This window comes from Chanodichthys erythropterus, chromosome 24, assembly GCF_024489055.1.
Source record: "Chanodichthys erythropterus isolate Z2021 chromosome 24, ASM2448905v1, whole genome shotgun sequence".
NCBI classification, from domain to species: Eukaryota; Metazoa; Chordata; class Actinopteri; order Cypriniformes; family Xenocyprididae; genus Chanodichthys; species Chanodichthys erythropterus.
In genome coordinates, this window is record NC_090244.1 from 24497697 (window position 1) to 24641875 (window position 144179).

Here is a 144179-nt window from a genome sequence, read left to right on the forward strand (position 1 = left end):
TATGAGAATGACACAGAAGAGAAGATATTGTTAAATAAAGTCATTATTTTTGTTTTGTTTTTGCACACAAAAAGTATTCTTGTCACTTCATAAAATTAAGGTTGAAACACTGCAGTCAGGTTGAACTGGTTTAACAATGTCTTTAGTACCTTTCTGGACCTTGAAAGTGGTGGTTATATTGCTGTCTATGGACGAGTCATATACCTCTCAGATACCTCTTAATTTTCATTTTTGGGTGAACTAACCCTTTAAATTTATTTACTGACACATAAGATAAGGTTCTCATAAGAGTCTCTATTTTTCCACTGAGCTCAGCACCTGTGAGGTTCCCTTCTCTGTGAATGATACATGGAATTTGGCTACAACAAGGTTTCTTAGGAGGCAGCATAATTAAGTTGACCCTGTATTAAATAGTTTATTATTTATATCAAAAATATAAATTATTCATAAAATAAAATCTTCATTTTAGGCTCTGTCTTGCTTCTGAGCATTAAATCCATCAGTCTTTAGAGTCAGAGAGGTTGTTTTACCACAGGTTATGTAGACACTCTCTCCTCCTCTGTCTTGTGTTTGCGATATAGACATCCATTCTTCATTCAGACAGTTGCCTTGGAGCAATCTGAGGTTAAATGCCTCGCTTGATGGCACAATTTTTGATATGTTAGTGCCAAGACCCTTAGCAATTCTTTGCTTTTTGTGTTGGTGGCCCAAATCTTTAACCATCATGCTATCACCACACAATGCACCATTAGTGATGCTAATACAAAAACACATATTCATAAACTATTTCACCATTTTCCTTCTGACAATGCCTCACTTTGTATCAAAAACTTCAACCAGCAACTATTAAATAATACATTGCTATAAATGATTCAAATGGTAGCACTTTGCTGCAGTTTTAGTCCTTTAGATTTTCCAAATAGCTAAAATTGTTTATAAAAATACACAATCCTGATGTTTTTGAAGACACAAAACCATGGAATATCTCTGCCACATGACGCAATCACAGCCAATCAGAAAATATTTGATGTTTAATGAACAGTTAAGAGTGGCAGGATTTTAGACCAATGAGATTTCACTATGGGGCTTCCCTATGTTGCTCTACAGAAATGAGAATAATGCCATGTTGGAATTATCATAATTGCAAGATTCCGACTTGTAAAAAGCGCTCACATCCTCTAAGAACTCATAAATACAACAAGCAATGCTTTTATTCACTTTTTTCTGCTCCTTTTCGCCTGTGTTTTGATCCAGAGATTCTGTACGTAATAGTGACCCCTAATGTATAATAGTGAAAGCCGGACAATTCTGTCAATGGCTGGGAAGCATTGTGTCATAAATGACAGAAAATTCCGTCAATGGCATGGAAAGACTTAATAATCATCATAAAATTAGGTCTCATTCGAAAGCTTAAACACTCAAAGTTCATTCTGGGAAAAACGTTTTGAAATTTGGAAAACATCTTGGTTAGATATATCATCCCCATCTCACGGGAAAACATAGCTATTTTACAAGGTGTTGATTTCATATGAATTTGTATGATATGCATAGCACGAAAATGTACAATTTTTAGAAAAGGCGTAAGCATGAAGGTCCACCCCAAAACATATCTGTCATTGTGGCGTAAGCAGATCGTACCAGACCAAACAAGTGATATCCTACAAATTAGCCACCAATTTGCCAAAAGGTAAAATAGTTACGAATTGCCATAAGATGTTGGACAAATGGTTTTGATTTTCATTCAGTTTTAGGGTGCAAATTATTTTGTAAAACATATATTTTGTGTAAAATAAAAAATTTGTGGTTTAGTACATTTGCTTTACAGTAAATTTAAAGGGTTAGTTCACCCAAAAATGAAAATCCTGTCATTAATTACTCACCGTCATGTTGTTCCACACCTGTAAGACCTTCATTCATCTTCAGAACACAAATTAAGATATTTTTGATGAAATCTGAGAGGTATATGACTCATCCATAGACAGCAATATAATTTTCAAGGTCCAGAAAGGTACTAAAGACATTGTTAAACACTACAGTGGTTCAACCTTAATTTTATGAAGAGATGAGAATACTTTTTGTGCGCAAAAACAACACAAAAATAATGACTTTATTCAACAATCTCTTCTCTTCTGTGTCATTCTCATACGTTGTTTACGTATAGTGCTTCCAGGTTCTACATCAGAATGCCGACTCATTATTGGCCAGCTCCTGCATCATATATTATAATAATTATAATATTCTTGTTTTTTGTCATATTCTAACAACAATTGTTTGCAGCATAGCTTGTTTATATTCACCAATAAATTATGTACAAGCCATACAATGATGTCACAAGTCATTCAACAGAAGAATGTAATCATAAATATTGCATGTGTTTGCTGCAGCTGCATGCATTTTTGCATGTGTTTATGAGAGTGTTTATGTGTGAGAGAGAGGACTGGGAAATATGTCTTTATGTTTGCCAGTGCATATATATGTGTGTGTATGTGTGTGTGTGTGTGTGAGAGATCTTCTCTCAGGGCGCAGTGGATATCCTGACGTCCTGCTGTTATCTCTATCCCCCCCTCTCTCACTCTCATTCACGCACTGAATGGGCTCACGACCGGGTTCCTGACCACCGTTGCCACAGCGACCGTGTCAGACACATGCTACTTTCTCAATAATTACTCAACAAGGGAGAGGAGGTGAGTGGAGGGCTGGAGAAAGGAGGGAAAAAAGGCAGAGGAGAGGATGAGAAGGAAGGCACTGCGGGCCATGAACCATTAGCACAGAATGGATGATTAAAAGAGAGATATGAATGGAAAGAAGAGAGATGATGGGAGGAGAGGAAATGGAAATGACCATGTGTGTCTTGATATATTAATGTGTGTATGCATCTTGTTGTATCATATTAAACACATTGTGGACAGGTGCAGGAGCAGTGTATTTTTCTGCATAATCTTATGTTTATGACCTTATGTCTCTAGATCGTAATGGAGGACTAAACCTGCAAAATTAAAAATAAATATTTAAATATTTGACACTTAGTTATTTAACATAAATAAGTGATATAGGGTTAATCCTTTTTCATTTTCACATATTTTTTTCTTAATTTATATGCACTTTTATATATATATTTAACATTTATAATAAAGAAAAAAACATCAATAAAATATTTAATTTCTATGTTTAATTTTTACATTTACATATTTTTTTCCTCATTTTTTTCTTCATCATATAAAAATATTTAATGATAATATATGATAATGAGGGGGCGTGGCTTTCACATTAATCCATAGCTATCAAGCCCAGCTTGTTGTACATATTTACATGCAATACCCAAGGATGCATATTAGCAGATGTTAGGACGTTAATTTCATCAGGCCTGATTATGCCAAAACTTACAATGAAGCAAAATGCCACAGGCCTTTATAGATTTGTAGATTTGAACAGGAAACCAATTGTCAGAAGACCAATTAAGACATGAGGTGAATTATATGTGCAAACATAATGTTGATAAATACAACTGCATATAATGTCAGAAATTAAATGGTTAGTTCACCCAGAAATTATATTTCTGTCATTAATTACTTACCCTCATGTCGTTCCACACCCGTAAGACCTTCATTCATCTTCGGAACACAAATTAAGGTATTTGTGATGAAATCCGAGAGGTATATGACTGTCCATAGACAGCAATATAACCACCACACTCAAGGTCCAGAAAGACATTGTTAAAACAGTTGACCTGACTGCAGTGGTTCAACCTTAATTTTATGAAGCAATGAGGATACTTTTTGTGTGCAAAAACAAAACAAAAATGATGACTTTATTCAAAAATCTCTTCTATTCATTATCCTTATGCAGTTGATGCAATAAGCGCAGTGAAGGCTTCCGTGTTTACGTCCAAATGCCGGCTCAGTATTGACCAAAGCTGTTCACATGAGCAGGACGACGCTTGCGTGTGTTACTGTCGCAGGAGCCGGCCAAAAATGAGTCGGTATTCTTATGTAGAACCAGGAAGCACTGGACATAAACAGCTTATGAGAATGACACAGAAGAGAAGATATTGTTGAATAAAGTCACTTAATTTGTGTTCTGAAGATGAATGAAGGTCTTACGGGTTTGGAACGACATGAAGGTGAGTAATTACAGTTTTTCTCAGTCGCTTTGGTACATTTCTCAGATCAGAACTGAAATTCTCAAAACTACCTATTCAATCTTCACATTATTGTGTCACTTGTGCACATCAAAAAAGCAGTTTCTCATTCTTTTGAACAAATTACAAATGCTTTAGTACATTCAGGCAATTGATTATGTACAATTGTTTGCTATTTCCTACATTATGTTGCTTAAAATGTATTATATGGTTCTCTGTTGAATAATCGCACCACTCAAAACATCTAGTCATTAGTTCATCGCACAAGTCATTAAATGCAAAATCATAATGTCAAGTATATTATCTATACATTTCTATTAGACTTTTTTAAATGTGTCTTGAATTGATGAATTTTGCAGGTGAATTCTGATTTTCACTAATGTATTCAGTGGAATGTAAAGCATTAGATCAACCAATGACACAACCAGTTCTATAAAGCAGCTCAAAGATGCATGTCATGAATCTTCAACTGGAAAGCATATATAGACAGAGTAGAGTTTCAATTTCTGATAATGGAAGAACACGGTCAACAGCTGGGAAGAAGAAGAAGAAGAAGAGTAAGGATGTGGCAAAACAGAGGAAGAGGTAGATAAGGCAAAGGGCGTAGGCACATTTCTGGTGAAATGAGGCCCACTCTATGAGGTCCCACTGTGAACTATGGTCTCAATCATGACCTTACAATGGCTTATGTGGGTCTATATGTGCAGCCGAAAGTTTGGAGAAAAACCTTTTCCTCAATCAATCAAGCAGTTTGTAGATATAACAGGTACGTATTTCAGCAATGTGCACTGCACACTATTGTGCATGCTATAATCTTAATATTACAGTGGCATTTTACACTTACAGTTGCATATTACACTTGCTTTACACTTACAGTATAGTAGGCTAAATGAACATTATAGAGACATACTATATCACTCACATACACATGAATACATATATACAGTGCATGTATAGTCTTGTCTTTTTTATTTATCACAAGGACATTTTACAGTAATTTGTTCACTGTCATAAAAATCATAGCCATAGTTTAGGCTACATCTGAAATATTCATTACTGTTATACTGACGACATTCATCACTGTTATATTGCATTTTGACTATCTTGTTCGAGAACAATGACACAATGAGTTGTTTTTTTGTTGTTGTTGTTGTTTTTGTTTTTAAACAGCATCAATATGTCCAAAATCAATATCAAATGAATGTCAAATTAAGTGTAAGGAATCTGAAATAAGATACTCAAAATTATTTAGGCTCAAAACAACGTAAAAAAAAAAAAAAAACGACATGAAATGTTGCAGTGACACTGTATATCAAGGAGATTTAAAGATGGTGGATAAATTTGGAATGTTTTGATATCATAAATGTGAACTAAAACAGGAAGAACTTTGATGTTGGCTTGACAAAGACTTGCTTGGAAGTTTAAAATAGTTTTAAAAGCATGAAGTCAAACGTTTTTATAACAGTAGGCATATAGTCAGCATTAAGGGTTTAATAGACAGACAGAGAGACTAAGATGATTTAAATTAGACCTTGTCAGACCACCAGATAGATAGATAGATAGATAGATAGATAGATAGATAGATAGATAGATAGATAGATAGATAGATAGATAGATAGATAGATAGATAGATAGATAGATAGATAGATAGATAGATAGATAGATAGATAGATAGATAGATAGATAGATAGATAGATAGATAGATAGATAGATAGATAGATAGATAGATAGAGTTGGATTTTGAACAGTCTTGGCTCATTTGAATATTCTGTCAATGTAAATCTATGGGATTTTTATGATTTTTAATCTTCATTTTTAGGAAAATCGTCCTAGAAAAGTCCTTAGAAAAGATATACTCAGAACAATCTGAAGGTTTGACTCAAGTTTGGGGGTTGTAGATTTAAAGCTCTAGCAGAAGTTAGAGTCAAAAAGTTTGTCTCAGAAGAACAATAATAAGCTTTTTTAAGTCAACTTAATTGGCATTATTAAGACAATGGAGTCTGCCATTTTATTCCAATATTTTTTTAATAATTTAAAAATATTTTAAAATTTTCATGACTTTTTGTCATTTGGTTCAGTTCAATTCAATTTTATTTGTATGAAGCTTTTCACAACACACATTGTTTCAAAGCAGCTTTATAGATAATACTTCTTTTAGTGGTATAAGAAACAATACAGAATATTATCATATAAATTAAATTAAAACTAGTGAAAGTGTGAAAAGTGTTTACTTTCTCCATTGGGTCAAAAGTGCATATAGTTGAAGAAACACCCATATACAGCATATGACAACCACAATATACTGTAGTGATGTATTATAAACAGATAGTGATATACAAAGATATTGTACTAGTGAATTTGTTCAATACTGTGTGTGTAAGTATGTGTGTGATCTGAGCTTTTTGGTGAGCACCAAGGTCAGAGCAGCGAGGTGCATAAATGCATTGTGGGATGCTGGGAGATTGTGTTCCCGCTGAGTAGAGATAAATCATGTCAGTTCCACACACGCTCTTAAAAGCACCAGGAGCACATGTGCCGCCACACCATCATTCCTTCCTGTAGTCGCTCTTCGTCTTCCTCCACTGTGTGTGTGTTTCACAGCTGCAGGTGCCTCGGTAATCAGTTAACTGTCATGCACATGCACACACACATGTGCAAAGAGACACAAAAACAGACACAGATTAGACTGCAGGTACCATTTATACCACACACATAAAAGCATCCTTCTCTCCTCACCATTAGCACGGTGTGTGTCATTTGATCACGCATTAGACACACACACATGCATACTAACTCAAGGATGCCCTGCAGGTGTAGTGTGTGTGTGTGTGTGTGTGTGTGTGTGTGTGTGTGTGTGTAGTGTGTGCCCAGAATCAGTTGGAAATGGAAGCTTATATATGTGCCAGGTTTTAAACACTTCCTTGTCTTGCCTTTCTGAGAGAGAGACTATGGTAAAATCTTAGGAGAATACAGAGTTACATCATTTTTACATCTTCATTTATTTTGCATAAATATCTCTGCATAATTTAGAGTGAGCTTGTTTTTTTCATATGTGATTCTATTGTTTATGAAGCATGAATCTAAAACTAAGTCCTTGAATGTCCCTTTTTAGAATTATTACTATGATTTAAAGTAGATGTAATATATTTTTCTAAATGCAGACAAGATATTGAATGTGTCGTTTGCATTGGTATAAAAATGATTGTGGTAGCAAATCTTGTAAGCAAACTATAATTCATTCAGCATCATATATATGATGTAATTTATGTAATATAGAATTTATTTTATATTTATATATAACATATTTTACAGATTTTTAAATTATACAGTTAGATTTTTAATTAAATTATATATGTTTCATTATTTAAAATATAATTTAATTAAATTAAGTATTTCTTAAAAATTCTTGGTTATTTTAAAAAATTAAATAAAATTATATAGTTATATAATTTATATATAATTTATGATCTTATATGCATATATATATATATTTCACAATAAATCTATTTTATTTCACTTTTAATTTGATTGTTTTTATTTTACAATAATTTATTTTAATTTAACTATTTTTCAATTACTAAATAGCTTTTCAATTAACTCACAATAACCCTGCAGTTTGTGAAACCCTGATGTAATGTAATATTTAATGCACTTCATGTTGTTGATAACAAAGAAAGGAATATATTTTCTTTCTCTTTGTATTTTTATATCAATATGGTACAAGATTATCCTATTTAAATCAATTTGATTAACGAGTTAGGTAATCTAAAAATAATCAAAAAGTAGTCCGATTACATTACCTTAAATGTGTAATGTAATGGATTACATTAGTAACTACAATTTTTTTTTTGTCATGTAACTGATTACAATTTGTAAGTAGGCCTAATCTACCCAGGACTGGTTATGATTATTTTGTTTGTAATATGTTTTTATACCAAACACTATAGTGAATAAAATAATTCTAACAGGCAATACACCTTTTTTGCTGGATTTTAGGAGCCTAGACACTGATTTTTATGTTTGTGAATTTACAACATTTATGCTATAGCATTCCTTCGAGATGAACACACCACACACACACACACACACACACACACACATGAGATTTCCCTCAGTGTGGCATGACCTCCGTCAGTAGGAGGTCCGTCACCCTTGACTGTGGCTCTGCCTCCGGGGCGGATCAGTGGAGCAGGTGCTGCTGCTGCGAGTCTCTAAGCGCCGCCTTCACTCACTCCACTGCGGCTCACTCAGCGCTCTCTCGATCGCTGCGCTGCCTCCGGAGAAACGCGATGGATTTACTTCAGCACTAAATACGTGGGAAATACGCTTTTCTTCCGTGTTAAGGTGAGTTCTCGCACGCGGGCTGTGATAAAGAGGCTTCGGCTGAAGTGAGCTCCGCTTTTGCGTGCGTTTGTTACGGACACCATCGCGTGCCGGATAGCTGCGTGATGTGGGGCGCTTTGTTTTCATTCATAGTCATTCGTGGTCCATCCTGCAAGTGTACAATTATCTTATTATTGGTCATTTTTATTCAGTTATTTTGCAGTTGTTTTATTTGAGCCTGGGATGCTAAGATCTTCCATGAGAGATAGTGACTTTTTTGGGCTTTGTTATTAAAAAAAAATATATGCTTGATGTGACCTTTGGTTTCTATTGAGACTCATTAATATTTAAAACTGTTTAACAGTCTTCTCTGAGTAAAATGCTGGATTTTCAGGCTGTGAGTAAGTGGTTAGGGAGTCGTGGTGAGTTATGACCTTCTGCTTTTCTGTCACCTCAAGGTTAATTTTCCATCCATCTCAGACATCTTTTATGGATCTTGTGCAAATTAGTATAATAACACAAAATATTATGTGGATTTGTCCAGATTAAATGCTTAATGGATATGGCTGATCTCAAAAAGCACAGAGAGAACTCACTAAAACATTTAAATGTTATATTTAGACAGATTTTAGTATATAATATGACATCTATTGGCTAGACAGATTAATCTGCCATTTTTGTCTATGAATAATAAGCATTTTATGAATTGTGTAAAATAAGCATTTCAGTCATTTTGTTTAGATCTGAAATTGGCATTTATTTGGCCATCCAACTTTGTTTATCAGTATCAGTATCATCCAATTAAAACCCATACTGTTAAACCAGTAACTGTTGGTTTGGTCACATCCTGTGTGTTCCGCACATATAGATGTGAAGTTTTTGAAGTGTCTTGTTTCCTCTTCTGGCTTTTCGTGTGGTCAAATAAATGTCAGTGTACCGTGGAAAGTCATATTTACCCAGCAACCTGTCTATATTTACCTATATGTGTACAGACAGAATGTGAGCTGCATTATGCAGTCTTGCTGAAATATCTTTTTTAAATAACTAACGGCTGAGGTTTTATTGGATTAGGTGTGAAACTGACTTGTAGTTTGTGTTAAACAGGAAAGACTGGATGAGTTGGATGTTATGAGAAGGAGTTGTTAAATGAGAAGTTACAGTAATTACATGCACACAAAGTCACACGTTAAGGCTTCATTAAGTCAGTAACAATTGCAAAACTCGTAACATCACTGCTTAAAAATATACTAATGCCAAAGCACAATGTAAGTATAATATAATAAGTACAAGCTTGTTTTGTGGTATAATACTACACTAATAGTTAGATTGTTAGTGTATCTTGAGAGAGGATCAACGTTGGTAAAGAAACTCCTCATTGACCATCTGACTCCACTAGACTCATATTTGCTCATTAACCAGCTTGAGAACGGATATTTATGTTCTTGAATGCAATTGATCATTTGTTCTTTGACCTTTTTAAGCAGTTAAATTTTCCTGGAAATACCTTGGAGTGTTGTAAGATATGATACATAAAGGTATTTTATGTAAAGCATTACTTTTTTGATCAGTCATGGTTGAGTAAACAAACGGGTGTAAAATATTATTTTTTGTGAACGATTTTTTGAAAAATAATTGTTTTTATTTTAAAAATGCTAATAATTTATTTACATTTAAAGTATAATTTATTGTTATTTAATGTATTATATGGCTTAAAATCTACATTTTATTGTGAGATGTGAGGTTACATGGTAACTTCAGCAGCTTGATTTTATGGTTCAATAGCTGGAGTAGTGTTTTTGATAATCTCAGGTTTTCCAATTGATTAACAGGGTGTTGTGGATGGATTAAAAATGAAAAACCTTGTGCCAAGTGTGTGTGTGTGTGTGTGTGTGTGTGTGTAGTCAGCAGAGTTAAACCCTCAGAGATGGACTCTATTGGGATTAGCTCAGATTTCTGCTGCTCCTTTAACTGATGTTGGTCAGCTGCTATATGTATTTACACACATACACACATCAGGTGTTTGCTCTACAGTGGTCCTCAATTTGGACACATCTGTTGGGCTGAAGTGACAGGAGAATGTTAATACTATTACAATGTTTTGGCATCTTAAAGCTTAAGACAAAACCTACCTGAATTATTAAAAGTGTTGAAACAGAAAGTTAATGTGGCCTTAAAAGAACCACATGTAATAAGATGCAATGACACAGGTAAGAGGGGGAGAGAGAGTGGTCAAAAGCTTGACTTAATGACCAAAAAACATGTGCCTCCAGTTGTCTAAGAAAGGGATATGGCAAGACATGAAAAGATGAGAGGATCCCCATCTTTTTATCTTATGTTTGACCTCAGAAACCCTAGATATTCAAAATGTCCAATCAGCACTGCATACATAGTGACAGTGGGCATATTCCCAAAGCATAAACACTTACCCAGCATACTTTGATGTCTGTCAGCAGTTTTAGGGGCTTACAGATGCCAAGCATCCCTTTAGATGGGACAGCATGGGTTGTAACAATAGCTTTCACTTTTTTGTTGGACATTTCCTGCTGCCCAAACACACACAAAGCTGTGGGTCCAACTGATAAGAGTATTTACTGTATGTTGTAAATGTTTACACTGTGTCAGAGAACACATGCTTCCATACCTGCCAGGTGAAGTTCCAGTAAGTGTAAACTTGGTGCCTTAAAACTTCTTCATTCTGTTGAGCGTGTTTTTTACAAGTCACAACCTTCTGAGCTAATGGTTTGAAGTTGATTGCACAGACACAAACGTTTCTATAGTGGAGCATCCGTTTATCAGTAGATGATGGCGATGCTTGTGATAACATAATGCAAATTTTTATTATTCATTTATTTGAAAAATAAATGAATTTTAAAAAATGTTAATTGAAAAAAAAAATGTATTCTTGAAAGTAACGTTTTATTAGGAAATTTGACCTAATGATGTCATAGAGAGGACTCTTATAGACCCCATGATTGTGATGTTTTTACGGCAAGGCAAAGTTATTTCAGGTAGCCAAATATCATGTGGTGCAACTCCCCCCCCCAAAAAATAGTGACATTTATGAATTAATTAATTAATATTAATAATTATGATATTTGTAAATAAAATACTTTCTACCTTGATTATTTTTTTTACACTCCTATTTATCATTTAGGTTATACAGCAGCAAAAACAACTTTATACATGTAAGATTATGTCCATAAAAAGTCTTTGACGAAAAGGTGTGTTTTGTGAATATGGGAGAACTAGATTTCTTTACTGTATATCTGAAGTGTTGCTGGTGATCTGCAGCATTTACTGTATAGTTTAATGTGGTAAATTTGAGGTACCTTGCATGTTTGATGTGGTTCTGTGCATAGAGAAGTTACGTAAAACCTGCTGAAGATTACTCTATAGACTGTAATGCTTCATTTATGTTCATAATCCTTTCAAAATGACTAAGAAGAAAGTATGCATGTAATTACCAGAACAGGAGGTTGAGGATATGGGTCAAGTTATAAGGTTATACCACAAGAGCTTTGATTATCAAGACCTGTAAATGCTACAACATTTGTGTATATATAGCTATGCTCAGGTATCTAAAGATGAATCATCTTGTGTCTTCAAACGTGTCAACAAATTGCAGTGCTGATGGATGTGTGCATAATGAGAAAAAAAGGAATGTTAAGTATGCTAGTAGGAAGTTTTATATATAAATACCTCTTAAACTTCTTAGGCTCACACCCAAGAAGTTTTATATATATATATATATATATATATATATATTTAAAACATCTTGGGTGTGAGCCTAAGAAGTTTAAGAGGTGAAACCAGAAAATGTGTGTCTCAAGATTCTAGGTTCAGTGTTTGATTAGGAAGACATCTAAAATGTGCAGTGGGGAGGGTACTCCAGGACCAATGTTGGGAAATACTGAGCTAGGAGACTACAAGTAGCTCATCCATGGGGTAAATGCTTTGTTAAATGAATGACATCACTTCCAGGGGCCTCCAAAACCTGATTTTAGCCACACTGTCTAAGACTGTCCGAGACTTAACATAATGGGCCCTCAGCAAATACAGTGTGAGCAGATCACAAGGGCCTCTGGACCCTCTGCACATACAGTGTTGGCTGACCACTAGAGCCAGTGTGCATATAATACAAGTGGGATATGTGGCCCCCTTGGTGCATACCATGACGAGGGCCCCTCGGAGAGTGCAGTCTGACCTGAACACCAGGTCCCCAAGTACAGTGCAAGCTTAACCCCAGGTCACCTCCATAGAAGTGCCCAGAGGCCTTTTGGGATAATCATTCTGCCCAGCCAGAAATTGTGTCTTAAATTAGATTGACTTAGACAGAACCAGAACATGATAGAATTTCTGTAAATAACATAATATTTGTTAACTCCAGTCCTTAAGACCCACATCCCAGAATGTTTTTGATGTCTCCCTATTTAACACACCAACAAAATGATGAGTTAAACCAGGTGCTTTAATTAGTGAGACATCTAAAACATTCTGGGAGGTGGACTGGAGTTGACAAACACTGAACTAGAGTGTGGATTGTTGACTAAGTTGGCAAAAAAGGCCCCCTTCTACTTGTAAAGGAACCTAAAGCTTGGGAGAACTGGTTGTCAAATATCAAAGATTCTGGAAAAGCTCTTGGGAAGAAGAGTAGCCTAGTCTTGAATTCAAGGTCATCATTATTGAGGTTTATTAGACATATTCAGACCAAATTATAAGACCAAAATGGGGATGAGAGATGAACCGTCAAGTGTGGTCAGAGAAGCCACACAACTGTATATTGGTACAGAGTGATCTGGTCTAAATGGAGAAGTTTAAGGGACTAATTACCAAACCTTGTGGGACACCTGTAGTTTGGGAGCACAGATAACAGAGTGGGTCTTTCAGATTAACTTGGGAAGCCCTGTTATTCCAAGAAAATACAATCCTATATGTGCTAAATCAGCTTTGAGATCAACAGGTTGTAGATAACAGTGTAAATTTCTGCAGACACTTCCAGAAAAATCAATACAAAGTTAATCAAGGACATTCAAGGCTAGTGTAAGGGCTTCAGTTATGGCAAGTAGAGTTGTTTCGGTACTTACATATCGGTCAAAGGTCTTCAACTTTTAAGCCCCTTTAGACCAGTAGCTTTGTGATGAACATTCTCTCTAGTTATCAATCTCTATTGTAGTCAAAACCAATTAGTGCATTTCTCTCTGGAAGTATCAGTACCGTCTTAATCCTCATCCATCTTTAATATTGTCACTGAAACGGGCATATACATACACGGGTTAATGAGCAGAAGGCAGGTGTGTGTGAGGTGCTTTATCTAGTCTTAATGAATGCCGAGGGTAGCAGATCTCTGCGTTGCTCATGCATCAATGCTTGTCTGTCATCATTATGGACATGCATGTGTGTGAGTGTGTTCATTTGTGCCCAACAAAGCACTTTGACACATCATCCATCACCCAGTCTTTTATCCCTGCTGTTTCTCCCATTGAATTTACATGAGCCGGTCATGTTGACAAGGGCTGGGTCAATTTGCATTGGCTGTACTGTTTAATGAACAAGCTTATTAGAGAGCCAGTGGGGAGCAGAGGACTGTGGGACTGTTTTTGCTGAGTCGAACCACTGCTAAAGCCTCTGGGAAAAACAGCACAGCAGGATTTCATCTTTGAGAGAGAGGAGATCTTCACATAACAAGCCTTGGGTGCTTTTAGAGAGCCATTTTAAAGATTTGTTAATTCATTCTGGGCCAGCTACAGATCTGATGATTTTAGTACAGTATTTGTTTGTATATTTGACTGTACTCAAAAGTGTGAGGTTAATAAGCCACAGACCTACAGAAAATCCTGCTAGATCAGGGATTAAAACTCTTATGTGGTAGTTTGAAGTGTAGGTGCATCTGTGTGTGAATAGATTGTGCAATGGTGTGGAATATTTTGCTAAGCATGCCAGTTGACTAATTAACTCCTTTAATAAAGTTGTAGGTTATGTTAAAAACTGCATTGAAGCACCAATTTTTTATGTTGTCAGTGCAATAATATAGTTCAGGGAGAGATTGGAACTTCATTCTTAGTTAAAAGAATGCTGTGGAAAAATCTATATGAAAGTGGAATAATTTGTACTTTTATTGTATGTTGTTTTGGGGGGATTGACAGTTCTATAGTAATTCCTATTTACTTAATTGTAAAACATTTTGCAAAATATCTCCTTTTTTGTGCTCCACTGAACATGAAAGTCATACAGGTTTGGAATGACTTTAAATGATGACAGAATTGTCATTTAATTGTCATTTAAGGCATCCTAGGGAAAATAAATGTTATCTCTCTCCCACTCCTTGACATTACTGCTTATAAATCGCTCTCTGCTCATCTGTGTTGGGTGGGATGTCTCTCCCCGAATGGCTGTGTGTGCCGTAAAATACCTGTGGCTTTTCTCATTTCCACAGTGACCAAAGACTCTCTGTTATCTCTGAATGACACTATCCAGTAGGGAAAGTGTGAGCAGCAGAGAAGAGAGGAAGGGGTAGGGTACGCATGTGAGTTTAGTAGCAGAATTATTGAGAATGTTTGTCAAGAGAAGGACAAGAGATAAAGAGAAGAGGTCTGTTTGAGGCACGCAAATGAGTGGACGAGAGACAGCTGTGTTTCAAGAGCACATGATATGATGATTTGATTGATAAGCCCCTAACAGGATTTGAGAATGACTGAAATGGCTGTTCCCTTATGGCAGGGAGAATACAGTGTCTCGGTTATAATGCTGCACTTTATTAACATTCTGTATGAGGATTATAGCTAACTCTTTGCATAATGTTTTATAAAGATACATTAGATGGATAGATTATTAATTCATTTAACCATATACCTGTTTTTGTTTTTTTGTACTTTATTTTATTTTGCTTTTTTATTTTTTATTTTTAGTTCACTACGAAAGCTCTGAGGCCATACATTTTTCTTAGTTCTTTGTTTTGTTTAACTTCATTGTATTATTTTTTTTTTATATATATATATATTTAGTTTAATTCATAAGCTCTAAGAGTTCCTGATTTCTGTTTTTGTTTTTTGGTTTGTTTGTTTGTTTTTATAGATAGATGGATGATAGACCGATAGACCTGTTTTGAGGCCATACATTTTTAGTTTTTTTTTTTTTTTCTTTGTTTTTGCTTGATTTGTTTTGTTTTCGACTTATGTGTTACAGTATTGTGCCTAAATTATAGTGTAATGTAAGATTAACCAGATTAATCTGTTCAGTTCAACTACAGGACATATTATGTTCTCTTACTCTGCGTGTTTGGATGCGCAAGGCTCCATTAAGTCGTAATGAATTTGTGGCTGATGGCAGAGGATGCTGCTGCCAGCTCTCCTAACTGCCCTAAGTTCATTATTAATTGTTTTGCTCGGTTCAGCAGAAGGGCAAGGGTTGAGACACAGTTTATCACGATAAAGCAAGCTTTTGTTTGTTTCTGGTAGAGACGCTGGCAGTGAGTGATAGCTGGAGGTGTGAGAGAGAGATACACAAAGGAAGGAAGCTGTAAAACACTCACTTTAGGCTTCGAACTAATTCACTTTCAAATGTGTTGGATGTAGTCCAAAATTGTAGTCAGATTGATTCAATCATATTAAAGTTTTTTGACACTGGTTAATGTAGATGTGTTTTCATGAAGCAAATTCCGGATTGCCTAACAAAAATTTTTACAGTGCACCTAAAGGAAGTATTCTCTATTCTCCCCTTCAAATCTTTATTTTAAGAAAAAGAAGAAAACACACTCTGTCTCTGTCTCTCTCTCTCTCACTCCCACACACACATACACACAAATGTGTCTCTTTTATTTTGTTAAGCCTACATTTCTGAAATACTTTTCTTGCCAATTTTGAAACTTTGTTTTCCAGCACTTCTAATGTTACTGTCACTTTAAAATGAATCTCTTCTGTTGTAGCATTTCACTTTGAATAAAATTTGGATAAATCTGCTAAATGAATAACTATAAAATGTAAAACAGTTTTCATGCTGGTGGTCTGATCTTGCAAAAAGTTGAATTCTTCAGGGTTTTTTAGGCTGGATTTGGATCAGTTCCAAACCACTTAATGTATCATGTGCTAAATCATTACAGGCAATGCATGCAAATTCATGTCATTATCGGTTTTGTGCCATTCATTGTTATTAAAGTCCCCCTTTAAATTTATTTTAATTTTTTGCACACACATACACACTCCTTCGTTTTTGAATCAGAGCTTGTGAAAATCAAAGCATGTGGATCCACAAATAAAAATAGAGTGAGCGATTTGATTTCAATCTTAAACTCAAGGCTGTATCTCAGAGAGGGACTGGGTTTGGGCTTAACGCCAACCTCTACGTTTCCTCTATGAATATTCTTTCAGATTTTAAAAGAAACTACAACTGAATCTGTTTGTCTTTTTCTCCCTGCAGGTATGAGCCATGAGCCAAAGTCCCCAGCATTAGGAATGATCTCCACAGCACCATGCACCATGGCCACTGTAAGCCCCCTCACTCCCTCCCCCATCAGCGGAGCAATGATTGCCAACGGAAGCCCAGCATCCCAGTCTGGACACTCTGGATTCGCTGCCGCTCTCCGCAAGCTAGCCAAACAGGCTGAAGAGCCAAGAGGTGAGTGTGCCCTTTCCTCTCATCTGTACCCATCAATCATTACTCTCTTCTTTTTATCATCTCACCCATGATGCCATGCTGAAAAGGCAGTAGTCAGCAGACCTTTACTAGGCTGTTACAGGCTGTTTCTACCCATGTTCATGTCACAGAATGGGTTAAACCAACACCCACAACTACAGTAGGTCTTTCAAAGTCATAAGTAGTTTTTGTGTTATTTAGAGATAAATCTAAGCAGATATTTAATGGTTTTTTTTTCTAATTTGCTTTGATTTTGTGTTTATTTTTGCTTTATTTCTGATTTGTTTTGTGACTGCATTTTCATTTATTTTTGTTGTTTCTGCTTTGTTTTGCATTTTGTTTTGTTTTTAGTCTGATTTTTGTAATTTTGTGTTTTCATTTGTTTTTCTTTTGTTTTGATGTTTTGTTTTGTTGCTTTTCATTTTGCTTTGTTTTTGCTTTGCTTTTTTTGTCTTTGTTTTTTTGTTCTTTCGTTTTTTGAAAAAACAAAACAGTAACATTAGCCACCCACTTACATGGTCACTGATGCACTGTAAAAAATGTATGTAAAATTTACAGTGGTTGCCAGCAAGCCTGTAAATTAACAAGGGTATCATAAATCATCAACTACAATTATACTGTAAAAACACTGTTATATCATGCACTGGGTTAAAACCTATGTTAACTCATTTCATTTGTGGAAACCGATTGCCTTAACTTGGTCAATTGCCATTTAATATTTATACTTAGTAATGTGAGTATATTAGTACTGTGAACTTCTTAAATAAAAATTAAATCTAAAATAATCTAAAATAAAAAATCTTCTTAAAATAAAATCAACTTAAATGAGTTAACTAGAAACATCAATTTAACTCAAACCTCTAGCTAACTGCTAGTTAACAACAGCACACATGCATGTGGTAAAGTACTTAGCAGACACATTATCACTGCATCAGCAACTATATTATGCATTGTAGCGTAATTACCATTAGCGTAGTTGCAGTAAGTCTTTTAATGCAAAATGTAAACAAGCACACCGCCATATGTATGCGTGTAATATGGACAACCATTCTTTGCTCAGCATGTGTATGAGTGTGGGTGGTGCTTTCTGTCAACAAATTGTGAATAGATTTGAATAATATTTGCATATGGGTTTGCAGCATTTCAGATGGCTGGCACAACATTTAGCTGCCCATCTGTCTGTGTAATTGTTGTAGTCAATGCCAAAAAAACACACACACATTCACACAAAAACTCTGTTAATGCTCATTACATACAATATCAAGTCCTAGATGGTGTTTTCTGCTGTTGTCTTGCCGTGGCATGTAAGATCTACAAAATTGTTGTCTTTCAATTTTTCCACCCTACATTGAGAAAGACAAGCTATTCAGTTACATTATGTTGTGAAGAAAAACAGTGCAGTTTAACAAGCATCTTGAATGATCTAACACTGTCTAAAGCTTTCTCAAGAATACATGGTTTGGCCATGTGTTTATTGACATGATCCATTGTGAGTGATCATTATATTCTTCTCTCTAAAGCTTCGAGACAGACAGAAACGGATTATATTGATTGGTTAAGAGCTTGTATGCCAGTAATTTCTATAGACCTTCTCTAAGTGTCTTTTTACTGCTGTCTCTGTGAGTTTATCACACTGTGCATACTGCTTTGCCTTTGCTTGTCACTTTATGCATTCATACACTCTTTGACTAGGGTAATTCAATGACAGTCAATGCTCTGTCTCAGATTGCTAAGCCTGTTTGGAAAAGCTGTCTTTTGTTTAAGGCTTTGGTGGCTTTGGGGCTTTTGGGGTGTGTGTGTGTGTGTGTGTGTGTGTGTGTGTGTGTGTGTGTGTGTGTGTGTGTGTGTGTGTGTGTGTGTGTGTGTGTGTGTGTGTGTGTGTGTGTGTGTGTGTGTGTGTGTGTGTGTGTGTGTGTGTGTGTGTGTGTGTGTGTGTGTGTGTGTGTGTGTTTCTCCAAATACACATTTATGTGTGCACACATGCTTCTTTTGTGAATGTGTGTCCCTGTTGATGCTTGTAGTAGTACATAACTGACATCCCCTCCCCCCACCCAAACACACACACACACACTCACAACTTTCTTTCTCTCACTTTATTTGTTCCCTCAAGCGTTTGACTGATAGGATGACTGTGAACAATTGAAATATTGCCAGAGGATTCAGATAAAGATATAGTAAATATATAACAGAGTAAAGTAAAACTACATGTTTATATTTTCTTATTAGCTTCTCACCAAGATGCTATAAGTTGTCATGGGTGGTTGTGAATGGTTTTTGCCCATTGCTAGCCTTGTGAAAAAGAAGTCCATTATAGGCTATACTTTAGCATACCTTTTAAAAGCAGCACTTTATTTGACAGTCCTGTTCCTCATACATACTATGTACTTATTATAGTAATTGCAATAACAGGGTAATAACTAGGTTCTAACCCTGAAACTACCCCTAAACCTAACCTTAACCCATGTAGTTACCTTATATTACCCAGTAATGTCTAAGGTAAGTACACTGTAAGTACATATAAGTGCACATACTATAAAATAAAAACGGCAACAAATCTACCTGGTGCAGCCTGGACCACGGAACATAATAAACATGCTCCAGCCAATAATCGACAAGAATGATTTTAAATGTGCGTTCATGACTGTTTCAGGAAGCACGGAGGGGAGGGGGAGGAGGAGGAGGAGGAGGGAGGGTCTAGCTAACCTCTGTTTTGTTTGACAACACTTAGAATGTCAAGAGAAAGTTACTCCACCCAGGATCACTTAGAGCACCTTTAAAAGAACATTTATTATAGAAATAATATACTTTACAAGAATATGCTTAAGTGCAAAATGTGAACTCAGTGTTTTCAGATACTTAATTGCATGTTATGTACAATTAAATAAATACATTCAATTAAATAAATACATTATTATGCATTTTATACATTTATTATTATTTATTTTAAATTCAATTAGTTGAACTTAAAAGTGCTTTTTGACCCATTTAAGTAGGACTTAAGTACATCTGAATGTGCATTTATGGTAAACTAAAATGTAATTTCTATTGAAACTTGTCAAGTTTTTAAATATATTTGAATTCCACATTTGCAGTGATGGTTGCAGTTTAGTACATTTAAAATATATTAACTTTACATGTATGTTACATGTGCTTTAGTGTTATTCAATAAACATCAAATTAAGTGTATCTAAATTACTAAAACAATTGTTTTAAAAAAAAAAAACCTTTTATTTGACATTTACAAAGTGCACTTTTAAAAGTTTGCTTGACAGTGTGTAAAGAAACAGTCATTACATGATCATTTAAAAGGATATTTCACCCAAACATTTAAGTTACCCCATGATTTATTCACTTTCAAGCCATCCTAGGTGTATATGACTATCTTCTCTTAGATGAACACAATCAGTTATGTTATAAATATATAATTTATAATTTATCTTCCAAGCTTTATAATGGTAGTGGATGGCGCTCACGATTTTGAAGCCCAAAAAAGCACATCCATCCATCATAAAAGTAATCCATACAACTCCAGGGGGTTAATAAAGGCCTTCTGAAGAGAAGCGATGGAGCTTTGTAAGAAAAATATCCATATTTAAAACTTTCTAAACTAAAATAACTAGCTTCCAAAAGCAGACGACCATATGCATACTGTGCAAGTCGACTTGTGTCAAAAGAGTTAACTTCTGACAAAAGAAGAATCATGAGAGGCGTCTAAGCTTATGCTACATCCTATGTTGATAGGATGTAGCATAAGCTTAGACGCCTCTCATGATTTAAACAAATAGGGCTGGGCAACAACTTCAAGCTACTCTTCTCTTTTATCGAAATCCTCTGATATTTCTGTTTAAAAAAACTCATTTTACGCTTCTAATTCTTGACCGGTGTGTTGTTTTGCTCTCTGCGCTTCCGTGTTCGTCGTTGCATCATGTGTTGTGTCAGGGGTCACTCTTTCGCCGTAAATCAGTATGTATGTCCATCTGCCGGAAGCTAGTTATTATAGTTTATAAAGTTTTAAATATGGATATTTTTCTTACAAAAACGCATTGCTTCGCTTCAGAAGGCCTTTATTATGCCCCTGGAGCTGTATGAATTACTTTTATGATGGATGGATGGATGGATGGATGTGCTTTTTTGGGCTTCAAAATCGTGAGCGCCATTCACTACTATTATAAAGCCAGGATATTTTTTAATATAACTCTGATTGTGTTAACCTAAAAGAAGATAGTTATATACACCTAGGATGGCTTGAGGGTGAGTAAATCATGGGTAAACTATTCCTTTAAGTTCACTGTTTTTTTTCTAGGCTTGATTGTGTTTATGGGGTGCAGTTTAACATGTATTAATGATTTGTTTTTAAAAAATGGTGTATTTTTCATATATTTTACCTTTATTCTACACCACTGTTTCCCTTCTCCTAAAAACGCTTTGTTGAGTTACTGGTTCTATGAAGCCCCTCCCTCAGAAATACGCAATGGACTGAGATTGGTTAGCTGTCCCAGTGTATTGTGATTCGTTGTCCGGAATACTTTGTCACAATTCACGTTGTCCGGAAACGGCACGCCCCTTACCATTACGGGCAAACGTTGCATGAGCTTCAGTCAAAATCCAGTCTTTACTTCAGTGGAAATGTAAATAATGGCGTCAATATTGCTGTATCAGTTTGAACCTGAATCAGTACCAGATAGCAGTAATGATGAAGAAGGTCAAGCAGAACCTCCGCAAGCATGGCTTTTAATGGACGTTTATGATTGTTAAGTATTTTTGTTTGTATTTGTGTCAAAGTGTTTAGATATGCTGTATATAGTGTTCTGATTAAAGCTTTACTGTAGCCAAATACATGACTGAGTAATATTTTTGTAAAGGTATTGTTTAATTTATTGCATGAACGAGCATGTGGGTAAACACAACATAAAGGCCGTAATGAAACAATGGTGTACACTGATAACAGAAACGCCAACAAACACCAACGCAAGTTTGCTGGTGTTACATAGAAGTTTGTTAGTGTTTGTAGGCATTTGTTGGAGAAGTATGAAATAGAATTTAGCTAACTGGCTAGCAAAGCCGAACCGCGTTGGTCTTTGTTTATGTCCCAGAAACTATATAACTTTATAAAAAAAATAAAACTTACTTACAGGTTGGGGCTCATAAACAGCATCTTCTGCTTTTAAAGTGGGAACTGCTCCATCTTTCAGTAATAGCCTTTGTGTAAATCCAGCATTGAACTTGTAGATTCTGGAAGCTGTCTTCCGTAAAATGTGCAACACAGACAGCTAAATTAGCATTATAATTGTCAGGTACAGAATTAAACATAAATTTTAAACATTATTCCCGAAGTCCAGCATCCCTAGGAAGAAGACTTTTATCCACGCGACATGGCCTCGCACACTTTTTTTCGTGTTCCCGGGGACAGTGTTAATGTTAAATGCAGGGTTTATGATGTCACCAACCCGAGCAGAAGCTTGTTGTAGTCCAAACCGGTCGTTTTTGTAGACATTATACTGCCATAACTTAAGACAATATCTCTGTTTGCATTGAACTTTCAGTGCTGTAACTTTGCAGATACTGTTTATGCTCAAGCAGCAACATTACACATTAACTAAAGTTAAAAAAGTGAAATCGCAATGAACCAGGAAAAGTTTTCGAAAAATATGTAATTTTGGGTATTTTTCACCTGTTTTATTGTCCACGATATGTGGAATCATACATGTCCATAGCATAAACCATGTAGGATGTGCTTCTTTTGCTGCTGAAAAACCCCTAACCATAAGTTTTGGCAATAGTAATAGCAGCGCTTCTCTTTGTATGAACTATTTATTATTAGTTGTCAATGACTTCTAGGTAGAAATATAGCAGGTATGTAAAAGAGTAAAGTAAAATTTAACACAAAGGGAGTGAAGTAGTACAAAACTCAGAGTATTGACTTCTTATCAGCTCTCTGGCAGACACAAGCACTCTGAGGAGGGCTGACCTACTTTACTCTTTGTGTTGGGTGTCTTATATAGATACTGCTTTTAGCGGCAATGGGTTTTTTCTGCTCTTGTGTGGTTTCAAGCCTTGTGTAAGTTTCTGTCTTAATGAGGAAAGTCACTTCTCACACACTCTCACTGCAATTGAAACCACAAGAAGTGCAGATTATGGAAGGGATAATGTACAGTCAGCCATTCATTATTGCAAGGGTGATCAGATCTTGTATCTTGCTGTACATTATCCTGCTTATTACACAGCTATAGTTGCCATTGCCAAATAGATAAATACATGGATGTGGACTATTGATTTGAGCTCAAATGATTTCATTACCACCTCACTTATAAAATCCCAATTTAGCCATAATTACAATGCAGGAAGTAATCTGCCTAGCAACTAGAACACTGTTACAATATTAAAATATTAATTAATATATTATATAGGCATTTTTAATCTGCAATTCAAGCTCACATATTTACATGTCTTCCACTCTCATCCAGGTCTTTGTCTTGTTTTTTCAAGTGACATTTTTGTTTTATTGCTTCTAGTCATCTCTCAAAAGTTCATATCATGAACTAAATACCGAAGTCCTCCAGGGCTGTTTTTACTGCAGTTGGTTGCTAATAGTTTTGATTCGTAAGTTAGTGCCAATTAATTATATAATTTGATTTGATATGGAAATAGAGAGACTATAGAACGATATGAGAGATATTAAAGTAAACGTACCATGCAGTATATTGAATTGAAACACTATGGAAATACTATTTAGTCGACATTATACAAACATATTTGATTGCTCACTGCTGATATTAATCAGAATTAAATATTCCAGAACACTGTGTATTGAATAGTCATATACATTTACATTTATTCATTTAGCAGACACTTTTATCCAATGTGACTTAGATATAATGTTAATGTAAAGTTTCTCTCTTTATACATTTTGTTGTGAGACACAAAGAATGTCTTCGTTTTGGATTTTGGAGTGTCTTAGGCAACTCTGATATGTATGTGTGCATGCTTCACATACACGCGCACACGCACACACTCAAATTGTCTTTGATCACAGTAAAGCGCTGCATTACTGCGGTAGGGGTTTAGAGGAATGAGTGCATGTTCATGTGTGTTTTCCAAAGGGAGATGGCAGTGTTTGTTTCTTTATCTCTTTAAACTGGCATCTGATCTGACAGCCTAAAGGGGCTTTGATAGCAGCGAGGTTGGCAGTCAGGAAAGTGATGTATGTTCACTTCATCTGACAAGTTGTTAGTTCTGTCTGGCATGCACACATATACAAATACATCCCCCTTTCTTTGCCACTTCTACTAGTCTAGATAGTCTGTTGTTGCCTCTGATGTTATTATACATCTCTCTCATATTGTAGAACGTTGCACTTCTTTGTCAGAACCTTGCGTTAGCAGTTAGCGCATGTACTCCAGGCTCATTGAGCTGTGGAAGATTCAGGATTGAATCCAGGATGAGAGAGAGAAAATGTTTTACCCACTAGCTGTTTGAGAACGCTTTTATTTTGTTTGTTTGTATAATAATTATTAAATAAGAATTATGTAATAATTTATTTATTAAATTAATTATATTTAATAATGTATGAATATAAAGTGAGTGTGTGTGATTAATATAAATATATATATATATATATATAAATAACATAACATATAACACATAGCATAACATATAACACATAGCATAACATATAACACATAACATAACATATAACACATAACATAACATAACATAACATAACATAACATAACATAACATAACATAACATAACATAACATTAGGGGTGTGACGAGACAGGTAGCTCACGAGAACGAGATGAGAAAAGACAATATTTTTACACACTATTTTTAAGAAATCCTCATTTCAGTTCTCTTTAATGAGTATGAATTATCATATGCATAAAAGACAACAATACTCAAGCACTGTAAAAGGTCAACTAACTCAACTGACTGAGTAGGCTCTTCTGTATGATTTCAGTCTCTTCAGACCTTGCTGTACATGATTTATGCTTCTACAACATTTGACCTCTTAACTGAACTCCTTTCCACAAACTGATCATAGAAATAAAAACAGTATAAATAAAAATTGTAAAACTTTACAATAAGGTCTCATTTATTAACATTAATGTATTAACCAACATCAACTAACAATGGGCAATATATTTGCTACAGTATTTATTAATCTTTGTTTATGTTAGTTAAAAAAAAGTCATTCATTGTTAATACACTGTGAACTATCATGAACTAACTAATGTTAACAAATGAAACCTTACTGTTTGTGCTTAATAAGATTAAGAGAAAACTTTTTTTATGGTAACACTTTACAATAAGTGCAGCCATAATCATACTCTCTCAATATTCAAAGTGCAAATAAGACCACATTTTTCTTTAATACAGAGCTAAGAGATGGTTACAACTAGGTACATAGCCCAGCCTAAAATAGCTTTCATATTGAGAGAGATTTGCATTTATCAGGGAGCCGCTTTCAAAATGCAGGGTATTGAAATCGCGTTTGAATGCGCCCTCGCGTTTACTTTCACTTTTGCGATCGCGCGTACTCTGTGAATATGGAGTGCCAGTGACCGTTATCCAACTGAATTGTTTTTTATTTAAATGCAAAACAAAATGACAGTGGAAGCGTAATGTAAACATAGCAGTGGCATATTCTTTCCTAATCATCCTAACACACTGTCATGGCAATATCACGAGACTACTTTTTGCCTCGACGAGAAATCTCGTCACATTTTAATCTTGCGAGATCTTGTGACCCATCGTCACACCCCTAATATATGTGTATATATATAATTATATTTACAAACTTCTATGTTAGATGTGATTAATGGGGATTAATCGATTTGACAGTTATATATAATATTTATTAAAAATCAAGAGATATATTTAATGATATATCTCAATAACATTTTTTCAAGATTTCTCCTAACTCATCTGTCTTCTTTTTCAGGTTCTATTAGTGGCGAGTCATCGCATGTTTCCTCCCCGGTGACCAATCACATTTCTCCAGTCAGTACACCCAAGCGGGTTGCCATGGCTACTAGCCTGGGTCCGCCCACAGGCACCCCACCTGTGGTCACAATCGCCCCAACTAAAACAGTCAATGGATTTTGGAGGTCTGAAGGACGTCAGGTATGACAGAAAACTACAATTTAATCCATGTCTTTTAGCTCTGAGTTCCTCTATATATGCTAGAATATTCCTAAAAGTTGACAAATCAAACTATATGATATACCCGTTAAAAATTTCACACAGAAAACAGAAAATTATACATTTAATGTGCATTATTTGCTTTTCATTATGTTACATGAGTGCTAAAATGTTTCTTTGGGAAGTGCAAAAGAGAGGGAGGACTATGAAATTGTCCAGCATTTTATTTCAACCAAAGCCGATGATTAAAAAAGGCAATCCTTATCTTCTGAGATGTTTTGGTGTCCTAATATCTTAGAATTTTAGTTTTGTGCTTTATTCATGATTTTATTTTCATTTAAATAAACTATTATCTGACATGAGCACAAAATAATTGTAACTAGTCCAGCATGTGTGAGGCATTCATTTGGTTGTGAAACCAAACTTTTCTTTCCCCTTTTCTTTATCTTTGCCAATCAATACATACAGAAACATCTCCCCAGACCTCTTCATCCACAGGGCTGATATTATGTTTGTGTGGTCAGGAGGGCTTGACCGCTGGCTTCCGCTCTGAAGAGGGATTGAGGTCCTGATGGGGTCGCAGGGTTTAAATTGGGCTGGATTAGTGCAAATGGGCTGATCTGTGGGTGTCCTGCATGTCCATTATTTCGGTGACTCTCAGGCGCGACCGCAAGATCATGCCAGAATATGTGCGTGTGTGTGTGGATGTGGATGGATGGTTTGTTCAGCTCTCGTTCTGTGTGGCTTTGAGTTTATTTAGCACTGCAGTCAAGGGACATCAGGAGAGACAATAGGCACTTTCCCTTGATCAAACTACCCTCTCTTTGTTTACACAAAGAGTCTTCTGTAGCTCTGCCTGGAGAGAGAGACATACAGAGAGAGAGAGAGAGACAGGATAGAGGGACCAATGCTCTGGATATTCAGTCAGCTTTAAGCCATGCTGTCTCTCTTCTTTATGCCTGTCTCAACCACACACTCACTTGCTGTTTCATTTATAGACTTTAGCACCTATTTGAAAATGAATTGAGTTGATTTTAAAGTAAATACATAGAAGGTTTATATATGATTATGTTCGCCAAATAGTTGTCAAACTAGTTTGGATGCTTAGTATGGTTTGTTCACACACAGTTTGGCTGTTAAGCAAAGAGACTTTTGAATGGCCGTCAAAGGAGAAATATGTTTGGGGGGGGGGTTGTGTTTTTATTGCTCCCCGAACAGAGTTTTTGCGGTGTTAACCACACATTGTTTCAGACCAATCAGTGACACTGAAACTGTAAATATGCAAATAAGAATGATAACCCAGGGTTTAGGAATTTACATTGTGAAACATCATCTTATGATTACCCAGGATTAATTGTTAACCCCAGATAAATTATAAGCAGTGTGGAATGCGGTGACATATCTAGGTTTCGATCCAGTGTTTTTTTTTATTATTCAACATCCCAAAATTGGCATAAGAATAGGTGGATGGAAACATAGCTATTGCAGCCAGTGTAATGAAGAAAAAAAAATCCAGGTTAAAATGATAAAATTCTTGAACAAATATCCTTGTCAAGTGGTGTAGCATAATATGTTATTATTATTTTTTAGAAAAAATAAGCATTAAATATTTTAAAACCATTTGTCAAATGTATGTGGTGCAGCCAACATGCAAGAAAAAAAACATGGATATGATATGTTTATCAATATATCAGCTCTTTTTTGTGACAAGTCAAGGTTCAGGTTGAAAAATATATTTAAAACCTTTTTTAAAATAATTATTAAGATGTGTACATTCACATGTATTTAAGGTGTTAGAAACCCTTTTTTTTACTTTTTGCTTGATCATTACTCCACATATAAACATTTTTCAAAACTAACCTGAATACAAAAAGGTACATCTAAGAATTCGTTTTTTTCTTTATCTTGGACCCAACTGCACAATTCAGTCCCAAACACTGACTGCGTGAATGCAGTCATAGATCCATTTACATTAATTCTCACTTTGCCCAGCAATATATAGCACCTTATGTATCAAATCATTATGGCTACAGCATATGTGATGTGTGTTCAATATCTATTGATGCAGATCTGCTATATACTGACAGTTTTTTACTTGCGAATTGTATGCATTGATGGATTTTTTTTTTTTTTTAAATAATCAGGATTTTTCAATTTTGAATTAAGTCAATAACACCAAAAAGTGTTGCAGAGGATAAGTCTGATACTTTGTGTAGGGACAAAAAAGATGTACTCACTCACTAAATTACTCACTTGTTTACTCACTCACTCATTCACTCACTCACTTGTTCACTAATTTCTTAATCACTGACACACTTATTTATTTACTCACTTATTTGTTCACTTTTTCACTCACTTATTCGCTCACTTATTTGCTCACTGACATATTCACTCAATTATTCACGCACTTAATCACTTACTTATTACTTACTCACTTAATCACCCACTTACACACTCACTTATTCACTCACACACTCACTTATTCACTCACACACTCACTTATTCACTCACTTATTCACTCACTCAATACTTACTCACTTATTCACTCACTTCCTTATTACTTAATCACCCACTTATACACTCAATCACTCACTTACCGATTCGCTCACTCACTCACTCCTGTACTCACTTACTTTGGGGAGTTATGTATTTAATAATTAAATGTACAACAGCTAAACCGGACTATTTCATTCAGTGAGATGGTGGACAATTGTTATATACATAGTTCAGTCATGAAACTCTAGATGGCGCTGGCTGATGGGTCCTTAACGCAAGCTGATGATAATTACAGCATTAACTACTTGGCACAAGCTGAGTGGTTCATGTCACTTATGCAGCCAATGAGCTTGTTGCTCACACATTTAAACGGCTTGGTTAGTTACATTTACTATAGCAGTTTGCAGCGCTCTTCAGAGTTCCTCTTAAACCCTCCACCTTCCCCAGCTCCACCTGTATAGATCTGCTATGGGTTACTGTTATTGCTATTTGTGCAGCAGCACTATGTCTGACTCGCAGCAGCGTATATGCATATGTAATGGCAGTAGCAAGTTCCTGTACTTGCTCTGCAGCAGCAGCAATTCAGCAGCGGCAATTCAGCAGCAGCGTAGCAGATCTATTGCAATGTGCTCCTCATCGGGATCCCTGGCAAAAGCCTCCAGAAGCTGCAGTACATTCAGAACAGGAATGCTAGGATCCTGATGAGGGTGCGCAAATATGATCATAAATCCCATCCTTAAATCGCTCCATTGGCTCCCTGTCTTATTCAGGATTGAGTACAATGCTCTACACGTACCCTCCATTCTGTTTCAACATATCTTCTGAAACCCTCTAGAACCAAGCTCTGTACTATGGGAGATTGGGCTTTCTGCTCAGCTGCTCCAAGTCTGTGGAATGCTCTCCCAAACCATCTGAGGACGTCTGTGGATGCTTTTAAATGTGGCCTTAAAACCCACCTTTTTACCTTTCTTTTGTGTTCTTTTAGTTTGTAGCACTTAGGGATTTTGTTGAAATATAAAGTGTGTAATAAATAAAATGTATTATTATATAATATAAACAAATATTTGTGTACACTGGTATTAATAGATCTGCAAGAAAATTAACCTGATGCCCTTGCCTTTAATGTTTTTTCCCATTTTAGGCTGACTCCGCATTAAGAGTGTCCGCCCAAGAGCGTTTGGCACCAGATCGGCCTTTACCAGCCCAGGAGAAGACCTCCCTCTCCCTCCCTCCGTACCTGGGTCCAGCCCACCCTTTCAACATGACCCCGAGTGCTCTCATTCAAGACCCTCGTCTTCAAACTCAGTCAGTACTCCACACATTCTTACACATCTGCACATCTTACAACTTATAGTCCTTTTTTCTTATTTGGTGTTCTTCTCTTTCTCTCTCAGCCTGTCCAGGCAGGTTCCTAATATGTTGCTAGCAGGGGCTCCGCAGGAGGAGTATCTTCGCGATGGCTTTCGTCCGTATGCCTCTGCCGAAGAGTTGCGCATGCCCTTGCTCCCTCTAGGGCTCAGTCCAGGAACCACAGCCGACACTCTCGCATACTTTCACTCAGGATATTTGCCCCACCCCTCGCTTGCTTCATACAGGTGTGTGGTGTAGTTTTGGTGGTTCTTTTGAATATATAGTACCTTCCAATATTAGACCGGAAAAAACAAAAAAACATATTGATAAAGTTTTTTTATTACAATATGTCTTAAAGGGATAGTTCACCCAAAAATGAAAATTTGGTCACTTTTCATGTCGTTCCAATCCCATACGACTTTTGCTCATCTTGAGTCTATTCACCCAAAATCTGATACATCAAAATGTTCATAAAGAGATTGAGTTAATTTTGTAGTTTTGTTTCAATATTTGATCTGGATGGATTGGACTATTTGTTTGTCTGCATAGAGCAAGGAATATCCTGTTCTTTCATATATATTCCACATGGACATTCTCGATTTGACCCTCTTTTGTCATCTCCCTCTCATTCTGTATAAATAACCCCCTCAGCCTGTCTCTTTGTGGGACTGAGCGGAGGTGAGACAGCAGTGACAGAAATAGGCAGAGATGTTCATGTCGGAGGGCCAGAAAGCAGAGGTTAATGAACGAGCGATTTATTTATAGAGGCACTAATTAGCTGTGCTCTCTGTTTCTGCTTCCTGTGGCTGATCAGGATGGAGGACTACTACAGTCTGTCCGCCCTCCGTTCGCATTACTACCCGCTTCCAGAGGGGGGAGCCCTGCCGGCCCTCCACCCATCTGCTGTTCACCTGCCCATGCCAGGCATCTTTTACCCTCCTGACATCGCACACCAGTCGCTGTCAGCGCTGCACTCTGAGAGGTACACACACACACACACACACACACACACTACACATATAATGGATGTTCAAGTTGGAATTAATAACTAAAATTGTTGCAAGTCAAGCATTGTATTGAAATCCCTTATGATTTGTTCTGTTATTTGTCATTTTCTCTAGGCTTTATTCAGACTTTTTTGTAGATGATTTTACTGCCTTAACATTTTATTATGTATTTTTTAATGAAATTGTATGTAATACTTAATAATATTTAAATATTCAATTAAATATTAAAAGATTCATTCAATCAAATTAATTTCATATAATTAAATGTTTAATTAATTTAAACATATTCATGTGTATGTTTATACTGTGCAATAATATAACCATTTTCTACCCAATCTAATTGGCTGTTTTAGATATAGTAATAGTACCTTTTATTAAATATATTAAATATAAAATATTTATTCTATATTTATACCAGTTTTTTAGTTATTTTTAAATAGATTTGTTTTGATAATTATATAGATTTCCAAGATGGAATTAATAATTATGGTGGTTGCAAGGTGAGCAATGTATTAAAATATAATTTATTATAATATAATATAATATATAAATTATAAATATTTATCATTTCTTCTGTTATTCATCATCTTCACCAACTGATTAACGACATGACTCAAGACTCCTTTCAAACTTTCTTTTGTAGATAAATTTATTGCCTTGACTTTTTATTATGTATTTTTTATTCAATTTAATTTACTATATATTTGTTTTATGTCATTTAAAAACATTTAAATATTAAATTTTACATATTAATATATAACCTAAAATGTATATATTAATATATTATTCTGTAAATAGATTTATGTTTAATTTAATTTACTGTAATTATTGATAGCAATTCTTGTAGTAATAGAGTTAAAATCAGTAGCCAGAATTTCCTACTTTTCTGAAAAACACATTAGATTGCCACTTTAAGTTAGACTTTTAACTTGGAAATTGAGGATACAATTTTTACGAACAAGAAATGTTATGTCTCACAAACATTGCAGCACCCAGCCAGATGAACATTCACTTTTAATCAAATACAATGCACAAGTGAATCAAAATTTCTTTATTAGATGATTATAAATCCATTTTATAAACATTTGCAATAATAAGCCAGCTGAAAACCATCCTAAACTAGTTTACTAGTCTTAGCTGGTCTCCCAGCCGGGTCAGACTGGCCTATTGGCTGGTTCAGAGAACTTTTGGCCACTTTTCATCGTGTCAGGCTCAGAGACCAGCTGAAGACCAACTTGGCCAAGTGTAGAGACCAGCATAAACTAGATAAGCCCAGCAAACCATCTTAGGCTGGTTTATTTTTTTTATTTTTTTTGTTTTTCAGCAGAGGGTTGAAGATATCAAGTAGAAATATCCCATATCTGACATTCGACACTGCCAGACATTTTGGCATTCGAAATTTAACTGACCACAATGATGTCTTTGTGGTCAATGATTGGTCTGGTCATTTCTCTTTTTACCTGTTATCTATTTTTCCATCTATATTAAATGTTACTATGAATCTGCTGTCTTTTTCCCACCCTAATTATCTATATTTGAAATTTTTTTTAACCAACATTTTACCACATACCTTACCACAATTGATACACTGCCTTGCAAATGCACATATATGCATATATAGTTATATATGCTGCATTACATATGCAAATCAGGTGAATGCACTCCAGTTGCCATGTCACAGAGATGCTAATTTGCATACAGTTAAACTCAATGATTTTTTTTAAATGGCATTCCCCTTGGTAATTCCGAATTTTGCAGGTGTTTGTGTGTAAATACGATCATTCCATCATCAGCATAAGATATTCTCCTATATATCATAAACACAAACATGCTCTCGCCATCTTCCCCGAACTCTGAACCAAACATCATCAACACTCTCCTGTGTTCTTGCGGCCTCTCGCTGACTGTATTCTTCTTGTTCCTGTTGAGAGTGTTGCATCTCACACCATTTGTGTGCGTGTGTGTTTCGACCCTCCGCAGGCTGCAGATGGAAGAGGAACTTCGCCAGCAGGAGAGGGAAAGAGAACGAGAGAAAGAGAGAACGCGTGAAATTGAACGAGAAAGGCAGTGGGAACAGGAGGTGCAGAGAGAGAAGAACAGAGACCGAGAGAAAGAAAGAGAGGTCGAGATTAAGAAAGAGCGAGGGAAAGAGATCCAGGCGGTCAAGGCGATGGAGAAACGCCACCTGAGCCACGAGCCGCCGGCAAACCAACACTTGATCTCTCACTCGCAGTCTCATCTGTACGCACACCGGCAGCCCATGAAGGAAAGAGCCAAGCTTGAGGAAAGACTCGCTGCTAACAGACCAGGTATGATGTTGAAAACCGCCCTGATCCAGTAACACAATATTTACAAAGTCCTGATTATGTTTTTGGGGTGTACTAGAATAGGTTTTCATGCTTGAATGTTCAAAAACGCATTATTTTTCACACATTTTTGCAGTTCCTCTCTTCCCAGTCTGCTTCCCAAAAGCATTGTAAGCCGAAGAAGTTCATAAAAACGATTGTACGACTATTCTTAATATTATGGTCTGTTTCCAAAAGCATTGTAACTTAACTAGCACTTGAAAATCATTGTAGATCTATGAGTGCTCTGGAGTAATCGTAAAGCCCTAAGTGGACAGAAAGAAGCCAGAATTATGAGGTCACCTACAGGACAACCAAGTTTCTCTTAAAGCCAATACAGAAGTGACTTAAACTGTGATTCACCGACTTGCCGCTAAGGACAGGTTCCAAAAGAGAGCAGAATCTCATTGAGTCCCATGTTCAAATGGCCAACTTTATGGCAAAAAAAAAAAACATGTTGCCAGCCTGGATCAAATTGTGGTTTTGATCTATACAGCTAATTTTGCCCTTCATGACAACTCTGAGGGGGGTGAATTTTTTTATAACTCATCCATTGAAATTATATTAAGCCTTAAATTTCTGCATAATTAAGGGCGTTCACTTGAGTGACAGGTTTGCCGCTGCTGTCTGTGAGCCGTCATGTTACCTCAGCTAATTCCAGCCGCTGAATTTGGCATCTATGCTGTGTTTGTGCTTTTTTTCAGGATTATTTTATACAATTATAAAATAATAATATATATACAATAAAAAATAATATGGCTTGCTGTATTAATGGTCAAGACTTGAGACGTGCGTCTGTGAAGATGTGCACGCATGCGGAAGATAACACTCTGAGGTCTAAAAACGCGTCGGCGCGTTTTGCAGTTTTTTTTTCACATTGCAGCAAAACAGACTTCAAATACTCCGTCATTTTTTGTCATAGAGACATAAGTAATGTAACAGAACTCACGTTGTTGGATCGTGACATTGGCTAAAAGTTTTGTTCCTGAGATTTACTACAGTGACAGTTGCGGGAGGATATAAAACTCCAACAGCACTGCTTGGATTGGATATTATTACTAAAACTGCTGCATTTTGAAAAATTATACGTTGGACACAGGCTCATTTGTTTTTGAGATATATGATCATATACATTCTTACAACATAAACGTGGCTCAGGTTGCATAATTTCTTGAAGAATGATGATGGAGAGCAGATCATTCAGAAGAAATGTGATGCAAACAATGGATAATATATCAATATTTCATAGATTTAATGCTTTTGTGGACCAAAAGTGCTGTTTTTTGTTTATCAATGGACTCTAATGTACATTTTACCCAAGTGCCACGGATTGGATTCATCTCGTGATCGCTGTTTCATTATAAAGGTATGAAGTCCCGTTTGATTTTTCATGTTGTTATTTGCACACCCGACGCAAATTACAATTACTGGTGCTGGAGCATCTATATCGTAAAAAAGACACTGTATATTTGACAGTAAACATTTAGAACTTTCAAATGATATAACTTGTCATCTTTATTAATATTTGAGATAGTATCTAAGATAGATAGCTCCTTTGTCTGCTAACATGATTAACATGATAAAATTGATTAAAATTTGTAACCAAAAGTTATTCAGACACTTTGACCTGACCATGTTTTGCATGTTTTGCTGACATGATTAAGATAAATTTTTTCTGACACAGTTTAACTCTTGAGCTCTTGTCATATTTTATTACCATTTCTTTTAAACTAAGTGAATAAACTGTTCAAGGTGTCTGAATAAATTTTGGTTTGACTGTGTATATGTGTATATATATATATATATATATATATATATATATATATATATATATATATATATATATATATATATATATATATATATATAGCCTATGTATAATATAAAGAAATATTCTGAAAATTACATCTTTGTTTCGCTTTACCTCCTCCAGAAGAACATTAATTTAATATTTTTGAAAGGTAGGCTATCTTTATTTATTTATTTAATTTTTTTTTTTGTAATCCACATCAGGTGACGATTAAGGTTAAACGTAGAAGGATATGATTCTATAAAGTAATATTTCAGCACTTGAGAAACGGAGAGCAACTCTTAAGTTGCACATAGAACACGTTCTCGCCCGTTCATGTTAAGTGCATTTTTGGGAAATGCACGTGGAATTGAGCGTTCGTGGAAACCTCGCACATAGAGATCGCTCTTAAGTGCTAAGATACATTGTTATTGGGAAACCCGGCCCTGTTTAGTTCATGTCACTATGAAGCCCCCCTTCTGAAAAGCTCAATGCGCTCTGATTGGTCGGCTGGACCAGTGTGTTGTGATAGGTCAGCCACTTCGAGCGTTTTAGGAAATTAAATATCCCTTACCATCACCATGAGTTTTAACACACTAACTAACTCAACCAAGCCTCATCCACTTAATTATGCATACAGTATGCCTTTGGCAGGAATTATTTAAATGAAGAATATTGTGACATGTTTGTACCCAGAAGAAAACTCAAGACTAGAAAGGAGGCGTTTCAGGGAGTTGAGAAACAGTGTTACTGATATGGAGAATAACTCCTGCTGGAGTGACTTTATAACTTTGCAGACCTTTTTCTTGCTCAAACAGCAAAAAAAAGAAAGCAGAAAATGTAAAAAAGCATAATAGGTCCTGTTTAAAGGGACGTTCACCCAAAAATTAACATTTTGTCATCATTTGTCAGGATTTTTTTCTTCTAAAACACAATATAGGATATTTTGAAGAATATTTTGGCTGGTTTTGTCCATACAATGAAAGTCAATGGGGTTCAAAACATTCAAGCTCCAAGAAGGACATAAAAGTATCATACAAGTAGTTCATGTGCACTATATTACAAGACAAATGCATTTATTTGTTTGAGGAACAGATTAAAATTTAAGACATTCAAACTTTTAGCATTTCACAAGATATGAATATGACCCATGATGATGAAAGAATGGAACGATGCAAAAGTGAGTAAATAAATTGTTTTGGGTGAATTATCCCTTTATCCATTATTCCATCTGGACTTTTATTCCTCTATCCTGTAATTAGGATGAAAAGTTTAATTGTGCAATTGTGTTATAATATTGTAAAAGCCTAGAAATATTTTGAATATTATTATAATATATATATATTCAAGTTATAGTATAATGGAAAGTGTACAATAACGTTCAAAATTTTGTGGTCCGTAATATTTTTGAATGTCTCTTATTCTCACCAAGGCTGCATTTATTCAATCAAAAATAGTAAAAACAGAAATATTGTGAAATATTATTACAATGACTATTATTAAAATGACTGTTTTCTATTTGAATTTTTTTTTAAATGTGATTTATTTCTCTGATGCAAAACTGAATTTTCAGCATCATTACTCCAGGATTATTTGATTAAAATGTTCAAAAGAATAGCGTTTATTTGAAATCTAAATCTTTTGTAACATTTTAAATGTCACTTTTGATCAATTGATTACATCCTTGAAGAATAAAAGTGTTTTTCTTTAAAACCTCAAAGCTGATCCTAAACTTTTGAACAGTAGCAGTGTATATTAATATGTTTTCATCCATTTAATATCATGCTGCTGTACAGCTGTTTTAAGATATCCACATTATTTACTTCTCAACTTAAGTTACTTATTGTACTACAGCTGGCTTTATGAATATTCCAAATTTAAATTACGATTGATAGTTCACTCTGAGAAATATTACCTGAAATAGCCTTTTTTGCATTGCTCATGGGTAATTCGTAATTAATATAGTCTGATGAATCTGGATAGGTCTATGTTTGGAGAAACCCAAAGGATTCCTTCAAACCCATTATGACCACTGCCAGCTGTTAAACATGGTTTGGCGGCAATCTCATGGAAGTCAGAAGGTTTTATGGTTGCTCTCCATAATTGTATAATAGCAAATGAATGAGACCATTCATGTGAATCCCATGATCCATGATGAAAACACCCTCAGCTAAATGGTTTCAGGATCCATTAAGATGGTCTCTTTCTAAACCCTTCATCTCTCAAACACCTGGAGAACTTTTCTGCTTACAGATTTGCTCAGCATCTCAGCGCACATTTCAGCTGTATTTGCATTTGCATTTGAGAATCATTTCTAAACAGTGTTATTGTTCACCAAAACTAAAACTTATACTGTATAAATATAAATAGTTTTCGTTAACTGAACTTAAACTTGAAAAAAAAATGACATGGAAATTAGAAATGTTGCCTTGGCAGCTTAATTGAAATAGATATGTTTAAGTACTGACATTACTAACTAAAACTGAAATAAAAGATAAAAAGTTGAAAACTAAGGCAACTATCAACTTATTTTATTTAACAATATTTGTTTAGCTTTTATTTTTATTTCAGTTTTTGTTTTAGAATTTTTTAAAGAAACTAAAAAGTAAAAACTTTATTTGGAAATTTAAAAAAAATACAATTAGAAATGTTGCTTTGGCAACTAACTGAAATAAATTTAAGTACGAAAATTAGTAAAACTAAAACTGAAATAAAAAATAAATTAAAGCTTAATAGAAAAATGATAACTTTTTTAAATAAAACAAGTTGTTAAAGTTGCCTTGGAAGCTAACTAAAATAAATTAGATTAATTTATAGTACTAAAACTAATTTATTTTTTATTTTAGTTTTAGTAAAGCTAACTAGAAATATTTTTTAAAAAAGAAACAAAAACTAATAGTACTAAAATTACTAAAAATGAAATAAAATAAAGATAAATAGAAATAAAAACAAAAACTAATAAAAAGTAACAAGATAAAAAAGACAGCAAAATTACTAAAACTTAAAATGAAAATTGAAAATTTAAAAATAAAAGCTAGTTTAAAATACTAATAAAAAATAACATTGTCTCTGAAGATAAAAGGTGTTCCTCGATATCACTTTATCATGTAAGACGTTCCCATTTTTGGTCCTTCTAGTATATTTAGTAGATATTAATAAAACATTTAAAATTGTTCCACTTGGAGAATAATATGTTTATTCATTTCTCAATTATCAATACAGACAAAACCAAAGAAGCATCGCTGCTCATGCCACAGTCTGCTCCATACTCATCCTCAGGAGGTCCTTCGTCCATCTCCACCTCAGGCCTTGGCCTCTCTTCAAGCAGTCAGTTTGGGAAAAGCCACAGGCTCATGGTAACTCCCATGATGCTCCAGCGGCAGGAGGAGGATGACAGATGGCTTGCCAGACAGAGAGCAGCACTGAAGCTGGAGAAAGAGGACAGACACGGCCAGGAGTTTCAACAGCAAGAGAAGCACCAGGATGTCGTTCGGACCGCAGAACCAGTCGAACCACAGAGAGAGACACACAGGTGGGTGCTGAAGGGAAACTCCAGCCAAAAATCAAAACCTCTTGATATGTACTGTATAGTCTACGATAATGCCGCAAGTATTGTTGTTGACATTATCAAGTATGTCACTCACTTTGCCAAAAACAAACAATAAGATAGAGTGTCTTGAGAGACTATGCATTCACTGTGTGATGCAGCCTAGTAGAATGCAGTTAAAATTACACATTTAACTTTGTTACAATTACACAAAAAACATTGTAGGAGGTTTTGTCTTATTTCTATATGATATAGTTAATATATCACACAAGCAAGCACTGTCAACATATAGTTCAATAAACAGGAAGTCAATATTGCTAGGTGCATTTTAGACACAATATTGTCTGTTTTTACTCTATTTTGCCAGTAAAAATAGTTCCAAATGAAGACACAGCAGAATCATTTTGCATCTCCGAGCAACACACAGCAGCGTTTAATTACTGAATGAATCAGCCATTTGAACGAATCGGTTTAATGAATGATTCAATGACTCCCTCATTAAGACATTGACTTTCTGCCACCTATTGGTGGTTTTAGCTTCTTATTTATTTATTTATTTATTTATTTATTTATTTATTTATTTATTTATTTGGCAGACAGAGAGTTCTGAGAGAAAGTATAAATATTTGTTTGTTTGTTTGTTTGCCTGGCAGAGAGCTCTGGAGGTACAGAAAATAAAAATATTTATTTATTTAATATAATATATAAAATGTATTTCTATTTAATTGTATGTATTTAATTGAATTAATATTCTGGCTTATACCAATATTTATATTATATATCATACATGTTTAATTGATCATTATTTTTTCCTAGGCTTATTTCATAATTTAATATTCAAAATATTGTTTTTAAAAGATTAATCCAATAGCATTATTTATACATTTGTAATTGCAGTGTAAATACATGTAAATGGTGCTTCAGACACAGCTTCTGTGCCACTTCTGCAGTGAAAAATGTATTTTGTTTATTTCATTTGATTAGCAACAGCCTATAGTGTCTTATTATTCTAATTTAATTTCTTGATTAAACATAAGAATTTGACTTAAAAGATGATACGTACATCTAATAAGGGTAGAAAAACTCCCCTGCAAATCAGTTTAAGGGGCCAGATATTGCCTTATGTAAAAGTTCATTTGTGCCTCTGCTGTGAACTGACCATCGCACACAATATGAAAAATATGAAGAATATGAAAAGCTTTGGGAGTTCAGCCAAGGTACCAGCATAAAACACACTCAGGAAAATATTATCTAATTATTGTGATTGACAAAATCCCAGAAAATATCAAGATCATTTTTGTCAGTATCACTGCTGCCATTGTGTGTTATCATACTGCCCTCTTTTGGTGCACTCTAGAAATGTTTTCTGTTTCAGGTACGTCACACACCATAATGATGTGGGTGTCAGAGACTTACCTCAACCCTTGGGGGCACCACCTCCTCTCATCACCCCTAAACCTCTTCCTCGGGACCATCACTCCTCTCCTTCCACTCCCAGCAGCCTTTGGAACCCCGTCTCCCTCCTCAACTCGCCCTCAGACCGGCCTCTATCCCACATCCATCCTTTCTCAGGCCACACCAGACCAAAACCTCTTGAAGAAGAAGTCAGGCCCTCTTCCATGCGGGTGAACAATCTTCTGGAGCCTGGAAAATACCTGGCGGATCTGGAGAAATCCACCCGGGGCTTTCTGATCCAGCAGAGGGCTGCCTTCACCCAGTCTGGACCTGCGGACAACAGGCAGCCCCAGGGTCCGGCTCTAGAGAGGACAGACACCATGATGGTGTATGATCAGGCTCTCCAGCAGCACAGGAGGCTGGTCAGCAAATTAGACCTGGAGGAGAAGAAACGCAGGGAAGCCAGAGAGAAAGGTATGAAGTGGTAGAGTGAAAATGTCAAAATGTCTTATTTATTTGTTTTGCTTGTTTGTTTGTTTGCCAGACAGAGCTTCTATCTATCTATCTATCTATCTATCTATCTATCTATCTATCTATCTATCTATCTATCTATCTATCTATCTATCTATCTATCTATCTATCTATCTATCTATCTATCTATCTATCTATCTATCTATCTATCTATCTATCTATCTATCCATCCATCCATCCAAATATTATATATAATATCCATCTATTTAAATATTTGATATAATATTCTAAACATGTTATATAAAATATATATAAGAATTTACTAAAAATATTATAAAAGTTTGCATAAAAATTGTGCTTTATTATTTGATTATATTTAAAAAATCACAAAACCATATTTATTTTGGCCAAAATTACAGCTTGTGTAACATTAAACACTACCGTTACCGAGGTCAAGTTAAATTTTTTTTATTTATTGATCAAATGACAGTGAATACATTTATAATGTAATGAAAGACTGTATTTCAAATAAATGCTGTTCTTTTAAACTTTCTATTCATCAAAGAATCATGAATAAAAAATCCTACACAACTATTTTCAACATTGATAAGAATCAGAAATGTTTCTTGAGCATCAAATCAGCATATTAGATTGATTTCTGTGACACTGAAGACTGGAGTAATGATGCTGAAAATTCAGCTTTGCATCAAAGGATACATATGCATTTAGATTTCTTCTTTCATCCATATTGTGTCTTTCACTTGTTATGTAATAATCTTCTGCCTTTTTCAGGTTATTACTTTGAATTAGATGACTCTTATGATGAGAGCGATGAGGAGGAAGTTCGAGCTCATCTGAGAAGAGTCGCTCAGCAGCCTCCTCTCAAACTAGATGCATCTACAGAGGTACAGTGACACATTTCATTAGGGGTCCTCAAATGTCAATGTCATCTTGATACAAAAATCAAAACAGCGAACAACTAAATGGACAACTACAATCTATAAGCTACCATGAGTAAAATAATGCAACCATACTGGCATTCATGCTGGGAACACCAACACAGAAAAGCTAGTATTTTATATTTTATAGTGCTGCGGACATCACATCATGTGAATCAAATTGGTCAAATCTCTCACAATACCTGTGTTTTATCCATACCTTATCCATGTGTTCAAGAGAAAAAAAACTTCCTGGGAAACTGGAATAAAATACCCGTTATAAAAAATGGACGTTGCTGCAATCGGGGAAGCCACTATGGCTCTTTTTTCCTATATCATAAATGACTTGTGCATTTTTAGAATTGATGTGCATCTTGCCAGTGTTTTTTTTTTTTTTTTTTATTTTATTTTTTTATTCGATATCCTAAAATGCACATAAAAATAGGCGGATGGAAACATAGCTACTGTCTGTTTCTTTTCTCTCTGCAGAAGACAGAGTTTTTGGGTTTGTTTGGACTGACGACTCTCTCTAAGCGAGATGAGCTCCTGGAGATGAAGAGGAGGAAGAGGAAGAGGATGATGCAGGAGAGAATCCCTTCACCCTCAACGGTGCAGAGTAAACGGAAGACTCCATCTCCTCCCCAGCCTCCCCTCACCACACGCTTCACCCCAGAGGAGATGGACTGCACTGCTGAACTCGACGACAAGAAACACTTCCTCAGCATGTTCGACCTGAACCATGTCAGTCTGGATGAAAGAAGAAGTATGTACAGTGCAGACACCAACACACCGAATTTTGTACAAATACTGTCACAGTCACACTACCAGTGTTGAAGATGCTAGAGAATAATAATCTAATAATTTGGACATAAATGTTAATAAAAACAAAAATTAAATACAAATGAAAAAATATTATTTCTAATTATTTTAAAAATATATACAATTATATAATGTCATACTATGTTGCATAATAAAATGTAATTATATATATATATAATTATATATATGAATATATATTCATTATATATTTATTGAAATGAACTCTCTGAACTGATTTACTAAAAATTAATTGGAGAGAAGATATTTGACAAGAATGATGTTGATTATTTATTTTTTATTTTTTTACCTCAGAGAATAAGAAGATTGAGGACTTGCTAGAAGCCATCAAACAGAAAACTGTTACTTTGGACACCCTCAGATATGCCTCAGTTAGACCCTGTTCTAGCCCATCTGCTCCAGTGTCTGGTAAGATTGACAGATACAGATATGGCTTTAACCAAATGATTAAGTTTTGGCATTATCCTTCGATTTCCAAGTCATGTTCTATGCTTTTCCCATCAGTCAGTAATGTTCATTCTGAACCCCGAAATCACTCACCCGAAAACCCTCTGCCTCAAGACCCCCCGGCACTGGCACCTCTCCAGGCTCAAAACCAACCCAAGATGACCTCCCCGAGCACAAGAACTCCGAGCCTGCAGGCCAGCGCTCGACAGCCCCTCTCCCAGCCGAAGGACCAACCTCCTGGGCTCAATGGAGTAAAACTCCAGGTATGGGAGCGAAGAAACTCTGAGGAGTTCGCACAGCACTTCCATCAGTCTGTGCTGCAGTCTACTCAAATATCCCAGCAGAAACAGAAAGGTAACGTTGGATACTCTATACTTATATTTGAGAGAGAGAGATTTGTGTATATATATATATATATATATATATATATATATATATATATATATATATATATATATATATATATATATATATATATATATATAATACACATATATACATATATATACATATATACATATTACCAGTATAGCCTGCTTGACATGTATTCCAACAGGTGATGCTATTGGGGTGAATGAGCAGTTTGACCCCCCTGCACATCCACCTCCAGGCCTCCAGAGGGCAGTCAACAAACTCCCTAATGGACAGACCAATGGCCACTCTTGCCATTTATCATCCCTCCACGACTCTCCAGGGGTGAGGAATGACCTTTCAGCTGGGGAGGGCATCAGTTCAGATGAAGATGAGGAAGAAGAGTCATTCAGTCCTAGGTGGAAAGGGATTGAATCTATATTTGAGGCATACGAGGAGTATATGGAGGGTGAGTTTACAGCACTTGGTGAGATTCAGACTTGCATTATTTGGATAAATATGTGAACATGAGGAACTTTTAGCAAGTTGAAAATGAACTAAGCAGATAATTGAATTTGTTGAGTTAAAGTGTTAGTTCACCCAAAAATGATTCCATAATTTACTCACCCTCAAGCCATCCTAGGTGTATATAACTTTCTACTTTCAGCAAAACACAGAGTTATATTAAAAAATCTCGGTTACTATTTAGTAAATAGTAACCGAGATTTTGAAGCCCAAAAAAGTACATCCATCCATCATAAAAGTAATCCATACGACTCCAGGGGGTTAATAAAGGCCTTTTGAAGCGAAGTGATGGGTTTTTTTTTTAGAAAAATATCCATATTTAAAATTTTACAAACTATAATCACTGGTTTCCGGTAAGGGTCGTACGTGAGTCTAGTTCCGGTGGAAGAGTGACTTCTGACCTGACGCATGTCATATTGATGAAAGCGGAAGCGCAGAGGAAAGAGCAAAACAAAACACCTTTTATGAATTAGAATTTTTGAAGAGAAATGTTGGAGGAGCTTGAGTTTGTTGAGTTTGCCTGAGTTTGTTGCCCATCCCTATTTGATTGAACCACCAGAGTCGTACTCCTACATCCTACGTCATACGTTGGGTCAGAGGTCACTCTTCTGCCAGAACTTGACTTGCATTCAGCCATTACCGGAGTTTTAAATATAGACATTTGTCTTACAAAAACCCATTGCTTTGCTTCAGAAGGCCTTTATTATCCCCCTGGAGCCGTATGGATTACTTTTAGGATGGATGGATGTGCTTTTTTGGGTTTCTGAATCCCGAATTTTATTCACTCCCATTATAAAGCTTGGAAGAGCCAGGATATTTTTTTATATATAATATATATATATATATTTATATATATAACTCAGCTTGTGTTTGGCTGAAAGAAGAAAGTCATATACCCCTAGGATGGCTTGAGGGTAAGTAAATTATGGTATACTTTTAATTTTTAGGTGAACTCTCCCTTTAAGGTGTGGTCAAAATTTTGTCTTTCAATAGTGTTGATGTATGAAGCACAGCTCACACAGAAGTCACTTTCAAACCAAGCAGCTTTCTGTTGTTCAGTGTGGCGATTCTGCTTGACCAACTTGAACCCGTTGTGAAATCTGCATTAGGAAATCTTTCACCCTCACGAGAATTTCCCAATCGTGTGAATTTGTATTGAAATGACTGGATTTCCTCTTGAAAATTCAACAGTAAATGTGAGCACACCTTTAGACTGCATTGATTTTTTCTGTGGTTGCAGGCGTCTGTGGACAGGATATTGTCTTTTCAGAGTGTATATTTGATTACTACTGTATTATTACAGTGCATTGCTCACCTGTCCCTCTCTGTCCCTTTCTGTGTCTCAGAAAGAAGTATAGAGCACCAGGTTCTCCAGAGTGAGTGTAGACGCCTAGAGACACACCATTACAATCTCACTCTGACAGCTGAACAGCTTTCTCATAGTATGAGGGTAAGGATATATTATTTTGGTATCTATACATTATATTATTTTACTTCTATAGATTATTATATTTTATGTTTTATTAATTTAATTTTTTTTTAAGATACAAAGTGTTTTTGCACACTAAAATCATGTTGTTTTAATAACAAGTATTTTAACATTTATGAATTGAAACAAATGTTTTATTAACGTTCCTGGAAGAACATTTGTTTCAATTCATATCTGTTAGAGTTATCTGGTCTTTAATAATGTACTCAAAAAGTTAGCACAATAACATTTTCTCTAAATCATTCATGGGGCGTTTTTACCTGAACTATTTAGTTGGATGTTCACCTAACATTTTTTTAAATGTTACTACTTGTTTCAGAACGTTCAGAGAATATTCTAAAGTAACATTCCCATAATGTTTGAAGAATGATAAAATGGAATCCTAACGTTCGCATAACCAAGAAAAAAACTGGACGTTTTGAATGTTCAGAGAACATTCAGAAATAATTTATAAGAATTTATAACTTAATGTGAATGTTAGCAAAACGTTCTTGGAGCATATTTTTGTTAGCTGGGATACTGACCAGGGGTTCGTTTCCCAAAAGCATTGTTTGCCAACTATGCTCTCAAGCTCAGTTGTTAGCAACATAGTTTAAAGATTCAGTGTTTCCCGAAACCATAGTTCAAACAAACAATCGCAAACAGCATCGCAAAGCCTACAGCTCTTAACCTGTGGTTAGTAGCATAGTTTCGTGTAAGTATGACATGTGGACTTACATAGATCATGCTCTTGAGAAAAACAAGTAAGCTAACATGCAGTACAATCTATATCTGTCATTATTTGTTTACACATTTGTCAAGAGAGTGAACATGCAATTTTTGAAGCGTGAGCCTGTGTGCACGTATGAGGGAACCCATAATTGGATAAAACATCTGGAAATCAAGCAAAACAATGGAAAACGAAAGCAGCAAAGTACTTCTTAGATGCCATGCTTGTTATTTACAACAATAATCTGATATTACTTTGATCTTAGCATGGGTCAAACAACGGATGTGCAACAAAGTTACTTTGATTTTGGGAAACTATTGTGACTAGCTTGTTCATTTCTCCAATGATGCATCATACTATGGTACTTAAAGGGTTAGTTCGCCCAAAAAATGAAAATTTTGTCATTAATTACTCACCCTCATTAAAATTAAGATATAAAAATTAAGATATTTTTGATGAAATCAAACTTATTGAATTCATTATTTAGTTGTCCAATGTATTTTTTATCGTATGATAATAACTACTACTTGTATGAATTTTTTCTCTCTTTCTCCCATAACTAGGACCTGTTGGCACAGAAGCACAATCTAGCCCTGAAGAGAGATCGTATGCAGGCTGAACTGGAGCACTTCAAGAAATGCTTAGCATTGCCGCTGCTACACTGGCACAGAGGATACTACAAGAGGCCTTCGCCGAGGTGACCTTATGATGGACGTGCTTATGGAGAGTGGCGGGTCAGTGTAATCGCTGGGTCAATGTGGCCTCACATGAGAACTTAATCTAAACGTGTGATTTCAGCTTTGGCATGAGAAGATAGACAAAGCTATTGGTCATTGTCTGGTGCCAATGTTTGATGCCTCACTGTGACTCTCTGCACTAAAAATCCAACCACTATATACAGGATCTAATCTCTGAACAAAACAGGCATTCAGCATATCCATTACATGACTAACGGACTAAATCTGATGGGACATTTGAAAGACCAATGCCAAGAGGTGCAGAAAACTAACCCGGAGGTGTTCACATGCAGATGGCTCTGGAAATCAGCTAATGTGGAATTTAGTTCAAATGTTTTAATATTTATACAGTTTTTAAAGGAATATTATTATGTAAAATACTGTCAAATCACATTTTGTATGTTTTTATTATTAATGATTAATTATAAAAAGGACTGTAATTTGGAAAAAAAATATTTTAATGCTTTTTGCTGGGAAAAAAAATGTGTTGATTGGGTACTGCTGGTCAGAAATGTTGGTAAAAGCCAGAAATTAAGTTATTTCTCATTTCAAAATCTCATCAAAGGTTTCAGTTTATTAATTGTAATTGTAGGAATGTCATGAAAGTAGTTGTCTAGTACTATTTAACAGTGTTCCCGTATGTTTTGTTATTCTCTCGTTGTCACACACCAAATCAAAAGTTCTGTTACCAACCAGTACATGGCTGTTCGTAAATGGACACTAAAAAAACAATCAAATGGGTATCACTTTATAATAGCTTTCATTATTGACTCATTAATAACAAACAGCAGATCAGCAGTTCATGTACATTTAAATATGAATATACTGAGAAATACATGAATCATGAGTACATTTGTGAATGTACATTAATTATTATGGAGGACCATTTGTGCTAAGTCAGTCAAGCAAACGATCATTATCATGTGGATGATGAAAAAAGCAATTAATACAAAAATAATAAATATGAATAAAATAAATGAATAAAAACAGATGCATACAATATAAATGAGAATATATACATAATAATTATGAAAAAATAAGAATAATCAATTAAATATTGTATTTTCTGTTTAATTCATACAATAATTAATTTCTGGGTCATTTTGTTTCTAAAATGATTATGAAATGGTACAAACGGGCCCCTACAAAGATTATATGATGATCATGTAATACTGTTTGTTACAGACTTATTAAAATCATAAAAATAATTATAAAGTGTCACCCAAATGTTTGTTTGTATAACTTGGCCAGTATAATTTATTTTTCAACCTACAGCTGCCAACAGTCATTTAGCTTGTGCATTTCATACAGATTTTAGTGCCACAAAGTTTTGTACAGCAGTGACTAGTGAAAAACACAAATGAGTTGTCACTATATTATTAATTATGACATAACCCCCCAGTTTCACAGACAAGGCTTAAGCTAGTCTTAAACAGAAATGCATGTTTGAGCTTTTTTAATGGAAAGAAACTTGCACTGACATATCTTAAATTATGTCACTTCCATTGTTTTGTCTCATGATACACAAGGAATGTTTTTTTCTAGGGCACATTTATAAAAGCTACTTAAATGTCCTAATTGAACTAAGGCCTAATCCTATCTTAGTCTAAGCCTTGTCTGTGAAACCAGGCCTTAATCACACTTCATGTGTTGAATTTTAAAGAAATGTCCAATGATACAAGTTGAGAAGTGTCTGTCTTAAGATGTTAATTCTCCTTATTTTCTTTGACACTTAAAATGCAGACCTAAAGGCCTGTAGTTATCATTGCATATTGTTTCAAAGAAGAATGGAGTATGGAAATCTGTATATCTGTTTGTAAGAAATGGAAAGGAAATGGTACAGCCATTATAGTTATGGCAGGAAAAAAATGAAATGTTTTTAGTTGTAATTTTTAGTGGAATGAAATGTGAGTTAATATATTATTTGTTAAAGGTAGAAATACTTATTTATGGATATATAGGTGTATATGCTGAGAAAAGAGTTTGAAAAATGAATTTCTTGCCATATTTTGTTTACAAAAACTCTCAAGAAAGTAATGAACATGATTCGTGCACATACGTAACATGATCTTTCAGTTGTTTCTTGACTATATGATTTACAATGCAGCAAAATAAACAACTTGATATTCACCCTTTAAATGATCTCCAGTCTATTCTATACTCGTGTATATAAATACACACACATTAGTGGCCAAAAGTTATGTCCAGCCTAAGAAAATTGACATCTTCACCCTTTATTTAAATATTACTCATTTGTTAAAGATTTTGTATATTGTAGTTGTGCTCGGTGTCAGTTGTTTTATTTGTGACACAATGAAACATAACAAATTCTGGCAACATTATTTTTGGCCAGGCTGTTGTACAAAGAAATTATGAACACATGCAAAAGGAGAGAACCAATGTAATATTAATTATGGATTATTTTGTAGCCAGTGTGTGTTTTTTCTTTGAGGTTTTTGTTTTAGTATGCTTTTTTAGTTTGCCTTTTGGCCAAACAGTTTTGTCAGATAGTGTACCTTAACCAAGTTTAGTGTTTTGTTTTCCCTCATATTTAAAATATTTATGGAATATAAAATATTTTCCTCATATTTTGACAGCTTAATCAAACTTGTAGAATATCCCCACCGGACATCACTTTGGCCATTACTATATATACAGTTATGGTCAGAATTATTGGCACCCTTGGTAAATATGAACAAAGAAGCCTGTTAAAATAAATATGCATTGATAATCCCTTTGATCTTTTATTTCACAAAATAAATCACAAAAATCTATTTTCATCAAAGTAAAAGAATTGAACATGTGGGGAAAATTTCTTTTTAACAGACATTGGCCAACATTATTGGCACCCTTTTATTCAAGAGTCTTTTATTATTAGAGTCTTCACAATAAATGCCTGATGAGTTTGGACATCAGAACGATTCCCAACACCAAGATGGTGTCTCTCCTCTTCAGTTCACCCCACTCATTTTCTATAGGGTTCAGGTCAGGGGACTGGGACAGTCATGGCAGAAGCTTCATTTTGTGCTCAGTGACCCATTTTTGTGTTGATTTTGTTGTTTGTTTTGGATCATTGTCCTGATGGAAGATCCGACCACTGCCCATTATAAGATTTTTAGCAGAAGCTAAGGTTTTTTGTTTTTTTTTCTGTTGGTATTTGCTAGAACCCATGATGTCATGTATCTGAACAAGATGTCCAGGACCTCCAACAGAAAAATAGGCCCACAATATTAAAGATCCAGCAGTATATTTAACTGTGGGCATGGGGTACTTTTTATAACCATCTGGTGGTTTTGCTGCCAAAAAGCCCAAACAACATGTGATAATGTAGGTGCCATTTGATCATTTTATAGGCTTTCTGAACACAAGACTACAAGACACATGTCCTCTTCCAGGTAGAATCGTAACATTTCCTGTTGATTAGAACTTCTTAATTATTGCCCTGACGGTGGAAATGGGAATTTTCAATGCTTTAATGCTTAGCTATTTTGTGAAGCTCGACACTCTTGCTTGCACATCATAGATTCAACAAGGTGCTGGAAACATTCCTCAGACATGAAATTGACATGATATCATCACACAGTTGCTGAAGATTTGTCAGCTGCAGATTTGTAAATCTCCCTTTTCAGCACATCCCAAAGCTGCTCTATTGGATTGAGATGTGGTGACTGTTGAGTCAGTTTCAGTATAGTGAACTCATTGTCATGTTCAAGAAACCAGTTTGAGATGATTTAAACTCTGTGACATGGTGCATTATCCTGCTGGAAATAGCCATCAGAAGATGAGACACTGAAGTCATAAAGGGATAAACATGGTCAGCAAATGTATGCTGTGGTGTTTAAACGATGCTCAATTGTTACTAAGAGTGATAAGAAAATATGATTAACCACCAGCAGCCTGATCCATTGATACAAGGCAGGGTGGATCCATGCTTTCATGTTGTTTCTGCCAAATTCTACCATCTGAAATCAAGACTCATCAAACCAGGGAATATTTTTCCAATCTTCTATTGTCCAGTTTTGTGCTATTCAATATTTCATTTAAATATATTTTATATACATTTTTATATTATGTTCCTTTATACTGTATTTTATTATTATATTATTTACATATATTTGTATTATTTTTTAAATAGTTCAGTTGGAGTGCACTTTCAAAGTAACCGAAAGTATCTTGCAGCAAGTTTGTGTTTGCAGTTAGCTAATGAAGGTTACCAGGCTGTTTTTACTCCTCCCCTATGCTTTACATTGTTCTGTTGGAGCTTGTACTCCAGTTCATCCTCTGCAGCATTTTTCATCACAAAGCATCTTCTTCAGCATCGCATGCATTCAGTCCTTCAGTCTCCCCAGACCTGAAGGCCACCTTCATCTGGTTTAGCAGGTCATTCAGGTCCTTTCTGATCCACAGCTTGGAAACAATACATCACCTGTGATAGAAAAAATCAGTCTTTGCGGAGACTTTTACTTGAAAAAGTAACATCATCAATGTTATTTGCTAGAATCTGCTAGAATGTTTATAGGCCTACACTTCTAATAGGTCTGTTAAACCACAAGTTAAAGGAATAAAGAGTTTACCCAGAAATTAATATTCTATTATAGTATCATTTACTCATCCTCATGTCATTTCCAAACCTGCATAGCTTTCTTTTTTCCAAAAGCACAAATCTTAAGATTTAAAACGTGACTTGCCCTGAAACTTATGAAAAAGACTCGTCCTAAGAACACATTTTCAATTACAGCCTAGAGCGCTTATCTGGGTAAAAATCACATGGATGTACTCTTATATTGTAGTAAGTCATTCTTTTGAGTCAGCCTTTTTTTTTGATAAAACGGATGGTCCACTTAATAATTAATTCACTGAACTGGACTACACTTGTTCTTGAGTTAATCTGGATTCAAGGCTTTTTAAGTCAGCTTAATAGTCTTTTCTTCCCTATTGTGACTTATATCCAAACAACAAGTCCAGTTGTTATTGCTGTGGGGGGGGGGGGGGTTGTTTTTTTTTTTTTTTTTTTTTTTTTTTAAAACCATAGGAAAATGTTAGTGTTCTTTAGGCTGCTGATATTTTGAAGACTGCTGATTTTTGTTCATCAGCTGCAACAAAACATTTTGCCAAAAGAAATAGAATAAATATGTTTTATATAAATGTTACTAGAACATATGGAATATAAAACTCAAATCAGAATCGATAAGCAGAATCGGAATCGCTAAAATTCAAACAATACAGAACCCTAATGGTGACTTTAAGAACCCACTGAAGTCAGTGGAAGATGATATTTCCTTAATTAACTGGGCAAATAACTTTAACTTTGAAATTGGATATTATGTTTTACAGTTTTTCTCATTTGACACATTTCTCCAAATTCAGGTCACTGTTCTCAAAACAGTTAACACAATAATCTGAACACTTGTAAATTCTGTTGTAAATTTACAAGTGTTGTAAATTTTCCTTCATTTAATGCAAATTTTAAATCACATGCATATTTTTTTCAAAACATTGTGCACAAAATTACCAAATGTTTTCACAGTAGTTCATACAGCCAACCAAAACTTTAATATATCAGACGAAAACAGTTGCAGCTCTTTTTACTGTTTTTTTTTTTTTTTTACAAAAATCACAATCATTTGTGCACCATTTTTCCAAACACAACAAACAAAACTTGGGGGCCGCACAATACAGAAAACTTCTAAATTGTTTAAACTCCTTAAATGAAATCAACTTTCCACAGGGTGATCAGGAGCAAACTGAGCAAAACTGTGTAGTTATGACAATGTCCACTTTCACCATTCAGCACCGGTACAAGAGTGGTTTGAGCATCACCCACATTTCAGGATGGTGTTCCTTCCGGCATATTCTTCTCTTGGAGATGGAAAGCATAAGTCACAACCCTTACAAGTCTTCTTTTTTTCCACAATGGAAGATGAAACTATATGCTGAGATGTTAATTTGCCAAATTCTTTGGCCAGATGTAAATGAGGCAAGATCAATAAAGTTCATTGATTCAACGAGTACATTTATTAATTTATTTATTTACTCATGTATTTATTTATTTTGCTAAAACTCATCATTATACAACTAAACTTGTCATTTAAGAACTTTGAAGAACACGATTAAAGAAGAAAAACATTTTCATTCATGTATTTGTCTATCTACAGCTGAATTTATCAAATCAACAGAGAACACACTTTTGTTGTTATAGTATTTATTTTTGATAAATTAATTAATAGAGAAAACTGCAGAGCTTCATTATGCAGTGAATACTGAACTGTTTTGCCAAAATAAATGTGTGTTTAGTTTGCTGTGTTAATTGTTCTGAGAGCAGCTACATTCATTTGGGGAAATGTCAAATCGATTGAGAAAAACTGTAATTTCTATAGGCCAATGCAAGTGAATATTTAGAAACTGGCCACCATTTTCCTCCAACAAACTTTAGTGAACTCGCTGCTTTTTGTCAGATAGATAGGCTATCTCACAGATCACCCCGTCTCGATATTTTTAATTAAGTTAGGCTATTGGTCTATGTACATATAGGCCTACGTCAGACAGACGCCTGTTCGCAGTTGTTGCTGCATCTATGGAACTATAGCCTACGTGTCTGGTTAAAAATAGTTAGGCTAAACCTTAAAAAACACATCTCGAGACTCTTGTACTCGCAGGGCTCTCAAGTGTCACGCATTGAGCGTGACAGTCACTCATTTCGGTCTTTTGTCACGCACTCCCGCCACACATTGTATTTCTCACGCAGAAAAACTATTTATCATATATTTAATATGCCGCAGCGCACAAAATGTATCTGGCCGCGCCGCTCTCTCTGATCTGCCACTTATCAGCCAATCAAAAAAGAAGAAAGAGGCTACACAATAGCCAATCAGAAAATAGCACTATTGTATCTGGGTAAGATTTAACGCAACAACCAATGAAAAAAAAGCATAATCAAAGAGTGACCATTAGTTCCACAAATACAGACACAGGCTCCCACAAATAAATTAATTCAACAAAGGTAACCTGTTTTGCTACATATTTTTAATGGTTTAAATGTGTACTCTACATGTTTGACCACTTACGAACTCTCATTTAGCCTACTATATGTTGTGTACATGACTAAGCCTGGCATGCCCCCGGACCCCCCTAGAGGAACCGATGTCCACCCACTACTGTCTCACAAAATCCTGTGGGAAACACTGCGGATGCATTAATCATTGCATCTGTCTTTCAAAGATGTCAGGTAAAAGGAAACTAATAAGCATTAATAATAATACTTTTTTTTGTTTGTTTGGTTTTTGATTGGGGGGGGGGCTGGTGTCACTCTTGCCTGTCTCCAAAACTTGAGAGCCCTGTACTCGGCTCCATTTCATTGCACCCCGTCCAACTGTGTTGCATGTCTTATGTAAACGCCCGCTTACCTGTTCAAAGAAACGCGCAGGTGAAAAGGATCACGTGACCCTGTATTCCCCATACAGTGATTCTAGGCGACAGACTCAGTGTAACCGCTGCGCTCCTTCCGCGTTTATGTAGCTGGTCAGCAAGACATGACAAGCACTGCTGGCAACATCTACAGGCTCTGTTAAAGTGCGTTTGTCAACTTTATGACAAACTGTTTTACACGTACATTCTTTCATGAAAGGATTTATCAGAGGACTGCGATGTGGCGTTGTCATTTGATTCTGTACCTGGCATGTCTCGCGTATAGTCAGTCTGCGGGTAAGACTATCTATCTATCTATCTATCTATCTATCTATCTATCTATCTATCTATCTATCTATCTATCTATCTATCTATCTATCTATCTATCTATCTATCTATCTATCTATCTATCTATCTATCTATCTATCTATCTATCATCTATCTATCTATCTATCTATCATCTAATCATCATCTAATATAGTTTATGTATATATAAACTTTTTAATGTTTTTTTTACAGTTATTTTTGTATTTTTACTGCTATTGCTCCTGTAAAAAGATTTGGTTCATTTAACACTGACCTTTTGTGGGGAAATTTGTCACAGTGCAATCTGCCATTAAACAGCTTATTAAGGGTTTAGTAGTAAAACAATTGTGGGGAAAAAAAAACATCTGAAAATAGTAAAAAGTACAAAAATGTCAAAATATTGTTTTGACTTGTAAATATTGTAATTAATGTAGGCTATAACACAACACAACTTACCCTGACTTGACATTTGAAAACATGAAAGAACTCTTGTCCTGAGAGCATGGTTCAACCTTTATGTTCATCACTGTAGTTTTATTGTTTTCACATGTTTACACAACAAAAAATATGATTATTTTCGTATGACCCCTTACATTTAAGTTGTTTTTCCGGTTAATATTGTTCACACCGTCCATGCAAGCATTTATTCAGGACATTGTTTGTCTACCAGGAAAAAAAACTCAACCTGTAAGAAGAACTTTGTACCTGGTAACGGCCTGTTTAACACAGCTGCTCCTGATTAATGATTGAATGAAGTTACTGGCTGCAGTGCAGAACAATAATCTTACATTACACAGATCTTAATACTGGAGCCATAGTGACTATTCAATATTGACAGATCAATGAAAAATTCTTATAACCAAAGGCATTAATCAACCTGTAAGTAATGTACTAGTAATTAACCTGTTATAACATAAAACATAACATAGGTTATTTAGATTGTAAATTCCTATCAAGTGCATTCAAACAGCATAATGCTTTTGCCAAACCTGTTGTCAATATGATACACAAATTACTCTTCTGCCTATATGAGCATCCAGCATGTTGACATTTTTTTGTTTGTAAAGCACCTCATATGATCATCATATGATTCACCTGCGCAGGTAGATGTGGCCATAAAAAAAGCAATCCAGTGTAAATTCAATCCAATGTTCTGGAACAGTCAATATTTGCTCTCATAACATAACTCTCATAACATTGTTTTTTTTTTTCCTCTGTTCCTCCCTAACTTTGAATCATTAGTATTTAAATGTTTTAGTTTACTTGACATTTTTGTCTAAAGCCACAATATATTCTAGATATTTATCACTATGTGTATTGCCTGGGAATTGAATCATTGACATTCCTAGCACCAAGCTCTACCAGTTGAGTTACAGGAACTACTTGCTGTTGTTGTTTCTTCCTACCTGCTTTGAATACATACAAATTTAGTTCTACACTCTTATTTTCATGATTGTATACTTTATATCTCACTGCATATCAAATACATGAACTGTTGAATGTCAAATTTAAGAATTGGATGAAGGTGGAAACATTATTTCATAGTGGATGTACAGCTGATTTCACATTTTATGTTCCCTACTACAGAAACAATTTTTATTAGATTCTTTAGCAGAGCAAGTGGCACTAAGGCCACAAGTACACAAGTATGTAAATGCTGGGTTGGCAAGAGCACAGTTCCATTCCACATACTTAACCTACTAAACCTAGTGTACTAGTAAATAGAGATGTAACAATATTAAAATTCTGGCCGATACAATAAGTCAGTATTATTTTCATCTTAAAACCAATAAATGGCCGATATTAAAATTCTATGCTAGTTTGTCTAAACACTAAAAACTATAATCATCACAACATTATAATGTACAGTATGAAAAATAGTAGTTGATTTTGTGATTTGCTAAAGATAATTGTATGTGCAGTCACATTTGGCAAATTTTTGCAGGCAAAATACAATCATTTCAATATGATATTTCAGTGTGATCAGGGTTTTTGCGTGAAGGCGAAAGATTTCACCACTCAGATTTCACAACGGGTTCAAGTTGGTTATGCGGATTGATATGGTACTTGTCATGATCACCGTCTGTTCCTGTCAGTTCCCGGACTACATCTCCCATCATCCTCTCTGCCACTCACCTGCACACACTAATCACTAATCACCACACCCAGCTGCAGCTCATTACCAGCTCTATAAAAGACTCTCACATCACCTCACTGCTAGGTCTTGTTTTCCCTGTGTGACATTTCCAAGCGTTATTATTCTGTTTCCCTGTCTGTTCTGGTTCCTGTTGCTGATCCCTGTCTGGTTCTACAGTTCTGTGATTGTTAGCTGTCTGCCTTTTGACCACTGCCTGTTTCCTGACTACGATTCTGCCTGTCTCTGATGTTCCTGCTTCGCCCCGTTTGACCATGCCTGTACGACCACGCTCAACATTTAATAAAGCTTTGCATGTGGATCTTACTCTGAGTCCCGCCTTCATTACAGTACTGATATATTGTAATTCCCCCCTACTAAATCTGAGGATTTAAGGAGCAAACTGTTGGCTTGATAAAAGTCCAGTTTATGCTATAACAGCCCTTGTAACAGTGCTAGGAATACAATGCATACTTGTGTAGAGCATAACCCAAAGTATACTTCAGCTTTGAGGCAAACTATTAGTGTATATGTACTGCCGAATGCATAGCCTTTCTAATTAAACACCATTTGATAGTGTGTGCTAACAGATGCTTGCCGCCTACGTGCTATTTCTCTCCAGAAGTCATTACTGATAAAAATGTGTTTGTACGTGTTTAATTGCATCTCTCTTAGACCTCTCACACAAACTTTCGGCAGCACTGGTGTCTATTGTTGTTGATTCTCCAGTAGTTTGTTGTTGTTATTTTGTCTCCTTTTCTTTTTCAACTGTGAAACCACAGGCTAGTGTTGCCACCCTTTGGACAAACCTTTTCAGCACAAAAAATTGAAAGCCGTGCGCGAGCTGAGAGTACATTGTACGTGTGTTTAGAAGATCTGGCTGCCATGTAAAGTATGCGCATACTGTGCTGATGATGATACTTACGTCACATACAATGTACGCAACCTTAGCGTAAGCATAAAAACTGAAGTATGCTTTGGGCCTAATGTTGCAGATGAATTCAAGACAATATCTGATCCAACCCAGGCTCACTAGAAAAACATTTCTGTGGCAAGATTTCTGCAAAATCACTGCATTTTACATGTTTTGCGACACTTTCAAAATGAAATGTCCAGTGGTTCTAAAAGCTTGTTCGGTTTTATCCAAAACAGTTGAACGTGAAATCTGCCAACGTTTTATTACGTTGGTTGTGGTACTTATCATAGTAGCTCGGGAAGATGAAAACACATTTGCTAAAGCAATTATGCCATTTTAGCTTGTTTCTACCAATCTTTGAACTGTTTTATTGCGTCCGCATCACAAGTGCAATGCTGTACCAGGTGAGCTACCGAGCAAGTTTACCATCTCAGAACAGCTAGTTATGTGATGCAAACATCGAAATAAATTAGTTTACAAATCATGTACAATGCATGCAAAAATGTTTGCATGCATTGTACATGATTTGTAAACTAATTTATTTGATTTGTAAACTCTCTAGCTATATTTTTGCATGCATTGTACATGATTTGTAAACTAATTTATTTCGACGTTTGCACATTTATTTCGCATTTTTCTAGTGAGCGTGTGTTGCAACGATCACATGCTGTTTGTTGTTCATGCTAACATACTGACCTGTGGGGTCATTGGATTTGTTATTAAACAGCTCATTAGGGATGTCTGAGTTATTTTTTCCATCACTTCCCTTTTCAAAGGAATTTCTTGGAAAGGTGTTTCCCATCAAGTCACATAGAAACAAATTATTAATTAGTAAACCATGTCTGGTTCTTACCTACTTTGAATCCTCTGAGATTATGTGTACAGTGGACTTCAGAAAAAGTGTTTGATAAAGGTCAAACCAAATGACCTGACCTGATTATCTTGCTTCTGACCACCACAGTATTGAAGGATTTATGGACCTACTCCCAAACTCTGCCCATTTTGGAGTTTTCCAACCATTTCCCAGAAATCTACATATACAATATTTATGTAGGCAGTGATTTCTATTAAACATCAGTGTCGTTTAATGGACTCATCACCAGCCGAGCTTGCAAATGAATCTTCATAATGAAGGCCCATTAAATTAACTTTTTATGAACCCATTTCCATTTTATAGCATAAAATACCATATACATGTAGGCAGACATTTTACGCAAACATGGGAATATGAAGCAGTGCTGATGAGAAACAGCCTCACCTGTGTGCCAGAACAGTTTCACTCATCTCTCTTAAGATTAGATATGCTCCACAAGACTCTAGCAAGGTTATGCTAATAAAGAAGTCATTGTTTTTATCTGAGCGCCATTCAGGTGTGATCATTCCATAAAGCTCTAACTGTATTAAGAATTTAGCATTTTATTTGTGACACAACTTATAAAACGTCACTGTATACATCGTAAAAGGCCTGTTTACTTTAAGGATAATAACTATTACAAATAACAATAAAGATATTGGGTTTTTTTAGTTAATTTAAACATTTTGACAGCCAATCAGAATCCATTCTTTTTTAAGAGCACAAGCATTTAAAGCGGCAGATGACTAAATGCAGCACACTTACAATAAACAGAATGATATTGTGTGTTGGTCTGTAAGCTAATATAGTTATAGTTATTGTTCTTATAGTATGAACAGGCCTTAACACACTGATGCTCACATATTTCTAATTTTTCTCCCTTAAAACAAAGATCCGCTTTGTAGCAGTGTTCCAGAGTTCAAGCATGATCAAACATCGGTTTCTGGGACGCTTGGCCACAGCATGGTCCTCCACTGCAAAGCCTCCATTGGTTTGAACCGCACAGATTCAGACTGTAAAGACCATCTGAAGTGGATGAAAGACGGCACATCGCTTACCAACCTTACCATCTACCCTCAAAATATAAAAGACTGGTCTGTATATGATGCATAATGCCTAACACTGAATACATGAAAATATTGAGGCCCCAACTAAAAACATATGAAAGAGACTTAGATACTTTATAATGAAATTCATCTCAATGACTGTGTTCTAAATACTAGCGTACTGCATACTGTGCAGTATACACTATATACTTTAGTGCATACTATTTTTTTTTTAAATAATATGTGAAAGTTTAAAAAATATGTCCACTTATGCAGTGCTAAACATTTCAGTTAGTATGTGGCTACGCTGTTTTTGCACAACCTCTTTACATTGTGCTTATTTCAACAAATGCTGTCCAGATTTCTGGAAATAAATTTTTTTCTTTTTAATCGGATTTTTAACAAAATTGTCTGTAAAAAAAAAAAAAAAAGAAGTCTACTTTTCACCATTCAATTAAATAATCAGTTAAGAAGGAGACGTTAAACATTTAGGCTAGGATGAGGGGATTTCCAGTTCACTTAATTGACTAGCTTACAGCAAACAATGATCCAGACTATTTAAATGTTGAGCAAGCTGTCTCATTGGCTGCTGGATCAGCAGAGACTTCAGCTTGTGCCATGTGGTAATGGTGTGATTGCTTGCAGACTGCATGTAAAAGGCCTATCAGCCTGTTCCATCTAGAGTTTCATGACTAAACAAAAGATTTTCACAGGGTATGATGACTTTCTATAGGCACTGATATACAGTATATCATATATGATGCATGATATGTTTATATCCTGTGAAAATCTTTACCTTTTGTCACAGTTACACACTGGGAAACAAAATACAGCAAGTCTTTTTTAAGCTGTATATACACATTATAGCCCTCTTCATCAAAGTGAAAATAACATTTTAAAACATTCTGGAGGATTATTAAAAATTAATTAGTGAAATACCTGGTTTGGTAAAGTAAGAATTCACCATGGGGTTAAAGTTAAAGAAAACCCTTGTCCCTCTGCTGAAGATGAGCAGGTCATTCACCTTCCAACCCCAAAATGATCCTAAACATACTGCCAAAAGAACTACGCAATGGCTTAAGGATAGGAAGGTGAATGTCCTTGAGTGGCTAAGTCAGAGCCCTGACTTAAATCCAATAGAAAATTTGTTGATGTGCTTGAAGAGAGCAGTCCATTGCCACTTACCATAGAATTTGACTGAACTTAAGCAATTCTGCAAGGAAGAATGGGCAAATATTTCTCACTAATCTAGTACAGACATATCCAAAAAGTTTAATGGCTGTAATTAAAGCAAAAGGTTGCTCTATAAAAGTGTTAAATCAAGGGACTGATGACTTTTCCAAACCTGTTATTCTAGTTTTTCAGTATTTTTTTTATTAATTTTCAGAACTATTGCCTAAATACATTTATTTTATTTTATTTCTTTTTTGTTGCCGTAAGGCTTGAAAATGTTTTTTTGTTTTTGGAATGGGTTTTGATGTCAGTCTGTATGACAAAAACAGTAACTATTTCAAAGGGGTATGATGATGTGTATATATATATATATATATATATATATATATATATATATATATATATATGTGTGTAAATATAAAGTAAATATCCAAACACTTGGCAGGTACACTGATGAGGGTTACATCATTAAGAGCAATGATCTAACACTGACCCTGAGAGATTGGGCTGATTTTGGTGTGTATTTCTGCGTGGTGAGGAACAGCACAGCGCAATTCAACGTAAAAGAATACAGTAAGAAACAAATGCCTTATTTTAGTCTTTTAATATTACCACCAGATTATACTTATTGTCATATTCTTTATCCACCTATTCTTGCAAAAGCCCTAACATTATAATATAAAGTTTCAGATATATTCAGATTCTTCTCTGCAGTTCTGTGTACTTCATATAGTCAATAATAAGTTTTATCCTATTTTTTTATCCCAGAATCCCCTAGTCACAGCGGAGCAGTGGTGGCGTCGGTGGTCCTATTGGTTGTACTCGCTCTTGCAGCGGTGGTCTATTCCAAGTGTAGACTCAACTTTAAACTGTGGTATAAGAACATTTACGGAGAGTATGAGCTTAATGGTTAGTCTGCATTCTGTTCATTAAAGCCCTTTTCTTTCATAACATTGTATTTTCATTTCATAAATATGTTTTGCTGTTTCTCAGATGGCAAAATGTATGATGCCTACATCTCATATGTCAACAATGAGAATGACAGGAAGTTTGTCAATTTTATCCTGAAGCCGCATTTGGAGAACAAGTACAGTCATAAACTTCTACTCAACGACACAAACATCCTTCCTGGAGCCGGTAAATCTTACAACTATATTCAGATTTATATGGGCATACGGTTAAATAATTAATCCAGTCTTCAGTGTCACATGTTCCTTCTGAAATCATTCTAACATGATGATTTGTTGCTCAAGAAACATTTCTTATTATTATCAATGTTTGAAACAGCTATTTGAAATAGAAATCATTTGTACCATTATAAATGTCTTTACTGTCACTTTTGATCAATTTAATGCATCTTTGTTGGAAAAAGTCGAAAGTGTTACTCAATTTATGGATTTAGCAGACACCTTTATGCAAAATAACTTACACAGTGGCAAGGTGCACATTTCAGTTGCATTCCCAGGGAATCAAACCCATGACTTTGGCATTGCTAGCACCAATTGTTTTTCTTTTTTTCCATGTATGTATATATTTATTTACTTTTTATTTATTTATGTAAAATAACAAATATTTATGATCTCTTTTAAAATAATAATAAGTCTATAGACAGTGTAGATCCCATAATTATTCTTTTTTTAATGAAAAAAAAATTCTTTGAACACGACATAATATGAAATATTTATCAGACAGCACTTTGTTTTTGTTTGTATCAAATATGATCTCATCTTTGACTAAGGTCTATTGATAGTCTAGAAAACTGCACTATTTCTTTAAAAGCACAAAATGTGCATTGTGTCTTCTTTCCTCAGAGCCGTCTGCAGAGCTGCTGATGAGCATTAGCCGCTGTCGACGTCTGGTTGTGGTGCTTTCTCAGTCGTACCTGGAGCAGGAGTGGTGCATGTCCAACTTCAGGTATCTGTTACCTCTTTCTTGTTTGGACTTTTATGTTTAGTTTGAGTTAGTTTCCTGTTTCTGTTTTGTAGTCTTTTGTAGTTCGTTTGGATACTCGTTTGGAACTTTCTCCGACTCAGAAACAACTTTTTTGCCGCTTATGTAACCAGAGCCATGTGGGCAGGGAAAAATAATACTAACCAATACATTTGTAATGTAACGTTTCCACCCTCTCAAGATCCTGCTATTACATTGTATTTTCTGATGTTTTTGAGTATAAATCAAACTATTTCAAAAGTTCAAAAAACATTTTGTTTAATGATATGACCTTTACTGTTAGATACTCTTTTAATGTTCAGACAGGGTCTGTGGCACCTGATGGAGCTGTCGAGGAAGCCCATTTTCATCATATTTCAGTCACAACAGAAGCAAATAAGCCAGGACATCAGTCAACAGCTGAGACAACACCAACATCAAATCACAACCATCACCTGGGGTGCACACTCCATGGTGAGTACCTCACAATGCTCAATAAATCTCTGAGATTTAAGGTAAAAAGAAACCTAATCATTTTCTTTCCCTTCTCACAGACTCCTTCTTCAGGTTTCTGGAAGGAGCTTGCGTTGGCAATGCCGCGTAAGGTGACGTTTCATAGGGAATCGGCGGGCGATCCACAGACTTTGTTGCAAGGCGATAAAGATCCAATGCTCACGCAGCAGCCTGATTACCTGGACTGCAGACCAGACCCAGATCCTGCAGGAGACCTTGGTACGAAACCTGCTTCTTGAACTAAAAGAACTGAAAGAGTGTTATTCCAACAATGCTATATATGATCTAGATTATCTAGACTTTTTAATTCTGTGGAACACAAAATAAGATATTTTGAAGAATGTTTGAAGAATGTTTCTTCAACTTTAATTGAAAACAAGCTTTGAAGACAAACTTTTCTTTGCCATACAGCTTCCCAGCTAACAAAAATATGTTCTTAGAAAGTTTTGCTAACATTCTGAGAAACATTCCATTCTATAATTTTGGAAATGTTATGAAAATGTTATTTTTGAATGTTTTCTGAACATTCAAAACACCATGAACAGACAGGCCATCACCGGGCTCACACACAGACACTAGAGTATCGCTAATTTATCTCTGCTGCATGTCTTTGAACTGTGGTGCAAACTGGAGTACCTGAAGGAAACCCACACTGACAACCTGCTAACTCCTGGCTCAGCCAGGACTCGAATCAGGGACCTTCTGGCTGTGAGGTGATAGTGCTACCTACTGAGCTATTGAGACACTGTGCTGCCTTGTTTATATTTATGTTTATATGAATTTAAGTGATAAAAATAGATAAAACGTAAGCAATTAATTTCTTACAGCCGCATGCATGGTTCCCTTTCGAAAGGGAACTTCAACTCTGCGTTTACCGCATATGGGGAACGTCACTCATGAACCGATGTCTGAAAGCCAAGAATCAAACCACTCCAATACTGGAAGTATATCTTTAATGACAAGTTTATCTTTTCGTCTTTCGGGACTGTTTTGTCTGATCGTGATTGTATCGAATTCGGTAAGGGAATCAATATTATACAAACTATACAAAAATTATACAAACGTTTCAAGAGAGTGTGTTCATCCGTGTCCCAGGTTTTGACACTTGATATACACATTTCTGGGCATTTTCTGTCTGGGAGAGGAGCGCGCATAGACAGTGCTTGAGGGCGTGTGTGTACATATATACATGTATATATATATATGTATATATATATGTATATATATATATATGTATATATATATATATGTGTGTGTGTGTGTGTGTGTGTGTGTGTGTGTGTGTGTGTGTGTGTGTGTGTGTGTGTGTGTGTGTCATGCTCATGCTCAGATGCTTCATATCATAGTGATTATTTTCTGTCAGCCCGCTATTCCGGTTTGATAATGAGAGGATCTTTTAGGGTTAAAAGAACCCTAGATTCCATTCTTTCATGTAGAGAAAAAGGAGAATGAGGAATCTTCGGTCTTCGAGCCGCAGGAAGGTAAACTGGGTCTATATTTTATTTTTTAAAATATGATGACCTTGTTTTTCCTGTATAGATTTTTCCAGGAGCTGGTCCGTCTCGAGCTGAGGCAGTATGGCTGCTCGGGCACCTCCTCCTTTTCGGAGCAAGGCACAGAGACAGCTGGACTCAAGGAGGAAGAAGCAGGTTTTAAGGGAGGTGATCGATCACATACGCTAGTAGCGTCGGTAATCGTTGCGAGGGCGACTTTACATCTGCCCTCGCCCCTTCTTCCTCCGCCTCCTGGGTTTTGGATTTATTTAACATACTCAGGTGCTTCTTTAACAGTCAGGCTGACGGCTGGGCCTTTGATAATATTTTTCTAAAGGTCGCCTTCTGGCTTGATAGTGGAAGGGGCTCTTTTAGGCTTTAAAGAACCCAAGATTCCATCCTTCCTTGTTAAAGAAAAGGGAAAGAGGAGTCTTTGGTCTTCGAGCCGCAGGCAAGTGAGCTGGGTCTATATTTATATTTCTAAATATGTTGACCTTGTGTTCCTGTATAGTTTTTCCTGAGTATGTAATCGAAAAAGTAAGAGGGGTTTTTGGGCAAACTGAAGTTTGGAAAGTTGTCTAGAATGATATATTGTGCAGATGGCCACCTCTTAGCCACCTGTTGTTTAGAGTAGCTTCTCATCTGCTGTTTGCTAGAGTAGTTTGAGTTAGCACTCATCACTTCAGTTAGTATCTATGTTTAGGTCAGCCTTAATCGGCCGTCTGACATTGTTTGATTGTTGAGCTTCACTTTATTTTGTTGTTTAGTTGTTAGGCTGTATGCCCATTTCCCCTTCTTTATGTAGGTGCAATGGCTGAGGTTAACAGCAGGCTGTTATTAGCCTCCCTGGTGCTGTTTTCTCAGGTGGTAGGCATAGATAAGTATATGCAGTGTATGCTAGGCCCCACTATTTAGAACTTTATTCATGCTAAGAATTTATCTTTCCCCTGAGCCCCTTGAAGTTTGAGTTACGGTGCTAGCTTTTTAGCTTCTGTCCTCTAGGGTTCAGTACAGATCTATAATTCTGTTTGGTGAGAGCATTTATCCTCTTTGAATGGCATGTATTTACAAAGCATTAATTTGCTTTGGGTTCTAAGCTTTTGCTCTACATCTATGTGAGCTTTACTAACTAGTGCTACCACAGGTTAGCGCCTGTTCTCATAATAGTAGGCTGTTTTGGCCTCTATTTAAGGATGTGGTGACTTTTGTACTCCCCAGTTAGGGTTTGTGTTTCACTGAGTGCATCACCTGTTGGATTGTACACTCAGGTTGAGTGTAGAGAGTCTTACATTTAGTTAGGTCTCTGTTAGCTCCCGCTATGTGATCACTGCCACAGCAGCTATATTGCATATAACTGTAGAATTTGTTGGCTCTATTGTCTTTAGCCTCCTTCTAGTTTACAGCTTTTAGGTGCTGTTGGGATATGGTCATGAGTTTTGCTCACATACATTAACACTGCCACAGGCTTATGCTCGTGTCCGTTGAGGTTGTAGGCCTTGTTGGCCTCCCTTAGACCATGTGAGCATTTCATCGTACTTTGCCTCTTGGAATGTGTAGACTTAGCTCAGGTTGTGTCAAGTTAGTTACCCACAACTGTTTGTTGGGTCCAAAGCTGGTTCCCCTTTGAGCTTGGTCCCCTTTTATACCACTAGCTGGCGCCACGTGTGATTGGAGTTGTAGGCCCTATTTTAGGCCTCCTTTCAGGTTACATGTTGGCACAGTTTTGTGTTGGTATTTATGTGACTCAACACCATGGGTGGGTTGTGATTGCCACTAACTGACGCCACGTGTTTACAAGTTGTAGGCCTTGTAGGCCTCCTGGGTAGGATGTTGGAGTTCGGTTGTGTACTCCTCTCACTTTGAGAGTAAAAGGTGCTATTATTGAGTACCTTTCTGAGTGGCTTGCCTCTCAGGGTGAGTTTTTGTGTTAAACCGCACTGTTGTTTGGTTTTTCTGCATTTGCTTCCTTGAGCATGGTTTTTCCTTTGGATCTAGTTGAGTTAAGTAGCTACCTCGTAAGTAACTTAGTTCTATTTTAGCTCTTAGAACTTTAGTGGCCACTAGCTAGCGCCGTGTGTTGACAGGGCCTCCTTTCAGAACATGCTGGTGTATGTTATAGTGTACTTTTCTCGCTGAGAGAGTTAGAGGTGCTTTACCGAGTATGCTGCTGGTTGGCCAGGGCCCCAGGTGACTTATTAACATCCTTGTTGTTCGGTTATTTGTCCCTCCTGGAGCTTGAAACACTGCCACGAGCTGATGCCACGTGTCTGACTGAGGTTATAGGCCAGTTTTTAGGCCTTCCTTAGTGCATGATAGGCGTATGTTGTACTCCTCTTGCTTTAAAGAGTAAAAGGTTCTTTTACCGAGTGCACTCCTCGTAGGTTTATGTTGGATGGACTGTTATGTGGGCACTCACAGTCTTATCTGCTGTTACTGAAGTCATGTGGTCTGTTCTTGCTTCCAGCAAGTTAAGATGTTCAGGTGTGCGGCCTTGTAAGGCTGCTTTTGGACTTCCCACTATGTGTCTAAGTATACTAGTGTGTAGTAATATGTAGTTCTCTATGCAGAACTTTTAGTCATGTTGTAAGCTCCTTTCCGGCCTCCATGATTAAGTGCCTACAGTATGGTCAATCTGTTAGGTTAGACCATAGATGAACTTCATGTTCTCTTCATTTTTCTTTAATGATTAAACTAGTAACATTAAAAAAAAAAAAAGTTAGATGAACTTCCAACTAAACCATTCCAAAAAACATTTAGCAAATATTATTAACTCATAAAGACGTTATAAGAATGTTGTTCTAAGAACATTTTCTCTCAATGTTATGATAATGTTCAAGTAAAAATAACATTGTAAGGACGTCTCTTTATATTACGAGAACATTCATTAAGTACAAATTACATCGTATGGATGTTTCATGAACGTTGTACTCAGAACGTATTATGATAACATTATGATAACTTTCAGCAAATAATAACATTAAACAACATTAAAAGGATGTTCTGAGAATGTTATCCTAAAAATGTTTTCTCTCAACATTATGAGAACATCAGTCAAGTACAAATAACATCCTAAAGACGTTTCAAGAACGTTGTTATGAGAACGTTTTCACACACCATTATGAGAACATCAGTCAAGTAAAATACACCATAAAGAACGTTGTTATGAGCATGTTTTCACACAACATTATAAGAACATCAGTCACATACAAATAACATCATAAAGATGTTCCAAGAATGTTGTTCTAAAAATGTTTCCTTTCAATGTTTTGAGAATGTATTTTAACTATGAAAACATTATAAGACTGTTCCTGAAACATTATTTCAGGAATGTTTTTTTCTAACATTTACATAACTTTTGCATAACGTTAGTGAAAGTTATGGCAACGTTCCCTCTTAGCTGGGTTTTAACCCTATAAAGAAAGCCTACTGTATCATATTTGATGCAAATTTCTAAGGCCTCCAAATTATCAACAATCCTGTTTTACTACATGCATTCTGTCGTTTTATTTATAGTTTATCTGTTTTGGCAAGTAAAAGGCCTTTTCGTATAATTCTAAAAATGTTCACCTTCTGGGTCTTTTAATGATTTTTATAAAGTAAATGTAAGAATAACTTTTATATTGTTAGTAATATTTTGTATGCAACAGTTCAACGGCATAAGTGAGTAAATGAATAAGAAACAACAACGGAGTGCATAACTTTGAATCCGCCCCAGATTTCAATCTCAAATTGACAGTTTAACAGTTGTGACCAAGCCTCCGTTACGAATTCTAAAACGCCACTTTAGAACTAGTAACAAACACTGAGTGACTTCATTGAAGCTGACTGTATTATGTAGAGTAATATGGTATTATGAGCAAGAGATTGACTAAACGAGTGTATTGCCTGCATCTGATATAGCATTCATTCTTCAGGTCAAAGTCCATAATATTATATCCATTATAAAAAAAATCAGTGTGAATGTCCGCTGAGGAAAGTGAAATCTTTGTCTTTGTCCTTTTATAGTTTTTTTCAACTGCTTACACACAAAATCCTTGTCACACAATTTCTGAAACCTAACATTCAAACCCAGAGCCACACACCAAATCTGCAAAACCATACACTAAATCTCTGCCTTCGACTCAGTTTTCAATTTTCATAAAACACTTTTTGCAAAACACAACACACAATTGTAACACAAAAATCTAACTTTTTCAGACACAACCAGTAAAAAATACACCGTGAAATTTTCAACATCTCTCTGCCAGTTACTATCTTTTGCACAAATGTACGTTTAGCTCATGAAAAAAGAGCCTTAGATTTTGAATAACTGTGTATATATGATATAGCCAAAAATAGAATATTATGGCAAAGGTGTTTGCAACGTCAGACAAATGTTTGCTTTTGAGATGTGTTTGTGATATTTTGAATGCAGTGCTTCATTTTGCAAGAAATGTGAGGCATTTTGCATTTTGTGTGTGCAATTCTTGGATTTGTGTGTAAAGTTTTGAAAAAAAGAGACAAAGTTTTGAAAATGTGTTTAAGCACCTGAAAAATTAAGGATTTAAGTTAAATATAGCCTAAATATAAAGTTATGAAACTTAATTTTCCCCTTAACCCAAATTGATTTGCTCTGGAACAAGTAATAGGAAAAAGTAATAAGACCAAATATTGCCCTTTTGATATAAATTAAATATATCTCATGTTTAACCATTATCTACTGTAAATAAAAGCCAGTGGACTGGGCAAGATTAAGCGCTGAATGGCCGCTGACAGCCTGGAGCTCAGATCTCTGAAAATGTCCAAACAAATTGTCAAATAGGCGCTATGTTTGATGCTGAATGGGGAGCAGGTGTGTTAAATTTGGTGTTATCGTTCTAACTCTCTTGAAGGGGTGGGGGTCAGCCTGTCAGCAGGGACGGACTGGGACTAAAAAACGGCCCTGGACTTTGACTAGGCCCGGCCCAAAGCAATCGCCATGCGGAAACTCGACAACAACAACAATAACGCCTGGCATGAGTGTCACAAGACTTTAATTGTGGCTCATGATACTATACCATCCAAATTATAGCAATAGCACTGATGATGTTGACTAGATGTTGTGTTAAAAGCATATTACTCTAGATTAACTTGAATACTCATATGGCAGGGGTCTCAAACTCAAATTGGCAGGGGGCCGTTTCTGTGATTGACACCTCATAGGAGGGCCATATTAACATTCAAGCGCAAGAAAGCGCAACATTTCAGAAAATTTACTTTCCTTTGCATTATTTCTCATTTACTTCAAATTTCATTAGGCCTACTAAAATATTTTTATTCCTATGCTATAAATATCTTATTTACCATACTAAACGTAAACAGCAGTGTCTCTCTCATTGTTACAGAGTGTAGTATAATTATATAATACTACTAATATAATACTACTAATAAACTAATATAATATTACTAATATAATTCTATTAATTGAAATAGTCTGGTGCAACTTTTCACATCCAACAAGATGCATGGAATAAAAAATCAGTAATTTAGAAACAAAACCAGCAACACTTGTGGTGTGGAGGGGTCAGAAATAAACAAAAAAACTGGAGCTATATATCAACTTTATTTTGCCAAAAAATAAAAATCTTTCATTGTTACATACATTATTAGTTTTTAACATCTAGTGGAAGTATTTTCCCTTACTTTATGTTAGTTTAAATAACATTAAAATCTTGCACTGAACAACACTGTACTGAACAAATACAATCCCTGAATGCATTTGTACACTCTTCTGTTTCTTGACAGACACCTGCAGCGCTTCTGCTCACACAGCTGAGCCACATTTGTCCAAGATGCCGTTTAAGCATCGATAACATTTAATGGCTGCATCGGACGCGTTTTGGTGGTTTAAATCGGTGCTTGTGACTTAAAGTCGAGTGCTTTTACTGTGATTTAGGCAAGCGCGCTCATAATAGAAGCGATTGAGAGCGCGGCTCATGGTTGCACAGCAACGACAGACGCCACTGGAGCGAAAGCGCATTGGAAAGAAGAATGCGGCGCGGCCGCTTATGTGACGCGATATGTGTATGCCCCTTAGAACAGCGACTTTTTCTTTGCATATCAGACAAGTAGCAACTAGAGAATAATAATAATTTAGCGGCCGGATTATGTTTTATTTTTGAGATCAGTTGTGGGCGGGCCGGGGGTTTGAGACCACTGATCTAACGTCTTTGCTGTTGGTTTCTTCCTACTCTTCCACTTCTTCTTCTCCTTACTTGGCGGCCACGGCCAGTGCAGCTGGCATTCAACTTAAAGGTGCATTGCTGCCACCTACAGTACTGGAGTGTGAAACAGATTAGTGGGGGGGGAAAAAACGTGATGACTGCGTGCGTGGCGGGTGGTGGGCCGGCCCGCCGGCCGTCCTGGAGTACCGGCCGTTCTGTGATTCTCCAGATCACACAGATGGCCAGTCCGCCCCTGCCTGTCAGTGCTCAGGCCATATGCCGCACACTGCATCAAATTGGTCTGCATGGCTGTCGTCCCAGAAGGAAGCCTTTTCTAAAGATGATGCACATGAAAGCCCGCAAACGGTTTGCTGAAGACAAGCAGACTAAGGACATGGATTACTGGAACCATGTTCTGTGGTCTGATGAAACCAAGATAAACTTATTTGGTTCAGATGGTGTCAAGCATGTGGCGGCAACCAGGTGAGGTGTACAAAGATAAGTGTGTCTTGCCTACAGTCAAGTGTGGTGGGAGTGTCATGGTCTGGGGCTGCATGAGTGCTCTGGCACTGGGGAGCTACAATTCATTGAGGGAACCATGAATAAGCAGAGCCTGATCCCCTCCCTTCGGAAACTGGGCCACAGGGCAGTATTCCAACATGATAACGACCCCAAACACACCTCCGAGACGACCTTGCTAAAGAAGCTGAGGGTAAAGGTGATGGACTGGCCAAGCATGTCTCCAGACCTAAACCCTATTGAGCATCTGTGGGGCATCTTCAAATGAAAGGTGGAGGAGTACAAGGTCTCTAACATCCACCAGCTCCGTGATGTCATCATGGAGGAGTGAACTCCATGCCCAAAAGTGTTAAGGCAGTGCTGGAAAATAATGGTGGCCACAAAAAATATTGACACTTTGCCCAATGTGGACATTTTCACTTAGGGGTGTACTCACTTTTGTGGCCAGCGGTTTAGACATTAATGGCTGTGTGTTGAGTTATTTTGAGGGGACAAATTTATGCTGTTATACAAGCTGTACACTCATTACTTTACATTTTAGCATAAGAGAGCTGTTTTCTGTGGGTCCATGAGCACTGAATGGCCACTGACAGCCTGGAGCTCACATCTCTGAAAAAATGTCTAAACAAATTGTTAAATAGGCGCTCTGTTTATATATGAGTCACATATTTGAGGTCTAAATAACTAAGTTTTTGCCTAAAATGTATGTTTGAGCTGATTTAACTGAAAGTAACTTGTACTGACAGGTCTTAAAATATGTCAATGCCATTGTTTTGTCTCAAGATGCACACCACTAATGTTTTTTTTTTTTTCTAGTGAACGTTTATAAAAGCTACTTAAATCCCCTAATTGAACTAAGGCCTAATCCTGGTTTAGGCTAAGCCCTGTCTGTGAAACCGGGCCTCAAGGTTCAATAAAAATAAATTAGGTTCCTTTTTTTTTTTTTTTTTTTTTTTTTTTAATGATTTTTTTAATATCATTTCATGTGTCAGGCTTTACAGGATTTACATTGTAAAGGGTTACAACATTTTACTGTACCTATGTGTTTGCCTCACAGGTTTACGTTTGCCCATCTACAAGACCCTTCCCTCCAAAGCTCCGGTGCTTCCTGCAGGTCCAGGTGTGACGGATGAACCCAAACCACCAGAGATAGATGTGTCTGACCTTGGCTCAAGGAACTACGCCGCCCGCACAGACTTTTACTGCCTGGTCTCAGAGGATGATATCTGAGACATACACTCCTGTTCCTTTTTGCACTTTTAAGTCAATTTTCCTCCAATGATTTCATGTTACTGTCACTGTTTTCTTAGTTTTTTATCTTCACCTGTACAGTTTTGCAGTCACACTTCTTTATGTTTTTATGCAAAAATTTTAATAACATTTCATATATAGTCATAGGGATTTTGGTTGTGTATATATTTTAATAAAGTTGTGGGGTCCATGTTTTATTTGGTTTTGACTTTATTGTACTTCATTTGACTTCCCTACTATGTCTCGTAGTATTCATAAATCAGCATGCAAAATGTCTCTGGTTACCTAACGTAACCTTGGTTCTCTGAGAGGAGGGAATGAGACATTGCGTCAGTAGCTGACGCTATGAGTAAACACCTTGATTTAACCATACACTCACTGCCAGCATTCATGTCGGCACTTGCCTCCAGAAGTTGCATAAACCAGCCAAATTGGCGCCATAGACTATTTGGTGAATGCCAACAACGTTACAGTATTGATGTCAGGTGCTGTCATGAACATAATGCAAGCGGGGTTCATACAACACACTCGAAAATGGTACAAAAGCTAAGAGTTCAGGGTTGGCGTGATAAAGATAAGTAGCTGTGGCTACACAAGAGCAGCACATGTTATATAAGCAATAGAATAAGATGATTGCAGGGCCAATGTAGATTAAAAAAACAGACAGCAGCAGCGCAGTCATCTGTGTGACTTAGGTGAGCACCACCATCTCTGTGGGGCTGCAACAGTTGAACATTGGCTGAACATTGGCTTCAGCTAGATTTGATTCTTTATGCATAGAGTAGACAATACATGCAAAGTAAGTGAGGAAATATTCAGGCAATAACAATATGTATATAGTAGCCTAATACGCATAGGTGTCTCATAGCACAACCAACAAGAGGATGACGAATTCCTGCATGTGCTTATTACATCATGAATGTGTACAACAGCTAGATACAGGGACTGCACAGTCATTTTTGGGGGCAGGGGTTCAAATGGAATAAAAGGGTACTTCTCATAATTATTTATTAAAAAAAAAATTAAACAAAATGTTAAATATATTAACACAACTCGGAATTCCTTACCAATTTATTTTAATTCCCTCACACAATTGTTTCATACTCAACAGATTTCTACAAAATAATCAGTTCACACAGAGACCATGGTCTTATTTAGTATTGCTTAGGTTTAGCGTGAAACCACCAGGAACCCTTTAGCCTCCAGTGCCAGCATTTTCCAGAACTGCAACCTGCAAGTCTCTAGAAGACAACACAACCCCCACTTAACAAAAATCACAAGCTGAAGTGTCAAGATTGTGCCAAGAAATACATGAAGGCTAATTTTTCAAAGATTTTATGGATCGATGAAATGAGAGAAGCGCTTGATGGAACAGACGGCTGGGCCCATGACTGGCTCACCAATGGACACAGAGCACCAGCTCAAGTCAGACGTCAGCAAGGTGGGTGTGGTGTGGTGTGATGGTGTGGGCTACTATAATTAATGATGAGCTAGTTGGACCTTTATGGGTTGCAGAGGGACTGAAAATAATTTACCAAAACTATGGCCAATTTCTGGAAGACACTTTCTACAAACAGTGGTACAAGAAGTGAGTAGCAATCAGAAAGGCCAGGACAAGGCTCCATCACATGCAGCCAAGTATTCCACTGATCCTCCCTTCTTCACCTGATTTGAACCCAATTGAGAACTTGTGGGCCTCTCTCAAGCATGAGATTTACAGTGAGGAAAACAGTATCTTTGAACAGCATCTGGGAGGCTGTGGCGGCTTCATCAACTACAATTAATTGAGAACAAATCAAGACATTGACTACTTCTATGGATGGGCGGCTCATGAAAGTCATTGAAAAGAAGGGTAGCTGTACTGGCCACTGAATACTTTGAAAGGACATATATTCTTTTATTTTTGTATTTTGTTTTCTAGGAAAGCGGCAACAGTGTCGGTGCCTTACACATCAATATAATGCCCAAATAGTAGCCATTCTTATTGTTTCCAGAATTCACTCTGAAGTCCCCAGCAGAGCATGTCATATCTCCTAGCATGTCATGCCTCCCTCTGCAGCACTTTGTGCTTTTTGTATGGAAATCGCCACTTTAAGGTGGGGGGTTTCTTATCATACAAGAGAAAAGGGTTCTGATATAGAAGCACCTTCTACATTCAGCTTAGCGGAACAATCAGCACAAAGATAACTAGTGATCTCAACGCCTGCAATAGGTAATGGAAACCGAGATGGGAACAAGAGAGTGTGTAGACTTTACTGTCGACCTGTCTACATGCAGCACTTTTCTCATGGACGGATGGCATCTCGGCCACAAGTTCTGTGTTTTCATAGCTGGCTCAGGCTTTATGCAAGGGGCTGAAAAGGCTAGGGTGACAAATTTCAGAGAAAAGGTTTACAAAAAAAAAATCTACAGTGTCGGGAAGTCTACACAAATGTACACACATTATGAAGAATTTCCACAGACGTAATTATTTTGTATACTAAGCTCATATTTTCTATCCTTTAACCTCTAAACACTCTAAACAATTTTAATAAAACGTATGTTTATTTTGCAATTTGATTTATGAAGACAGCTCATAATGTAGTGGTAGAGACACTACATTATGAAGACAGTTAGTCCTCACATAACAAGTCAAAACAATACATAAAGGTTTGTTGCACTATATTAGTGATGTTATGTCCTAACCAGAAACCTAACCCTCACAGAAAGTTGTGTAAATCATTAGATTTAAATATAAACATGATTTGGCCTATTTATGAGCATTTTAAAATGAGGTAAGTGGCTGCTTAGGGCCCTGGGGAATCGGGTGGGCCCACTGATGGCAAAGCTTTTTGCAGTATGATCTCAGTAGCCAATCACAGTCATATCTATTGCTTTCTTGAACACAATGGCCAATCAGAGGTGTTTTAAGTTAGAATCCACTCACCCCTTGAAAAGAAAGTTTTTGTTCAGAGTTGAGTTCTGTATGCTCACAATGTGTATTTCAACTTAATTTATTTAAGTATATCTTTTGTCACAATGCATTTTGTTTCAAAGCAGCTTTACAGAAAATGCATGTGTCTACATTACAATTTAAAGTGATCTGTTATCAGAGGTGACTGAAAGTAATGTCCATTTCAGAAATGGGATTAAGATTAAGATAATAGAAATCATGTTAGCTAAGTACTAATTTTAATAAACAGAAATAATGAGATTATTAATTATTTCAAGTTGTGATCATGATTACAGTATATATAATTTTGGCAGACATGATGTACGATAAATAAGAGATTTATTTTCAAGTGTATAGAGCTCCACTGGTTATAACAGAACTTCATGAGTTCACTTTTTAGTGATTAGCCTATAAAAGAAACTCTCTTTTTGTGGATTATAGGCTAATATGTATAACATCCATTCAGAATTTTAATAAAAGCCTAGTTTTTCATGCTGCTGAGATGATTGATGAGGATTGGGATACATGCTGCAAAGTGTTGGTAATGACATCCCCATATTAATGCAGATTGTTTGAGCTCTTTGAATTTGGTCAAATCTGATTGATTATCAATGTTTGTTGTTCATCAGCTGGAAGAAAATTGTTTTGAAAGTGATTCCAACAATGTTGTTTTTCTTTGCCATTGTCATTGTGGTGTGCAGTGTGGACTCTACTATTCTCTTAAATTTTGAGTCATTTTTAGTTATTGTTATAGTTATCATTTTTGGTAAAAAAATATTGTAACTAAAAATATAGCCTTAACAAATAAAGTAAATCTGTAGACTGTAAGCCATTCTGTTTTTATTACAGGATGTATACACACACAGTCAGTACACCATTCAGTTCTAATTCTAATACAAATAAAAAATGAAAACTATTTTTTTGCATTCTGATTCAACATCCAAAGGATTTTGCCCATTTTGCCCATTAATTTTATCCTGCTCACTTTACGACTTAAAATAGTCTAGACAATCCGAAAATATTTGTTACAGAATGCTGAACACATTCACAGTTTATTATTGATTCAGTTCATATAACTTAGAGATCTTTGTTTTGGATTAATATTTTGGTGGGGGTCTGCCTCACCTGCCCTTACAGACGAGACATGGCTGGCCGTAATGGAAAAAAGGATAGTAGGCCTACTAATTTAATATTACAATTTGAACATTATTTAAAATACATAGCCTGCTCAGTGACTGATACAATACACTTGTTTGTTCACATAGAGATCACAGTTTGAATGTTCTTAATTCCTTTAGGCTTATTCAAAAGCCTGAGGTGAATTATTCATTGTCCCTTTCATTATAGCTACGAAACTCACTTAAAAATAATACTAAACTAACTAAATTAAAAATTTAATTAAACAAATTTAATTCTGTAAAAAACACATATGAAATTGAACTGTCAGCTGCGACGTCGCAGAAATAGATTTTTTTAAATAAAATCCCCTGACAATTACAATATATAATTTTGATTTTGTAACTGTCATTATATTACTTTAAAATATAATTAAATGTTGAGAAAGATAATCTGCTTTTGAAAATGGATTTCTTTTCAAAAATTAGGCCTATATTAGCTATATGCTCAATTTGAAACAACCTGTATTGTATAAAGTTCTATAACTTGATTTCCAGTTATAAAACTTGATCTAGTTTGTCATCACATTATAAATTAGGCTTTGGCTATTGCATAAAAATGTTTTGAGCTGTTAAAGTAATGATTATAGTCACTGAACTCCAGCAGAGCATGTTTATGGGTTCTGTTCTACCAGTAGAGGGCATAATAACATCTGTCATATACTGTAACGCGACTTTTGTGTTAGCAGGCTAAAACTATGTTTAAACTAACACAACCTATATTATTCTATTACTCTACCAACATATTATCAAAAATTACAAGGAAATGTGATTGTGACTGATAAAATGCTCATACTGCCCTGCAGTGACACTGTATCATGCAACAAGTTAGTATTAGGCTATACCAACTTAATTTTAAGTTCTGAATGGAAGATTAATGACTGCTGCACTTTTTCTACAAAACCTGCCATCAGTCAACACCAGCAAAAGAACAGTCTGTGAGACTCAGTTGTAGGTGTGACATAAACAGTGAATGTTTTGTACCCTGCAATTTGCTCTGAGGTACATAGCTGCCCTTGTCATCGCCCAGAGCAATGTGACGTTGAGGTCAAAATTCATAAAATGTTGAACATGCAACACTAAGAAAAGCTTTGTTATGATTCAAATGTCATATTATTACATATTATTATCAGAATATACAGACATTATCAGACAATCTGCTAGATATGTTGTAAATGTGGCGGCTCTTGAGGAAGTCATTGGGTTTGCAGTAGGGTGTGGTAGATGATTGTTCATGTTGAAGCAGAGAGAAAGTATGTAAATAGGGGTGGGTCAGCATTAGAGGCGGATAGAAAAGAGCTTGAAACAGACGCAAAGTGCAAAAGAAAAGGCGGGGTGGGATAAAGACATTTTTAACAATTTTTGCTGACTTATGAGAAACAAACTGAAATCAGCAGGAATGGGAAATTCTGCTACAAAACATTGTAAAGGTGTTTTAACATAAATGGAAATTAGAATCCCTTAAATATTTTTAGTGCACCGTCCCTTTAACCCTCTGGTGCTCCTTATTTAGGGGTCATACTCCTTATGGTCAAAAGCAACTAAACACTTCTCTTTTTTTCAGTAAAATCAATATAAAGTATTTTTTGGATTAATTTTATTTAGTATTTTAGACCATTTAACCTTTTCGAATCATGTCCACAATTTGTGTGTGTGTGTGTGTGTGTGTGTGTGTGTGTGTGTGTGTGTGTGTGTGTGTGTGTGTGTGTGTGTGTGTGTGTGTGTGTGTGTGTGTGTGTGTGTGTGTGTGTGTGTGTGTGTGTGTGTGTGTGTGTGTGTGTGTGTGTGTGTGTGTGTGTGTGTGTGTGTGTGTGTGTGTGTGTGTGTGTGTGTGTGTGTGTGTGTGTGTGTGTGTGTGTGTGTGTGTGTGTGTGTGTGTGTGTGTGTGTGTGTGTGTGTGTGTGTGTGTGTGTGTGTGTGTGTGTGTGTGTGTGTGTGTGTGTGTGTGTGTGTGTGTGTGTGTGTGTGTGTGTGTGTGTGTGTGTGTGTGTGTGTGTGTGTGTGTGTGTGTGTGTGTGTGTGTGTGTGTGTGTGTGTGTGTGTGTGTGTGTGTGTGTGTGTGTGTGTGTGTGTGTGTGTGTGTGTGTGTGTGTGTGTGTGTGTGTGTGTGTGTGTGTGTGTGTGTGTGTGTGTGTGTGTGTGTGTGTGTGTGTGTGTGTGTGTGTGTGTGTGTGTGTGTGTGTGTGTGTGTGTGTGTGTGTGTGTGTGTGTGTGTGTGTGTGTGTGTGTGTGTGTGTGTGTGTGTGTGTGTGTGTGTGTGTGTGTGTGTGTGTGTGTGTGTGTGTGTGTGTGTGTGTGTGTGTGTGTGTGTGTATACATAGCAAGTGCCATGAAAGTCACCAAGTGTCACCATTCTGAAGAAAAGGGGAAAAAAATTAAAAATCGAAACTAAAATGTTTCAGTCAAAAGCACCAGACAATTAAGAGATTCTAAAACAGGATTTAACAAAATGAGGTTGACAAACACATGAATTTGCTTTATTTTCTTTTTATTGTGTTTTACATAAACAACATAGATCTATGACTCACGCACATGCATTTAACAATGAAATTTATGTTGAATTATAAAATATACTAGACATTCAATCATCCAAGGCTTTGGAAAGAGAGCATTCCATGCATTCTTAATGGTCAGAAAGTCCAAGACCTCTGCAGGATCAACTCGATGCAATAAAAGCGAGTCTCAGATATTTAAAGATTGCAAATCACTCATAACAGTCTATTTGACTGTTTTGTATACTGAACAGATTAAATATAAATGAGAACAGCAACCCAAACCAAAACATTAAACATTTGGCAACCATAATAATAATAAAATAAAATAAAAAGTTTATACAAAAAAAAAAAAACACTAAATGTGAGTAAAGTTGCTTACTGTCAAATTAATGCACATATTGCACCGTATACAATTACAAAAACTAAGAAAATGTGTATATGAACAGACAAGTTTTATTTGGCATATTTTGGTGATCTTAATGCATTTTTTGAAAAACAATCTCTGATCCCTGTGGCATCAACCATTAGTCTATTGATGAAATGCAAACATTCAGATGGTATTTTACCATGTGTCTTCTTATCATTATAGTTATTATTAAACCTCCTATCATTTTTACAAGTAATAATGATACACAATTTCTGTACACATATCACATATCAAAGTACCAAAAAAGAAGAAAACCCACTAGAATTAGCCTAGTAAGAAATAAGCAACTCTATCATGACAAACAGGCTGATTAACAGCTTGAATCTGTCCGGCCTGTGTTTACAATGTTTACGTGTATTATAAAAAAATATGACAGTCTTCTCACATCATCTATAATCTTACAATTTTCTTGCTAAAATGCCTTCCCTACCATCATAATACATATATATTTTCTAAAAATATCTTAAAAAATAAACATTTAAATGCAACCATTTTAAAAAGAGTTATTACATTTCCAGGATATAATTAATATATCATGGAGAGTCTGAAGTCCTATAATAAACAAAGAAGAAAAAATACAGGCAAACAGACAATAAAAAAAGACAAAATATTGCAACAAATCCCTGAGGATTTATGGAAAAAATAACAATAATACAAGGCTAAATGTGTGTGTTATCCACATTGTCATGTTTCAAAATATGTTGCAGGTGTTCCGGCAGTATTTTGTATTTTCTTTATCCATTGTCCTTATTAAATATCTTCCTATTTCACAATCTGATTGGGTCAGATGACCATGTCTGAAAAGTCTTCTCTCTGGAACCCTTTCTGTAAAACATGAAGCAGAAAACACCACATGAGTGAGTGACGCTTTGAATCTAACAGGCACATAGTTGTATACCAGGTAGCAACACTGGCTACCATCCCAGATTTGAAGTTAGAAGAAAGAACATGTTTTTTTTTTGTTTTGTTTTTTTTCACCTGTGGAGTTCTATGGTGTGTTTGGACATGTTCACGAGGAAATTACCTGAAATCCACATCTCAGGGTGTGGCTGAACCTCTACCTCCCATATCAACACTCTTTGAGTGTGTAAGTGTGTTTGTGTGTTTTGGAAAAAAGCAACTCCAATATGACTTTATAAATAAGCAGGCTATTTTGCTTTTGTTTATTCGGTATGATAGGTGTTGTTTGATTAAAAAGCAACATACACAAATACATTCAGTCTTCAAATAACTGGAAAATGTCTAGAGGGCAGGGAGGAATGACAGTAACTGTGATGTACAACTGTATTAACTCCTAACGCGCAAAACACAAACAGACATTCTGAGGGTGGGTCTTTCTAAGCTGACTGAAAATAAAGAAAGAAATGCTAAAAAGTTACAATTTTGAAAAATAAATGCGAGTAGTGCTTGTTGTGTAAGTTGCTCCAGACATTGTGAGTGGTTTTCCAAGGTGTGGTTGCTAGGGCGATCTGGGTGGTTGCTATGCGATTTCTAGGTTGGTTGCTAGGGCCTGGCCCACATCAAAAACTTTTGTTCACCGCCATGTCTATAATATTCTGGTCTCTAGATATGGCTCAAGTCACTTTTTCAATGTAAATTGATGGGATCTTTTCTCTTTTTCAAAAATCATAAGTCTGATCATTTAGAAAACTGCAGGTTTGTCAAACCGCATGATTTGAGTCAGTCATGTCTGTAGAATAAATGGTTTGTTGTGGCAGTTATGTACCAAAAGTTCAATAATTGAAAATGGTGTGGATGAATCATACAAAACCAAACATTTTATATATACAAATGCCTATGTAGTAGAGCAGCACGATTAAAAGAGAATGATCTTGATTCAAACACCCACGCAATCTCATTCCTAAATGACAATGATTCGCCTGTGTCTATTAAAACGATTTTATCAACTACATTGTTACGTGACATGGTGGCGACAATGTGACTGTTAAAAAAAAACGTATGTTATTAAATCATTCATTCAAGAGATTCATTCAAAAAAACACTGATTTATCCAGTAATGAAACAATTAAGTATTTATGAGTGAGTCATTGAATCATACATTCAAATTTTAAATTGACTTTAGCAATTAACATTTTGTCAGAACCTCTAATAAATTACATGTTATTTTGTTTAGTTGTCTGTTCACAATCGTGGGAAAATCGTGATCTCTGTTTGAAACCAAAAAAAAGGTCTACTCTGGAAGTGTTTTTTTTTTTTTCCTAGAATATTTGTCATCTTGATTAAAAATTATCTGATAATAGCAATAATAGTGCTAGTGGCTAGGAACTATACTCTCATTCAGGCGTAATAATCAAGGAACTTTGCTGCTGTACCATGGGTGTAGCAGTGCAATGATATTACGCAGCGCCCGTGAGCCCCTGCTTGCACAGGGAACGTGCCTTGCAACCATGGAGACGTTTGTGAGAGACGCTGCGTAATATCATTGCGCCTGCTGCAGCCATGATACGGCAGCAAAGTTCCTTGATTATTACGCTGGAATGAGAGTATAGTTCCTAGCCATATCAGCCTAGAAAATCGCAACTTTTCATTTTCTGTCGGTCTTAGTACACGATTTAACTACAGAAGAGTCAAGTTTTAAATAGGAAAAATATCATAACGCTTTGGTCATTTTTAAGCGCGATGCTAACGGTCTAATCATATTCAATGAACTATGCTAAGCTATGCTAAAAGTAGTACCACCAGAACCGGAGATCGGCTGAATGGATTCGAAAACGGTAAAACTCAACTGTTTAACTCTAGGGGAGCTGGAAAATGAGCCTATTTTCAAAAAAAGTGGAGTGTTCCTTTAAGTTTAATATTCAGTATTTTACTTGAAAAGTAACAGTGATCATTGTTTTTATACTGACACCTACTGGTGTGGATAAATCATGCAAAACAATTCAGTGCCATTGTAAAAATACTCAATAGAGTGCAACAGCACCCACCCGCTTTTTCAGCAGCTATGGTTCTATAAGCTTTTTTTTCTTCTTTTCTTAATTTTTACAAACTTTGAAGCAAAAAATTTGAAGCATTTTTTTTTGAAAATCAGAAAAACATACAAAGATAAAAAAAACTATATACTTAACAGTTTCACTGAGGGAAAGAGCTACAATCCCATGAAACCTTCCAAACAAAAAATAAAAATGATGGAGGAATATAAAACTAATTTACGAACGTTGATTATTATGAGTATAAAAACAATCTACTTTAAGTTTATTGCAAAATATGCATATATATATATATATATATATATATATATATATATATATATATATATATATATATATATATATATATATATATATATATATATATATACAAACATTTAAGTATTTTGAGAGCTCAGAGAGATCAACTTAATTATGTCATACACAGTGCTTCAAAAATTATCTGAAATAATCAATGGTATTTGCTACTGCTGAAGCTGTCAGCCTGCATTAACAACATCGTAGCTCAAAGTAGGTCTGTCTTTAAAGGTTTCTAAGTTACCTTTCAAAATCAATTTCCCAATGGAGAAAATTAATGTTTTTACTTCTAGAACCCGACAGATAAACTCTATTTACAGGCATATATGTTGCACAAAACTAAAAACATCTGGTAACTGCAAACTTATCGCAATAAAGTGATTTGTACTCTGCTAGTTGTGTGAGCTCAAAAATTCAGTCAACATAAGGGGACAACCCGCTCCATGTAGAACATGTATGTCTCATGTGAGTCTGTCAATTTTTAAAAAGAAAAACTTTTTTAAAAATGCCTTTTATGTCTATATATATATATATATATATATATATATATATATATATATATATATATATATATATAAAAAAAATCAAACCACTTACACTCCTGTAATCTTTGTGTAGTTTCTTGTACTGGAACATGTTGCTTAGCACTGTCGCCGCTGCTTTGGCAGCTTTCAGTTTGGCAGGACTGGGTGAAGATTGAAATCGTAATGTTAGTATGGAAATTATATAATTTTTGAGATGTTTGTTATACAGCAATTAACTAACAGTCAGATGACTTTTAGTTTTACCTGCTGTCATGGGTGGTCTTGATGCCCACCAGTTTGGGCAGACCATCAAAGAAGAAGATGTCCCGTGCCGCCACCATGCTGCTGGTCACCAGGTTATTGAGTGCTCCACAGACGTTCACCACCACATCACTTGACGGCTCCTTCTGGCGGCCGTCGGAGGGCAGTTTGGCAAGCAAGGGATTTACCACCTTAGTAGCTAAAGTGAAAGAAATTGAGCAATGAGCTTCTCTAATGCTACTGAGGAGCGACTGACTCCAGTTTTGTGGCCAGAGAAGGAAGCCTTACCCATGTCGTTCTTGTCCTTGGCATGACGAGAGAGGTTTCTGAGGAAGCCGGTGAGAGAACGGAGCTCTAGATCGTTGTTGGTCCTGAGGAGATCCAGAATGACAGGCAACATCCTATTCTGCTCTATCGCCACACGACTCAAGATGGACGCCCACTATGATATAATAAAGAAAAAGATAATTTTTTTTAAAAATACTGCACAAACAGACCATTAAGGCCCGTTCACACAAAGAAGTGCCCACACCAGTGTTTTTATCATTCATCAACTGGAAAAAATCATTCTGAAAGTGATTCCAATGATATTGTTCCTCTGTGCCATAATAATTATAGTTGTAGTGTGAACTGCTATTCTTTTACATTTTGAACGATTTTTGGAACTATATATTTATTGTTATCAGCCTTGGTGGGACAAGCCTTTAATTTATGTTTCTGTTGATGGATACGTTCCACATGCGTTTCATATGAGAGTAGCTGTCCTATCATCTGTTAGTATGTAAATTTGTTGCTGACAGCACATTTCTTCATGTGTTGGTGTGTTGCAGTTCAGCATGGCAAGAGGAGACAAGAGGAGCCGCTGCCTCCATATATCTCCTATCTGGGAACTTGCCATGCAGCTTACAATTTCCCAATGTTTCAACAGTGTTGGTCAAAAAAAAAAAAAGCAAGCAAGCACTTGAACAGACAAATTCACAAAAAAAATCACGACAACATGCCCGTCTTGACATACAACCATAGACGTTATGTCTTAAGTGAAAGTAAACAGTTGAGAAAGACAATGCATGTGTACAGTATCAGTGTACTGAATGCATTGTCTTAAAGTGACAGTAGCCTAATATTCTTTCTGTCTGTGTTTTTGTTAATCACACAACAAAAGACAAAGAAATCACTCACTGCTTTTGACTGAATAACTTTTGTAACTTTAAGGATTAATCTCTATTTAAATTTATTCAAGATTATATGCAGTGTTATTTTATATTTGATTACTTTATTCAATTTCTGTACTTCAAAACTTGTTAGACCGGTCTTGTTTATTATATTATTATTTGTTATTATATTATTATTTGTTATTATTTTCAATATTTATTTTTTTGACAGTAGTCCTTTTTTTCTGAACATACCGAACCGTACCGAAACAGTGACCCTAAAACTGATATACAAACCGAATCATGAGAAATGTGAACCATTACACCCCTAGATGTCAGGCTAAGATGTTTTGGGTAGTTTGTAATGCATTTCTAATCAGTTTCTCAGGTGTTCTGAGTAGTTGGAGCCAACATAACTGATGTGAGGTAAATCTCTTACCCTCTTCTCTCCAGCAGTGATGTTCTGCAGGGCTCCGGCCGCAGCCTCTCGTGTGGTGGAGTTGATCTCACAGCGCTGCAACACCTGGTTGTACAACTCCACTATCTTAGGGTGCCAGAGCCACTCGATGTCTGCAGGCTGCCGCGACACTTCTGTAAATGTGGTGAGGTCCTGATTTTGTCTCTGGAAGTATAGGCAAAATATGAGATTAAGCTGTAATGTGAGAATGAAATTAGTATATTGAAATAGGAATTTGAAAGCAGCTTCTCCTCACGTCTTTGGCCTTCTTGCTATTAGGGGTGAAGCAACCAATAGCTTCTCCTTTTGAAGAGCTCTGAGCTCGGCTTGGACCCTCCAACCGTGCCAGTGCTGAGGGGGGAATCTCACTATACAGCTGATAGGACAGATTCCTCAACACACACACTGCGTTCTCCACACCCTGAAAGAGGAACATGAATGGTCACATAAACACACAATTTTCAAGCAGTCAACAACAGAGGCAGAAAGTAAAGTGTGTGTTACTCAGTTACCTTCTCCTCCACTTTAGTGTCCAACAAGCATTTCTGAATATAGCCAACCAGAGCATCTATAAGGCCACGGGTCTCTCTCATCTGTTGTCTGGTCTTCTCGTTCACTGAGCTCAAGTTCCTGTGCAAGGAAGCAGAGGCATATAAAAGGCTGAATCTCATGAAAACACACTTTGTTTCACCCAAAATCAAAAAAAGGAATATTAGATATATGTTATATATTCACTCCATTCCCATGGCTCTCTGCCTCACCCTGCTTGCCACATACATTTTATTTTTAAAATAAATTTATTTGTACTCACCATTATTCTCAGTGTTGAGACTCTCTTTTTATTTTCTAAAAATAACAGTCCTAAAAATATCAGCTTTATTTTCTGTAATGTTTTAAGTTGTCCTTTAAAAAACAAAATCTATAAACTACAGTCCTACTCTAAATATATGGCTTCATTTTCTATTATTTTCACAATATAACAGTCCTAAAAATATAATTAATTTTCAGTAATTTTCTAAAAAATAAATAAATAAATAAATAAATAAACACTCCTAAATATTTGCCTCATTTTCTATGATTTTCTAAGAATAACAGTACTAAAAAATAATCCTAAAAAGAGGCTTAATTTTCAGTCATTTTTCTAAAAATAACAGCCCTAAAAACAGCCTTCATTTTCTACAATTTTCTAAAATATAATTTATTTTTGGGTTGGGTTTTGGATTGAAACGTGACTCTTAAGTGTTCTTGTTCTCAGGTTTACTAGCAGTGATGTGCCTGGAGGGCATTATCATTCACTGAAGTGAGATGTTCCTATAGGAACAGGAACAAGTAAAGGGGAACATAAAAAAGTGTGTGCGTGTGCGTGTGCGTGTGCGTGTGACATAACGGGACACAATTTTGTATAATGACATGGGTATGACATAGGTATTACAAGAAAGGGTACTTATGAGGACATGTCCCCATTTTTCAAAAGGCTTATAAATCAGACAGAATGAGTTTTTTTGAGAAAGTAAAAATGTGCACAGTTTCCTGTAATGGGTAGGTTTAGGGGTAGGGGTAGTGTAGGGCGATAGAAAATATGTTTTGGACAGCATAAAAACGATTACACCAATGGAATGTCCCCACAATTCACAAAAACAAACGTGTGTGTGTACCTGAGACAGCCAGTGGTGTTGTAGAAGATGTCAGACTCTGAGGGGCTCAGCTCAATGATGTCCTGGTCCCCAGTGCCAGAGAGGGGAATCAGAATCTTCTCTGTCAATTCGGGAAGAGTTTCTCGTGCCAACCTTTCTTTTAGGTTATCCTTAGAGGACAGATTCCAAAGAATACCTACAGGGAATGAGAGCAGGAGGGAGAGAGATAAAAAGAATGAGGAAAAGAGCATGGGAAAGTGGCATGGGGAATGGATAAGAATTTGAATAAAGATAAGGAAACAGAGGGGAAAAAGTAAAATATTTACATCCTCCTTGACTTTCGTTATGATGTCATCCACTTAAATGACCCCATATTTAGTCGTAGTATTCTCATATGTAGATGTTTATTGGAGTTCCTGCATATCTAGACACGCACAGAACCGTAAGAGCTGACATAAACCTGACTCACAATCCTTTGCTACAGGAGTCCTCTCATTCCACTGCACATGTTGAGACAATGTTGAGCAATATTTAATGCAGCTTGATGCAATACTGAGAGATCAGTCAACGCCCTACATGCAGCGCATGCGGATACATATGCACACATCTAGACTGACTTTGAAAACCTGTTCATACATCCAGTCATTTAAAAATGGCATAAAATGACGCTGAGCCTCATCATTAAGAATGAAAAAGTATTTAATTAAAAGATGAAATGAAATGAAAAAGGTGTATCTATATTTTCCACATTTTTTAAACACTGTAAAACTACGAATAGCAAAATCAGCTAATTATTAATAAAAAACAGTTTGATCTAATTAAAATTAAATGTTTTAGAGAATATTTTTGTGCCATTTATTCTAATTAGAATATTGAGTCATTAGCTTAGCAACATGCTAACATAAAACATCATTGGAATCAACTGTGAATCTATATAGACCTTATTTACCAGAGAAACAAGCGCGCCGCCATCTTTATAAAATTGTCTTTAAACTTCCGTTTTGCGGTAGCTCTGTACATTTCTATGGCATCGCTGTCAAAGAATAATTAGTTGGTTAAGTGGATTTACTTGTTGTAGAGTTAATGAAAGTTATCATGAGCATTGTTATGTTTAAAGCAGATGTCTTAAATGTCAGTAGGTCAGGAAGATTTTAAAACGAGCAGTTCATTCATAAATGTAATATCGCTGTGGAAATACAAACCGGAAGTCAAAAGACAACGAGCTGAAAAGGGGCGGGGCTACATAAGGTCTATAGGTCTTACTGGGTGTGGAATGATATGAGGGTGAGTAATTAATGACAGAATTTTCATTTTTGGGTGAACTAACCCTTTAAGATTGAGGTTATAAAATTGAGGTTAAACCGCTGGAGTCACATGGATTACTTTAATGATGTCTTTGCTACCTTTCTGGGGCTTGATACTGTCTTAGGGTTAGGGCTAGTTGCGTAGACTGCCAATGGAGGGACAGAAAACTCTCAGATTTCATCAAAAAAGATCTTCATTTGTGTTCCGAAGATGAACGAAAGTCTTATGGGTTTAGAATGACATGAGGGTGAGTAAATAATGGCAGAATTTTCATTTTTGGGTCAACTATCCCTTTAAGGCTCAGCTAGGATCTAGAGTATTTTTATGCGGGCCTGTGATAAAAGAGGATGTGAAACAAAAGGCTGATAAACTGAGATCAATCCATGTGACCTACTTGAACCCACTGCAAAATCTGCATGGCGAAATCCTTCATCCTCAAGCGACATTCCTGATTACTTGGATTCCTACTGAAATTACTATTTTGCCCACAAAACTTGTCAAACAATGGTAAATGTCACTGCACCTTTAGGCTTCTTGTGTGAAAACCAAGCTTTGTTATGCAGCCCAAGAAATCAAATTCACTTTAAAAGTTTTATGTCGTAATAATTAAAAACACATGATCCAATGGCAGTAAACTGAACTAGAACAACATGGCTAAAATGCCCACCTGTGATGTTCTTGCGGAGTTCATCGTCTTGTTCTTTTAGGGCTTGTATGAGCTTGGGGATCCCGCCGGCTTCAATAAGGGCCACTTTGTTCTCCATGTTCTCATAGATGAGGTTCCTGGTGGCTCCGGTCGCATAGCGCTGCACCTCTTGATTCTCACTGTTGAACAGCTGCACCAGGCGAGGAATTCCCTTCAGCTGGTTCACCTGAAAGAAACACAGACATTCTACTTGAATCGAAAACACACATTTATACATTTCAGTTGAATATTTCTTCAGATGAAAAGCAACTGCATACCTGTTTCTTTGCATCATTGTTATGGTAACACTCGTGTTGGATGTAGGCAGCTCCCAACATCTGAAGATCAGGATCGGCCTGATCAAGATAGCTAATGGCAGTAGGCATGTCCAAGCTGCTGAGTCTATACAAAAAAAAATTAAGATTTATTTAGTAAATTTGTCCAGTAAAGATGGTGATATTGCTTAGTTGTACGTTCATAGGTTTTTTCAAGAACATTCAAAATTTTACCCAGCTAACAGGGATCGTTCTCAAAACTAACATTCTGGCAAGGTTTTCTTAAAGTTATGAACAAACGTCCTTCCAGTAACATTAATAGAATATTTTGTTCAAAGTTATCTGGTCTTTAAAATTGTTCTCAAATCATTAGCACAGAAAGCTGAAATTAAAACAGTGTTCCCAACTCTTCTTCCCATAATTTCTTGTCAATGCTCTTCTCAATGTTTCCAAATATTGTAATAAATAAATAAATAAAAAACACTATTAATTTAGATTTGTGCCTAGAGTGGAGCTTGAAAAAAAAAGGTTGCTCCTATCTCAAGTAATTGATATATTAGCTTATTTTAGCTTCTTAACTTCTTACTTCCATTTTTAGACTAAGCATTATTTGAAAAAAGTTTCTTTTAACAGGACATTCCTGCAAGTGTGTTCAATGTGTGCTGGTGCATGTCCCTGGAGTGCTAGGAAGTGTGTGTTTCTTTCCCAGGGTGTGTGAAGTGTGAGGTGGCTGGACTGGTTTGGGTGTGCCTGCACAACAGACTCGCTCTTCACTTTTTACACACATATAGGCAGGGCTGGGCAACATCATCAAACACACACACGCACTGTTAGTGCAACAAGAATAGATAAGCTACGGGTGGGTGTACTGACAGGCTGTTAAAGCAAAGTATGAATAATTTCTTGCTTCAAAGGTCAGTGCCGCACACACTGTTAGCCACACTAGCACAACAAGCTAAGTTTTTGAACGAAAATAGCGAACAGGCTAATTTGCAAACAGTAATATGCAGTGTTTGTTATAAAACAGTGTGGCTCAAATAGCTATGCTACATAATTCAGGGAAATTTTGACTGACAGTAATAAGGAAGCATTTGGTAAGACGTAATTTGTGGTTAGACACATTATTTGTGCATTTTAAGCAATTAAATTGATAAATTTAATGCCTTAAATTCGGCATTAAAAGCCTTATTCATTTTCTAAATGCATGTTATTGATTTTATACTGAATGATTAATCCATATATATTTAATATATATATATATATATATATATATATATATATATATATATATATATATATATATATATATATATATATATATATATATATATATATATATAGTTCTTTTTTTCTTTTTCTTTTTTTAAATACTGTAATTTTGAATCATAATAATATAAAATGATCTTCCGGTGAAATGACAGGCTTCTCTCTGGTGACGTATATCAGATTTCTCCAATTATTTAGTCTGCTTAGCTCCACCCCTTTCTTACAGTTGACTGCAAGCTCTCAATCAGATCTGCTTCCATCCAATCAACAATCCCACCCTACATTTTTTTTCCAAGATAAGCCATTTCACTTGGGTGTACGTCACAATATGAAAGAAAAAAATAGGTCGCTACTTCCTTCTCATCGCTACTTCAAAAAATTCTTCCTTTTTCTTTTTTAGGATGTGTTTCGCTCTCTTTTCACACACCTAAGATATTCTTACCTAAGACTGTTCTTACCCGCTTAGATTGCCCATGCTTCCCGAGAAATCCATGCCGTCAAACACATCCCTGCCTCTCCCAACACTATGCATACTCCTCACAGAGCCGGCACGTGACAGCCTTCCCTGCTGCACCATCGCCAGGTTGCCCTGAGAGCCGCTGAATCCTCCGGCACTTCCATACATGCTAGATGATGAGACATTGGATGTGCGACTTATTTGTCGATTGTTGATTCGGCTGATGGTACGGTGGGCAGGGCCTTTGAAGGACTGCCGGCTAACGTAGACTTCCTGCTCCATGCCGCCACCAGAGGCGAGCGTTCCGCTGAGGGAACGTTTCATGGCTGGTAGCGTCATAGAACCGACCTGCTGCGGTCCGCATTCAAATCCGTTCACTCGAGAGGTGGAATACACAGACTGCCGTGGGTAGGTGTTGGCAGCATAGCCGTTGCTCATGCTTTGCATGGAAGCCTGTTGTGCATAAGTGGCATCACGTTCTGAAACTATACTGCCATCGCTGTCATCCTGTGCCACCCAAGAAGAAACAACCTGGCGTGGGACGGCTGCCACATGCATGGAATGCACTGACACTGTCTCTGGGTCACCCCCCATTCGGCTGAAGGAACGAGTCATTGCACCGACCTGCTGCTGTTGAACTTGGCCACCCTGGTAACCGCCACCCGCGAACTCTTCCTGGTAATATGCAGCACCTCCACCACCACCTCCTGTGTAACTGATTTTGGTTTTTGGTACGAAATCAATAGCAGAGCGGGATGAGTAACCACTACTAGAGTACTGGGATGGACGCTGGGCCTAGCAGAAACAAGAGAAAATGTAATATTTTATATCTATAATGGTATCAACTATAGCTGTCAATTGATTAAAATGTTACAGAATTTTGATTAATTAATCAATACAACTGATATTAATCACATCGATTTCTGGAGAAAGGCCTCAAATTAAGATAATTCAGATATATGATAAGTGCAAAAACATTAGGGTGATATTTTAAGTTTGAATAATTAATGTTTGACCCTTCCCTTCTGCCCTAACCCACCCTTAAACCTACACGTACCACCAAACCTGTCTGCAACATGACCTGTATCTCACCTTAATAGCAGCAGATGTGTTTTGCAATACAACATTAACACAAGAAGTACATTGTAACAAAGATTTTTATTCAAGTACATAAACTAGTTAAAGACACCTAATATAATGTGTGACCCATAAATTAAATGTATTTTTAATGCATTAAATCAATAGCCAAACTTTTAACATAGTATCACTCAATTGGAATGTAACTGAAAGTGATGCTAAGACATTTGTAAGCTTGTGACTTTTCATATGAGGTTGTTGAGTAGAGCTGAATTGTGAAATACCACACCTAACTAACACAATCTCCATTACTCATTTTCAATATTTGGACAAGATCCATACAGTCACACACGAAAAAGATTTCTTTATCTTAGCTCAATAAGTGATATGTCTTTCAAACAAGTAAACCTACAATAAAATATTTATGTTTATAAGTAGAAAGAATCTTACCATCATTGGTCTGCCGGAGGAATAGACGTAGGATTTAGAGCTGAAATTTGGGGTGAAGTTCTGGCTCATTGTTGAATATTTTGTCATGGTTGAATAATCCCCAGATTCTAAGAGAAGAAAAATACAGATAATTAATACAAATTTACATCTGAATGTGAATTTTTGCCCGTGAAAATTAATGAGAACAATACCATGAACTAGTGATCTTCCCAGTAAACTTTCTTAATGTGCCATCACATTGTACAAGTTTCTGAACAAAAGTGTCACACCGAACAGCTAAGCTACAGTGTATTTTAATCAAGAAAATAAGACCCATGATTTACCTGGCAATTAAAATTGCCCCCCAATTGGTGAAGACTGAAACTATTAACTATAACCAGCTTAAATAAAACCATGGATCCTCATTCTAAAAAGATGGCCTTTGATTAGCAATTCTTGCACTTCTAATCTCTAAATGTTTTGCCACTTGTTTTCCTTTAGTTAAAATACAACATTCCAATCCAAAACAATGACCAATCAGGTGGAATTAATAAAGAGAATAAGCTATATTCAACTAAAGAAATGCACACAACTATAAACAAAGCTGTTGTACGCATTGAGTATTGTAAACATGCATGCATATTATTTAATACAATTAAACAAATATCTTTGTTGTTTTGTTTCCCTTTAGCCATGTTTATGATGCCTTTGTACGCAAGTTTGCACACAAACATGCATGTTTTTTCTTTGATAGAACAATTAAATCAAACAAATGTGTTTTGCTTCACTTTAATCAGGTTTACAATAGCTTAGTTTCACGAGTTTGTGTGCCCATAAAATCATAGCGTAAGTGGTAAACAGATTTGGCTTGCTGTCTGCTATAGAGGGGCTCGGAAAGAATATCCTACTCCAGCTCCGATTGCCCCTCTATAACAGGCAAAATTAGTACAAAAGGAGGAGAGGAGGAGGAGGGTTGGTAAGATGCTGGTTTTATACCTTGTTATTAATTAGAAGATTGGATGGGCGTACTTCTCCCGAAATTACGTTTATTAACTTCACTTATTATGTAAACATGCATGTTTGTTCTTTCATTGAGCAATTAAACATACAAATTGGTTTTGTTTCACTTCAGTCATGTTTATGATAGCTTTTGCACACAAGTTTGTATGTAAACATGCATGTCTGCTCCATACAATTAGACAACTTGTTTCAAGTTTGTGACACCCTTGTACAAACTTGTGGAGTTACACAAATTACTGCAGTGCAAGTTTAAAACAGTTTTACAACGTTTTTGTTCTGGCTCAGCAACAGATGGGGATGAATCTATGGGCATGCGTGCACACACGTTTGAGAATGTGAATGTGAATTAGGGAGTGGTATAAGCGTTTGATAAGTGAATAAGTGTAGAGTGAGTTGTAGACAACAGCAGCAGAAAAGACAGAACCGGTCTGATGACTAGGGAACACTCCCAATGTCCCTACCCAAAAAAAAAAAAAAAAAAAAAACACACCCTTTTGCCCTGCCTCACCCTGCCCTAGTGCATTGCTTTGCTTAGCTAAAGTAAATACAAATAACTATTCTTAGTTATTTTCATCAGAAGTCAAAGTGTGAATGCTAAAAATGCTAAGTTTTGTTTTAAAACAATCCATTTGACCTACATCTCTCACATATGCTTGGTATTTCACCATTGTCAGTTCTAGTTTTCAGACAGGGGAACATTTTCAAGACATTGTATGTGTCTCCTCCAGGAAGCCTTGGGCCAGTAACAGGAATATGTAAGGCTGTTTGAACTTGTCAGAATGCTGATAACCTCATAAACCAGGGGTCCGGTTAAAGTATCCAAGCACCAGAGGTTATACCCTGAAAATAGCTGTGGCAGACCCTCATAAAGCCAGGAATTCTAACCACTCAAATCAACCACAAATTCTTAAACAATTTTTGAGTACTTTCAATGGACAATATACACACACAAATGTATAATGAAGTTTGGGTGTATTTACAAGTAGTAAGTTTGGACTGAAACAAAGAGTTTGGCTTTCTACGACAACATTGCGAAAGTAAAACTCTCAGATTAAATTCTTTGGCTTTTTCTTCAGGCCATTGTGATTGACTGCATCAAATTACCTTCCTTTTGAGCAATGCTAAGCAATTTTTTTTAGAGTGGGTTGGGTTTTTCAAAGGAGAGCTTTGAAACTTTCACTCATTTAGTCATGTAACAGGAACTGAGATTACACTTGAACCTTGATCAACCCGCCACTGTAAATTATTAACACCAAACCAGAAGCTGCATTGTATTTCTGTCTGTTCTGTTAGTGTCTGCGATATTATTCTAATTGATGCAGAAAAAAAAAATCAAAAATTAAATCAAAACGTTCCCACCCTATTTTTTCCTTCATTTTAATCATCACTACTAATGTTCAAGAACAAACGTGAAGACCAGATCTTCCATGCCTAGAGGGAATAACCACCATTTATGACATGGTTTTTATTACCGCCTGAAACAAAGGTACATTCAACTTAGTTTAGGTCATGTCATACTATGACATGCATTATGTACAAATGCCGTGTGATGTTTTTCCTTACTGTATTATATTCAAATAACAGAAATCATGTGACCACAGTTACAGCTACAGGCAGTTTTGTCTTAAATATTTAGTGTTTTGCATACTTAAGTGTAAACAACACAATGCAGCCTGTGCCTGTGAATTGAATAAAAATGTATTTGCTTCTGAAATCAAATCAAATCAAATACAAGGATAAACCAAAAAAAATAACTTTCCCAAAAGTTAATAAAGTTGAAACTCAACTCAAGATCATTGTTAAATGAAACCGCATACTGTATAAAAGCACAGCGCATAGTCTATGTAAAGTCAGATGATGAGCAGATTAATAATTCAAAGGCTGTTGTGTTATTGTAGCTGTCATACAATGAGATCAAAGCGCACGGTGACACACCTGAGGCTGCGTGTTGTGACGAGGAGCCGTTCTGGCGCGGAAGCGTGGACTTTTCTGCCAATCTCATGGACACCTGCTGGTGCACGCGCTTAAATCTCGCCTCCTCCTTGTGGTGAGACCCGCCATGCGCAAGCTCGTTTTCGGACGGGACCGCGTAAGTACTTACGGTCGAATTGGGCTGCATAGCCGTCAGAAAGACGTTCTCCGAGGTCATACTCAGACTCATTGCGAAGCGACGATGGGACCAAGCTGAAGCACCAAGACTGAAAATGTACAGTTCCACCAGAGAGAGTGGAAAAAGATAGATCCCCGCAATGCAAATCAATAAAGGTGCCTTCAGTTAGTCAGCTTGTGTTCCTCTGCGTTGATGCTGGAACTATGAGACGAAACAACACACTACTGACGTTTGATCTGAACTCTGCGGCTTTTTCGCAGGTGGGAGTTAAAGTGGGCGGGGTTTAGGTAGATGAGTCATTGGTTACCTGATCTAGGTAAACTCATGAACGGTCAAAAGGAGACCGTCAAAATTATTTTGTATATAATTGTGCACAGGAAATGTCATCAATGTCATTTAAATATATATATATATATATATATATATATATATATATATATATATATATATATATATATATATATATATATAGGCTACAATAGCATAAAATGTATGATGTACATAGCGTAGGCCTATCAATAATTGTTTTTTTCATTACGCTACTTTGAAATACAACACAAATATGTTTAAATCATGAAAGTAATGTAGGCTAATAGCTATTTTTAGGTAACCTGACCAACTTTATTTACAGTGTAAATTTGAAAAGTCTATGGTCGCATGAAATTAAATAATACGACACGTTTATCGTGAATACAGCCTATACTTTCATTACAGTTAGTACTAAAATCAGATTTTGATTCGTTCTTCTTCAGACATCTTGTCGTCACTGCAGCGATAGTATGAGGAGAAAGCGCTCTGACATGCAGGTGACGTAGGCCCATAGACAGTTTGTTGTGTTTGCTGTCGTTGTATCATCGCCTAGCAACGAGAGAAACCGGAAAACGCTGGTCATGCTGAATTTGAGCATGATAATCTTTTTTTACAAGTTTCACCTTCATCTACTTAAACATAAAGTGAGCTTTTGCTTTCTATAAAACTCAAACACTGATATAAACTATCTGATGAAAAATGACACTACTTTCCAACTTAATTTTACCCATGACAAATAAACGCGATTAGTTTAAGATTTGAAATTAGATTAAGATCTAGAAAATAAACTCTAGTTATTTGCAGTTATATATCGTTTAACACAAAATTAATTTAAAACCTTGAACTATGTTTAAAATATTTCTTAATGCAGACTGGTCATCACAGGAAATGTCATCATTTATAAAACATGTTTCATTTATGAAATAAACAAATCAGCATCTTCTTCAGAAAGTTATCAAACCCTTCAGTCACTGAGTCACTGTCTGTGACTGATGCTAGATTTCTGTTCAGACAGCATTTCCATGCTTGTTCACAAAACTGAATCATGTTTGTTCATAAGATGACAATATTAAGCGATCAAAAACCAATGTTTGCTTTTATCTTTGTACTCACCATTCAGCAGGTTTTACTGAATAGTTCCAGTGCTGAGTAAATTATGTTGGGCTGTATTTAGTGTGCTGTCTCGTAGTTCTCTTGATAAAATCTGACAGATGTCATAGTGAGGCAAGAAGTTATAGAAACTGTAGTGACAACGCCCTTATTACAATTAAAACGGTACATTGTGTGTGTATTCATGATCACTTTTCTGGTTACCAATCCCCTGCATTAAGGGAGGTGTGTGTGTGTGTGTGTGTGTGTGTGTGTGTGTGTGTGTGTGTGTGTGTGTGTGTGTGTGTGTGTTTGTGCGTGCGTGTGTGTGTGTGTGTGTGTGTGTGTGTGTGTGTGTGTGTGTGTGTGTGTGTGTGTGTGTGTGTGTGATTACAGATAGTTATAGTGGAGAGAGAAACTAAATGGGTGAGTCTGCAGGTGTAGGTGTGATGCAGACGTCAGGCAGGGAGTGAGCGGGGTAAAACATCCTAAAACACTGTGATTTTTTTTTTTTTTTTAAATTACAGAAAAAAAGAAATAAAAACTTGCAGTGGTTGCCCGAATAATTATTTAAAAATACAGTACAAATGTAAACATTTACAGAACAACCTGTACATTTTACAATTTAAAACTGTAATTTACAAAATAATAATTATAATAATGAAACCGGTAAATCAAACAGCTAATTTCTGTTGAATTAGCAAGGCCTCACTGATACTAAAATATGTTTTGTTCCATGTTTTGTACCATTAACATACATTGACATCCACCATAATAACACTGACAGTAAAGAGACATGACGAATCAAAGTTCATAACATGTAGCTTTTTCCACAAACTGATATAAATACTAGACGGTGCACACAGTGTGTCATACACGCAAATACAACATATGTAACATAGAACCCTAATGTAACTGACAAGAACAAATAAGTATTTGAAATAGAAATATTTTGTAACATTATAAATGTCTTTACTGCCACATTTGTTCAATTTAATGATTAAAAAAATTCTACTGACCCCAAACTTTTGACTGGTAATGTAACCTATATAACAATAACCTTATACAACTTCAAAATAACTTAATATTAATAAATATTTCAGACATGGTTCTGTCGATTCAACATTTAAAGCTTTGATAGTGTGATCGCTGTATTACTGGCATTGGTTAATTTGAACATAGAGTGAAATATTTTTATTGAAATCTTCAAATAGTCATGCCATTTTTTTAATCACTCTTATATGTGTTTCAGTGGTGTGGCATAATGATTACAGTATACAGTAAGTACTGCAGTGCTACACGTGAGTCACATTGAGAAATAAAGGAGCATATTTTATAGAGGTTTCCTCAGGCCAGGGCAGGTGTCAAAGGTGTCATTCAGTCAAAGACAGAATCACTTGCCCTTCCCTATGAGAAAGCATTTTCAACTTTGTACCACCTTAATTCACCTTAGACGTAGTCTGACAACTCTCAAATATGAATAGCAAAAAATGCCCTGTGAAATGTACGTAGATCCATTATGCTAATATAAACTACTGTCACAAAGCATAAAGACACTATTTGAAATGTATAAACTAATATATGGTTTAACAAAATTTGTATGTTGTGTTTTGTGTGTAGTGTTTGTTTTATTTTGCTTTTATTTTGTATTACTTTGCTTTTATTTGGTTTTGCTTTGTTTTGTTTTGTTTTTTGTGTCTGAATCAACGTGTGCCACTGCCAAATTTTCCATATATTGTTCTCATTATGATCACAACTTGTAATAACTGCTTGAATGAGCTCATTGTTTCTGCTTAAATGAATACATGATGTTAGTTTACTGCATGATTTGTATTATCCTGAACTGTACATTTCTAAAATATGGATATTACTTGGACACAGTCACCTCTGATGACAGATTGTAATGCAGTCACATGCATTTTCTGTAAAGCTGCTTTGAAACTATATATTGTGAAAAGTGCTGTACAAATAAATGTGAATTGAGTGTTTTTTTTTTGTTTGTTTTTTTTTTGCTTTGCTGTTGTGTGTTGTGTTTTATTTTTTGGTTTTGTGTGTTTTTTTGTGTTTTGGAGCCTATGACTACTGTAATGCCTTTCTTCAGAACACAGTTTCTTCAGAACACAGAATTCCATAATGGCAAGTGATTTTTGTGGTTACAATAATCAAAACATTAGATGTTAGACATTTTAACATTTTAAAGAATGCTCTCTTTTAAAGTTCAAGAAATTATGGACAACACAAACAATCTCATAAATGAATAATTTTAAAAAATCACAATAAATGCAGATGGTCAATTTGTAAAATTATTCACATGTGCACATTTGTACACATCATTGATTGAAACATCTGAAAAAGAGTTTTCAATTTTGCTGTGGTGACAATACTGTATTTGTTTTTGCCATAGACTTTGAGCACAGATTATATGGCTGTGTCTGTACTGTCAAGAAGACCAAACACAAAACTACAAGGCCAGAGATCCAGACCAAGATAACCATTTTATGATCTTGACTGATGTGAACCATGTGATTAACAATGTGCCGTGAAGACAAAAGCAGTAAAGCTACAGGAAACAAACCATCTGGCAAACCAACTGGCTTAGCAACATTTATATCGACTAATTAAAAACGAATATAGATTGAAGCCAGATTTTTTAACAATTCTGAAAAGTAGTTCAGAAAATAATAATTTGGAAATTATAAATATTGGTGAGCATGCACAATTGCGTCAACATTTTAAGGTTCCCCACACACATACAAAAAAAAAAAAAAAAAAAAAAAAAAAACATTAAGTAGACAAATGAAGCTTCCTAATACTCACATAACATCAGATTTATTAGATAACAATAATTATCAGAGCACACCTAGCTTGGGTTGTTTAACAGCGATTTAACGCATAATTAATTCTCAATAACTGTACTTTTACAGTGTGTTCAGAGTGTGTTTAGGTGGTTTACTAAGTTTAACTGGGTGTGGTTCTGTTAAAATGCAAATAAAACACAAAAAATACATTAAAAGACATCGCAAAACGTATTATATAATAATTATGTAAAATTGGCAAAATTGTAATTTGTCTTTACATTATAATATTTATCAATTAATACATTACATAGATGTCAATCAGATATTCCCGCTCATCATTGTGACAGTGAATGTCATGGAAAATTATAAGCATATTAATCACAATGATGAAATCTCAAAGCCTGAAATATTTTTGGTAAGGGCTTTAATAACACTAGAACGAATCATACTTATTGTCACTTAACAGTACGGCGTTTGACACAGTACAGTGGCATTTCCTGCCAGTGATATTCCGAGAACAGGGAGTAGATGACGATTGTGATATCAAGTTCACTTGATTCTGCAACAAGATGAGCGGTAACACACAGGGAGGGATTTTCATGGGAAAGGGGTGTGTATGTATGTTTGTTTGTTTGTTTATTTATTTGTTTGTTTGTTTGTTTGTTTGCTTGCTTTTTGTTTTAACCAAGAAGCCTAAATCCATCACAGCACAAAAAATCATACAATACTACAATAATACAATAATTTTATATGGCCTAATGCCTGCTGAATATAGGCTAATGTTAATAACCCTTTGGTTAAAAGATTGAGGGAATATGTAAATATTAAACATTAAAGATCAAAATTACAGCTACATAGCTATTTTAGTTATGACAAAAATAATATATAAATGTTAAGCCAAAACGAATTAGTTTAAAGCTGAACTGAAACAGAAACCGGCGTAATAACTACCTCTCTAATTTGACACAAATCCAAATGTTTCAATATTCACGATTTGGAGGCTTAACTATATTATTTAAACGCTTTTATTGTAGCCTACACAGACTACTTAAAATGAGCAGTATAACTTTTTATATATTTGGTTGAATGTATTATTTTGACAGTTAACGGGCTGTGATGTCAAGTTACTAAAACTGATGTGTGTGTGTGAGGCGCCGACGCGTTCACTTGAATTTTCTTATAAAAGCGGAAACAACTTAAAATATTCAGACATTTATGGTCAAATATATGTAACACCATTCGAATCTGTGAAGGGTTAAATATACCTATTATTTTTGTACACTCACAATAAAAACAAAACATTGCTCGTAAAATAAACAAAGACATTTTCTGCCGTCTCGGTTTCCTTTCTGTGAACTTCTCAAAAATGAACCGACACTCATATTGTCGCATTTTCTCCCCTTTTATTTTGGTAATATGTTAATTACTTCAGTGAAATAAATTTCGCGCATAGACATAGGCTATTTATTCCTTTTATATAATTGAATCCTTTGTTCTCCGTTCACATAAGCGCTGCAGGTGCGTGATGATGATGATGAATCCTCATGTTCTGTTGTTTTTTCTGCTATTTGTTCATGTAGGCTAAAACTAAACCCCTGGGATTTTTTTAATGATTCACAGACATTTATCAAATTTCGTTTAATTCTAATTTAATATAATCTTGTCGGTTAATGAAACGATGATCGCATCAGTTGAAAGTCAGGGGGGGAAACAGAAATTATATTGACAAGGCAACAATAATTTTCGTTTAGTTTAAGTTTTTCAAAACATCCACAGAACTGCATACAGTAAATTTTCCCGCTGTTTAAGCCACGAATATTTACAAAATAAAATAATTATAAAGATGATAAAAGATAATAAAATAATTGCAAAGATAATAAAAGTTCTATGTTTAATATACGAGAGTTTTTGTTTTGCTGTTGTCCACTAAAGCAATTGATGCAGAATCGCCGTTAAATCGAAATTGAAAGCAAAATGTTCAGGGCCATTTATAGCTAATTCATTCAAAAGCGAAGGAAAGACAGAAAAAGTGAGGATAGCAAGTAAACTGTAACGTATGATAATGTTCACTGTGTTCATAAAACTGTTTAATTTAAGAGATAAAATCTGCATGGCCATTAATAAGCTAAGGAAAACTTTTTAGGGGGGGCTTTTTAGCCCCCCGATGGCGATACCGTTATGTGTTGCCACCTAGTGGATTTCTAATATGACTGCATAGTCTAGCTACTGCAAGGAATGCGTCTGCTAAATGATTGAATTTAAATGTATAAAATATAAACAAAACATTAAATAAGAAAAACAAAAAATGAGTGCAGTAGCCACTGATCTATAATAGAGAATATTCAATCATTATAGTCTATTGATCGGTGGTAGTAGCCCAAAGGATGTCATGTGCTTGGTAACAGATGTAGAGGCATTTACATTTTACATTTTAAAAACACAATGACAGCTTTAAAACAGACTTAATTAAATTTACTGTAGGTTTTTTAAACTTTTTTTATCTGTGCAAACATATTTCTGTGAAATACGCGTTAGGTTGCACAGAAGAAAGCCGATTTATGACATCTACTGATATAGCGGCAGAGGACTGTTATTTTGTTGAACGAACTGATGATGACGTCACTGGCTCAGATTTGATAGACTAATCGGCTGAAAGGGGCGTGTAATGACCGCCCATATGTGGAAAACGAGTTTTGAAGTCGTGTTTCCGTTTTCTATCCGTGGCCCGAAAAAAACGAAAATCGTGTCAAAATCTCGTTTTCCCGTTTTTTTTTAACAAACGAAAAAACGGGAAACGACCGTTTTCTCGTTTCTGCGTATTTCATTTCAAATTGGAAAACAAACTATCAAAACGTACACGGACCGTGTACGTTTTGATAGTTTGTTTTCCAATTTGAAATGAAATATGTAGAAACGAGAAAACGGTCGTTTCCCGTTTTTTCAAATTGGAAAACACACTATCAAAACGTACACGGACCGTGTACGTTTTGATAGTTTGTTTTCCAATTTGAAATGAAATATGTAGAAACGAGAAAACGGTCGTTTCCAGTTTTTTCGTTTGTTAAAAAAAAACGGAAAAACGAGATTTTGACTCGATTTTCTTTTTTTTCGGGTCACGGATAGAAAACGGAAACACGACTTCAAAACTCGTTTTCCACATGTGGGCGGTCATTACACGCCCCTTTCAGCCGATTGGTCTATCAGATCTGAGCCAATGACGTCATCTTCAGTTCGTTCAACAAAATAATAGTCCTCAGTAGATGTCATAAATCGGCTTTCTTCTGTGCAACCTAACGTGTATTTCACAGAAATATGTTTGCACAGATAAAAAAAAAGTTTAAAAAACCTACAGTAAATTTAATTAAGTCTGTTTTTAAGCTGTCATTGTGCTTTTAAAATGTAAAATGTAAATGCCTCTACATCTGTTACCAAGCGCATGACATCCTTTGGGCTACTACCACCGATCAATAGGCTATACATAATGATAGACTATTCTCTATTATAGATCAGTGGCTACTGCACTCATTTTTCTTATTTTAATGTTTTGTTTACATTTTATACATTTAAATTCAATCATTTAGCAGACGCATTCCTTGCAGTAGACTATGCAGTCATATTAGAAAATAGGCACTAGGTGGCAACACCTAATAACGTTATCACCATCGGGGGCTTTTTAGTTTTCCTTAGCTTATAAATGGCCATACCATACAGATTTTATCTCTTAAATTAAACACTTTTATGAACACAGTGAACATTATTATATGTCACGGTTTACTTGCTATCCTCACTTTTTCTGTCTTTCCTTCGCTTTTGAATGAATTAGCTATAAATGGCCCTGAACATTTTACTTTCAATTTCGATTTAACGGCTATTGGCGATTCTGCGTCAATTGCTTTAGTGGACAACAGCAAAACAAAAACTCTCGTATATTAAACATAGAACTTTTATTATCTTTGTAATTATTTTACTATCTTTTATCATCTTTGTAATTATTTTATTTTGTAAATATTCGTGGCTTAAACAGCGGGAAAATGTATGCAGTTCTGTGGATGTTTTGAAAAACTTAAACTAAACGAAAATTATTGTTGCTTTGTCAATATAATTTCTGTTTCCCCCTGACTTTCAACTGATGCGATCATCGTTTCATTAACCGACAAGATTATATTAAATTAGAATTAAATGAAATTTGATAAATGTCTGTGAATCATTAAAAAATCCCAGGGGTTTAGTTTTAGCCTACATGAACAAATAGCAGAATAAACAACAGAACATGAGGATCCATCATCATCACGCACCTGCAGCGCTTCTGTGAATGGAGAACAAAGGATTCAATTATATAAAAGGAATAAATAGCCTATGTCTATGCGCGAAATTTATTTCACTTAAGTAATTAACATATTACCAAAATGAAAGGGGAAAAATGCGACAATATGAGTGTCGGTTCATTTTTGAGAAGTTCATAGAAAGGAAACCGAGACAGCAGAACATTTCTTTGTTTATTTTACGAGCAATGTTTTTTTTTTTTTTATTGTGAGTGTACAAAAATAATAGGCCTATTTAACCCTTCACAGATTCGAATGGTGTTACATATATTTGACCATAAATGTCTGAGTATTTTAAGTTGTTTCCGCTTTTAGGATAAGAAAATTCAAGTGAACGCGTCGGCGCCTCACGCACACACAACATCAGTTTTAGTAACTTGACATCACAGCCTGTTAACTGTCAAAATAACATACATTCAACCAAATATATAAAAAGTTATACTGCTCATTTTAAGTAGTCTGTGTAGGCTACAATAAAAGCGTTTAAATAATAAATATAGTGAATCGTGAATATTGAAACATTTGGATTTGTGTCAAATTAGAGAGGTAGTTATAACGCCGGATTCTGTTTCAATTCAGCTTTAAATTAATTCGTTTTGGCTTAACATTTATATATTATTTTTGTCATAACTAAAATAGCTATGTAGCTGTAATTTTGATCTTTAATGTTTGATCTTTACATATTCCCTCAATCTTTTAACCAAAGGGTTATTAACATTAGCCTATATTCAGCAGGCAATGTATAAAATAAATAAATAAAGAGAGATGAGCTATTGTTCGTTTTTCAAAATTGCTTACACTACTTATTTATTGTGATTTATTCTATTTATTCAAAATAGAATAAAATAAAAACTGTAGTTTTTTTCTTTTGTTTTTCTGTGAAATACATTAGGTTGCACAGAAGAAAGCCGATTTATGACATCTACTGATAAAGCGGCAGAGGACTGTTATTTTGTTGAACGAACTGAAGATGACGTCACTGGCTCAGATTTGATTGACCAATCGGCTGAAAGGGGCGTGTAATGACCGCCCACATGTGGAAAACGAGTTTTGAAGTCGTGTTTCCGTTTTCTATCCGTGACCCGAAAAAACGAAAATCGAGTCAAAATCTCGTTTTTCCGTTTTTTTTAACAAACGAAAAAACGGGAAACGACCGTTTTCTCGTTTCTGCGTATTTCATTTCAAATTGGAAAACAAACTATCAAAACGTACACGGACCCTACACGGACCTATTTCACGTTGCACAGAAGAAAGCCGATTTATGACATCTACTGATATAGCGGCAGAGGACTGTTATTTTGTAGAACGAACTGAAGACGACGTCACTGGCTCAGATTTGATTGACCAATCGGGTGAAAGGGGCGTGTAATGACCGCCCACATGTGGAAAACGAGTTTTGAAGTCGTGTTTCCGTTTTCTATCCGTGACCCGAAAAAACGAAAATCGAGTCAAAATCTCGTTTTCCGTTTTTTTTAACAAACGAAAAAATGGGAAACGATCGTTTTCTCGTTTCTGCGTATTTCATTTCAAATCGGAAAACAAACTGTCAAAACGTACAAGGACTGTACCAGCACCTCTTTTGTACGGTGGCCGAGAGAGCTCAACGCGCTGCAAATGAGAAAACATCTTCATCAGTTTGACAACACATGCGCTGCAAACTCCACAACACTTACAAATGGTGAAACGCGCTGCAAATAAAGAAAACATCTTCATCAGTTTGACAACACATGCGCTGCAAACTCCACAACACTTACAAATAGTGAAACGCGCTGCAAATAAAGAAAACATCTTCATCAGTTTGACAACACATATGCGCTGCAAACTCCACAACACTTACAAAAAGAAAAACGCGCTGCAAATAAAGAAAACATCTTCATCAGTTTGACAACACACGCGCTGCAAACTCCACATGTTTTCTTTATTTGCAGCGCGTTTCACTATTTGTAAGTGTTGTGGAGTTTGCAGCGCATATGTGTTGTCAAACTGATGAAGATGTTTTCTTTATTTGCAGCGCGTTTTTCTTTTTGTAAGTGTTGTGGAGTTTGCAGCGCATGTGTTGTCAAACTGATGAAGATGTTTTCTTTATTTGCAGCGCGTTTCACTATTTGTAAGTGTTGTGGAGTTTGCAGCGCGTGTGTTGTCAAACTGATGAAGATGTTTTCTTTATTTGCAGCGCGTTGAGCTCTCTCGGCCACCGTACTTTTGGGCACCTAAGCACTGATTGACTGCATAATGAAGCTCTGCAGTTTTCTCTATTAATGAATTTATCAAAAATAAATACTGACAACAAAACTAGGCCTACAAGTGTGTTCTCTGTTGATTTGAAAAAAAATTCAGATACACAAATACATGAATGAAAATATGTTTTTCTTGTTCTTTAATCGTGTTCTTCAAAGTTCTTTAATGACAATTTTAGTTGTAACGATGCTTTTAGCAAAAAAATACATGAGTAAGTAAATAAATAAATAAATGTACTGTAATCATTGAATCAACAAACTTTATAGATCTTTCCTCTCATTTACATCGGGCCAAAGAATTTGGCAAATCAACATCTCAGCATATATTTTCACGAGTCATGCATCGTGTGTTTTTGTATTTTTGTATTATTGTGTTTTTGAGATGTAAAGCACTTTGGCTCAACAAGTGTTGTTTTAAATGTGCTATACAAATAAATGTTGATTTGATTTGATTGTGGGGAAAAAGCAGTGAATGTTGGATCCATCCTTGTGCCTCAACTTCTCCACAAGCCTCTTCCATCACTTGAAGAAGACTTGTAAGGGTTGTGATCATATGCTTTGCATCTCCAAGAGATGAATATGCTGGAAGGAACACCATCCCGAAATGTAGGTGATGCTTAAACGGGAAAGCGGGAAAATTTACTCAGATGCTCAAACCACTCTTGTAACGGTGCTGAATGGTGGAAGTGGACATTGTCTCACAACTACACAGTTTCGCTCAGTTTGCTCCTGATCACCCTGTGGAAAGTTTATTTCGTTGAGGGAGTTTAAACAATTTAGAAGCCTTTCCGTGTTGTGCAGCCCCAAGACAGCGTTGTGTGCCACACCATCAGTGGACTGGAGCACTTGGTGTCCAGGGATATTGACTGTGGCACAATGTTTAATATTGGGCTGAACTATCTGTTCAGCTTCTCTCAAGGAAAAAACATAATTTATGACATGGGCAATTAGGTTAGCTCTTATTTCATTTAAAACTCATCTGTACCTCTTCTTCTACCTCTTCTCCTTCCTCTTGCACCTTGCTCTTCTCTTTCCCTCTGTCCATGTCTTTTTCTATTTTCTTCTCTTGCTTTTTCCACTAATACCATTGCCTTCCACTCTACCATCTCTTCTCCCTCTACTCCGGTCTCTTCTCATCTTCCTACATCTTCAGCTCTTCTTGCTTCTCCTACATCCTCAACCCTTCTTGCTCCATCTCCTCTTCTATCTATTCCTTTCCCCTCATGTCTTTCTACCTCTTCCACTGATCTTCACCCTTACAGTATTACCCTTCCTCTACCCTCTCCAAAACCTCTCACACTCTTTCCTTTTCCATTCTTCTTCTTTTTTTGTTGTTTTTCTTTCCCCTTTTATAGTTTTTGTAATTGAGATTTGTAAACAATTAGGAGATTTGCATTTCCTTTGTTGTGTGTATTAACTCAGCAGATATTTATTTGGGGCTAATTGAGGACATTCCAAGTACAACTGAAATTTTAACAAATAATGAAGTTTTGTTTGTTGTGTTTGAAACTTATTATTGTGAACAATAACAAATTATTGTGATTTTTGTAAAACCAATAAAAAGAGCTGCAGTTGTTTTTGCCTGATATATTAAAGTTTTGGTTGGATGTATGAACTACTGTGAAAACATTTGGGAATTTTGTGCACAGTGTTCTGAGAAAATGATGCATGTGATTTAAAATTTGCATGAAATGAAGGAAAATGTATAACCTGTTTAGTACCATTACAAAGTTTTGTAAGTATCAGTCTCTTGTCGCCACCTAGTGGCATAACGATGTAATTGATATAATCCTTATTTGAAGCAAGTTATTTACAAAAGTGTTTATATTCTATCTATAAACTTTTATCCCAGTACTTCTCTGATCATTTGAAATATTGTAACATAGAAATAATGACTGTCTATACTGTTGAAAAGACTGTTTCATACCTAAACATGATCTGAATGTTCGCACTTTATAAAGGTTTAATTGGGTGTGACTCAAGATCGCAATCATTTAAAGATCGCATTTACTTTAATCGTGCAGCTCTAATATGTGTCTCATTAATGGAAATGCTGTATCTTTTCGGGCCAGACATCATTAGACAGAGTCTGCATTAAATCTGATGAAACCTGGACAATTTCAGATACGTTTCTGTGAGGACCTGTGTTTTTGTGCTCAATTCATATCACTTCATATGCTTTTGAGTGAATAATATATAAAATTCCTTTTCATTTCCTTAAAAAAATCTAACCAGTTTAAATTAGAACGCCGTCCCCCCACGTTACCCCCCATTTGGAACTCCAAATCCCATCATTCATGGCCCTACATATATTTATACACACATATACATGTAATCCAGATTTAGAAATCTATAACAATTTAATCCATACGCGTCAATTAAAAAGAAGTTTCACAAAGGTCCATAAAGGACAAAAATGTCCGTGTAAAAAAAAAACATAAAAATTTGAAGCTTGGGAGCACAGTCTTAAGTTTGGTCGCATTTTAAAGAAGACCCTTGGCAGAATCTTGGTGAAGTGTAAAAAAAAAAAGTTTAAAAAGCGAAAGCAAAAATAGGTTTAAGTTTATGATAATGATTTATGAACTTTATTTTATATAAAATATACATGTTATGTTGAACTCTAAAACTGCTAGCCATAAATGAAAGCCATAAATCTAAACAAGTTGTGTTCCATTTGATTGTTGATCTCAAAAATCTTTGTTGATCTCAAAAAAAAAAAAAAAAAAAAAAAAATTTTGTTTGGGCGTAGTACCAAATTTTCCCCATTAGATGCCAGCAAAGCTCCACTGGTACACAGAGGTTGGATTTGTGATTTGCAGTGGAGTTTCTCTCTCTCGAATATTACGAGCGCGCACACACACATAATTTTTTTTATAACACACATACAAACCACACTCTGACAACCATACCAACGCACTCACACAATTAGGGTAAAAACCATCTGGTAAAAAAATATAGAAAATAAAATTATGAAGCCTTGCCAACAAAATGAAAGCTTATTAACAAAGATTGCATCATTGTATAGTTAAATGGCCCAGGGATTAAAAATTGCAGTTTTAATGGGTACTGAGAGGAACTATTTTATGTACCTAGTGCAAAACTTTTTAAAGGAAATTGGGGTTCCTATAAAATTCCTATAAAAATACACACCTGTGACAAAATGTATACACACACACACACACACACACACACACACACACACACACACACACATATATATATATATATATATATATATATATATATATATATATATATATATATATATATATATATATATATATATATATATATATATATATATATATATTGAACGGATGGATTGAGTTCGTTCTTGAGCACAATCAGTTAGCTCTTGTTTGTATTGTAATGCAAGGGATTGAGTTAGTTCTTGTATGCAATGAAGCATGTTTTTTCTTCAAAGCAACACGGAATAAGTTAATAAGGACTTTTATGCATTGCAATGCAACAACACATATGTTGTTTACCTCTTCAAAGCGCAACGAATTTGATTAGATCTAATTATCTAGAACTAATTATATCCGTTGGGCAATTAAGACATACACGCATTTGTCCTGTTGCATAATAGCATTACATACAAGACCTGACTTATTCCGATGTGCAGTGAATAATATTATATAACTATGCAAGGTTTCATCATGCTACAAGGTCTATTGCAAAGTTTCATTGCATTAAATGCAAGGTCTGTGCAAGGTTTCATTGCACTGCATGCAAGGTTTCATTGAATTACATGCAAGGTCTAACTCATTAATTTGTGCATTTGAAGAGATAAAAGAACGTGTGTGCTGTTGCAACTGCAATGCGTTCAAATGACTAACGCGGATAAAACAATACACATCTGCTGTTGCATTGCTTAAGAACTAACTCATCCCATTGTGCACTGAAGAAATAACATATAACATATGTCTTGTTGCAGCACCTAAGAAACATTCAGTTGCGCACTGAAGAGCACTGCACTGCATTTACGATAGCTTAATCCGTTGAACACCGAAAAAGAACATATGAAGAGAAATCTCACATTACAAATGTGCTGTTACGTTGCATGCAAGATTTAACTTATGCTATTGTGCTTTGAATAACACATGGTATGGTCTAAAACTGCCACACTACCATAATTTCTTTAAATTACATTCAAGGAAGTAACTCATTCCGTTGTGCACTGAAGAGATACACATAACGGAATGTTAGATCGGAATAAGTTAGATTTCGTATGCATTACAACTGTTGCATTGCATTCAGGAATGAGTTAGATTTTGCATGCAATGCAACACATGCAAAATCTAACTCATTCCGTTGTGCATTGAAGACATAGCATAAACATGTATTGGTGCACTGCATTACAGCTGTGCACTGAAGAAAATCACATAATATGTCTTGTTGCATTGAATGCTACATGTAGCCTAAATCCATTGAATCCGTTGAAAGATTAAGCCCTCTTTCATTGCATTGCATACAAAAGCTTATTCTGTTGCTCACTGAAGAGAAAACATAAATCATGTGTTGTTGCATTGCATGCTAGATCTAACCAAATTCGTTGCGCTTTGAAGAGGTAAACAACATATGTGTTGTTGCATTGTAATGCATAAAAGTTCTAATCAACTTATTCCGTGTTGCTTTGAAGAAAAAAACATGCTTCATTGCAAAGAAGAACAAGCTAACTCCATTGTGCATTGAATAATAACACATATGTTATGCACTAATTTCATTGCATTGCAGACAAAAACGAACTCAATCTGTCAGTTTAACACACACACACACACACACACACACACACACACACACACACACACACATATATATATATATATATATATATATATATATATATATATATATATATATATATATATATATATATATATACATTTTGGCAATGCAATTAAACCTAGCATAGACATGGCATAGCATTATTCACTGCACATCGGAATAAGTCAGGTCTTGTATGCAATGCAATGCAACAGGACACATGCTTGTATGTCTTAATTGCCCAACGGATATAATTAGTTATTGTATAAAGGAAAATAGAGACTTGGTTATATGTTTATTCTTGTATGGTATGCAGTGGATCAAATCATATGTTATGCTAGCTCTTCAATGCATAACGAAATTATTTAGGTCTTGTATGCATCGCAATGAAACAGGACATATTTTATGCGTTTATGAATAACACCGTCAATTGCACAACGGATAAAATTAGTTCTTGTTTGCAAATGCAACAGCACATATTAGGAATTAGTTTAGATCTGTATGTAATGCAATGTCAACGTATGTACGCACATAAAGTATGTGCATTGCATACAAGGTCAACAGAATGGTTGTGCATTTAAGAATAAGATAAGTAATCTAACTAATTCATTTATGCATTGTCTAGCATAAAGGAATGCATTGTCACGTGCTGTTGCACTGCTTTTTAATTCATTGCATTTATATGATAATTTACTTATTCGTAATATAACAAATAACATATGCGGTGTTGCATACAAGATTTAACTTATTCCGTTGTGTATTGAAGGACAAGATATGTTATGCACAATGAAAAAAGTTAGTTGCATTGCATACAAGAACTAACTCATTTCGCTGTACACTGAAGTGATAACACATTAAGAAATGTGCTGCTGCAGAGCTTAGAAAGAGCTTAGCAATAACTTAATGCAGAAACGAAATTAATTATTGTTTTATTGCAATGCAACAGCACTTGTAATGTTTTCTCTTCCAGTACACAAAGGAATTAGTTTTTGTATGCAATGCAGTTCAACAGCACCTGTGGTAGTGTTATCTTTTCTATCACTAGTATACAAGAACTTACTTATCTCGTTATAAATAAACACAATACAATACAATACAAGTGCATACCTTGTATGTGATTCATCACTGCACAACGGATTATGTTAGATCTGTTGAACTGCATTGCATTCAGTATCTTAAATAACTTATAACTTATTCTGTTGTGCATAATGATGTAACACATATGTGCTGTTGCATTGCAATGCGTAAAAGAATACATATAATGTATGCGCTGTTTAATTGCATTGTATACAAGAACTAACTCCGACATGCATTAAAGATGTCCACTGCATTAACGTAATCCGTTGTGCTTTGAAAAGAAGCGAAAACATAAATCATATATGCTATTGCATTGCATTGCATTGCAGTACTATTTCATTGCATTGGATACAATAATTAACTTTATTACATTGTGCATCGAAAAGATTAATATAACAGATGTGCATACAAGAACTATTCTGTATGCAATTGAGGAGATAACACAATAACATATGAGATATACATACGTGGATGCATTGCCATGAAATGCAAGACCTATTTATGCAAATGCAATAATGCAACAGCTTATATGATTTGTGTATTCTCTTTAATGCACAACGAAAGTAGTTATTTCCAATAATCTCTGTTGTTAACTCTTCAGTGCACAAATAATTAATTTATTGCATTCATTGTATTTCGTTGTTATTTTATACAATATATGCATTGCAATGAAGATATGTCATTTTAGTCGCTGTATGTAATATTTTAGTTTTTAGCACACAACAGACTAATAAGAGCTCGTATGCAATGCAACAGCACGTGTTATGTGTTTTCTTTTCAATTTTCAACAAAGGAATGAGTTTGTTCTTGTATAGAATGAATAGAAACAGTGCATACCTAAAATTTAATTATTCACTGCACAACAGATTAAGTTAGATCGTGTATGCAATGCAAAAGCACATCTTGTGTGTTATCTCTTCAATGCACAACGGTGTAAATTAGTTATTTTGTGGACTGCAATGCACAACCGTTATTGTATACAATGCAATAAAACAGCTCATACATATGTATTCTTTTATTCATTGCAAGGCACCAGCACATGTTACATAATGCACAACAGAATAAGTTATAAATTAGTTAGATATTGAATGCAGTGTGTAGTTCTTGTATACAATGGACCTGTATTTGTCTCTTCAATGCAGAATGAATTCATTGCATTTTGTTGTTCTTTTATATGTAGTTCTTGAATGTACTGCAGTGTTACCTCTTTTAATGCAGCACAACGAAATAAGTATAATTTGCACAAATGTTCAGTGCATTATTTGTTGTATCGTATTACAATGTAGCAGCAGCGGTGTACGCATGTTAGTTCTTTATGCATTGCAATGCAACAGCACAATTAATTAAATGCACAAAGCAATAAGTTAGTTCTTGTATAGACTGAAAAGAAACAGTAAATTATTTAGTAAATAAACATGTAATTCTTCACTGCACAACGGATTAAGTTAGATCGTGCACACATCTTATGTATTATCTCTTCAATGCACAAAATGTATTGTTCTTGTGTAATGTTTGTTCTTGTGTGCACTGTAATTGCACAACTGTTACATGTTAGTCATCATTTAAGTTTTTTTATATAAATTTCTTCTTATGCACAGCGTTATAAGTAAACTTTTGTATGCAGTGCACTGAAACAGTTCAATGCAATGCGACAGCGTTTGTGATTTGTTTTCAATGCACAAAGGAAAGATTCAGTTAGTTCTTGTATGCAATGCTGTACATCTCTTCAGTGCATAAGGAATGAGTTTGTTTTTGTATACAATGTAAGTATACGCTGTAAAACAGTGCATGACTTACATGTAAGTTCTTGTATGCATTGCAGTGCAACAGCACATATGTTTATATTAATTTCTTCAATTCACAGCGCAATAATTTAACTATTGTATGCAATGCACTGAAACAGTTCTTGGTACATTGCAATGCAACAGAATATGTGATTTGTTTTGTCTTCAATCGCAAAGGAAAGAGTTAGTTCTTGTAAGCAACGCAGTGCAGTGTAACAAGCACCTGTCATGTGTAATCGCTACCCTGCAAAACGGAATGTCTTACTGCAATGCAATGCACATGTTTGATGAGTTCATTCATCACAACACCACATAATGTTATGTGTTATCTCTTCAACGCTTCAAGTTGTTTATATTCATTTCTTCTTATGAAAAATAAACAGTGCATGACTTACTTGTTGCAATGCAACAGATCATGTTATATTAATTTCTTCGATGCACAGCGTAATAAGCAACACCACATATTCAAGAAAATACATCACACATACAAGAAAAAAGTCAATTTTTGTATACAACGTAAGGGAACAGTTCATAACTTACATTTTAGTTCTTGTATGCATTGCACTCTATATTAATTTCTTCTATGCACAACATAAGTTAATTATTGTATGCATAAACTTGTGCAAGTGAAGCGATAACACATGAAAGGTGCGTGTTGCACTGCATTGCAATTAACTCTTTCTTTTGTGCGTTGAAGAGAAAACAAATCATATATTCTGTTGCATTGCAATAAATAAAAAAAACTGTTTAATTGCATTGCATTCAATAATTAACTTGTTCTTGTATAAAATGCAAGGAAACAGTTCATGACTTACATTAATCAACTTATATTAACGTGTGTTAATTATTATGCATATAAATTAATATATGTGATGTTTGCATTGCAATGCATACAAGAACTGAAATGTAAGTTATGCACTGTTTGCTTGTATTGTATACAAAAGCTAAATCATCCGTTGTGCATTGAAGAGATAACAGGCGTAGTTGCATTGCCATGAATACAAGACCTAACAGTATATGCACTATTTTCTTGCACTGTCTACGAAAACGAACTTATTCCATTGTGCAATGAACAGATAACACATAACAGGGGTGCTTGTTTTATTACATTAAATACAAGAACTAAAGTGACATATATTTCGTTGTGCTCACATATGTAACACATGTTATGCGTTGAAGATATAACACATACCAAATGCCCTGTTGCATTGCGGTGAATGTAAGAACTAACTCATTTTGTTTGTGCATTGAAGAGATAATGTGCATTGCATTTCATACACGATCTTGTGCAGTGATGAATGACTTAGTTAACTCAGTTAACACATAACACAGGTGCTGCTGACTGCATTGCATGCAAAAACGAATTCCTTTGTGTACTAAAAACATAACGTGATGTTGCATTGCAATAAACCGGTATAACAATTTAATTTCTTTTCTGGTTTAAATAAGTAAAACACCTGTTCTGTTCTGTTCTGTTGCATTGCAATGCTTACAAGTAACATATACACTTTACATTGCAGACAAGAACTAAATTATACTTATGCATTGAAGAGACAACATATTACATTGCCGCTGTTGCATTGCAATGCAATGCAAGAACTAACCCATTTCTTGTACACTGACATACAATATGTGCATTGTATAAACTTAATCTATTATGCAGTTAAGAGATAAAAATGTTTCTTTGCTTTGCCAAGAAACAAAAGAATTAAAGCACACGTAAACATTAAAGCAATCACACATAAAATATGTAAAATAACAACACTGCATTTAATTACTATGTTGTGTATTGAAGAGGTATCTATCGTAATCGGTTGTGCAGTGAAAAGAAATCCAAATCCTGCAATCCTATGATAATTGCATTCAAAATCGTCTTGGGTTACGAGTGTAACCCTTGTTCCCTGAGTAAGGGAACGAGACGCTACGTCAGTGACGTGATGGGAATCCTCTGCATTTTTGTGTTCGTGAAGCACTATTGTATCCAACCAATGAGAGAACGTGACGTCAGAGGCGGGCGACGGAGTACTACTCACATTAAGATTATAAAATCTGATGAAGGTGTGCTGGGATGACCATCCAGCAGCACCACAAATATCCGCCAAGGAAACTCCTGACATGTGAGCTCTTGAAGCAGCCATACCTCTAGTTGAGTGTGCCCTAACATCCAAGGGGCATGGACGCCCCAGGGCTTTATACGACAATGAGATGGCCTCAATCACCCATTTACTCATCCTCTGCTTAGACGCTGGGCCCCCTCGACTCGGGGACCCATAACATACAAATAGTTGGTCTGATTTTCTCCACAGGGCAGCTCTGTGAACATAAGCGTCCAATGCCCTCACAGGACACAGCAGATTAAGTTTTTCCTGATCCGGATTAGTAAACGGAGGGGGATAAAAAGCCTCCAAAACGATAGGACCTGGGACCCTAGTGGGGACCTTAGGAATGTAACCAGGCCTTGTATGTAGAAAGACCTTAACCATGCCTGGTGCAAACTCTAAACATGATGGTGAAACCGAAAGAGCTTGAAGGTCACCTATCCTTTTCAAGGATGAGATGGCCAGTAAAAACACAGTCTTCAATGTGAGCATTTTATCTGACACATCTTCCAAAGGTTCAAAGGGCGCCTCAGCCAACCCTTGTAGTACAATGGCTAAGTCCCAGGTCAGAGATTTTGGGCGTACTGAAGGCCTCAGCCTCAGTGCGCCACGAAGGAAGCGAACAACTAAGGGTTCTCGACCTACCGAGACACCACCCATAGGAACATGATAGGCTGAAATAGCAGCCACATACACTTTTAATGTGGAGTGAGTTAAGCCTTCTGAAAGCTTTTCTTGGAGGAATTTAAGCACATAGCTGACAGATGAGTGGACCGGGTCCACCCTATGATGGCTACACCATGTAGCGAAAACCTTCCACTTATACATATAAAGCTTCCTTGTAGATGGAGCTCTGGACTGAAGGATGGTCTCCACAACCTCGGTTGGGAGACCAGATTCTATGAGCCTTGCCCCCTCAGGGGCCAGGCCCACAGTTTCCACATTTCTGGACGGGGATGAAAAATCATGCCGCCCTCTTGGGACAGGAGATCCTGTCTGACTGGAAGCTCCAGAGGAGAGCCGTGAAGAAGTGATACTAGGTCCGCAAACCATATTCTTGTTGGCCAGAAAGGAGCCACCAATATCAGGTCTACCCCTTCCTGACGGACTTTGTCCAGAACTCCCGGGAGCAGAGAGACTGGGGGAAAAGCATACAGACGTCGCCTCGGCCACGTCTGTATCATGGCATCCAACCCCAGAGGGGCTGGGTGCCTCAGAGAGTACCACAGAGGGCATTGAGTTGACTCCTCTGTGGCAAAGAGATCGACTACCGCTCGACCGAATGTTTTCCATATGAGCTCCACTACCACTGAGTGAAGCTTCCATTCCCCCGGACTCGCGCTCTGCCTCGACAGAGCGTCCGCCCCCATATTCAAATACCCCGGAATATACGCCGCCTTTAGCGAGAGTAATTTCCCCTGGGTCCACAGGAGGATGTGACTGACCAGTTTGCATAGTGGCCGAGACCGCAGTCCCCCTTGGTGATTTATGTAGGAGACCACCGTAGTGTTGTCTGTCTGAACCAAAACATGGTGGCCCCTCAGGTCGGGGAGGAAGTGCTTCAGAGCCTGAAACACTGCCAGCATCTCCAGCCGATTTATGTGCCAGGAGAGCTGGTGTACCTCCCAGTGACCTTGAGCTGAGCGACCACTCATGATCGCTCCCCAGCCCGTAAGGGACGCATCTGTCGTAAGCATTAGGCGACGACATGAAGTTCCCAACATGGGTCCCTGGGACAGGAACCAAGGCTTTTTCCACATGACCAGAGCACGAAGGCACCGCCGCGTGACTTTGATCATGCGAAAAGGATTTCCCCTCGGAGAAAACCCCTTGGTCCTGAGCCACCACTGTAAGGGTCTCATGTGCAGAAGGCCAAAAGTAACAACGTTGGACGCAGCTGCCATCAGACCCAACAGTCTCTGAAACTGTTTTACAGTGAGTGAGCCTAACTTCACCCCATTCACGGCCCCGAGAATGGAAGTCACACGAGCGGGAGTCAATTGCGCCCGCATCGTGATGGAATCCCAGATTACCCCAAGATAGTTGGCAACCTGACTCGGAACCAGCACACTTTTCTTGGCGTTGAGCCTCAGCCCAAGCTTCTTCATGTGCGACAACACAACATCTCGATGTTGAGCTGCCAGACGTTCTGTTTGAGCTAAAATCAACCAATCGTCGATATAGTTCAGCACGTGGATGCCCTGGAGTCTCAGCGGAGCCAAGGCTGCATCCACGTACTTCGTGAACGTGCTACCACTGTGTGAATCACTCCACTGAACCTGGGCGGACGAGAACCGAACTGAATTCTGTAACCCTGTTCTACCATGAGCAGCACCCATTTCGAAATATTCGGAAGAAGTTTCCATTCCCCCAAAAATTCTACTAAGGGAACCAGCCTCTCGAGACTGGTCTCTGGTGTTTTTTGAGCACTTGGCTCGTTTATCTGGCACGGCGCACCGGCAGATAAGCGAATCATGTGCTGGCCGACCCTCCTCGAAGGATCGACGGGGACTGCTGCGCCCTGTCGCACACTGGGTGGCAGGGTTGGCAGAACAGCCCCCTGAAACCCTGAGCCATGACCGTCAGGATTTCTTTTGGGAAGCCTTCTGGGAAATAATGACGGTCCTCAGATCCGCCCTACCCCCAGAAGGCTTCTGCTGTACAGCGCGCACCGGTCCCCAAGCTTTCCGCGGGGGAGCACGGGCGGCCACACTAGCTCTCTGCTGGGACCTGTATCCCGGGGAGCCGGCTATCGGCTGAGGCTGCTCCCGCCCAGCAGCCTCAGGGGGATGAGATTTCCGGGGAAGGAATCTTTGGAACGCCGCTTTCTGTTTTTTCGCCTCCTCGAACCTGTCGACGACAGTAGCAACTGCGTCACCGAACAGGCCCTCGGAGGAAAGCGGCGCATCCATAAGGATATGTTTGTCCTTATCCTTAATATCTGCGAGATTGAGCCACAGATGTCTCTCCGTGGCCACCAGGGCTGCCATAGAACGGCCTACTGACTTGGCCGTCTCCTTGGTGGCACGGAGAGCTAAATCTGCGGCTTTTCTCAACTCTTGAATCGTTTCAAAAGTAGCTTCCCCAGTCTCCTCAATCTCCCCCAGCAGATCAGCTTGGTATGCCTGCAGTATGGACATTGTGTGCAGACATGCCGCAGCCTGTCCCGCTGCCGAATAAGCCTTGCCCACCAGACTCGATGTTTGTTTTAGTGGTTTGGTGGGCAATGTCGGGGATTTCAGGGACGATGCAGACTCGGGCGAGAGATAGCTCGCAAGCCCCATAACCGTGTTGCTTCAGCCCCGTGATATTACTGTACATTGTCGTTTGTGGGCTGAAGACACGGTACTGCACGGGTCTATTCCACAACCTCGACACCACGGTGTGGAGGTCGGGAAAGAACGGCAGTCCCCGACGCTGGGGTAGTGACCTAGCTGGGAGGAAGCGTTCATCTAACTTGCTTTTTATTTTTCGAACGCTCTCCTCCGCGGGCCAGCTTATTTTCAGTTTTTCTACTGCCTGGGTCACTACCTCCATAAGCTCCTCATGGGCTGGAGATGAGGATGACGGATCCCTCATCACCACCCTCGACACCTTCAACATCAACCTCCTCGGAGGAAGATATATTCAGTGCCGGTGCCTCCCTTTGCGGGGAAGAAACCGCAGTGCGTGCTTCCACCACCAAAGGAGAGACACTAGATCTAGCAGGTAAGGGAAGCGATAAGGCAGAGCCCGTCTCTCCCCCCTCTGCTAGATCCATTTGTGAACCCCACGAGTGCAGCCTTCGCTGTGCCTCGGCAGCAGCGGGACCAGACCCGCGAGGAACACTCGCCGCGGCGCCCTCCTCAAAGAGCGCCCGGCGTGAGCGCAGCGCCCTGAGAGTGAGCCGCTCACAGTGCACACAGACAGCCCCCTCAAGAGCTGCCTGTGCGTGCTCAACTCCCAGGCATTTCACACACATCTCGTGTGTATCTCCCTCCACGATGAATCGCGGGCAAGGAGGTGCACACTTAGTGAAACGCTGGCTTTTCTCCGTCATTTTATATATATATATATGTATGTCTTTTATGTGTCTTGTTTCACTTGTTAGAAACTCTTGTCCTCAGACAAAGAGATCACTTTCTGGCGAGATGGTAGACAGACAACAGTAAATAAGACAGACAAGATACAAATAGCGCTTACTGAAGACAACAGAAGCTAGCGTTCTTTGTTTCTGGGCATGCTTTATAGGTTCCGGTCCGCGACGTCGCCCGCCTCTGACGTCACGTTCTCTCATTGGTTGGATACAATAGTGCTTCACGAACACAAAAATGCAGAGGATTCCCATCACGTCACTGACGTAGCGTCGATAGTTCCCACGAAAGGGAACTGACTAATTCCGATGTGCAGAGAAGAATAGCATCTATGGCATACGCTGTTTCATCGCATTGTGACAAGAACTAACATATTCCGTGGCGCATTGAAGCCATACAGCAGTCAAAGGGTTCTTGAACTTGAACTTTATATTTTCATTGACTTCTGATGTTACTCCAGCAATACAGTGAGTCCATATTTGTTCAACGAAACATGTCTAAAGAGTCCTTGATCCTTAACTTTCAAAAGAAACGCAATTAATCTTTTTGTTGTTACTTCAGCCATATTTAATTCCGTATATGGACTACTGAAAATATTTCTGTCCAAAGTGTGAATTTGACGCCTTCTGATGTCACATCAGCAAACAGTAGTCCATATTTGAGCTTATGGACAAATCTCTTGCAAATTAATCCTTGATCATTAACTTTTTACACATCAATTACTAATTCTGATGATATGTCAGTAGCCATTGATGAAATGCATATTTCACTGAATGGACATATTTATCTAATATGGATTTCTTCACCCATACAGAAGTCCATGTTAGACCTACTGAACATATTTCTAGAAAATATCTTTGAATATCTTTACTCACTGCCTTACTCTGATTTTTCGTCAGACATAAAGACTCATTGCCCCACTCTAATGTCACTTTTTGACCTTTTTAACATGTTTCTGGCAAATTAGTCATACTAATCGATTCCTTCTGATGTTTGTCAATGAGTCATGGAGTTTTGTGTATTTGACCTAAAAAACATATTTCTGGCCCAAGAGTACTCAATCTTGAACTTTATATACAGACTCACTGTAATGTCACTTCAGCCATACATGAGCCCATATTTGATCTACTTAACATATTTCTGGCAAAATAATCCTTGATCATGAACATTTTATACATACTCATTGACTCCTTCTAATGACACATCTGCCATTGAGTATTGCATATTTTATTTAAAGAACATACTTGTGGCCAAAGAGTACTTGATCTTGATCTATTTATACAGATTCATTGACTCAATCAGATGTTACTTCAGCCATACATGAGCCCATTTTTGACCTATTAAACATATTTCTGACCGAGTCCTCGATCGTGAACTTTCTATACAGACTCATTGATCTTGAACTTTTTATACAAACTCATTGCCTCCTTCTGATGTTAGATGAGCTTGACAGCAGTCCATATTTGATATACTTAACATTATTCTGGCCAAAGAGTACTTGATCTCGAACTTTCTGACAGTTTCATTGCATCAATCAAATTTCACTTCAGCCATACATGAGCTCCTTATTGACCTACTAAACATATTTCTGACCCAAGAGTCCTCGATCATGAACTTTCTATACAGCTTCATTGATCTTGAACTTTCTGTACAGACACATTGCCTCACTCTAATGTCACTTCAGCCATACATGACTTCATATTTGACCTTCAATTTAGTCCTCGATCATGAACTTTTTATAAAAAACTCACTGACTCCTTCTGATGTTAGTTGTGCGTGACAGCAGTCCATATTTGATATAGTGAAGATTATTCTGGCCCAAAAGTGCTTGATCTCGAACTTTCTGTACAGATTCATTGCATCAATCAAATGTCACTTCAGCCATACATGACCTCAATTTTGACCTACTTAACATGTCTCTGTCAAATTAGTCCTCGATCATGAGCTTTTTATACAGACTACTTCTGATGTTAGATGAGCTTGACAGCAGTCCATATTTGATATATTGAACATTATTCTGGCCCAAGAGTACTTGATCTCAAACTTTCTGTACAGACTCATTGCCTCACTCTGATGTCACTTCAGCCATACATGACCTCATATTTGACCTTCTTAACATGTTCTGTCAAATTAATCCTTGATCATGAACTTTTTATACAGACTCATTGACTCCTTCTGATGTTAGATGAGCTAGACAGCAGTCCATATGTGATATAGTGAACATTATCTGGCCCAAGAGTGCTTGATCTTGTACTTTCTGTACAGACTCATTGCCTCACTCTAATGTCATTTCAGCCAGACATGACCTTATATTTGACCTACTATAAATATATTTCTGACCCAAAAGAGTCCTCGATCATGAACTTTTTATACAGACTCATTGACTCCTTCTGATGTTAGTTGTGCGTGACAGCAGCCCATATTTGATATAGTGAAGATTATTCTGGCCCAAAAGTACTCAATCTTAATCTTTCAATACAGACTTATTGCGTCAATCAAATATTACTTCAGCCATATATTACCTCATATTTGACCTTCTTAACATGTTCTGTCAAATTAGTCCTCGATCATGAACTTTTTATACAGACTCATTGACTTTTTCTGATGTTAGATGAGCTAGACAGCAGTCCATATTTGATATAGTGAACATTATTCTGGCCCAAGAGTGCTTGATCTTGACCTTTCTGTACAGACTCATTGCCTCACTCTAATGTCATTTCAGCCAGACATGACCTTATATTTGACCTACTAAATATATTTCTGACCCAAAAGAGTCCTCGATCATGAACTTTTTATACAGACTCATTGACTCCTTCTGATGTTAGTTGTGCGTGACAGCAGCCCATATTTGATATAGTGAAGATTATTCTGGCCCAAAAGTACTGAATCTTAATCTTTCTATACCGACTTATTGCCTCAATCAAATATTACTTCAGCCATACATGAGCTCATTTTTGAACTACTTAACATATTTGTGACCCAAGAGTCCTCGATCATGAACTTTTTATACAGACTCATTGACTCCTTCTGATGTTAGATGAGCTTGACAGCAGTCCATATTTGATATATTGAACATTATTCTGGCCTAAGAGTACTTGAACTTGAACTTTCTATACAGACTCATTGCCTCACTGTAATGTCACTTCAGCCATACATGACCTCATATTTGACCTTCTTAACATGTTCTGTCAAATTAGTCCTCGATCATGAACTTTTTATACAGACTCATTGACTCCTTCTGATGTTAGATGAGCTATACAGCAGTCCATATTTGATATAGTGAACATTATCTGGCCCAAGAGTGCTTGATCTTGAACTTTCTGTACAGATTCATTGCATCAATCAAATGTCACTTCAGCCACACATGACCTCACTTTTGAACTTTTTAACATGTCTCTGTCAAAATTTGTTCTCGATCATCAACTTTCTGTACAGACTCATTGCCTCACTCTAATGTCATTTCAGCCAGACATGACCTTATATTTGACCTACTTTATATATTTCTGACCCAAAAGAATCCTCGATCATGAACTTTCTATACAGCCTCATTGATCTTGAACTTTCTGTACAGACACATTGCCTCACTCTAATATCACTTCAGCCATACATGACTTCATATTTGACCTTCAATTTAGTCCTCGATCATGAACTTTTTATAAAAAACTCATTGACTCCTTCTGATGTTAGTTGTGCATGACAGCAGTCCATATTTGATATACTGAACATTATTCTGGCCCAAGAGTACTTGATCTCGAACTTTCTATACAGATTCATTGCATCAATCAAACGTCACTTCAGCCATACATGACCTCGATTTTGACCTACTTAACATGTCTCTGTCAAATTAGTCCTCGATCATGAGCTTTTTATACAGACTCATTGACTCATTCTGATGTTAGATGAGCTAGACAGCAGTCCATATGTGATATAGTGAACATTATTCTGGCCCAAGAGTGCTTGATCTTGACCTTTCTGTACAGACTCATTGCCTCACTCTAATGTCATTTCAGCCAGACATGACCTTATATTTGACCTACTAAATATATTTCTGACCCAAAAGAGTCCTCGATCATTAACTTTTTATACAGACTCATTGACTCCTTCTGATGTTAGTTGTGCGTGACAGCAGCCCATATTTGATATAGTGAAGATTATTCTGGCCCAAAAGTACTGAATCTTAATCTTTCTATACCGACTTATTGCCTCAATCAAATATTACTTCAGCCATACATGAGCTCATTTTTGAACTACTTAACATATTTGTGACCCAACAGTCCTCGATCATGGACTTTTTATACAGACTCATTGACTCCTTCTGATGTTAGATGAGCTTGACAGCAGTCCATATTTGATATATTGAACATTATTCTGGCCTAAGAGTACTTGAACTTGAACTTTCTATACAGACTCATTGCCTCACTGTAATGTCACTTCAGCCATACATGACCTCATATTTGACCTTCTTAACATGTTCTGTCAAATTAATCCTTGATCATGAACTTTTTATACAGACTCATTGACTCCTTCTGATGTTAGATGAGCTAGACAGCAGTCCATATGTGATATAGTGAACATTATCTGGCCCAAGAGTGCTTGATCTTGTACTTTCTGTACAGACTCATTGCCTCACTCTAATGTCATTTCAGCCAGACATGACCTTATATTTGACCTACTATAAATATATTTCTGACCCAAAAGAGTCCTCGATCATGAACTTTTTATACAGACTCATTGACTCCTTCTGATGTTAGTTGTGCGTGACAGCAGCCCATATTTGATATAGTGAAGATTATTCTGGCCCAAAAGTACTCAATCTTAATCTTTCAATACAGACTTATTGCGTCAATCAAATATTACTTCAGCCATATATTACCTCATATTTGACCTTCTTAACATGTTCTGTCAAATTAGTCCTCGATCATGAACTTTTTATACAGACTCATTGACTCCTTCTGATGTTAGATGAGCTAGACAGCAGTCCATATTTGATATAGTGAACATTATTCTGGCCCAAGAGTGCTTGATCTTGACCTTTCTGTACAGACTCATTGCCTCACTCTAATGTCATTTCAGCCAGACATGACCTTATATTTGACCTACTAAATATATTTCTGACCCAAAAGAGTCCTCGATCATGAACTTTTTATACAGACTCATTGACTCCTTCTGATGTTAGTTGTGCGTGACAGCAGCCCATATTTGATATAGTGAAGATTATTCTGGCCCAAAAGTACTGAATCTTAATCTTTCTATACCGACTTATTGCCTCAATCAAATATTACTTCAGCCATACATGAGCTCATTTTTGAACTACTTAACATATTTGTGACCCAAGAGTCCTCGATCATGAACTTTTTATACAGACTCATTGACTCCTGATGTTAGATGAGCTTGACAGCAGTCCATATTTGATATATTGAACATTATTCTGGCCTAAGAGTACTTGAACTTGAACTTTCTATACAGACTCATTGCCTCACTGTAATGTCACTTCAGCCATACATGACCTCATATTTGACCTTCTTAACATGTTCTGTCAAATTAGTCCTCGATCATGAACTTTTTATACAGACTCATTGACTCCTTCTGATGTTAGATGAGCTATACAGCAGTCCATATTTGATATAGTGAACATTATCTGGCCCAAGAGTGCTTGATCTTGAACTTTCTGTACAGATTCATTGCATCAATCAAATGTCACTTCAGCCACACATGACCTCACTTTTGAACTTTTTAACATGTCTCTGTCAAAATTTGTTCTCGATCATCAACTTTCTGTACAGACTCATTGCCTCACTCTAATGTCATTTCAGCCAGACATGACCTTATATTTGACCTACTTTATATATTTCTGACCCAAAAGAATCCTCGATCATGAACTTTCTATACAGCCTCATTGATCTTGAACTTTCTGTACAGACACATTGCCTCACTCTAATATCACTTCAGCCATACATGACTTCATATTTGACCTTCAATTTAGTCCTCGATCATGAACTTTTTATAAAAAACTCATTGACTCCTTCTGATGTTAGTTGTGCATGACAGCAGTCCATATTTGATATACTGAACATTATTCTGGCCCAAGAGTACTTGATCTCGAACTTTCTATACAGATTCATTGCATCAATCAAACGTCACTTCAGCCATACATGACCTCGATTTTGACCTACTTAACATGTCTCTGTCAAATTAGTCCTCGATCATGAGCTTTTTATACAGACTACTTCTGATGTTAGATGAGCTTGACAGCAGTCCATATTTGATATATTGAACATTATTCTGGCCCAAGAGTACTTGATCTCAAACTTTCTGTACAGACTCATTGCCTCACTCTAATGTCACATCAGCCATACATGACCTCATATTTGACCTTCTTAACATGTTCTGTCAAATTAATCCTCGATCATGAACTTTTTATACAGACTCATTGACTCATTCTGATGTTAGATGAGCTAGACAGCAGTCCATATGTGATATAGTGAACATTATTCTGGCCCAAGAGTGCTTGATCTTGACCTTTCTGTACAGACTCATTGCCTCACTCTAATGTCATTTCAGCCAGACATGACCTTATATTTGACCTACTAAATATATTTCTGACCCAAAAGAGTCCTCGATCATTAACTTTTTATACAGACTCATTGACTCCTTCTGATGTTAGTTGTGCGTGACAGCAGCCCATATTTGATATAGTGAAGATTATTCTGGCCCAAAAGTACTGAATCTTAATCTTTCTATACCGACTTATTGCCTCAATCAAATATTACTTCAGCCATACATGAGCTCATTTTTGAACTACTTAACATATTTGTGACCCAAGAGTCCTCGATCATGAACTTTTTATACAGACTCATTGACTCCTTCTGATGTTAGATGAGCTTGACAGCAGTCCATATTTGATATATTGAACATTATTCTGGCCTAAGAGTACTTGAACTTGAACTTTCTATACAGACTCATTGCCTCACTGTAATGTCACTTCAGCCATACATGACCTCATATTTGACCTTCTTAACATGTTCTGTCAAATTAGTCCTCGATCATGAACTTTTTATACAGACTCATTGACTCCTTCTGATGTTAGATGAGCTATACAGCAGTCCATATTTGATATAGTGAACATTATCTGGCCCAAGAGTGCTTGATCTTGAACTTTCTGTACAGATTCATTGCATCAATCAAATGTCACTTCAGCCACACATGACCTCACTTTTGAACTTTTTAACATGTCTCTGTCAAAATTTGTTCTCGATCATCAACTTTCTGTACAGACTCATTGCCTCACTCTAATGTCATTTCAGCCAGACATGACCTTATATTTGACCTACTTTATATATTTCTGACCCAAAAGAATCCTCGATCATGAACTTTCTATACAGCCTCATTGATCTTGAACTTTCTGTACAGACACATTGCCTCACTCTAATGTCACTTCAGCCATACATGACTTCATATTTGACCTTCAATTTAGTCCTCGATCATGAACTTTTTATAAAAAACTCATTGACTCCTTCTGATGTTAGTTGTGCATGACAGCAGTCCATATTTGATATACTGAACATTATTCTGGCCCAAGAGTACTTGATCTCGAACTTTCTATACAGATTCATTGCATCAATCAAACGTCACTTCAGCCATACATGACCTCGATTTTGACCTACTTAACATGTCTCTGTCAAATTAATCCTCGATCATGAACTTTTTATACAGACTACTTCTGATGTTAGATGAGCTTGACAGCAGTCCATATTTGATATATTGAACATTATTCTGGCCCAAGAGTACTTGATCTCAAACTTTCTGTACAGACTCATTGCCTCACTCTAATGTCACATCAGCCATACATGACCTCATATTTGACCTTCTTAACATGTTCTGTCAAATTAATCCTCGATCATGAACTTTTTATACAGACTCATTGACTCATTCTGATGTTAGATGAGCTAGACAGCAGTCCATATGTGATATAGTGAACATTATTCTGGCCCAAGAGTGCTTGATCTTGACCTTTCTGTACAGACTCATTGCCTCACTCTAATGTCATTTCAGCCAGACATGACCTTATATTTGACCTACTAAATATATTTCTGACCCAAAAGAGTCCTCGATCATTAACTTTTTATACAGACTCATTGACTCCTTCTGATGTTAGTTGTGCGTGACAGCAGCCCATATTTGATATAGTGAAGATTATTCTGGCCCAAAAGTACTGAATCTTAATCTTTCTATACCGACTTATTGCCTCAATCAAATATTACTTCAGCCATACATGAGCTCATTTTTGAACTACTTAACATATTTGTGACCCAAGAGTCCTCGATCATGAACTTTTTATACAGACTCATTGACTCCTTCTGATGTTAGATGAGCTTGACAGCAGTCCATATTTGATATATTGAACATTATTCTGGCCTAAGAGTACTTGAACTTGAACTTTCTATACAGACTCATTGCCTCACTGTAATGTCACTTCAGCCATACATGACCTCATATTTGACCTTCTTAACATGTTCTGTCAAATTAGTCCTCGATCATGAACTTTTTATACAGACTCATTGACTCCTTCTGATGTTAGATGAGCTATACAGCAGTCCATATTTGATATAGTGAACATTATCTGGCCCAAGAGTGCTTGATCTTGAACTTTCTGTACAGATTCATTGCATCAATCAAATGTCACTTCAGCCACACATGACCTCACTTTTGAACTTTTTAACATGTCTCTGTCAAAATTTGTTCTCGATCATCAACTTTCTGTACAGACTCATTGCCTCACTCTAATGTCATTTCAGCCAGACATGACCTTATATTTGACCTACTTTATATATTTCTGACCCAAAAGAATCCTCGATCATGAACTTTCTATACAGCCTCATTGATCTTGAACTTTCTGTACAGACACATTGCCTCACTCTAATGTCACTTCAGCCATACATGACTTCATATTTGACCTTCAATTTAGTCCTCGATCATGAACTTTTTATAAAAAACTCATTGACTCCTTCTGATGTTAGTTGTGCATGACAGCAGTCCATATTTGATATACTGAACATTATTCTGGCCCAAGAGTACTTGATCTCGAACTTTCTATACAGATTCATTGCATCAATCAAACGTCACTTCAGCCATACATGACCTCGATTTTGACCTACTTAACATGTCTCTGTCAAATTAATCCTCGATCATGAACTTTTTATACAGACTCATTGACTCCTTCTGATGTTAGATGAGTTAGACAGTAGTCCATATTTGATATATTGAACATTATTCTGGCCCAAGAGTACTTGATCTCAAACTTTCTGTACAGACTCATTGCCTCACTCTAATGTCACATCAGCCATACATGACCTCATATTTGACCTTCTTAACATGTTCTGTCAAATTAATCCTCGATCATGAACTTTTTATACAGACTCATTGACTCCTTCTGATGTTAGATGAGTTAGACAGTAGTCCATATTTGATATAGTGAACATTATCTGGCCAAAGAGTGCTTGATCTTGAACTTTCTGTAAAGATTCATTGCATCAATCTAATGTCACTTCAGCCATATATGACCTCATATTTGACCTTCTTAACATGTTCTGTCAATCATGAACTTTTTATACAGACTCATTGACTCCTTCTGATGTTAGATGAGCTAGACAGCAGTCCATATGTGATATAGTGAACATTATTCTGGCCCAAGAGTACTTGATCTCGAACTTTCTCTACAGACTCATTGCCTCACTCTAATGTCACTTCAGCCATACATGACCTCATATTTGACCTTCTTAACTTGTTCTGTCAAATTAGTCCTCGATCATGAACTTTTTATACAGACTCATTGACTCCTTCTGATGTTAGATGAGCTATACAGCAGTCCATATTTGATATAGTGAACATTATCTTGCCCAAGAGTGCTTGATCTTGAACTTACTGTACAGACTCATTGCATCAATCAAATGTCACTTCAGCCATACATGACCTTATATTTGACCTACTAAATATATTTCTGACCCAAAAGAGTCCTCGATCATGAACTTTTTATACAGACTTATTGACTCCTTCTGATGTTAGTTGTGCGTGACAGCAGCCCATATTTGATATAGTGAAGATTATTCTGGCCCAAAAGTACTGAATCTTAATCTTTCTATACCGACTTATTGCCTCAATCAAATATTACTTCAGCCATACATGAGCTCATTTTTGAACTACTTAACATATTTGTGACCCAAGAGTCCTCGATCTTGAACTTTTTATACAGACTCATTGACTCCTTCTGATGTTAGATGAGCTTGACAGCAGTCCATATTTGATATATTGAACATTATTCTGGCCTAAGAGTACTTGAACTTGAACTTTCTATACAGAATCATTGCCTCACTGTAATGTCACTTCAGCCATACATGACCTTATATTTGACCTACTAAATATATTTCTGACTCAAGAGTCCTCGATCATGAACTTTTTATACAGACTCATTGACTCCTTCTGATGTTAGTTGTGCGTGACAGCAGCCCATATTTGATATAGTGAAGATTATTCTGGCCCAAAAGTACTCAATCTTAATCTTTCTATACAGACTTATTGCCTCAATCAAATATTACTTCAGCCATACATGACCTCATATTTGACCTACTAAATATATTTCTGACCCAAAAGTCCTTGATCATGAACTTTTTATACAAACTCATTGACTCATTCTGATGTTAGATGAGCTTGACAGCAGTCCATATTTGATATAGTGAACATTATACTGGCCCAAGAATGCTTGATCTCGAACATCCGGTAAAGACACATTGCCTCACTCTAATGCCACTTCAGCCATACATGACCTCAGTTTTGACCTTCTTAACATGTCTCTGGCAATTTAGTCCTCGATCATGAACTTTTTATAAAAAACTCATTGACTCCTTCTGATGTTAAATGAGCTTGACAGCAGTCCATATTTGATATAGTGAACATTATTCTGGCCCAAGAGCCCTTGATCTTGACCTTTCTGTACAGACTCATTGCATCAATCAAATGTCACTTCAGCCATACATGACCTCATATTTGACCTACTAAAAATATTTCTGACCCGAGTCCTCAATCATGAACTTTTTATTCAGACTCATTGACTCCTTCTGATGTTAGATGAGCTTGACAACAGTCCATATTTGATATAGTGAAGATTATTCTGGCCCAAGAGTACTTGATCTCAAACTTTCTCTACAGACTCATTGCCTCACTCTAATGTCACTTCAGCCATACATGACCTCATTTTTGACCTTCTTAACATGTTCTGTCAAATTAGTCCTCGATCATGAACTTTTTATACAGACTCATTGACTCCTTCTGATGTTAGATAACTAGACAGCAGTCCATATGTGATATAGTGAACGTTATCTGGCCCAAGAGTGCTTGATCTTGAACTTTCTGTACAGATTCATTGCATCAATCAAATGTCACTTCAGCCATACATGACCTCATTTTTGAACTTCTTAACATGTCTCTGTCAAATTAGTCCTCGATCATGAACTTTTTATACAGACTCATTGACTCCTTCCCTTAGCTCTACAGCAGTCCATATTTGATATAGTGATATAGTGATCTTTCTTTCTGGCCCAAGAGTACTTGATCTTGACCTTTCTGTACAGACTAATTGCCTCACTCTAATGTTATTTCAGCCATACATGACCTCATATTTGACCTACTATATATATTTCTGACCCAAGAGTCCTCGATCATGAACTTTTTATACAGACTCATTGACTCCTTCTGATGTTAGATGAGCTTGACAGCAGTCCATATTTGATATAGTGAACATTTTTCTGGCCTAAGAGTACTTGATCTCGACCTTTCTTTACAGATTCATTTTCTCAATCAAATGGTACTTCAGCCATACATGACCTCATTTTTGACCTTCTTAACATGTCTATTGCGAATTAGTCCTCGATCATTTACTTTTTATACAGACTCATTGATTCCTGATGTTAATTGAGCATGACAGCAGTCCATATTTGATATAGTGAACATTATTCCGGCCCAAAAGTACTCAATCTTGAACTTTCTATACAGACTCATTGCTTCACTCTAATGTCACTTCACCCATACATACTAAACATATTTCTGACCTAAAAGTCCTCGAACATGAACTTTATATACAAACTCATTGACTCCTTCTGATGTTAAATCAGACATACTTTAGTCCATATTTTTATATAGTGAACATATTTTTGGCCCAAGAGTACTCAAACCTGAACTTTATAGACTCATCCTCATTCTGATGTTACTTCAGCTATACATGAGCCCATTTTTGACCTTCTGAACATATTTCTGGCAAAAGGGTCCTCGATCTTGATCTTTCTATAAGGACTCATTGATTCCATCTGATCTTAGATCTGCCATACAGTATTCCATATTTGACCTACTGAACATATTTCTGACCCAAGAATCCAACATCATGAATTTTCTACACAGAATCATATATGAACACATATTTGATCTATAATCCTCTTTCATTAACTTTTTATACATACTTATTGACTCCTTCTAATGACACATCTTCCCTTGATTATTTAATATTTTATCTAAAGGACATACTTGTGAACAAAGAGTACTTGATCTTGAATATTCCTTACATAGTCATTGACTCTTTTTGAAGTTACCTCAGAGAGGTAATTTCTTTCTGGCAAATTTGTCCTCGATTATGAACTTTCTCTACAGACTCTTTGACTCCTTCTGTTGTTAGATGAACCAGAGAGTAGTCCATATTTGACATAGTGAACATATTTCTGGCCCAAGAGTACTCAATCTTGAACTTTCTATACAGACTCATTGTTCTTGAACTTTCAGACGCTTAGACTCCTTCCTATGTTACTTACTACATGAGCCCTTTTTTGATCTACTGATAATATTTCTGGCCCAAGAGTCCTTGATCCTGAATTTTCTACAAAGACTTATTGACTCCTGATGTCACATGAAGCCATGTAACACAATAAAACAGGTGCTAAATTTAACAATACGAGAACTAAAATGACATTCGTTGTGCATTAAACATCCCATTACATTGCGATTCATACAAAAACTATGCACTGTTTCCTTGTACTTATAAGTTATGCCGCTGTATAACTGTATTGTATAAAGGAACAATGAATGTCCAGTGCAATGAATTTGAGAAATTAGTCATTAGTGCACTGAAGAGATAACACATACACAATCTAACTTAAACGCGATGTGCAGTGAAGTGATACACAACACAGGTAACGGTAACACTTTAGAATAATGGTCCGTCATTAATAAGTAACTATGCAGGAAGTAAAGCGGGACAAATGACTAGTTCAGCTACTACTATTAACCAATACAGAAACAAGCTTAAGTAATCAGTAAGTAATATCGAATTTAGTGCTAAGATAGTTCCTTATTAATAATTACAGAATGAGATTGGCATAATTAATAACTAATAGGTAACTGACAAATTATAAAGAATTACTAATTAATTACTAATCACAACATTAAAGTGATAATCACTAGTGACAGATCACTTGAAGAATGACTAGGAGATAAGAGATAAGACTTGATAATAAGTGATGCATTTTATAACCATGTTCTGAGTAAAAAAAGAAAATCTTAAAGAACTACTAGTGATCTGGACCATTATATTAAAGTGAAAAAGATGTTGCATTGCATTAAATACAAGAACTAACTGTTTCATTGCATACAATAATTAAATTATTATGTTGTGCATAGAAGAAATTATATAATATATGTGTTGCAAAGTCTAATATCGATTTTTTTATGGATGAAATAACATAAGAATGCACAATGCATTAAGTTAGATCGTGTATGCAATGCAAAATCATATTTCATGTGTTATCTCTTCAATGCAGAAATGTATAAGTTAGTCAGCTACAATGCACTGAAGCACATACCTTAATATATTCCTTTATGCATTGCAATGTAACAGCACCTTACAGAGTGCTGAAATAAAATTATAAGTTAGTATTTTGAATGCACTGCAATGTAAATGCACTGCAAAGCAACACAATATATGTGAGTGTTATCTCTTCACATATGTTACTCATATTGTTATCTCTCTCTTTATGCACAAACGTTCTTCTACCTTATATGTTATTCTCTTCAATGCACAAAGGAAAGAGTTATTTCTTGCACGCAGTGCAGTGCAACAAGCACCTGTCATGTGTACTCTCTTCAGTACTCTCTCAACAGAACATGTTATATTAATTTCTTCTAGGCACAGCGTAATAAGTTAACTATTGTGTAACTATCGATTTTTTTATGGATGAAATAAAGCATTAAATTAGATCGTGCATGCAATGAAAAATCATATTTTATGTGTTATCACTTCAATGCAGAAATTAATAGTTAGTTCTACAATGCAATAAAAAAGCACATACCTATATTCCTTTATGCATTGCAATGTAACAGCACCTCACAGTGTTACCTCTTTAATGTGCAACGAAATAAGTTTATAAGTTAGTATTTTGAATGCAATGCAATGCAACAGAATATATGTGAGTGATATCTCTTCACATATATTATCTCTTCAATGCACAAACGTTCTTCTATATAGTGCATACTTTATATGTTATTCATCACTGCACAGCGGTTTACATTAGATCGTGTATGAAATGCAATGCATATATGTTATCTTATCAATGCACAAACGAAATGATTTAGTTTTGTATTTAGTGCAATGCAATGTGTTATCTTTTCTATTCACAACGTTGTTCAGTATAAGGAAAATACAATATAAGGAAAACAGTGCGTGCTTACTTACCTGCAATGCAACAAATCATACGTGTTTCACTCTTTAATGCACAACGAAATATGTTACGGCTTTTCACTTATTCCGTCCTGCAATGAACAGATATAAATCCAGTGCAATAGCACCCGTCTTCAATGCATAACGGATGCGTTAGTTCATTCATCGCAACAAAACGTGTTATGATGTGTTTTCTCGTCAATGCATAAGGACTAAGTTAGATTTTGTATACAGTACAAAGAAACAGTGCATAACTTACTTGTTGCAATGCAACAGAACATGTTATATTAATTTATTCTATGCACAGCGTAATAAGTTAACTATTGTGTACAATGCACTGAAACAGTTCTTGATGCAATGCAATGCAACAGCATTTGTGAATTGTTTTCCAATGCACAAAGGAAAGAGTTAGTTAGTTAGTTCTTGTGTACAACGCAGTGCAACAAGCACCTATCGTGTTATCTCTTCACTGCAGAAATGTATAAGTTAGTCCTACAATGCAATGAAAAAGCACATACCTTAATATATCCCTTTATGCATTGCAATGTAACAGTGTTACCTCTTTAATGTGCAACGAAATAAGTTTATAAGTTAGTATTTTTAATGCAATGCAATGCAACACAATATATGTGAGTGATATCTCTTCACATATGTTATCTCTTCAATGCACAAACATTCTTCTATATAGTGCATACCTTATATGTCATTCATCACTGCACAGCGGTTTACGTTATGTAAACCGCTCATGTATCATCGTGTATGAAATGCAATGCACATTATGTTCTCTTATCAATGCACAAACGAAATGATTTAGTTTTTGTATTTAGTGCAATGCAACAGGTATGTGTTATCTTTTCTCTTTACATTGTTGTTCAATATAAGGAAAATACAATATAAGGAAACAGTACATGCTTACTTACCTGCAATGCAACAAATCATACGTGATTCACTCTTTAATGCACAACGAAATATGTTACGGCCTTTCACTTATTCCGTTCTGCAACGAACAGATAACATTGTATAAATCCAGTGCAATAGCACCCGTGTTATGTGTTATCTCGTCAATGCATTAACGGATGCGTAAGTTCATTCATCGCAACAAAACGTGTTATGATGTGTTTTCTCTTCAATGCGTGAGGAATTCGTTAGCATACAATGCAGAGAAACAGTCCATAACTTAGATGTTCCAATGCATAGCAAATGTTTTCTTCTATGCACAGCGTAATAAGTTTATTGTACGCAATGCAAAAGTAGTTCTTGATTCAATGCAATGCTTCAACGCAGAAAGGACTTATTGTATGGAAAGCAGTGCAACAAGCACCTGTCATGTTATCTCTTCACTGCAAAACGGAATAACTTACTGCAATGTAATGCACATTATGTGTTATAATCCCATTGTATGACGGAAGAGTCAGTTCATTCATCACAACACTACATATGTTATGTGTTATCTCTTCACGAATAAGAAATAAGTTAGTTTTAAGGGTTTTTTATATTAATTTCTTCTTATGCACAGCGTAATAAGTTAACTGTTGTGTGCAATGCACTGAAAATGTTCTTGATGCAATGCAATGCAACAGCATATGTAATTTGTTTTCTCTTCAACGCAGAAAAGAAAGAGTTATTATTGAATAGAAAGCAGTGCAACAAGCACCTGTATGTTATCTCTTCACTGCAAAACGGAATAACTTAATGCAATGCACGTTATGTGTTATAATCTCAATGTATAACGGATGAGTTTCCATTCATCACAAAAACGCATATGTTATGTGTTATGCATTTTAAGTTTTTTTGTATTAATTAATAAGTGAACTTTTGTATGCGATGCATTGAAACAGTTCAATGCAATGCGACAGCAATGCACAAGGAAATAGTTAGTTAGTTAGTTCTTGTATACAACGCAGTGCAACAAGTCCTACGTTAGTCCTACGATGGAATGAAAAAGCACATACCTTAATATATTCCTTTATGCATTGCAATGGAACAGCACCTTACAGTGTTTCCTCTTTAATGTGCAACGAAATAAGTTTATAAGTTTTGTATGCAATGCAATGCAACACATATATGTGAGTGATATCTCTTCACATATGATATCTCTTCAATGCACAAACGTTCTACTATATAGTGCATATCTTATATGTTATTTATCACTTCAATGCGTGAGGAATTCGTTAGCATACAATGCAGAGAAACAGTCCATAACTTAGATGTTCCAATGCATAGCAATGTTTTCTTCTATGCACAGCGTAATAAGTTTATTGTACGCAATGCAAAAGTTAGTTCTTGATGCAATGCAATGCAACAGCATATGTAATTGGTTTTCTCTTCAACGCAGAAAGGACTTATTGTATGGAAAGCAGTGCAACAAGCACCTGTCATGTTATCTCTTCACTGCAAAACGGAATAACTTACTGCAATGTAATGCACATTATGTGTTATAATCCCATTGTATAACGGATGAGTCAGTTCATTCATCACAACACCACATATGTTATGTGTTATCTCTTCACGCATAAGAAATAAATTAGTTTTAAGGGTTTTTTATATTAATTTCTTCTTATGCACAGCGTAATAAGTAACCTTTTGTATGCAATGCAACAGCATATGTGATTTTTCTCTTATTGAAGGAAAGAGTTACTTCTTGTATGCAACGCAGTGCAGTGCAACAAGCACCTGTCATGTGTAATCTCTTCCCTGCAAAACGGAATATCTTACTGCAGTGCACGTTATTTGTTCATATCTCAATGCATAATGACTAAGTTAGATTTTGTATACAATGCAAAGAAACGGTGCATAACTTATTTGTTGCAATGCAACAGAACATGTTGTATTAATTTCTTCTATGCAAAGCGTAATAAGTTAACTGTTGTGTGCAATGCACTGAAAATGTTCTTGATGCAATGCAATGCAACAGCATATGTAATTTGTTTTCTCTTCAACGCAGAAAAGAAAGAGTTATTATTGAATAGAAAGCAGTGCAACAAGCACCTGTATGTTATCTCTTCACTGCAAAACGGAATAACTTAATGCAATGCACGTTATGTGTTATAATCTCAATGTATAACGGATGAGTTTCCATTCATCACAAAAACGCATATGTTATGTGTTATGCATTTTAAGTTTTTTTGTATTAATTAATAAGTGAACTTTTGTATGCGATGCATTGAAACAGTTCAATGCAATGCGACAGCAATGCACAAGGAAATAGTTAGTTAGTTAGTTCTTGTATACAACGCAGTGCAACAAGTCCTACGTTAGTCCTACGATGGAATGAAAAAGCACATACCTTAATATATTCCTTTATGCATTGCAATGGAACAGCACCTTACAGTGTTACCTCTTTAATGTGCAACGAAATAAGTTTATAAGTTTTGTATGCAATGCAATGCAACACAATATATGTGAGTGATATCTCTTCACATATGATATCTCTTCAATGCACAAACGTTCTACTATATAGTGCATATCTTATATGTTATTTATCACTTCAATGCGTGAGGAATTCGTTAGCATACAATGCAGAGAAACAGTCCATAACTTAGACGTTCCAATGCATAGCAATGTTTTCTTCTATGCACAGCGTAATAAGTTTATTGTACGCAATATAAAAGTTAGTTCTTGATGCAATGCAATGCAACAGCATATGTAATTGGTTTTCTCTTCAACGCAGAAAGGACTTATTGTATGGAAAGCAGTGCAACAAGCACCTGTCATGTTATCTCTTCACTGCAAAACGGAATAACTTACTGCAATGTAATGCACATTATGTGTTATAATCCCATTGTATAACGGATGAGACAGTTCATTCATCACAACACCACATATGTTATGTGTTATTTCTTCAACGCATAAGGAATAAGTTAGTTTTAAGGGTTTTTTATATTAATTTCTTCTTATGCACAGCGTAATAAGTAACCTTTTGTATGCAATGCAACAGCATATGTGATTTTTCTCTTATTGAAGGAAAGAGTTACTTCTTGTATGCAACGCAGTGCAGTGCAACAAGCACCTGTCATGTGTAATCTCTTCCCTGCAAAACGGAATATCTTACTGCAGTGCACGTTATTTGTTCATATCTCAATGCATAATGACTAAGTTAGATTTTGTATACAATGCAAAGAAACGGTGCATAACTTATTTGTTGCAATGCAACAGAACATGTTGTATTAATTTCTTCTATGCAAAGCGTAATAAGTTAACTGTTGTGTGCAATGCACTGAAAATGTTCTTGATGCAATGCAATGCAACAGCATATGTAATTTGTTTTCTCTTCAACGCAGAAAAGAAAGAGTTATTATTGAATAGAAAGCAGTGCAACAAGCACCTGTATGTTATCTCTTCACTGCAAAACGGAATAACTTAATGCAATGCACGTTATGTGTTATAATCTCAATGTATAACGGATGAGTTTCCATTCATCACAAAAACGCATATGTTATGTGTTATGCATTTTAAGTTTTTTTGTATTAATTAATAAGTGAACTTTTGTATGCGATGCATTGAAACAGTTCAATGCAATGCGACAGCAATGCACAAGGAAATAGTTAGTTAGTTAGTTCTTGTATACAACGCAGTGCAACAAGTCCTACGTTAGTCCTACGATGGAATGAAAAAGCACATACCTTAATATATTCCTTTATGCATTGCAATGGAACAGCACCTTACAGTGTTACCTCTTTAATGTGCAACGAAATAAGTTTATAAGTTTTGTATGCAATGCAATGCAACACAATATATGTGAGTGATATCTCTTCACATATGATATCTCTTCAATGCACAAACGTTCTACTATATAGTGCATATCTTATATGTTATTTATCACTTCAATGCGTGAGGAATTCGTTAGCATACAATGCAGAGAAACAGTCCATAACTTAGACGTTCCAATGCATAGCAATGTTTTCTTCTATGCACAGCGTAATAAGTTTATTGTACGCAATATAAAAGTTAGTTCTTGATGCAATGCAATGCAACAGCATATGTAATTGGTTTTCTCTTCAACGCAGAAAGGACTTATTGTATGGAAAGCAGTGCAACAAGCACCTGTCATGTTATCTCTTCACTGCAAAACGGAATAACTTACTGCAATGTAATGCACATTATGTGTTATAATCCCATTGTATAACGGATGAGACAGTTCATTCATCACAACACCACATATGTTATGTGTTATTTCTTCAACGCATAAGGAATAAGTTAGTTTTAAGGGTTTTTTATATTAATTTCTTCTTATGCACAGCGTAATAAGTAACCTTTTGTATGCAATGCAACAGCATATGTGATTTTTCTCTTATTGAAGGAAAGAGTTACTTCTTGTATGCAACGCAGTGCAGTGCAACAAGCACCTGTCATGTGTAATCTCTTCCCTGCAAAACGGAATATCTTACTGCAGTGCACGTTATTTGTTCATATCTCAATGCATAATGACTAAGTTAGATTTTGAATACAATGCAAAGAAACGGTGCATAACTTATTTGTTGCAATGCAACAGAACATGTTATATTAATTTCTTCTATGCAAAGCGTAATAAGTTAACTGTTGTGTACAATGCACTGAAACAGTTCTTGATGCAATGCAATGCAACAGCATATGTAATTTGTTTTCTCTTCAACGCAGAAAAGAAAGAGTTATTATTGTATGGAAAGCAGTGCAACAAGCACCTGTATGTTATCTCTTCACTGCAAAACGGAATAACTTAATGCAATGCACGTTATGTGTTATAATCTCAATGTATAACGGATGAGTTTCACATTCATCCCAAAAACGCATATGTTATGTGTTGTGCATTTTAAGTTTTTTTGTATTAATTAATAAGTAAACTTTTGTATGCGATGCATTGAAACAGTTCAATGTAATGCGACAGCAATACACAAGGAAAGAGTTAGTTAGTTAGTTCTTGTATACAACGCAGTGCAACAAGTCCTACGTTAGTCCTACGATGGAATGAAAAAGCACATACCTTAATATATTCCCTTATGCATTGCAATGGAACAGCACCTTACAGTGTTACCTCTTTAATGTGCAACGAAATAAGTTTATAAGTTTTGTATGCAATGCAATGCAACACAATATATGTGAGTGATATTTCTTCACATATGAAATCTCTTCAATGCACAAACGTTCTACTATATAGTGCATATCTTATATGTTATTTATCACTGCACAGCGGTTTACGTTAGATCGTGTATGAAATGCAATGCACATATGTTATCTTATCAATGCACAAACGAAATGATTTAGTGTTTGTATTTAGTGCAATGCAAACAGGCATGTGTTATCTATTCACATCGTTGTTCAATATAAGGAAATTACAATATAAGGAAAACAGTGCATGCTTACCTGCAATGCAACAAATCATACGTGATTCACTCTTTAATGCACAACGAAATATGTTACGGCCTTTCACTTATTCCGTTCTGCAACGAACAGATAACATTGTATAAATCCAGTGCAATAGCACCCGTGTTATGTGTTATCTCGTCAATGCATTAACGGATGCGTAAGTTCATTCATCGCAACAAAACGTGTTATGATGTGTTTTCTCTTCAATGCGTGAGGAATTCGTTAGCATACAATGCAGAGAAACAGTCCATAACTTAGATGTTCCAATGCATAGCAATGTTTTCTTCTATGCACAGCGTAATAAGTTTATTGTACGCAATGCAAAAGTAGTTCTTGATTCAATGCAATGCTTCAACGCAGAAAGGACTTATTGTATGGAAAGCAGTGCAACAAGCACCTGTCATGTTATCTCTTCACTGCAAAACGGAATAACTTACTGCAATGTAATGCACATTATGTGTTATAATCCCATTGTATGACGGAAGAGTCAGTTCATTCATCACAACACTACATATGTTATGTGTTATCTCTTCACGCATAAGAAATAAGTTAGTTTTAAGGGTTTTTTATATTAATTTCTTCTTATGCACAGCGTAATAAGTTAACTGTTGTGTGCAATGCACTGAAAATGTTCTTGATGCAATGCAATGCAACAGCATATGTAATTTGTTTTCTCTTCAACGCAGAAAAGAAAGAGTTATTATTGAATAGAAAGCAGTGCAACAAGCACCTGTATGTTATCTCTTCACTGCAAAACGGAATAACTTAATGCAATGCACGTTATGTGTTATAATCTCAATGTATAACGGATGAGTTTCCATTCATCACAAAAACGCATATGTTATGTGTTATGCATTTTAAGTTTTTTTGTATTAATTAATAAGTGAACTTTTGTATGCGATGCATTGAAACAGTTCAATGCAATGCGACAGCAATGCACAAGGAAATAGTTAGTTAGTTAGTTCTTGTATACAACGCAGTGCAACAAGTCCTACGTTAGTCCTACGATGGAATGAAAAAGCACATACCTTAATATATTCCTTTATGCATTGCAATGGAACAGCACCTTACAGTGTTACCTCTTTAATGTGCAACGAAATAAGTTTATAAGTTTTGTATGCAATGCAATGCAACACAATATATGTGAGTGATATCTCTTCACATATGATATCTCTTCAATGCACAAACGTTCTACTATATAGTGCATATCTTATATGTTATTTATCACTTCAATGCGTGAGGAATTCGTTAGCATACAATGCAGAGAAACAGTCCATAACTTAGACGTTCCAATGCATAGCAATGTTTTCTTCTATGCACAGCGTAATAAGTTTATTGTACGCAATATAAAAGTTAGTTCTTGATGCAATGCAATGCAACAGCATATGTAATTGGTTTTCTCTTCAACGCAGAAAGGACTTATTGTATGGAAAGCAGTGCAACAAGCACCTGTCATGTTATCTCTTCACTGCAAAACGGAATAACTTACTGCAATGTAATGCACATTATGTGTTATAATCCCATTGTATAACGGATGAGACAGTTCATTCATCACAACACCACATATGTTATGTGTTATTTCTTCAACGCATAAGGAATAAGTTAGTTTTAAGGGTTTTTTATATTAATTTCTTCTTATGCACAGCGTAATAAGTAACCTTTTGTATGCAATGCAACAGCATATGTGATTTTTCTCTTATTGAAGGAAAGAGTTACTTCTTGTATGCAACGCAGTGCAGTGCAACAAGCACCTGTCATGTGTAATCTCTTCCCTGCAAAACGGAATATCTTACTGCAGTGCACGTTATTTGTTCATATCTCAATGCATAATGACTAAGTTAGATTTTGAATACAATGCAAAGAAACGGTGCATAACTTATTTGTTGCAATGCAACAGAACATGTTATATTAATTTCTTCTATGCAAAGCGTAATAAGTTAACTGTTGTGTACAATGCACTGAAACAGTTCTTGATGCAATGCAATGCAACAGCATATGTAATTTGTTTTCTCTTCAACGCAGAAAAGAAAGAGTTATTATTGTATGGAAAGCAGTGCAACAAGCACCTGTATGTTATCTCTTCACTGCAAAACGGAATAACTTAATGCAATGCACGTTATGTGTTATAATCTCAATGTATAACGGATGAGTTTCACATTCATCCCAAAAACGCATATGTTATGTGTTGTGCATTTTAAGTTTTTTTGTATTAATTAATAAGTAAACTTTTGTATGCGATGCATTGAAACAGTTCAATGTAATGCGACAGCAATACACAAGGAAAGAGTTAGTTAGTTAGTTCTTGTATACAACGCAGTGCAACAAGTCCTACGTTAGTCCTACGATGGAATGAAAAAGCACATACCTTAATATATTCCCTTATGCATTGCAATGGAACAGCACCTTACAGTGTTACCTCTTTAATGTGCAACGAAATAAGTTTATAAGTTTTGTATGCAATGCAATGCAACACAATATATGTGAGTGATATTTCTTCACATATGAAATCTCTTCAATGCACAAACGTTCTACTATATAGTGCATATCTTATATGTTATTTATCACTGCACAGCGGTTTACGTTAGATCGTGTATGAAATGCAATGCACATATGTTATCTTATCAATGCACAAACGAAATGATTTAGTGTTTGTATTTAGTGCAATGCAAACAGGCATGTGTTATCTATTCACATCGTTGTTCAATATAAGGAAATTACAATATAAGGAAAACAGTGCATGCTTACTTGCAATGCAACAAATCATACGTGTTTCACTCTTTAATGCACAACGAAATACGTTACGGCCTTTCACTTATTCCGTTCTGCAACGAACAGATAACATTGTATAAATCCAGTGCAATAGCACCCGTGTTATGTGTTATCTCGTCAATGCATTAACGGATGCGTAAGTTCATTCATCGCAACAAAACGTGTTATGATGTGTTTTCTCTTCAATGCGTGAGGAATTCGTTAGCATACAATGCAGAGAAACAGTCCATAACTTAGATGTTCCAATGCATAGCAATGTTTTCTTCTATGCACAGCGTAATAAGTTTATTGTACGCAATGCAAAAGTAGTTCTTGATTCAATGCAATGCTTCAACGCAGAAAGGACTTATTGTATGGAAAGCAGTGCAACAAGCACCTGTCATGTTATCTCTTCACTGCAAAACGGAATAACTTACTGCAATGTAATGCACATTATGTGTTATAATCCCATT

At 36.1% G+C, this 144179-nt stretch overlaps 3 protein-coding genes across 5 annotated transcripts; 2 read left to right on the plus strand and 1 right to left on the minus strand.

The window, feature by feature from the left end:
• Positions 1-8292: 8292 nt before the first annotated feature.
• Positions 8293-48792, plus strand: gse1a (Gse1 coiled-coil protein a). Its single transcript, XM_067379525.1, has 16 exons — positions 8293-8482; positions 16874-17071; positions 26033-26214; positions 29870-30033; positions 30123-30323; positions 30893-31060; positions 33066-33394; positions 38442-38751; positions 40142-40635; positions 41425-41537; positions 42060-42333; positions 42702-42815; positions 42912-43208; positions 43411-43674; positions 45077-45180; positions 46492-48792. The coding sequence occupies exons 2-16, from the start codon at positions 16876-16878 to the stop codon at positions 46627-46629; spliced, it is 3348 nt and encodes a 1115-aa protein (XP_067235626.1). The 5' UTR covers positions 8293-8482; positions 16874-16875; the 3' UTR covers positions 46630-48792.
• Positions 48793-54293: 5501 nt separating this feature from the next.
• sigirr (single immunoglobulin and toll-interleukin 1 receptor (TIR) domain) lies at positions 54294-72585 on the plus strand. The gene is made up of 9 exons (XM_067379373.1): positions 54294-54366; positions 59171-59372; positions 60943-61070; positions 61266-61406; positions 61491-61634; positions 62309-62411; positions 62750-62900; positions 62981-63158; positions 72191-72585. Exons 1-9 carry the CDS (start codon positions 54309-54311, stop codon positions 72361-72363), a joined length of 1278 nt encoding a protein of 425 aa, XP_067235474.1. The 5' UTR covers positions 54294-54308; the 3' UTR covers positions 72364-72585.
• A 6386-nt stretch (positions 72586-78971) lies between these two features.
• pkp3a (plakophilin 3a) lies at positions 78972-96822 on the minus strand. 3 transcript variants are annotated; one of them, XM_067380299.1, is made up of 13 exons: positions 96732-96822; positions 92201-92307; positions 90675-91468; positions 88954-89077; positions 88658-88862; positions 86707-86881; positions 85564-85681; positions 85308-85472; positions 85034-85216; positions 83732-83885; positions 83447-83642; positions 83256-83343; positions 78972-80238 (listed from the first exon to the last, which is right to left on the minus strand). In XM_067380299.1, exons 2-13 carry the CDS (start codon positions 92285-92287, stop codon positions 80197-80199), a joined length of 2331 nt encoding a protein of 776 aa, XP_067236400.1. In that variant the 5' UTR covers positions 92288-92307; positions 96732-96822; the 3' UTR covers positions 78972-80196. The 3 variants fall into 3 exon arrangements, with proteins under 3 accessions (XP_067236400.1, XP_067236401.1, XP_067236398.1); XM_067380300.1 differs by lacking the exon at positions 96732-96822 and adding an exon at positions 95301-95532; XM_067380297.1 differs by lacking the exon at positions 96732-96822 and adding an exon at positions 95135-95532.
• Between the last annotated feature and the right edge of the window lie 47357 nt (positions 96823-144179).

Coding starts and splice junctions, on each gene's coding strand:
- sigirr (XM_067379373.1), top strand. CDS start 54,309: ATGTGGCGTTGTCATTTGATTCTGTACCTGGCATGTCTCGCGTATAGT. Junction 54,367..59,170: donor CGCGTATAGTCAGTCTGCGG/GTAAGACTATCT, acceptor CTTAAAACAAAG/ATCCGCTTTGTAGCAGTGTT. Junction 62,901..62,980: donor CCTGGGGTGCACACTCCATG/GTGAGTACCTCA, acceptor CCCTTCTCACAG/ACTCCTTCTTCAGGTTTCTG.
- gse1a (XM_067379525.1), top strand. CDS start 16,876: ATGAGCCATGAGCCAAAGTCCCCAGCATTAGGAATGATCTCCACAGCA. Junction 30,034..30,122: donor GACCCTCGTCTTCAAACTCA/GTCAGTACTCCA, acceptor TTTCTCTCTCAG/CCTGTCCAGGCAGGTTCCTA. Junction 31,061..33,065: donor TCAGCGCTGCACTCTGAGAG/GTACACACACAC, acceptor GACCCTCCGCAG/GCTGCAGATGGAAGAGGAAC.
- pkp3a (XM_067380297.1), bottom strand. CDS start 95,360: ATGAGTCTGAGTATGACCTCGGAGAACGTCTTTCTGACGGCTATGCAG. Junction 92,308..95,134: donor GTCACAACACGCAGCCTCAG/GTGTGTCACCGT, acceptor TTCTTCTCTTAG/AATCTGGGGATTATTCAACC. Junction 83,886..85,033: donor TCACTGCTGGAGAGAAGAGG/GTAAGAGATTTA, acceptor ATTATATCATAG/TGGGCGTCCATCTTGAGTCG.